Raw genomic sequence first — 131,793 nt, 5'->3', positions numbered from 1 at the left:
CCTAGAATAGTCTTCTCCCCCACCCACATCGTACTCCTCCTGGCCCCTAAACGACGAGGTCACCACTCCAGAGATCATCCACTCAGCCCCTACAACACCCTTGACATCTTCCACCCCGGCAAGTTCCCCCAGAAGCAGACCCTACCCCGACCCCAAATCCAGACCCTGTCCAGCTTCCCCCACTACCACTGGTGTAAAAGTCAAGTCTCCCAGGGGCCCATCATGTGCAGGAGAAAAATAAATAAAGGATAACATGTGCCCATTGTGGCCCCTTGGACAAGAGGCACTAAGGATGGTTGAGCTAGTCACAACCTCTGAGAGACTAATGCAGATCCCTGTGTTTCACAGACAAAGATGGTCAGTGACTGAGGAGGTCGAATGAGATTATGATAATTTTTTTGGAGTGAGTGAACTAGATTCCTGTACCGGATCTCCTCTCTGGTAAACAAGAATACCCTGAAGACTCTGGCAGGAGCACTCATTCAAGGGTACTATGACTATGCGTGTGTAGCGTGATGGATTCTGCGTTGTGTCTGGTGTGAGGTGGACGTCAACACGCAGACAATTGTACCCAGTTTGGTGATCTTTATTGCCTGTTAAACACAACAGCACAGCCCGTAAGACACGACGGCGTTATTGTCCATTTATCAGCGTGCACTCCACCTCTGGTTCTCATGCTGCACATACTCAAAGAGAGCGCGGCGCGCGTACATTCAACACGGCGCGCCGTCTACAGTTACAGCCAGTAAATACATTTAGCTCCGTGCAAAGTAGCTTCAGTAACAACATAGGAAACAATATGAAATAAAAGCAGTGTGTACACATTAATAAAACCAAAGTAAATACAAAAACAGCGGTTCATACCTGTTAAACACAACAGCACAGCCCGTAAGACACGACGGCGTTATTGTCCATTTATCAGCGTGCACTCCACCTGATATTTGCCACACAGAATGCCGAGTTTAGTACACGAACGTACTGTTGCTGTTTTACACAGGTGAATGAATGTCATTGCACAACAAGGTATTTCAATAGCAAAACAAGTTATACAAAGCATTTAAATCCCATATTAGATAAACAAACGCTCGTACCTCTGGCTCTCAGGCTGCACATACTCAAAGAGAGCGAGCACCTCCCACCGGCGTGTCTCTCGTCGACAAACCGGCGAAACCATTTTACACATTAGTTGAACGTATTTACAATACAACAATTGTTCAATGGAAAGATATCTTATCTTCTCTAAACCCATTATAAAGGACCCAAACGGTATTTCATTTGTGGAATTGGTAACTCAATGTGAGGGAATTAATATACAGTAGTAAACCAGACACCCCTCCACAACCTAGAATGGACTCGGTCCACGTTGATCCACTTTTGTTCCTTCAAAATAAGAGTGTTTCTGTTTTGAACCACATATTTAAGATAAAAGATACCAGTTTCTGTCCATGATACTAGCATAACCACTTCACTCTGCTACATACTCCCCCACTGACTTATGCCAGATCATGGACAGTGTTCCCTTCAATCAGCTCAACAGCGTAGGTATAAACCAAAGAAACAGAAAATAAAATAAAAAATTACAGCAAGTCAACGTGTCACCTGTAACTCAATGTATTCCCTTCATTCCAGACCTAGAAAATAGGTCGACCAGCTCAAAAGCTATCCGATAAAGGATCAGGAAAAATAAAGGGTAGCTAATCCCTTATCCAACCACAGGCAAAAAAACATGCCATGTACATATTTATACCACGGAATACACCAAAATTACCAAATCATGTCTAGTGCAATAGACAACCGTAACTACCAGTATGACTCAAAGAAAATCAAACAGCAAAATCAATGAAAGAAAAGAAAAAAAATTCCAGTAATAAAAATAATTACTCAAAAGAAAACAAAAAAAATTGTATCATCTTCTAGGATTACAGCAGAGCCCTGACTTGTACTGCCATCGTCTGAATGAGCCTGTTAACTGGCCTGATTAGTCTCCCCCGCCTAGTGTAAACCCCTTGAGGTGGCTCAACTACACTTGGTGTGACATCGACAATGGCCGATTCAGGTTCACTCACTGGTACCAATAAAGATGCATTACAAGGGGCCTCCTCCGAAGCAATCATGTCTCCAGTAAATGATTCCACAGTTGTCGTGTCTGACGACTGATCACTATCCTGATAAACAATTACAGAGTATGACTCCTCTGATTCAACATCTGCATCTGGTCCCTCCTCCCAAAAGTGGCGTGGTTTCTTCAGTTTACACTCCTGCTCCTCACCACTATGTGTCTCAAGTGTAATTCTATGATGTTGATCACTACTCATGCTCCCTGCCTGCTCCCCTGCTGGCTCTGATACATCCATTGGTGTCGTGGTATCTACTACCCTTTCCACACTGGACTCAGGAAGATGAGCAACCCACCGGGCAGTTCTCAGCTCATCCTGATCAGAATCATCTGTCATTTCCTCACTCGGAGCAGTGCCAGGAATAGACCCCTCAATCTCTGGCTCGTCCCATGACGGCAGAGGCAGGAAATTGACGGGCATAATCAAGTTCCTATGAACAGTCTTAATCCTCCCTGTGACAGGATGACGGATACTGTATACATTCAGCCCACTGTTTTTACACACTACAGTATAGACGGCACTCTCCCAGCGGTCAGCTAGCTTTTTCTTGCCTCGCTCCCCCTTATTTGCCAGTAAGACCCGATCCCCCTTCTCTACCGCATGTCCCTTTAACTGTTTGTTATACACCTCAGCTTGCCTGGTCTGTTGCTTCTCAGCATGCTTTTGAGCAAGTGCCATCGCTTCCCTTAGATCCTTTCCCAGTGACTGGACATACTTATCCACATCCACCGTATCTCCATCTAAAAGGACACTCTGAAACATGACATCGACAGGTAATCTTGGAGTGCGGCCAAACATCAAAAAGAAGGGTGGGACCCCCGTGGTCTCATGCACTGTGCAATTATAAGCAAACGTCAAAGTGTTCAACATCTGAGGCCATTTCACCTTGGAACGAGGTGGCAAGGCACGTATCATACTACCTAAAGTGCGGTTTAGACGTTCTACTTGTCCATTTCCCATAGGATGGTATGGCGTGGTATGGGATTTTTCAACCCCTGCCATCTGAAGCATTTCTGCTATGAGTGCACTCTCAAAATTAGCTCCTCTGTCGCTATGAATGCAGGCTGCAAAACCATAAACAGAAAAAAAGTTATTCCAGAGCACTCTGGCCACCGTCTTTGCAGTTTGATTGGGACACGGATAAGCACACGCTAGTTTGGTAAAATGGTCAGTTATAACAAGCACATCAATGGACTTATTATTGGCATCCTCAGCCGACCAAAAGTCAATACACACCAACTCCAATGGTGCAGTGGTGACTATAGATACCAGCGGAGCCTTAGCCTCCGGCTCAGGTGCTTTGCTCAGTACACACCTCTTACAATGACTCACATATTCTTTGACATCCTTTTCCATGGAGTCCCAATAGAAACGTTGTCTAGTGAGCCACAATGTGCGCTGCTGGCCCTGGTGCCCAGCCTCGTCATGTACCCCTTTTAGCACCTGTCCTCTCAGAGCGCTCGGTACAACATATTGAAAGACCTTCTTCCCACTCACAACGTGTTTTGAAACACGGTACAACACTCCCAATTTTGTTGTGAGTTTTCCCCACTGTCTCAATGTGCGGTTTGTTTCTTTCGACTCATGAACTCTCTCTCTTCGAGATGGGCGGCGGCCTCTATCTACAAAGAATTTGACTCTACCAGTAACAGGGTCCTGGCACTGTTTGTCGTACAATTCCTCATGAGTGAGGACAGGCAATGGGCTCTGTCCCATGGACACCAACCTCTCTAACTGCTGCACGTGAGAGACTGCTCTCATTGCTGCGCCATCCTCCCAACAGCGATGTGTGTGGAGTACAGCAGATACCTCTTCACGAGATATGCTCCCACTGTCACTACCCACCTCACCACTGGCCTTAAAGGAACTCTGAGTTGACAGTCCTAGACCCTTCCTCCTCACCTCTGGTTCCTCACAGGTAAGACGGAACATGTTCTGCACGTCATCCACTTCTAAACCTCTAGCCTCCCTCAACAAGACATCATACGAGGTCCTTGTCAGCCTGTGCATCACTCTAGGTTTAGCAAACGGCTCCCTGCTCAGTGCATCAGCTACTGTATTCTTAGGCCCAGGGATGTACTGGATGTCAAAATCAAAAGGTGCCAGCTTAGCCACCCATCTCTGCTCGCATGCATCGAGTTTTGGCTTTGTGAGGATGTACTTAAGGGGATTATTGTCTGTCCACACTGTAAATTTATGTCCTCGCAGCCAATGGCTAAACTTGTCGTGTATAGCCCATTTCATGGCGAGAAACTCAAGCCTATGAGCGGGATATTTAGACTGAGCATGATTCAAAGATTTACTAGCAAAAGCTATGGGCCTGGCTGTGCTACACCCCTCCTGCACCTGTGAAAGCACAGCTCCCAGTCCGCTAGTGGATGCATCTACAGACAATAAAAATGGCTGAGAAAAGTCAGGGTGAGCCAATAGCGTTTGTCCCACTAATGCAGCCTTTAACGCCTCAAAGGCCTCCCTACACTCCTCAGTCCAGTCTGCTGCACTAAGCCTACGAAGGGGGGCAGCTCTCTTGCTTTTTACTTTGCCTCTCCGTGGCTTCTTCACACCCGTGGTCAACTGAAACAGTGGTCTTGCAACTACAGAGCAGTTCTCAATGTAATGCTGATAATACACCATCATTCCTAAAAATGACCGGATCTTATTGGCAGACGGGGTGACCCCATCCGACTCCATAATATCGCTCTCCGTCACACCCACTATCGCCTGCACCTTATCGGGGTCTGTGGCTATCCCCTCCCGAGAAACAATGTGTCCCAAAAACTTCAGTGACTTTCTCAGAAACTGACACTTAGATGGAGACAACTTCAGGTTGTGTTCTCGTAAACGCTGGAATACCATCTCCAGCCTCTGCAAGCTCTCTTCCTCCGACTTGCCAAAGACCAGAAGGTCATCTAAGTAACAAAGAAGACTCAGCGAGTTCTGATCACCAAAGATTGTGAGCATCATTCTCATGAACGTAGCTGGACTGTTACACAGCCCCTGGGGCATACGGTTATATTCATGTAAACCGAGAGGAGAGGAAAACGCAGTGTATTTCTTATCATCCTCATGCAGTGGGACATTGTAATACCCGGATGTCAAATCCATGGAACTGAAAAAGGCATTACCTCCCAGCGCTGCAAGTACATCTGCTTGATGGGGTAATGGATGTGCATCTTTCACAGTACGAGCGTTTAACCACCTGAAATCTGTGCACAGTCTCAATTCCCCATTCTTTTTCCAACAGAGAACAAGGGGAGATGCATACTCGCTACTCGACTTCCTAATTATCTCCCTGTCCTCCATCTCGTTCAGAGTCTCTCTCAACTTTTGGTAATGGGCGGGGGAGAGCCTCCGGTAGGGTAACCGAAAGGGCCGATCGTCTGTCAGTCGGATACGGTGACAGAAGCCACCAGCCTCCCCACAATCCAACCGGTGTCTAGAAAATACATCTTCATAGTTCTCAATCAGATCAGTCAGTCTATCTTTCCAGACTGGTGAAACCTGACAGTCATCAACTGACAGGTTCTGGAGCCCTAGACTAGCCAGTCTATCATTCCCCCTAGCTACATTGTTGCTATCACAACTCCTAGCTGTCAGACTGCCGAGAGAGCTGTCACTACTCACTCTACCGGCATTCTGGTGTACTGACGTGTCCGTATCATTGTCAAAATCTTCTAATGCAATGCATGGATATACGTCAGCCACTTTTGCATTTCTTCTCAAGGTGATAGCCTTGTTAGTCGGGTTTATAATCTTGACAGGAAGCCACCCATCCCCCCAGAGAGGTGTAACTACCCTGCCAACTAGTATGTTACGGTGTACACACCGAGCGGCGCTGGGCTCAACAATAACAGTACTTCCCATATGTAGCAGGGTGGATTATCCCTGCTTCGTGGGAACTGTGGGGTGCGGTCAATAGGTAGCGAGACACAGTAGCACCCTGGCCAGCTGCACCTCCGTCTTTGGGGTCCGGAGCGTCAACTGGAGGCTGGTAGTGGGGGTGAATGAGGCCCAGGGTTTACAAACCTGGTCCGGTACTCTGGTCTTCCTCCCTCTCTCTGGAGTAGTCCGCAGTACTCCCCAACACACCCTCACCCTCCACAGTTGCCCCTTTTTCCCTCCCACACCTACTGACCGGATGGTAGAGAAATAACTGGGTTCCCCCCGCAAGCAGTACCCTCCCTTAGTGAGACGACCAGAACCCTTACAATGGAAAAGGTAGAATAGCAAGGGGTTACGATTACATATATTACCCGTAGCAAAGGGTTAGGGTTAGGGTTAGAAATAATGAAAGACACACACAGTGCTCCCGCTCTGGATGACTGTATTGTAACTCAGCCTGGTTACAACAAAGCTACGGCTGGTGATTACTGCACCATGGGTATCCATACAATAATTACTGGCATGAATTATTAGCATAAGTCAATTACAGTATCACACACAGGCACCAAGTGCTCTCAGGTACCCAGACTAAACGCTGCCCACGTCTGGGCGGACCACAGTATTCACCTTCTTTAAGGAATTACACTCTTACTGTCCCCGGTTGAGAATATGGGGAAGGAAGGGGGAAGCATAGGGAAGAGAATAAAGGGATTCACAGAACGGGAATTATTTAGGAAATACACGCCTTATCACGCTCAAAGAAAAGGAATAAAATAAAAGAGTGAGCCCACAAAATACCTTGCAAAAGTCCTATGCTAATACCGGTATATATTGTCTGGGGTACCCCTATTGAACTGTGGTTAACAACGTTAACTTCGCCCGCGGGCAGCACCACACTGTATACTGTATATGGAGTCGGGAGCATCAATGCTCGTTTGTACTCATCCGAAATGGCCGCCTCGTCACTCCACTGTTGTCCGGGAAGCAAGATGGCGCCGAACACTCGCGCCGCAGGGGCTAGCAGGCGGAGCTATAGCAGAGAGGCAGTGCTGGCTGAGCTGGTGCTGGGCGAACTCTGCTGGTGGTAAAGAACTCCCCGTGTCCTGCAGGCAGCCTGGAGCAGGGGTGCTGCTGCTCTCCGGTGCAGACAGCTGTTGACGCCCGGGCAGACTGCTTGGATGTCCCGTACGTCTCTGGCACGCAGACTATACCGTCACTGTAACTAGGTATAACACGAGCAATGCTACTGTGATCCTTAGCCGCACGCTACTTATACCGCTCACTGTAACTAGGTATAACTCGACTCTTAGTGCCCGACTCTGCACTTAATGTTCATAATATCATAACACTGGTACTGCTAGGATATCGTCTCCACTAGCCAGTACTTCCTATCACCCGTCTCTGTTCCACGGGGCACTCCGGCATAAACGTCAGCAACGGGGCTGTCTAGAGCTCCCCCGTTAGACGTGACTTCTCGTGGTCAAGTTCACTGCCGAGAAGAGGGCGACTTCCGCTGCCCTTCTCCCTTTATCATCTCTCAGCTCTCTCCGCCACTCTCTGCCTGCTACTGCCCCCTGCTGGTCCCGCCTGCCAGTCACACGGGGAGACGCACTGTAAAATATGAATCAATACTGTCATTTATGATCCGTATTCACATGCTCCTGGGACGGGGACGTTTGTGTCATTGTTCGTGTGAATCAATGACACTAGTTAGAATGTCTTTGTGTACAAAAAGGGATATAAACACAGTCAGCAGTTCTGAATAATATACCATATTTTCCAGACTGCTACATTTCCCCCCACTTTGAACTTGCTAAGTCCTCTGCAAGTTAACAACAAAACAACAAAACAAACGCATGCATGAAAACGGTCCTGAGACCAACAGTTTCACACATCGGTTGACAATTACACATTATGCCAACAGTTTTACACACTCCCTCAGGAGTTGGACACACTGTTCCGCGAACACGCTCTTGAGCACGTAGTCCTGGCGATACCGAGCGGGTAGCCGACCTCTGGTGCTCCTCTGGGGCCGAGCGGCCTCCACTCTGGGGGGTTCCACCTCCCCCGCCTCCGACCCCGTGTCGGATTCCTCAGTGTCCGTCGGCGGGTCACGGACCACGGCCTCACCCTCCGGGGCCATCGGTGGACCGCCCGCGGCCTCCTCTTCGACTCCGTCTCCGCCGCCTTCCCCCTCCTCTCCTGAAGGGGTCGACTCCACCTCTGACTCGGCGCTTACGGCCTCCTCAGGGGCGTCCCGCAGGGGACCGGGGTGGTTACACGCCCTAGGATGCGGTTCCCGCCGGTGCCCGAAAGCACCTCCGATGTCTGATTCGGACGAGCTCCGCGGTGCCACCGGGATCTGTCGAGGGGCCCTCCCCCGCACTTCCGGGTCAGAAGCCGGGAAGGGACAGGTCTTGAGCTGGTCTCGATGCACGGTCCTTTCTGGACCCCCTGCTTCGGGCCTGACCGTGAACACGGGCGTCCCTTCGTGGCTCTGCTTAACCACCACATATGACGTAGGCTCCCACTTGTCTTGTATCTTATTACGGCCCCGGATTCGGTGGTCGCGTATCAGGACCCGGTCTCCGGCCCGCAGGAGTGCACCTCTGCTCTTCCTGTCGTAAATTCTCTTGCGTCGATGGGATGCCTGCTTCGCCGTGGCCTCAGCGGCCTCCGCGGCGGCCTTTAGTCGCTCGTGGTGACTCTGCACCCACTCATCTAGGTCCGCCGCCCCCTCCTCAATGACGTCTCTGCCCCCTAGGACATCTCGGGGCATCCTAGCGTCCCTCCCGAAGAGCAGGTAGAAGGGAGAGTATCCAGTGGAGGAGTGCTCGTGGCAATTGTATGTAAGTACCAACTCGGGTAGGTGCTCCTTCCAGTCCCGCTTCTTCTCTGCGGGCAGACTACGCAGCATGTCGTGCATTGTCCGATTGAATCTCTCGCACTGCCCATTCCCCTGGGGATGGTAGGGCGTGGTGCGGCTCTTTGAAATCCCATACAGTCGGCAGAGCTCCTTGATGACGCTCGACTCGAAATTTCGCCCTTGATCAGCATGGAGTCGGGCAGGGCAACCGTAGTACACGAACCAATACTTGATGATGGCAGCGGCGGTGGTCTTCGCAGTCTGGTCTTTGGTCGGTACGGCAATAGTGAATCTGGTGAACATATCGGTCAGCACCAGTACGTTCTCATAGCCACCCACCGACCTCTCCAACACGGTGAAGTCCATGGCCAGGACCTCCATGGGTGCCGTCACGTTAGTGCAGGTCATCTGTGCCTGGGCTTTAGGGAACACGTCGCGGGCTAATGCACATCGCTTGCATTGCTTCACCCATTGCTTCACCTCTTCTGCCATTCCGATCCAGTAGTAACCTCGCCTCATCAGGACCACCGTCCCTTGTCCCCCGTAGTGTCCCGCGTCTTCGTGCTGGGTCTCGTAGATCCTCCTTCGCAGGGCTGTGGGCACCACCAGCTGGAGAACCTCCTCTCCATCCCGGGGATCGCTTACGCGCCGAAACAGCACTTGCTGATGCAGACGGAATCGTTCCCACTGCCCGTATAACTTGCGGAGTTTCGGGTCTCCTTCCTTCAGCTGTACTTTAGTGGGGGGGACCCCCTGTGCCACCGCCCGCCACACCGGACCCAACTCGGGATCGTCCGCCTGGAGCTGTCGCATTTCCGCCCAGTCATATCCGCTGTTCCCCTTCTGTGCCGCTATCCGTCGTGCGCCGACACTCGAGACCTCCCGCGTCTCTGTCGGTCTCCCAGGGCACAGCAGGGCCCGCACTTCCTCCGCTGGGACCATGACGTAGCCCTCGCGGGCGACTGAGGCGGGGACGGACAATGGAACGGCCCGTTCTTGGAGACCCTGACGGGTGTGGGTGCCAGCCGCGGCTATCATTAGGAAGTCTTTCTCAGTGTCTTCCACTTCAGGTTCTGATCGCATCGGCATGCGAGACAGAGCGTCTGCGTTCTGGTTGAGTCGACCAGGTTTGTAGTGCACCACGAAGTCATACTCCGCGAGCTGAGCGTTCCACCGCTGCTCCACTGCTCCCAGGTTGGCCGTGCCGAGGTGTCTCAACGGGTTGTGGTCGGTGATCACGGTGAACTGGGCGTACATCAGGAGGTCTCTGAACTTCTCGGTGACCGCCCACTTCAGGGCGAGGAGTTCCAGCTTGAACGCACTATAATTTTGGTCATTCCTTTCGGACCCACGCAGGCCTCGGCTCGCAAAGGCGATGACTCGCTCCACGCCCTCCTGTTCCTGACTGAGTACCGCTCCCAGTCCCAAGTAACTCCCGTCGGTGGTCACTATGAAGGGGAGCTGGAGGTCGGGGTAGGCCAGCACCGGGGGTGTCAAGAGGCACTGCCGCAGATGATCGAAGGCCGTCTGACACTGCGGCGTCCACTTGAAGGCCTCGGGCCGGCCCTTGGCGAACCCCTTTTTTTCTTTCCCCATCAGGGCGTGCAGTGGCTGGGCCACCTGGGCGAAGTGGGGCACGAACCGCCGATAATAGGACAGGAACCCGATCACCTGCCTCACTTCCTTCGCTGAGCGTGGCGCCGGCCAGTCCTCCAACGCCTTCACTTTGTCGGTGTCGACCTGTATGCCGGCCGCGGAGACGACGTGTCCCAGGAACTTGACTTCGGTCTTCAGAAGGAAGCACTTCCGGGGCTTGAGTTTGAGTCCATGCTCCCGAAGCCGTCCAAACACCAGGTCCAGCTTCTGACAGTGGCTCTCGAAGTCGCTGGCGAACACCAAGACGTCGTCTAGGTAGACGAGTAGGACGTCGAAGGCCAGGTCCCCCAGCACGGCGGTCATCAACCGCTGGAACGTCGCTGGTGCGTTACACAGTCCGAAGGGCATACGAGTCCACTGGTAGAGGCCGAAGGGCGTCGTGACAGCCGTCTTCTCTTGGTCTTCCTCTTTCACCGCCACCTGGAAGTAGCCGGCGGTGAGATCGAGCGAGGAGAAGATCTTGGCCTGCCCCAAGGCGTCTAGGGACTCCTCGATACGAGGTAGGGGGTAGGCATCCCGGTGTGTCACGTTATTTAGGCGGCGGTAATCGCAGCAGAACCGCACGGAGCCGTCTTTCTTTATGACGATCACGGCTGGTGACGCCCACGGACTGCAGCTCTCTACCAGGACACCCAGGTCCACCAGATCTTGCACGTGTCTCTTTACTTCTTGGAACACGTGGGGCGGTATTCGGCGGTGCCGTTGCTTGACCGGGTGTGCGTCACCAGTGGGAACGTAGTGTGTGACCGTGGTTGTGTAACCATAGTCCCCGTCATCAACGGAGAACACCGCCTTGTGTTTCTCCAATACTTGATTCAGCCGACTCACTTGGGCCGGTGTGAGATCCTGCAGGTTCGCCTGTACGTCCACGGCGAGCCCGCGGGTCTTCCCGTCCGGCTCCGCCTCTGGCGGGCGGTCCCGAGTCTGAATCGCCGTCACTCGGACGCCTCCTTCCACTTCCTCCACGGTCACTCTCTCCTTAGGCCGTACCTGACGGGGGCAGTGGATCTCTGCCAACCTGGCCCGGGGTCGGAGCACCATCTCGACGTTGGTCGGGTTCAACACCCGCACAGGCACTCTCCCCTGTCGGGCGTATGCCACCACGTTCGCCACCAATAGTCCGGGAGGCAGGTTGGCCCTCGGCGTGTGCTCTATCATCACGGGACGCCGCATCCCCGCTGTCGTCTCACAACGGCCTGGGACGACCACTTCGCTGTGCGGGGGAATGACCACTGGTTCCCTGCCGGCCACTTTGACGTACCCCATCCTTCCCGGGGCGATACACTCTCGGGCTTCCTGGGCCATGGCGGCGACCACACGGCGGATGGCGACGCTCCCCGCGTCGACACGTCTTCGGCTCGCCGGCCGCATCCCCTTGATCCCCTTGAACAGGCCATCTACCCCGCCGAGCACGTTCATGCCCAGAAGTCCCGGGATAGCGTCTCCTGTGGCCACTCGGCCTGGATCGTCTTTTAGTATGAATATGCATTTCCCCGGAAATGTCATATCCAGGCACTTCACTTCGGCGTAGAGACACCCCACCACTGGGATCTCCAACCCGTTGGCGGCGAAGAGAGTGATCCAGTTGGAGGGGGTCAACCGCGACCGCGGGAAGTGTCTGCGGAAGTGGCTTTCGGTCATGGTGGTGACTTCGGCGCCGGTGTCGAAGAGGCAGCAGGTCTCGACCCCGTCAATCTGGACGTCTAAGGTGAGACATTCCCCCATGTCTTGCGTCTTAGTGCCCCCTGCGGCCGAGTCGGCGACTCCGGTTACGACGCCGTTGACTGCCCTTCGGGATCCGGGTCGGTCCCCTGACGAGCCCGGAACTTCGGGGGTGGGGGCAGGGGCTGGGTGGGGCTCGCTGGCGTGGCGGGGGCACTCCCTGCTGATGTGGCCCGGCTGATTGCAGGCATAGCAAATCAACCTGCCCTCTTCGTCCCGGCGGGGCAGTTCCCGCTTAGCGGCGGGCGCGTCGTCTCTGCGTCGCCGTCCGGGGCCGCCTCTCTGGGTCGCGTCCCGCGTCTGTTGGACGGCCTGGAAGAGTTGCTCCTGACGTGCGTCCAGCCGCTCTTGCCCTGCGAAGAGCCGCTTAAAAGCTCCCTGTATTGCGTCTCCGCTCATCGGGGCCTCTCGTCCTTCTGCGGCTGCGGCGTGGACCCGGGCCTGGGCGCCACCCCTATTGGGGGGCAGGACCATCTCCTCCTCCGACCAGTCTATCGCCGCCATCATCAATCCGAGAAACGTCTGCTCTCCGTTCTCTTTTATGGACTTCTTCATCTCCCGTCGCAGCATCCCATCCTTCAGGCCTACCACAAACTGCTCCTGCAGCCGGGCGGCAGGATCCGCGACTCGTTGGGGTTCCCGGCCCTGTATGCGACGCATCTGTTCCTGTAGATCATACGCAAACTCCCTCACGGTCTCGCCATCTCCTTGTCGGCGGTCGAGGAACTCTCTCAGGCGTTCACTGACCGAGGTCTTGTCTCCGTACGTCTCCTGCAGCACCCGGAACACGTCGTCCGGCTCCGGGGCGGTCCCTTCTAGCACGAAGCGCACTGTCCGTTTAGCCGCGCCCTTTAGATGCTGCTGTACGAACTCCGCCTGTTCGTCACCGGGCACTCTGCTGCTCCGAAAATGCACCTTCATGTCTCGGATCCAGTCGTCCACCAGCGGCTCTCCTCTCTCTTTCCCCCCTCCAAATTCGCTGCACTTCCGCTCTCGTTGGACGTACACCACTGGGAGGGGCGCTGGAGGAAGCTGTTGGATCATGGCTTGGGCCAAGGCACGCGACTCTCTGTGCCTGGCCTGCTCCAGTTGTTCGTGTTGGTGGTCTAGGGCTTCCGCCTGGTCTTGGAGTTGACCCTTTAGGAACTCCACTTCGGCGGTCAAGGTCTGCACCGTCTCGGCTCCCCCCTCTTCCTCTTTGAGCGGGGGCGGCGAGTCACCTCCTTGCGTCACCCGGGACGGCCCGGCTTTGGCATCGGGCTTCGGGCTGTCGTTGTCCGACATCTCAGGTCTCTGGGTCGTCACTTACAAGGGAGTGGAGTAGGATGTTGATCCTGTTCGTGACGCCAAATGTAGCAGGGTGGATTATCCCTGCTTCGTGGGAACTGTGGGGTGCGGTCAATAGGTAGCGAGACACAGTAGCACCCTGGCCAGCTGCACCTCCGTCTTTGGGGTCCGGAGCGTCAACTGGAGGCTGGTAGTGGGGGTGAATGAGGCCCAGGGTTTACAAACCTGGTCCGGTACTCTGGTCTTCCTCCCTCTCTCTGGAGTAGTCCGCAGTACTCCCCAACACACCCTCACCCTCCACAGTTGCCCCTTTTTCCCTCCCACACCTACTGACCGGATGGTAGAGAAATAACTGGGTTCCCCCCGCAAGCAGTACCCTCCCTTAGTGAGACGACCAGAACCCTTACAATGGAAAAGGTAGAATAGCAAGGGGTTACGATTACATATATTACCCGTAGCAAAGGGTTAGGGTTAGGGTTAGAAATAATGAAAGACACACACAGTGCTCCCGCTCTGGATGACTGTATTGTAACTCAGCCTGGTTACAACAAAGCTACGGCTGGTGATTACTGCACCATGGGTATCCATACAATAATTACTGGCATGAATTATTAGCATAAGTCAATTACAGTATCACACACAGGCACCAAGTGCTCTCAGGTACCCAGACTAAACGCTGCCCACGTCTGGGCGGACCACAGTATTCACCTTCTTTAAGGAATTACACTCTTACTGTCCCCGGTTGAGAATATGGGGAAGGAAGGGGGAAGCATAGGGAAGAGAATAAAGGGATTCACAGAACGGGAATTATTTAGGAAATACACGCCTTATCACGCTCAAAGAAAAGGAATAAAATAAAAGAGTGAGCCCACAAAATACCTTGCAAAAGTCCTATGCTAATACCGGTATATATTGTCTGGGGTACCCCTATTGAACTGTGGTTAACAACGTTAACTTCGCCCGCGGGCAGCACCACACTGTATACTGTATATGGAGTCGGGAGCATCAATGCTCGTTTGTACTCATCCGAAATGGCCGCCTCGTCACTCCACTGTTGTCCGGGAAGCAAGATGGCGCCGAACACTCGCGCCGCAGGGGCTAGCAGGCGGAGCTATAGCAGAGAGGCAGTGCTGGCTGAGCTGGTGCTGGGCGAACTCTGCTGGTGGTAAAGAACTCCCCGTGTCCTGCAGGCAGCCTGGAGCAGGGGTGCTGCTGCTCTCCGGTGCAGACAGCTGTTGACGCCCGGGCAGACTGCTTGGATGTCCCGTACGTCTCTGGCACGCAGACTATACCGTCACTGTAACTAGGTATAACACGAGCAATGCTACTGTGATCCTTAGCCGCACGCTACTTATACCGCTCACTGTAACTAGGTATAACTCGACTCTTAGTGCCCGACTCTGCACTTAATGTTCATAATATCATAACACTGGTACTGCTAGGATATCGTCTCCACTAGCCAGTACTTCCTATCACCCGTCTCTGTTCCACGGGGCACTCCGGCATAAACGTCAGCAACGGGGCTGTCTAGAGCTCCCCCGTTAGACGTGACTTCTCGTGGTCAAGTTCACTGCCGAGAAGAGGGCGACTTCCGCTGCCCTTCTCCCTTTATCATCTCTCAGCTCTCTCCGCCACTCTCTGCCTGCTACTGCCCCCTGCTGGTCCCGCCTGCCAGTCACACGGGGAGACGCACTGTAAAATATGAATCAATACTGTCATTTATGATCCGTATTCACATGCTCCTGGGACGGGGACGTTTGTGTCATTGTTCGTGTGAATCAATGACACTAGTTAGAATGTCTTTGTGTACAAAAAGGGATATAAACACAGTCAGCAGTTCTGAATAATATACCATATTTTCCAGACTGCTACACATAGACAGTTTTGTCTTGGGTGGGAGACGACCCCACACTACATGCTCACTCATCGGCTCAAGAGTTACGGCCTGTTTCAACTTGACTGTTCCCACTTTGTCAGGAATTTCCTCCCCCCTCCATCTCTCAAGATTGGCCATGAACCTGATAAACTGACTGTTTTCGTCCGGACATGGTGACTCAGCTTTTCCCAATATGCGCCAGTAGGCTCCCGTGGATTTGAATTGTCTAATTAAGGGCTTCATTACATTGGTGCCTATAATGAGCTCATCTACCTGACCCTCCACTATCAATACTGGTACTATGTATTCAAACCCGTAAAGCTTAAGTTTCAGCTCACACGTTCCCACCGGGCTAGTTTGTTTCCCACCACACCCTACAAGAACAACATTGGTAGTCGAGATTAGATCACCCGTCACTACCCCTGCCTCCCTCAGCCGAGGAACCACATCAGCGCGCAGAGACGTAGCCATGGATCCACTATCTAACATCCCCTGTAACTCAACCTTGTCTCCCGTCAATACAGTGGTGAAAAATAAACTGTCACTTTGGGATGTTCTGGTCACATTCTGCATAATTACTGTCTTGTCCTTGGGTGCTGCTTCACAAACAGACGTATATACAGACTGGATATCATCATTGCCATTGGAGGAAAAACCATAGGGGCCCACATTGTCCTCCTTTGAACGAGGGCCGGCTAGTTTTCCTGAGAAGGACCAGCCTGTCTCTGACCAGGGGGCTGTCTAGGGGTGGTCTGCCCACAATAGATACCAATATGCCCTGGACTCAGACACTTGAAACACAGCCTGTCCGTCCTACAATGCGTCCTAGTATCGTGCTCCGAACTGCCACAAACCTGACATTGTTGAGAAGGTCTGGGGAACTGTCTCCGGGGGCCATTTTGTACATAAGGACCATTTGGTACGTAAGGACCATTTTGTACCGACTGAGTGTTGTTGCCTAACGCCATTTCTAACACTCTCAGCACCCTCTCCATTGTGTTATTCTCAGCTACAGGCGTCAGCTGCTCTAGCTCTGGGCTACTGACAGCCACTGGGGGCGCGCTTTGTTCGTGATTAACAACCACCCTCTCCTGTGATGACTCAATGGCGACCACTTGTTGTGTCAACCGACCTCGACTCGCTCTATGTTCTCTCAAGTATTCATCCAAATGTCCCTGCACCTCACCTGCTGTCCACTCACGAGATGGCTTACTTTTGAACACTAAGGACAGCTCCTTATCGGGGCAGTGACGGATGAACATGAGAACTAGATGCTTGCTCAGGCTAGTCTGGGATTCCCCCGTGCTAAGAAGACACTGCTCTGTGGCTTCTGCTGCTTTGTTAAGCCTAATCCAATAGTCAAGAGGATTCTCGCTTGCATATGGTTTGACTGCATAAAAGTCAGCTAATGGAAGTTCTGAATGAATAATATCACCAAAGTGTTGTCTCAAAATGCTAAAGATAACACCCACTCCACTGTCAGTTGAGTTGCTACGCAGCCATACTTTGGTAACGTCCCGGGCCCTCCCCATTAGCTTGTTCATAACCTCTTCAACTTGTTCAATTCCAGTACAGTTATTTTTCTTTCTGAGATACGTCCTCATGAGTTCCTCCCACTCAAAAACAGAGTACTTATCTGTGCTATCACCTCTAAAATAGGGTGGGGCATTTGCATCTGAACGTAACACGAGATTCATTTTGGATGCATCAATCACAGTATTCCCACATTGGTCAGGTTGGAACGTCTGTCGGAGATTTTGAGAAGCTAAAACAGGTGAAATCCCCGTAATTGTGTTCTGCATTAACGTCACTATAATAGCTTCCCCTATTTCGGACCCAATGGATCTTATCAAATTGGCCATTTGACTGGGGGATGTCTCAACACTATTGTTGTTGATTTCACTAGTTGAGGGAACAACCGGCGTGAAAAGTAACTGTTGGGCAGTTCCCTCTACGTGACCCTCTACCCTCCTCCTTTCAGGGCTAGAGGAGGCTGAACCATTTTGACTCCCCGGGGTAGACTGCATAACCGGTGTGTAGTCGAGAACCCCTCTCCCTCTCCCCACATTCAAGTCCCTTGTAGGAGTGTTTCCTTCATTCAAAGTCATTTTCAATCTTCAAATGGTGCTTTCACCTTTTTTTTCTCTTCAGTGTGTTCTGGGTAACACACTTGAAATAAATAAACTTGATTAGAGACTTTTTTAAAAGGATTCAGTGCTCTCCAGCCCCCTCAGGAACAGACCTCAGGACTCGGCGGCGAATGCAGCGTCCCCGTGGCTAGGTCGCGCCAGCAGCACCACGCGTCTAGGCCGCACCTGAAGCCTCCACGTCTCCCCAGCTACACCGGTGGTCGGCCTCTGCTGACCCGTTGATCCGGTTGTCTCGGCACCAGTTGTAGCGTGATGGATTCTGCGTTGTGTCTGGTGTGAGGTGGACGTCAACACGCAGACAATTGTACCCAGTTTGGTGATCTTTATTGCCTGTTAAACACAACAGCACAGCCCGTAAGACACGACGGCGTTATTGTCCATTTATCAGCGTGCACTCCACCTCTGGTTCTCATGCTGCACATACTCAAAGAGAGCGCGGCGCGCGTACATTCAACACGGCGCGCCGTCTACAGTTACAGCCAGTAAATACATTTAGCTCCGTGCAAAGTAGCTTCAGTAACAACATAGGAAACAATATGAAATAAAAGCAGTGTGTACACATTAATAAAACCAAAGTAAATACAAAAACAGCGGTTCATACCTGTTAAACACAACAGCACAGCCCGTAAGACACAACGGCGTTATTGTCCATTTATCAGCGTGCACTCCACCTGATATTTGCCACACAGAATGCAGAGTTTAGTACACGAACGTACTGTTGCTGTTTTACACAGGTGAATGAATGTCATTGCACAACAAGGTATTTCAATAGCAAAACAAGTTATACAAAGCATTTAAATCCCATATTAGATAAACAAACGCTCGTACCTCTGGCTCTCAGGCTGCACATACTCAAAGAGAGCGAGCACCTCCCACCGGCGTGTCTCTCGTCGACAAACCGGCGAAACCATTTTACACATTAGTTGAACGTATTTACAATACAACAATTGTTCAATGGAAAGATATCTTATCTTCTCTAAACCCATTATAAAGGACCCAAACGGTATTTCATTTGTGGAATTGGTAACTCAATGTGAGGGAATTAATATACAGTAGTAAACCAGACACCCCTCCACAACCTAGAATGGACTCGGTCCACGTTGATCCACTTTTGTTCCTTCAAAATAAGAGTGTTTCTGTTTTGAACCACATATTTAAGATAAAAGATACCAGTTTCTGTCCATGATACTAGCATAACCACTTCACTCTGCTACACGTGCACCTCATGGTACCAAAGCACCTCAAAGGCGCTTAAAACAAAATTACAAACATCACAAAACAAACTGGTCAGACTACTACTTGACCTGAACCCCAGAACCCACCTCACCCCTGCCCACTTTGACAACCTAGGATGGCTTAGAGTAGACGACAGAGTACAGCAACTTGCAATGGGCCTGGTCTACAAGATACACTATACGACCGGGGTGCCCATGTACATGTCAAAATACTTCCCAAAGGTCAGTGAATACCACAACCACTACACCAGAGGAAGCTCTACAAATCATGTTAAACCCAGATTCGGCTCAAACAAGGGACTAAACACGTTTCGCAATTATGCCACAACAATGTGGAACGCCCTACCCAAAGCTGTAAAGGAATGTGAATCCCTGCCCACATTCAAAACCGCTCTTAAAGAGCACCTACGGGAGGCTGCAATTCGAAACTGGCCACCGTAAATGCCCAAAACCCCCACCACCTCCTAATAGACAGTCTCCTCCCCACCGCATGTATATATTCCCTCCCCGCCGTATGTATATTTCTCTCCCACCCACCCACCCCCCCCTAATGTACAGTCCCCTCCCCATCATATGTATATACTCTGTCAGGATCTAGGGGTAACAGTACTGTATATTGGAATACCGTTTTATGTCACAAATGTATCAGTACTAAATACCTATATGTCCCTATGCCATAAATGTCATGTATGTTGTGTATGTCATAAATGTCTATATGAATTGAAAATGGGGGACCCTGATGGAAACAAGACAAACGTCTTTCTCAGGTCTGCATCCCCTTAACAATTGTGTGTATTGAGCCGTACTGTATTGTACCCATTCTGCAATCTGTTAAATAAAGTTTTCATTCATTCATTCATTCATTCATTCATTCATTCATTCAATGTGTTGCCATTTATTTTTTACATTTTTTTGTTTAGCAAAATCTATGATTTGTAATAAATGGTTTAATAAAATATACGGAACACCAATATATATCGTACGAAAACGTTCACATATTGTGTTGTTTTGATTCGTGCAGTGATCTGCCTTGATTATTATATAGGCCCTCGTCGTGTATGCAGAGAATGCAACTATTGGCGGAGTGATACAAATAGGAGAGATGCGGAAGGACATCCTGGGATCTCGTGCGAGGTCTATAATAGCACCGCGCTCTTGTCAAGTCAACGCCATTTCCTTCAGCAAGCATCAACAAACTAAGATCAGCATTTAACCACAGCGCTCTTTTGGGCGAAATGGCAGTGTAAAAGTGCAGAGATCCAGCAGCAGCAGCAGCCCTAACAGTGCATCCAACCAGTGCACTGAGCCACTTCATATTTAAGAAAATGACGTGAGTACTTTCATAAAATGTATTTGAATTTAAAGGGCGTCGGGCCTACATAGCTATAGGCTATAGCCTATAGCCTATAGTAGGGCGCTCGAATCCCCACACAATGCGATCTTTAGAATATTCGAATTGTAGTCCTATATGACACATTCAATTACTATCACTTAATAAGATGACTGTCGGACCCTTTTTACGATCCTTTATCTCTTAACATTGAAATGACATTCCTAACATGTGACATCAACACAGGACTGATTGATCGTCTGCCACGATCAGGGCGCAATGCGTATCGTTCTAATGATATATTGTAACAACCTCCGCTCAGCTACACAAATGGGCTACATTTGTGTCGAATGTTACTGCTTAATAAAAAAAATCCGAAATGCCAACGTGGCAGGAATAAAATGGTTCATTTACCATTTGTGTCAAAATGGCGGCTTTGTGTAGGCGTGTTTTGAGAACAAAAGTGGGACTATTTTGGGCGAGGGGAGGGGGCTTGAGAGCCAGACCACGGTTGCTGTGGAAACAGACGGGGCATTGACGAGTCATAAGACTCGAGGCGGGGTCCAATAAAGCTTTGTGTGGTGCAGGTGCACAGTGGAGAGATGGGGGGGCAGTGTTGTGCTTAACGAAGATAGCACCCGTCTGTGACACGAGACTATATTATTATATAGTTTTATCACACATAATACCCACAGACAACAAAAACATGATTCTATATCAAATATGTTCATACAGTATATATATATATATAAAAAACCGCTTGACAAATATTTTCTAATTGAAATGTAATGCTTTTGGTATTGACTCAATTGTTTTACTACAGATCATTTGACAATATCGCCTTCTCTTTTCCTCCTCATCTCAGGTCCTTCGTGGAAACCCTCAGCTCTGCTGCAGTCAACAGCATTAAAGAACGCAGCGCTTTCCCAGTGTTGTCGCACAGACCGTTCGTGACCAACAACAGCCACTATGACCACGATGATGACAAGCTCACTGTTTGGCCTGGACGACATGGAGGCCCTACTCTGGGGACCTTCCTATCTCACGGCTGACCCCATGGAACCCCTGCTTCTCCGCCCTGACCGAGATGGACCGGAAGGAGGCCCCACCTCCGCTTCAGAGGGGGGAGTGTCGCCTGTGTCATCCCTCTCCTCCTCCTCTTCGTCTTCCTCGTCTCCGCCTCCTTTCTACTCCCCTCCTCCCTCGCCGCCGATCACGCTCCTCCAGGAGGACAAGGCGGAAGCAGAGCCAGACCTGCTGTCCCTCCCCTGGCTGAACCACCCTGGCCTGTCGGGACAGTCTCATTCAGGCACAGATGGCGGCAAAGGTGATGACCACAGAGAACCTGCTTCAGCCTTGTGTGTAGTTTCACAGATGTTTGTGTATTAGCCCACACGGTTAAAAAAATAAATAATAAAAAGATAGGCATCATCACATCATATCAATGCCAAGCCGTGTTATTGCAGAGTATTGTTTCAGGCACTACATTGATTATTGATTACTTTCCATTTCTGCATTCACAGAAGGACAAACATTTTAACATTAGACATAAACAGTACACCCATCATTGACAATTGAACCCTTACACTGAAGAATCAAAGTTTGTTTTAGAAATCTTTTGGACAGCCCAGTGTATTTGCCATTTAAAAATCAATTCAAATAATTTGGGAGTGTATGTGATATCACCAGAAAGTACTCTGTCTCTACCGTCCAACTATGAATGAACACAATACTCTTAACTTACCATCTTTTAGATGAAAACATTGTTGCTCTCTGAAGATGTCAAACAGGACTTGTATGGTTCCTGGTCTGAGGTACTAGATTATTGTCAATATTGCACAACTAATGTTGTCTCCCTCTCTTCCACAACAGAGGACATGTTTTGTGACCTGGACTGGATGACGGAGAGGGTGGACCTGAGCGAGTTCGACCTGGACTCTCTGATTGGCTCCTGCGGCCCCGACGGTGAGCCTCCAAGCTCCCCCGAAGATCTCCTGGCCTCCCTGGACTGCTCCATGGAGCTCGAGTCCCTCCCAGCCTCCCTGGACTGCCCCATGGAGCTCGACTCCCTCCCGCTGCCCATCCTCCCAAGTCTTCCCAGCGCCTCTCCCCAGAGCGATACTGCACTCAACGGTGTTCCTACAGAGCTTTCCTTCCCCCCGACGGTTGAGACCGTGTCCCTCATTGACGGACAGGAAGTTTGCTCCCCTCCACCTTGTGTCCCATGGCCCCAAGAAGAGCTGGAGATCAAATCTGAGCCAGTGTCCCCCGCCCCCTCTTCCCCTCCCCCTCCGTCCTCCCCCTCCGTCCATTCCCCCCCCTCTCCTGCCTATACGCTAGACTTGGGCAGCGAGGTGGATATCTCCGAATGCGAGGTGAAGCCGGTAGTCACTACCGTGATCCCCGAGGTGAAGTCGATGGTCGCTACCGTGATCCCCCAGGTGCCTAGAATAGTCATCTCCCTGTCCCCCACCCGCATTGTACTCCTCCTGGCCCCTAAAGACGAGGTCAGGGTCACCACCACCACACCGGAGATCATCCGCTCATCCCCTACACCATCAACTTCCTCCGCCCCGGCAAGAAGCAGACCCTACCCCAACCCCAAATCCAGACCCGGTCCAACTTCCCCTACTACCACCGGTGTAAAAGTCCAGTCTCCCAGGGGCCCAGGTACAGGAGAAAGGGGAGCTTCGAAGGCTCCCAGGGACAAGAAAATAAAGAAGATGGAGCAGAACAAAACCGCCGCCACCCGGTACCGACAGAAGAAGAGGGCAGAGAATGATAAGTTGGGTACAGAGTACTCTGAGCTGGAGAAGAGGAACATTGAGCTGAATGAAAAGGCAGAGTCCATGGCCAGAGAGATCCAGTACCTCAAAGAGCTAATGGAGGAAGTCCGCCTGACCAGGATTAAGAAGGTGGGTGCTGACCTCTAGTGGTTGGGCCTGAGAATGACAAAGAGAAGATGACTTGATGGACTTGGAAGACGTGTTTGTGTGATGGTTTCCTAAGAGTGGGAAAGATGAGAAAGTGGGCTGAAAAGGTGTTTTTTGTGAACCCAAACAATTATCCTATAGGATTCCGTGTGTAAGCTAATATCAAAAGGCATGACGCCCAAATGTCTGCTAAATCTATGTCTGATCTCGCCGAATGTCACCTGTTCTCGAATAGATGTTAACTATATGGGTATTCTAATGTACTCTTTGTCGCGTTTTAGAGTAGTACTATTATGAGAACCTACAAGTATTTCCACTGAGTATAAATCTATATATCTATATTTTAATCTCCTTTTGTATTATGTAGTCTGTCCATTTTATTATAAACTTTATTTGTATGATCACTGATCCGTACGTGAATGTGTCATATTTTTGAAGTGTAATCTTTGAACTTATGTGTTATTAATCTCTAATAAAGAGTCTTAAAAACCCAGCCAACATATTCTTTGTCATTTTCCTGAAAGAAAGCAAGTAGAAATGGTTGACCATAAGGGAGTGTTATATTGGCATTATAAACCTTCCTTTTGACAACATGATCCTTGGTAGAACAGGAGGCTCATACCAATATATACAGGTAATATTAATCACAAGCCCTGTTAATAAAGGGCCAACCGGAGGCTATGAATACCTGGCTTGTGAAAGGCTAGAAAGTACAGTAGACATGGCTGTAAGTAACGTTAAAGGCTAGAAAGTACAGTAGATATGACTAAGTGAAGTTATTTCTGAATTATTTTACACCACTCAAGGGCCACTTTAACTTCTAACAGAGTTTTACGTTGTCAATTTACACAGGGCGTTTGTCTTTCCACATATCCTTAGATACACATACAGTACTTTGTCCCCTACATATATGCACTTCTCCAGAGCGGTCCAAGCACAGGACCACCTACAATGGCCCTTTTTTCTGTTGTCATGACCTCTTTATTGCTTTATTATATAGGTCAGTGTTTATAACTGGTATTGTTAATATAAAGATGAAACCACATTGGCTGTTTATCCGTAGGATTGGAATGTTTTAAAGTCATGAAGTTAGTTTGATTGTGAAACTACAGTGTCTGAAATGGAGCCAGCCGTACAAATAAAAGGCCCTGCCATGTTAGACCTGCTTATCACACTGCAGAGGGACACTAGGACACTCGGAGATAAGGTAAAACAAAATAAATAAAACAGCTGCTCTAAGACACTTTGACATAATTTGTCTTCATCAGGTGTGTTTGTGCTACATGAAAAAACAAAGTAAAGACCCAAGCAATCCAGAGTTATCTTTTAAGTAATATTTAACACTTAAGATTCGAACTATGGCAATCAGCATTATTTGTTTTTTTACGTAAACAGATGAGATGTAAGTATGGATCTTAGTTTATGCAATTTATTTGTTAGTGTTACATGAACCCATGATCTTTATACTGTATAGACATCCTGTGGTCACAATTAAATCACTAACAAGCACCACGATTATCCCATTCATTGTAGGCAGACAGACATCAGGGTCGGCAAACATGTAATCAACTAGGAGGAGATTTTCCTTAAAGGACTTTTGACGTGGGTTCCCAGTTATTCTTGCCTTGATACAAAAATCACTGTCGTTTTTTCATAATCTTTTACCATTACTGTTATTATTATTTTCTAGGTTGGCAAGACTGGTTGTCTAAATCTATGCCATTCAGTTCATGCATTAAGGGTGACATTCTAAACACCTATTGCAATAGATATAATTACTGAAACAGTGCATTATACTGCATATAACCCATAGTTCTGTATGATAGCATGTACAATAATGCTGTATATACCATATGTGTATTCTCACCGCATACATACCTATCCATACCTGCCTGTACTTACCTGCACATAGTCCTTTACTATATCTATATCTGTACATATACTACTCTTACTAGTTACGCTGCTGGCCAGTATGACTGGAAGTGCATGCCATGTCTATGAACATTGAACCCTGTGTAGACAGAATACTATGAACACTGTAGACAGAATACTATGAACACTGTAGACAGTGCGTTGAACTGCTCCTGATGAGTTGAGCAGTTCACTTACGTCAATGACACTTAAGTAGGATACCGGTCTAGTTTAATTTTGGAGTAGCACAAAATTCCTCTTTAAATGTAATGCTTACCAAAGATGTGCAATAACATTCAGGAAATAACTCATTCTGCATGAAAAGAAACATAAAAAAAAAAACGAATACTAAGACTGATAAAGTCTTGATCGACCAAGATTGAATTGACCATGTCTTGTATGTCTTGTTGTATGTCATGTCTTGATGAATTGAAAATGGAGGACCCTTATGTAAACAAGACGAAAGTATTTTTCTGTGTTACAATCACAGCCAAGGCCTCCCTCTCACCTACTACTTCCACGCCCTTATATGGGCAGCTTCCTGTCGCAGTTTCCGCACGCTGTCAGCCAAGTCCTATCTGCACACCTGAGACTCGTCAGGTCATCACCGGCGCTGATATGAGCCCTGCGGTTCCTGCCACTCACCGTCCGAGTGTTGCTACACCTACCTATGGTACGAGGACGTAACCTACTAGCTACCCTGTCTGTTTCTTTGCATTACCCCTAACCCTTGTCTCCCTGTGCCCAGGACTGCCTGCCGCTCGGTCTACGCTGTCTCCCGAGACACCACCCCCCTGGACGTTCCTGTAGATCACAAAGGAGTGCTCTTGCTCGCACCAGTCGCACATTCCTGTACATTCAAATAACCCTGTCTGCATGGTACCTGTGGAATAAACAACCTAAACCGCTCCATTCTCCTCTCCCTGTGTTCTGCTCGTGGGCTCAAGTTAACACTACCCTAACATTCTGGTCTTCATCCTTAGTCTTAGCAGTTGTTTGTATTGCGCTGTACTGTATTGTACCCATTCTGCAATCTGTTAATAAAGTTTTCAATCAATCAATCAAACCAATTAATCGAATATTAAAATCTTTGATAAAAAATGTAAGATTTAAAGGGGAACTATTTTACTATTTCTTTCACTATTTGGGCACTTTTACACAATTCCTGAGTCTATGGAACACCTCTGTAATATTCTTTTTTTTTTTATTCATTGTTTTGTATTTATAATCAAGTCCTCAAAAACAGCATTTTTCTACCTCAAGATCTCGAGCCGTTTTGAGCCTGGGCTCCAACCACTGTGTGCAGCTCATCTTGTACCTGATGCCACACAGCCACATTATCATGCAGCGGTGTCTCTCTGACATCACAAATCATCACATTTTCAGATGACTCAGTTCAGTGAAGGTGAATATTGTGAGAGGAGAATTGGAAGAATGCGCCAATATGAGAATTAGAGACATAGATCATATTAATATAAGTTCACATAGCTAGGAAACAATGCTAAACACTCAAAAAGGCCATTTATAAGATAGTTCCCCTAAGGGGCGCCTGCTCTGTCGAAGCTTTTAAATCCCTGCTTAAGACTCATATTTTCTCTCTCTCCTTCAACCTACCCTGATCTCACCTGGTCGGGGACTGACCTTTAGATTAATCTGTGTAGTTTAGTTATGGTACAGGGTACTACATGGTACCACTGGGTAGTTTACTACAGGGTAGTTTAGTTAGGGTACAGGGTACTACATGGTACTACATGGTACTACATGGCACTACAGGGTACTACATGGCTCTACATGGCTCTACGTGGCACTACATGGCACTACATGGTACCACAGGGCACTACAGGGTACTACATGACACTACAGGGTACTACAGGGTACTACAGGGTACTACATGGCACTACAGGGTACTATAGGGTACTACATGGCACTACGGGGTACTACATGGCACTACAGGGTACTACATGTCTGCTCCTTTGCAGCACCACAAACATGGGAACTCTCTAACTCCCCCCCCCCTCTTCCCCCCCCCCCTTCCCCCCCCTCCCTCCCCCTTCTCTCTGAGTGCCCGTCTCCTGGCGCTGACTAAGGTGATGGATGCCTCGGGGTCTTGGCCAAGATTGTAGTGACTGCTCTACATGCACATCCGAGGCCTTGGATCAGTTATTCACCGCCGTCTGTCCGTGGTCCTGTCAACTGATTAACAGTATTAACAGACTGTTAACAGATTAACAGTCAACGCGGTTTCATTGCTGGGTTAAGTACTTCTATTCTATTCACATAATACGCTTACTTCATATATCTACTCCATTCACATATATGCCTACCACTTGTATCTATTGCTATGTCCGCCTACTACAATCTCATGAGCTGTCTAACGCCTGTCCCGTCTCCCTGTCTCCCTATGACTTGCTGTCCTGGAGTGTTGACCGGAGTGTTGGACGTCCCGTGACGAAGGCCGGGAGGTTGCGACCCCCTCTGCGTGCCCCCCTGTCTCCGGAGGTCTCGTAGTGGTGACCGGAGTGCCGGATGTCCCGCGATGATGTCGGGGAGTTCGCAACCCTCTCTGCGCCGCCCCCTATCTCCCTGTCTCCGGCTGTCCCTGAGCAACGACCGGAGTGTTGAATGTCCCTTGACTAAGACGGGGAGGACGTGACCCTCTTTGCGCCGCCCCTGTGCCTCAAATAGATTCGCTATCAGCTCTATCTTTAATCTTTCAAAATGTTCAGTTGCTATCGCTATTAGCTCTATCTTTAATCTTTCAAAATGTACAGTTGCTATTGCATGCACTCATCTGTGTTCCACTACACACATGAGTGCATGCTTACCAACTGTCCGTCTGCAACACTACTATCACCAACATCTGAGAAGGGAGATCCCCCCTTGAATGGCCCTTTTAAGGTTTCTCTCCTCCACACTGCCTGTGGAGCTTTTTTCCCTATTGTTAGGTTTTAGTGAGTTTTTCCTTACCTTCGCGTGGGGTATGTCTGGGAGTGCTTGCATTCTTTCATTTATTTGCATTCATCTAAAAATGTTTGGACCTTATGGTGTTCTTGTTCTGTTCTTGACTTATTGTTATGTTTTCTTCTTGACTTGTTTAAAGAAGATCTGTACGGCCCATGGGGACATTAACGTGTGTTGTCGGGCCCTATAAATAAATTTGATTTGATTTGATTTGATTTAAAGATTAAACTGACCAATTAATCAACGAATAAAGTCTTTGATTAAAAAATAAAGATCTAAAGATTAAACTGAGCGATTAATCGACTAATACAACTTTTGATAAAAAATGTAAGATCTAAAGACTAAACTGACCAGTTAATTGACTAATAACATTTTTGATAAAACATTTATGATATAAAGATTAAACTGATAGATTAATTGACTAATCACATCAGAGGTGCTAGCAAATACTCAAGTTGAAGTAAAAGTATAGACTTCAAAAGAAAAAGTAGTTTTACCCTCCCAAGAATCCACTCAAATTACAGTAACTGTAGTAAATGTTATTAGTTACTTCCACCCTCTGACAAGGAGACAGTGGAGACTGTTCCTCAGTGTCTGAGGAGCCTCTTCTAGAGTGCAAACTAGGTGAGGATAATGGGTTGAGCCTGACTGGCAGCGTGCTCTACATTGATTGATTGAAAACTTTATTAACAGATTGCAGAATGATTACAATACTGTTATGTACTAGAGGCCTGATCACTCCTGTGTCACCGGGCATGCAGGTGAGGCCTGCCAATTAGCCAATTAGTGCTGATTGGTTACCTGCTGGGGAGCTTTAAAGGCAGACCTAGTAACACACATGCACTGTCTGTGCTTAGGGAAAGAGCTGTCACGTTCTTCTAGTCCTTGTCCGTTGGGTTACCTTAGTACTTTAGTTAACATTTATATTAATAGTTCCTTGAGATAGTAGCACTTTGAGTTAGAGCACAGGGTTTTGGTGTTGGTTTGCACATAGGTTGCGTGCCCCTGAGCCAGGGTCGTAACAGTTGGGCGCTCGTCCGGGATCTTTTACCCCTAGAACTTTGTTTGGTGTTTTTTCTTTTGTGTTGCACGGGGTGTCATCGTATTATGGTTTGGGTGGTGTTCGTTACATATGGTGTAACGTGGGGGCTGAGCCATTTCATCAAACAGGTGAGTATGCCGTATTTGTTTGTAATTTGATGTGACTACTTATGCTGTTAAAATATATAGTTTAGTGGGCACCACATGTAGATAGGGACATTATTTTCTGGTTGTTGGTTAGCGTCCTGTGCACCACGTACTCCTGGGGCGGTCAATGAAATGATTGGTATATGATCTTTGACTGGTAGCAGGTGTGGTTGAAGAAAGTTAGGTCTACAGGGCTAATGGTAGGTAGATTAGGGCGGCCAGAAAACACAGGTAGTGTGGTAGGGCTTGATTTAGTGTTTCTTAGGGTAGACATGTGGTGGGCCGGTTTTTTCTGCAGTTTAGACGTAGAAGCATATGTAGTCATATCAGGTTAGAAGGCGCACCTGTTTGGAATTGTTTGTTGGATTTATTTTGTTTGTTTGAGTGTTTGGTGAGCATACCTGGTAGCACCTAACACCCTGAGTGTATGACACGTCTATTTGGGGTGGGTGTGTTTTTTTTATGTTTTTTTTTTTTTGCGTCCTTGAAATGTGCGCTCCGTAGCACACATTGCCACCGCGTCCCTTTATGGTTATTATTAGTGGCTTTGGCATTCTGTATGGTTCTTCAGTGGTTCGTTGTGGTTCTTTAGTCGTTCTTCAGTGGTTCTTTAGTGTTTCTTTGGTGGCTCTTTAGGTGGATTGTGTGTGTACTAGGGTGCTTTTGGCAGCTTTTTGGTGACTCTAAAGTGAACGGGTTGTGGCGCTGGTGCAGAAAAGATGGCTTCCGTTAGGGATTTTGTGGATCACCCTTCACATGACATGTTGGAGAGGTTTTCAAAAGAACAGCTTCTCGAGCTTGCTGTGCACTACAAGGTCGAGCTTACTCCCAGTGAGAAACGTTTGAAACCATCTGCCTTGGGTGCTTTGAGGGTTTTGCTCATTAGGGAACAGGTGCTTGAGGAGAGGGTGGAGGAGCCTCCTTCGTCTGGCGCATCTCCGCTATTACCTGGTGTAGAGGGTGACTGGAGGATAAGGGAGTTGGAGTTTAAGGAAAGGCAGCTACAGCACGAGCGTGAGGAGCGGAGAGAGGAGCGTGAGTTTAAGGAGAAACAAATGTTGTTGGAGCACGAGCGTGCACAGAAGGAGCTTGAATATAAGCATGCTGCCTTGCAGGCGGGTGCTCTGCATCCAGGGTCACGTTCCGGGTTTGATGTAGGCAGGAATATTAGGATGGTGCCACCATTTTTTGAGAAAGACGTGGAAAGATATTTTCCCCTTTTTGAATGGGTGGCAACCACATTGAAGTGGCCTGATACCGCCTGGACACTGCTGCTGCAATGTGTTTTAGTTGGTAGGGCACAAGAAGCCTACACTGCTCTGTCCCTTGAACAAAGCGCTGATTATGAGCTGGTTAAAGCTTCCATTTTGAGGGCTTATGAGTTGGTCCCTGAGGCCTATCGTCAGCGTTTTAGAGGTTATCGCAGGTTGGAGGGGCAGTCTTATGTTGAGTTTGGTAGGGAGAAGGAGAACCTGTTTGACAGGTGGTGCACTTCTCAGAAGGCAGAGTCAAGAGAGCAGCTTAGGCAGTTGATTCTCCTAGAGGAATTTAAAAGATGTGTTCCTGATACCGTTTCCACACATCTAAATGAGCGTGGGGTATCGAAGATAGGCGACGCCGCTGTCTTCGCCGATGAGTTTGTGTTGACACACAAGTCCATGTTTTTGGAGGACTACCGTGTTGAGTCCGGGGATAGGCGTCCTGTTCAGGGGGGCCGTTTCCCAAAACCTGTGTCTGCTGGTCAGTTAACTTCACCTCCTAGGCGGGGTGGGTCTGCTGGTGCATTCCCAGAAGGGATTATCTGTTTTTACTGTAAAGAACCTGGTCATATCGTTGCTGGGTGCCCGGTGCTTGAGCAGAAAAATTTCAGAACCGTGGCTCTGGTAGAAACCATATGCAGGACGCCTATGCCAACGTTAGATGGGGATGGGGAAAGTATCAAACGTGTGGACAAAGAACTCGAGGGTTCCTCAAGGTTTATGATGAATGGATTTGTTTCCCTGACTAATGCTCTAGAGTCCAAACAGGCTATAACAATTTGGAGAGATACCGTTGCTTTTCAGTCCCTCATTCTGGAGGGGGTTTTGCCGTTTTCAGAAAACTCTTCTTTGCATTCTGGTGTCGTTGTTCGGGGCTTTGGGGGTGGATTTGTGGATGCACCTTTGCATGAGGTCACGCTCAATTCTCCCTTAGTATCAGGCAATGTTGTTGTGGGGGTATGTTCTCACATTCCCATAAAGGGGGTGTCCTTCATTCTAGGGAATGATTTGGCTGGTGACAAAGTGTTGGCTACTCCGGTTGTAACTCCCATTCCTGTGGTTTCTGAGGTCTCTAATGAGCTGGCACAGAAACATCCAGGAGTGTTTCCTGTGTGTGCTGTGGCACGAGAAATATCAAAGGACAAAAGTGATGTTGTTGATACTTCGACTTGGGACATTACACTTAGTGACACATTCTTTGTTGAGTTAAAATGTGTACCTGTTGAGAATTTTGGAAAGCACACTGTGGATGTACCTCTGCATAATGATTCTCTTGATTGTGGTTTTGTGTTAGGCCCGGTGGTGAAACCAGAGTTGACAGGCGTGCCGGAGAAGCATGTGACAGGAGATGATATGGCAGCGCAGTGTCTCAAGGTCTTCCCAGCCTGTACGGTGGCTGAGGCCACGAACGAATTGGAGGATGAGTGTGGGAAGGATGCTATGAGAGGTGCTGTTGTTTCATGTGACACCGTTCTAGTTGGAGAGGCTACTAAGCTTGACTTAGGCTGCCAGCCTTCCCACAATAGCTCTATTGTCCCTAATGTTTCACTTGTGGGCAGGGATGGTCCCAGTATGTCAGTTGATGATTCTGACATTGATCCACATGTCCACACTGATTCTCTGCCATGCACTAGGTGTGATGGTCAACCTAGTTACCTGTGTCCTGTGGAGCAGGAGCCGCCTTCGCGACCTGGTCTGTTGAGTGGCAGCCATTTTGATTTTGATCAGGACAAAGTTATTTTGGGTGACGCCATTTTAGATGGTGTTCCAGACGTTATTGTGACTGTCGTACTGCCATGTTCCCGGTACACTGGGGCTGTACCTGAGGCGGTACAGCCTACTCTGGATGTTCACGGTGTGCAGTATCCTGAACTGCCAGTGCCAGGTGGGATGGATATGGGTGCGGTGGTGGTATCAGTGATCTATGGTTTTGTTGTGCTGTGTTCTGTTCTGTTAAGCGCAGTTCTCAGGTTGATTTTGGTTTGCAGTATAATTTTGACAGATCGGTATCGGTGGTCGTGTTCGACAGGGGCCGACCCGGTTCTTGCCTTGAACCATTTTGATGTTTACGTTGGATCCTCCAGTTTACCCCTTGTTGTGTATACAGACCATAACCCTTTGGTTTTTCTTCGCAGCATGGTGAACTCGAACCATCGTTTGATGCGATGGAGTTTGTTCCTCCAGGCGTATAACTTGGATATTCGCCACATCGTGGGAGGGACAACGTGCTAGCAAACGCCCTCTCACGATCATAGTACCGGTGTTTGTGGTACCCGTTATCGCTGTTGTGGTAGTGGCCCTGACAACTAAGGGGTCACAGTTGTTTTTTGTTTTGTTTATGGGTTGTTGTGTAGTGGTTGCCTCTTGGGCAACCAGTTTGGTGGGGGAGGTGTTATGTACTAGAGGCCTGATCACTCCTGTGTCACCGGGCATGCAGGTGAGGCCTGCCAATTAGCCAATTAGTGCTGATTGGTTACCTGCTGGGGAGCTTTAAAGGCAGACCTAGTAACACACATGCACTGTCTATAGGGAAAGAGCTGTCACGTTCTTCTAGTCCTTGTCCGTTGGGTTACCTTAGTACTTTAGTTAACATTTATATTAATAGTTCCTTGAGATAGTAGCACTTTGAGTTAGAGCACGGGGTTTTGGTGTTGGTTTGCACATAGGTTGCGTGCCCCTGAGCCAGGGTCGTAACAATACAGTACAGCTCAATACAAACAACTGCTAAGAGGATGAAGACCAGAAAAATACTTTCGTCTTGTTTACATAAGGGTCCTCCATTTTCAATTCATCAAGACATTTATGACATACAAGACTTACAAATATATGGTACTGTGTAAGAAAGAGAGAACATCATAAAAAATAGAAGTCCGAAAGGGAAGAAACTGTATATTAGAGGGGATTGGGTGGGGTGGGGGAGTGTGGGGATGGGATTTTGACATTTACCGGGGCCAGTTTCTAATCGCAGCCACCGTAGGTGCTCTTTGAGAGCGGTTTTGAAGGAGGGTAGGGATTCACATTCCCTTACGGCTGTGGGTAAGGCGTTCCACATTATTGTGGCATAATTGCAAAACGTGTTTAGTCCTTTGTTTGAGCCGAACCTGGGTTGAACGTGATTTGTGGAACTGCCTCTGGTGTTGTGGTCGTGGACTTCACTGCCCTTTGGGAAGTATTTTGACAGATACATGGGTATCTTTGTGGTGTAGTAGAACAGGCCCATTGCAAGTTGTTGTACTCTGTCGTCTACTCTAAGCCACCATAGATTGTCAAAATGGGCAGGGGTAAGGTGGGTTTTAGGAGTAAGGCCAAGCAGTAGTCTGACCAGTTTGTTTTGTGATGTTTGGAGTCTTGTTTTTAGGGCCTTTTGAGGTGCTTTGGTACCATGAGGTACCATGAGGTGCAAGCATAGTCGTATGACATACACTGGTGTTTCATCAAATGACTAAATAAATAAAATAAATGTCATGTGAAATCTGACTGTTTCCCAACCCTCTTAGTCAGTACATTGTGGGACAAAGATGGACTCTACTGTACTGCAGTGGTTCCACGAAGACAGGGTCGCTATAGCATAATAGCATGGGGTCATGGCTATAGGGATTCACAGATTACACCTTTTCACCGCTGATACGACTCTGAATCTTAAGTATCGCCTGGTATACCAATCTGAAATGTTGCTTTTACTGAACAGCATACTTAGTCCATTAGGTTTGGGGTCATTGGGGTCAATAACATGTGTGTCAACCATGCATACTTTGACATATTACACCAGTCGCTCCATTGGATTTGAGTATTTATGTAAATGATCTCGAACCCACCCTCTTTTTGTTGATCCTCCAGTCACAACTGTCGCTTCCCTCCGAGATTGTGATTGGAGGATCAAGAAAAGAGGGCGGTTTTAGCCTGACTAGTACTGGTATCAGTGCATCCAGTTCCAGGTGGTTCCCAGTACTAGTGTATGTATTATCAGTCAGTGTCCTTCCTTATGGCCATACTGAATTTACTTAGTCTGGGGTTGTCCTGGTTGAACAAAGTGTAACAACCTATGTAGCATTTCCGTTTACTTCTGTTCATCTCAGTTGTCTCAAGGAAGTTTTGTTTGTGTATGTGTTAAGGCTGTCCCCGAAGCCTGTTTTTGGGATTCGAACTTCGTCAGGGTTTTACGAACGAACGTTTGAACCTTCGTTTTTAATTAAAAAAAGAATTTAAATTAAACATTTAAAGTTTAATTTTTTTTTATATCCTCAAACTAAATCCTCAATTTGAATAAAGTGATTAATCTGATTAAATGAGTCTCTTTTTTATTGAATCAACTTTCTTTATGAATATAAAGTTTTTTTTAATAATATAATATTAGTGTAGCCTAATATTTATCTGCAACTGTGAAGAAAACCCACATTGGTTCAAACAGAACGAATAGACACATAAAAGAAACATAAAAAAAATAAAAAATAAAATGTTTTATTAAAAATAAAAAATTCGAATTTTGATTTAGAATTCGAATGTTAACATAACGAACGAACGTTCGGGCTCAGCCTTAGTGTGTGTGTGTGTGTGTGCGTGTGTGCGTGTGTGTGTGTGCGTGCATGCGTGTGTGTGTGCGTGTGTGTCCGTGTGTCTGAGAGAGGAAGGGAGAGAAAGATTATTTGTGTGAGAGAAGGAGAGCATGTATGTGTGTCTGTGTGTGAGAGAGAGAGAGAGAGAGAGAGAGAGAGAGAGAGAGAGAGAGAGAGAGAGAGAGAGAGAGAGAGAGAGAGAGAGAGAGAGAGAGAAAATGCTGACCTAGGCATTGTCTGAATAATGGACATGTCAACAGCAACTCTTTTTGTATTCAACCAGCAACTGGTTCTGAAGGTACACACTGTTATTAGCCAGGGCTTTTGTCTTGATAGCTTAGAGTAAATCTATACCTGGAGGGGCTCCAAACCTACAGTGGTGCAGAAGTACTTCAAATGGGAAATAGATTATAGTCTATAGCAGGGGTCAGCAACCTTTTTGACATGAAGTGCCAGTTTGAAATATAGTTGTAACTAGTGTGCCTGTGCCATATCAACAATATTCCATGCATCGTAATTATTTTTTCTCATAATCAGGTATTTTTAATGATAATTTTTACATTATTACATCATTATTGTTATTGTTATTATTAACAATATTATTATGATGGTTGTATCAACCCTAAATCTGAGTTGGGGCGGGGGTGCAATGCAGACAAACAGTTTTGCTTTACTGAGCTCCGTTAGCTGGGGACTGTAGTTGGTCACTTTAAGCTGCACACCGGAGCATCTTTTAATCCAGCTGTTTGCTGTTCTCTGATATTTTCTGACATTTCGCGGATGCGTCGCTCGACACTTCAAGCTGACATGGGGATATCTTTTATCCTTGATTTGATTGTCTCTTTGTTTGGCAAGCCTTCAAACAAAACATCTGAGCTACAGAGAAAAGCCTCCTTGATATACTCGCCATCAGTGAATGGCTTTCCACATTTCGCAATGCGATAGCTTGCTTCAGTTGCGTGGTTTTTAGCAGTCGTGAACACTTTGAGGGTGCTGGCTTGCTTTCCATACCTGGCCACGGCACGTTTAATCGATTCTGCCTTAACTTTTTTGATGCTTCGTCTCAAAATGGCGTTTCACACCTGACGTTCTGCAAACTACATTTTCTAAACATAAAGTACACACAGCACGGCCCTTCTGACACACAAACCCATAGTCGTCTGTCCACGAGGGCTGGAATGCCCGAATTTCCTTTGCTTTAACTTTCTTAGCGGGGGTTGCCATCATGAAAGACGGCACATACAGAATGCAACCGCAGCACTGTGTGATTACCTGGGAACTGCGAGCGGGCGCGGGAGGCCAGCTGACTGCTGACAGCTGAGCACCATGGGAACAGCTGTATAGCTGTCATAGGGGTGTGCAAAACAGTCGACTTACAAAAAAGAACCTGTGGGAGGATTTCAACAAGATAAATGCGACAACAGTGCAAAATATTTCACTATAATATTTCAAAGCGAAGAAGAAAAAATATATATATATATTTAAAAAAATGTATGCTGCCCCCTGTGCCAATGAAAATGCCCCCGCGTGCCTATGCGGGCACGCGTGCCTAGGGTTGCCTACCCCTGGTCTATAGTGTTTATACTCACTGTTGATACTGTGCAATGTTCATACTGTATCCTTAGCTTTTTAGCCTAGTGTATTCAGAGTAATACTAATGATGTTGTTTATACTCACTGTTCACACCATACAATACTGTTCATATAGTATATTAAACCCTTAGCTATTTCATATATTCTTTCTTCTTCTTCTTTTTTTATCCTTTATTTAATCAGAGTTGTCCCATTGAGATCCAATATCTTTTACAAGGGGACCTGGTCAAGAATAGCAGCAACCAGTGGCGGCCGGTGGGTACTTCGCCACTAGGGGCGCTATACCAAACATTTTGCAAACATGTACAGTACAGTACCACGCAACAGACTCATGGCAAGACGTGAGCGATTCGACTCACGCTCACGGCAATGAATCGGCTCTTATGAACGAGTCGCTCAGCTGTTACTACAACAACACACAACCAGTCAAATAAAGTATAGTCTAGACTCTAATTCACAACTTGAAACACAATATATAAATAGAAAAGTTAGAAACAAAACTCGCCCGTCTCCAAACACAGGCAGATCTCTCCCTCTCTCCTTCTTTCTCTCACACACAGCGCGACGTGGAATCGATTCGTTACACAATCAGACCTATTATATACCAAGAATAACTTCAAGTTCAAGTTTTTCAAGTTTCTTTAATAGTTGTCATACAGAAGTACAGAATACTTTTGTACAAAATGCTTCTTACTGTTGCGCTCCAGAGACTGTGCATGACAAGATAAGTATGAAATAAAAACATAGTAAAAATTAGAAGTAAAAAAAGAGGTCACAGTGTTCAGTTTAGACATATGTACAATGTTCGTAGACGTAGTTACCATACAATATACAATACTGTGCAGTGTACTAATATACAATGCTATATAGTGCAAGGCATAAATGGACGAGGTGCAGTTTAGGTACAATTCACAGTAGGTGTACGAGTTGTAGTGCAAATCCTTTATCAATAAATATAAAGTGTAAGTGTGTTTGTGTGATCTAAAGTGTGGAGAGTGGGTGCTGCAGTGTGTTGTTTGTTTGAGTGAGTGTGTGCGTGTGGGTGTGTGTGCTGTGTGCATTTGATGGTTGTTGCATAGTGATTATTGTTCGTTTAGCGATTATTGTTCGTTTAGCAGCCTGATGGCCTGGGGATAGAAGCTCCTTCTGAGTCTTTCTGTGCTCGCCATAAGACTCCGGTATCGCTTGCCTGACGGCAGCAGTTCAAAGAGGCAGTTGTTCGGGTGGCTCGAGTCCTTAATAATTCTCTTAGCCTTCCCCTTGCACCGCTTGTTGTAAATGTTCTGGAGGGTGGGAAGCCCCCCTCTAATTGTGCGTTCGGCTGAACGTGTCACTCTTTGTAGTCTGCTACGGTCTTGTGCAGTGCTATTCCCAAACCAGGAGGTGATGTTGCCGGTCAGGATGCTCTCTATTGTACATGAGTAGAAGTTCCTAAGGATCTTCTGACTGACTTGGAACTTCCTTAGGCGCCTGAGGAAGTAGAGGCGTTGTCGTGCCTTCTTCACAACACTGTCAATGTGTGTGGTCCATGTCAAGTCCTCGGATATGTGGGCTCCGAGGTACTTGAAACTGTTCACTCTCTCAACTGGTGCCCCGTCGATGCTGAGGGGGCTGTAGTCCTTGACCCCCGACCTCCTGAAGTCCACAATCATCTCTTTTGTTTTGCTGACGTTCAGGGAGAGGCAGTTCTCCTGACACCACTGTGACAGGTTCTCTACCTCTTCCAGGTAGGCCCTTTCGTCGTTGGCAGAGATCAGGCCCACCACTACTGTGTCATCAGCAAATTTGATGATGGTGTTGTTGTTCCGCTGTGCTACGCAGTCATGTGTGTACAGGGAGTAGAGGAGGGGGCTCAGAACACAGCCCTGGGGGGCCCCTATGTTGAGCGTGATGGATGAGGAGGTGCAGTTGCCGGCTCTTACCACCTGGGGTCTGCCCGTCAGGAAGTCCAGGACCCACTGGCACAGGTCATAGTTCAAGCCCAGGTCCCTGAGCTTGGCTATGAGTTTGGAGGGGACTATGGTATTGAATGCTGAGCTGTAGTCGATGAACAGCATTCTCACATAGTTCCCCTGCCTCTTGTCCAGATGTGATGCTGCTGTGTGCAGCACATGGGCTATGGCGTCCTCCGTGGACCTGTTGGGGCGATATGCAAATTGCAGAGGGTCCAGGTTGATGGGGAGGGAGGAACAGATGTAGCCCTTCACTAGCTTCTCAAAGCACTTCATGGCTATGGAGGTGAGGGCTACAGGGCGGTAGTCGTTGAGGCAAGCGGGCGTAGATTTTTTGGGTACAGGGATGATGGTGGACTTCTTCAGACAGGTGGGGATGACGGCCTGTTCCAAGGACAGGTTGAAGATGTCAGTGAATACCGGGGCCAGTTGGTCGGCACAGACTTTTAGGACGCGGCCGGGGATGCCGTCCGGTCCTGCTGCCTTCCTGATATCCACTTTTTTAAAGATCCGTCTCACCTCATGCTCTGTTACCCTGAACACTGAGTCTCCATCAGCAGACCCCCCCCCCCCCATTGCCGTGGTTTGTAGGCTGGTGTTGTTATTCACAGCCTCAAACCTCGCATAGAAGGAGTTGAGATCATTTGCTAAGGAGATGTCACTGTTCAGTTTGAGGGGGGTTCCTTTGTAGTCTGTCATTGTTCTGAGGCCCTGCCACATGCCTCTAGAGTCAGCCTGTTCAAACTGAAGTTCAACTTTATCCCTGTAACGCCGTTTTGCCTCTATTACTGCTCTCCTGACGTTGTATCTTGCCATCTTGTGTTCTTCCATGTTGCCTGTCACCAGCCCGGTGTTGTATGCTGATGTGCGCACTTTCAGAGCCTCACGGACGGATTTGTCTACCCAGGGCTTTTGATTTGGGTAGATATTAATTTTGGTGGAGGGGATTATTACTTCTACCTGAGTACAGACATAGTCAATCACCGTTTCGGTGTATTCGTTAATATTGGCTGTGTTATCACGGAATACACTCCATTCTGTGCTTCCCAGCACTGCTTGGAGTGACTCCACTGACGTCACGGCCCAACGCTTAACCTCTCGCGAGACCACCGGCGTTCGCTTGAGACTCTGTTTATACTTTGGCAAAAGAAAGATGGCGGCGTGATCGCTTTTACCGAATGGACTAAGAGCCCGTGACTTGTACCCATTCTTAAATTGCGAGTATACATGGTCTAATATGTTCTCGCCTCTGGTGGGACAGGTCACATGCTGATAGAAATTCGGCAGCACCTTTTTAAGACGCGCGCTGTTGAAATCCCCTCAGTATGAGTACAGGGCTGTACACATATTTTGCATATTGTTAAACGAGCCAAGGCTAGCTATTAAACTATCGATATGAATCGAAAATCTGGGACCCTGATGTAAACAAGACAAACGTCTTTCTCTGGTCTGCATCCCCTTAACAATTGTGTGTATTGAGCCATACTGTATTGTACCCATTCTGCAATCTGTTAATAAAGTTCTCATTCATTCATTCATTCAAACATAGACGATATTGAACAAGCCATAATCCACGTATTTTCAATCCGAGAGAGCTGCAGTAGTTAAATCAATGAGCCATCGACATAGTCAGTGTGGTGGTAACGTTATTATTGCATCCAAGATTGATATACGACTGGCTAGGCAGTTGGTAGTCATAGTCTTGTGTTATAAAATAAATAAACAATCAGCAATGTCTCGCTTCATGAATGGCCAGCAGTAGCCTAACAGTACTGCTCCTAAAAAAAACTATTTACAAACGTTAACGTTAACCACAGAGAGAGAGAGAGAGAGAGAGAGAGAGAGAGAGAGACTCACTGTTTAGTTGAAACGTCCAGGGCAGGAGAGCTTGATAAACGTGTATAATCCACTGATGATGTATTCCAGACCACTGTCCACTGTAGTCTGTCTCCAGACTGCATCCGCCATATAGCTTGTTAGCCAAGTGTTAGCTCGTTAGCACAACACAAGTACATTCCTTTGTCCATTTCCGCTCGAACAGACTGCAAACTACCTGGCGTTCTATCGCCATGCTCTAAGACAAACTCTAACCTTAACCAACTTTGAAAGAGTGCCTAAGCTTAACAGTCTAAAGAACTTGCAGTCACGGCACGCTCGTCTAAGACAAACAGCTGCCTGCATCATTCTCACAACAACACAACTATCTCCACCGACCAACCTAGGAATAACCTAGAATTGGAACATTAGAAATTGGATTCGGCCAATCAGAGATCGTCTCTGTGAAATTCTGCTACGGAAAAAAATACTGGCGTCGGCCAATCAGAGAGCGTCTCCGCGAAATGCGGCTACAGATATTCTTGACGCTACTGGCTAGACCGCTTCAAATCGCGCCCGGATTCCAACATAATAGTCATATTTCAACGCACAACGCGTTATGCACTGATTGGCTGTGACGGATACAGCGATCAAACTGTGACGCGCACTCAGAGCGCTATCGCGTATAGCCCGGGCCGAGAAATACGAAAAAATAAAAAAAATAAAAAAAACGTGATGTCACTTCCTGCTCTGGAAAACGAGTGTTTTTTAATTGCGATAATAACGTTATATTGTGCATTGGAAATACAAACGTACTTAAAATGAGTAAATATTATTCATTTTAAACATGTTTATATTATTTATAGGGCTATAAAACAAAAAACTAAAAACTTATTTTTCTTGTTCTCTCATATAACCAGGGTAGTTCCTGAGGGGGGGGCGGCGCCCGAGCGCCCCTAGTGGCGAGCTGCCACTGGCAGCAACACAGAGTTTTAGAATAAACACATAGACATTACAGATAAAAGTAACATTACAAAATTATCATATAAAACATTTGCACACAGAAAACCTGGCTACAATAGGCTTCACCATAGCCATAAATACATTCAGGGTTACCAAGCTTTGAATTTTAAGATCAGACTGAAAATTGTTCCAAGCAGTAGGTGCCCCATGATACATGCTATGCAGCATGTGGAGACAGTGAGCGGAGGCATTCATATATAACACATCACCACAATCTTAATTATCAATATCTTCCATATCCTATTATTGTATACATACTGTATGTACATTACACTGCACTTTACTGCTCCTTTGGACTGTGGTTAGATGCTGAACTGCATCTTGTTGTACTCTACTCAAGTCTCTACAAAGCGCCCTATCTCAAAGTGCACCTGAGAATAATAACATTGGATGTCCCGATGCCCAAGGACGTTGTATTGTATCTGTTAAAAACAAGATTTAAATGCAAACAGTTTGCGCTGGGAGAGAGTATCACATGGAGGAATGGATATGATCAAGGCTGTAACTGTTAGGACAGTCTGACTCCTAATTACTAAACAATGCACAGATTCTGGCGCAGTGTGCTACTACCATATATGGTAAATATAAAATGTATATAGCGCTTTACAACTTCACATTCACTCATGGCAAAGGCAACCATGCAAGGTGCCTACCTGCTAATCGGGAGCAGTTAGGGGTGTCTCACTCAAGAACACTTCGACACGCTACCGGGAGGAGCCGGAATCTAACCTGGAACCTTCCAATTACCAGATGACTGCTCTACCTCCTGAGCCCCATAGTGTATATACCATGTATACTATTATTACTATATATACCATGTATACTATTATTATAATTGATAGAATATACCACCATTCTATGATTATTACTGTTCTACTCTATTATTATTACAATTTACATTATTATCTTTTTCCTGCCTGTACCTCCCCTCCCCTATGCTGCTATGACACCTGAATTTCCCCAGGGGGATTGATAAAGGAACACTTGACTTGACTGTAGTTGGCTTTTTATTTGTGGAAGAATTTATCCACATTTTTAAGATGATTTAATTTTCCCAAGATTTGAATTCGTAGTATGGATTATAGTATCAGGTCGATGCAAGTCACATGACAATATTTGAAGGAAATAGAATACTAAAGAAAATAAACCGTGAGGAGGTTCCAGGGGGTCCCAAGAAAATCAGGGAATTGTTTAATTTAACTATTTTGTTCACTAGAAGCTAGAGAATATACTGTATAAGAGTGACTGTTTTGATTTCACTTTCTCCACTGTTACCTCCTCAGCTACTGTAGACAGTTGTGGAATTCTGAACTTAAAGGAACACGCCAACATTGTGGGAAATGCGCTCACCGTCTTGCCCAGAGTAAGACAAGAAGATAGATACCAATTTCCTCTCTGTGCGTTCAGTAGAAAGCTATGGCTGTAAGCTAGCCTTGCTTACTTGCCTTGTATGTGTATATCTGTGAGGACCCCAGGAAGAATAGTCAACATGTTGGTGATGACTAATGGGGATTCTAATAAACTCCGGGAGAGGTGTTTTTGGCCAACAGCTAGGCTAGCTGGTCCATATCTGCTTCCATTCATTTGTGAAATGATGAGGTAGCAGTCCCTATAAGACAAAGCATTGCTATTTTCCCATCTACATCATTTCATTTAGCTGTAATTAACACAACACAAGGATTCAGTGTTTTCTCTCAATAACTGTCAAACTAAACAAATGTGTGCGAAACGAAGGTTATCCTATAACCCTAGTTATATGAGTAATGGCGAGCGCTCTGCTCTTATATTGGAACATTCCCTATCACATATTCTGAACTTGAAAGCTTTCTGCCACAATGCACCTACACCTGTCCGGGGGCGGCCACGCCCACATCCGCCCATGTATATAAGCGAGGGGTGTGACCATACTTCCGCTCTTCCCTAGTCTTGACTGTTAAAACGGAAGACCAATAGGGGTTCTCAGTGAGTGAGAGCAGAGCGCTCGCCATTACTCATATAACTAGGGTTATAGGATAACCTTCGTTATATATCGTAATGGCTTACGCTCTGCTCTTATATTGGAACATAAGAGCGGAGCAGAGAGGAGAGCCCGACAAATACACCCACTGAGGTCCCCTACAACCATCAGAACACGGGGGAGGGGCTGGGGCCCTCCCACACCCCCTAGTGAGGGGTGGGGGGGGGAACAGGACACCGACTGTGCGAAAGAGGGGACAGCAGCCAACAAACGCACAGGGTGAGCAGACCGCGGGACAGAAGGGCCCGCGACTACCCGAACACGCGCCCTGCACGCTACCAGGGAACATACGTGAAAACAAAAGCCTGTGTTACAGCTTCCACACCCCGCGGGCGAAGCCGTAGCAGCGGGGCGCGAAGGGGGTCCCAGACCCAGGCCACTCAAGGCAGGCTTACCGCCGAGTCCGGGGGCCAGGACCCCCAAAAAGGGACATGGTGAGGTCAACGAGGCCGTGGCATCGAGACCTCTCCAGGCGTTCACTGGTGACACCACCCTCTACCAGCGTATCGGACAGGGCCTACAACAGGTGAAGGCCCTTCTCTGCCTGGCATGCCTGAGGAAGAGGCTCTGAAAACTCCCGGAGGAGGAGGCTCTGTAATGAGGTTCTCTCTCTGAGGAGGAGGCTCTACTGAGGGGGGGGAGGCTCCGAAGAACTCCCTGAGGAGGCTCTGAAACTCCCTGAGGAGGAGGCTCCGAGGGTCTCCGAGGAGGCTTCCTCCCATAATCTCGTGGGTCAGCTGGCGCACCGGGGAGACAAACACTCCAAAAAGGAGATTGATCCCTTAATCCAGGCCGACAGGTAACAAGAGCAGAGCTCGACCTGCACCCGGAGGACTGCGAACTACACAGGCACACCTAGAGGGGCTGACTGTAAGAACAGTACCCCGGCGGCCCACCCGCCAAGCGGGGGGGGGAGGGGAGGGTGTTCGACATGCCGTGCACAATGTCAAGGACCCCGACTCCACCAGTAAACTGACCTCGCCGAACCCTGATCCCGCCAATTTATTAATCTCGCGGGGTCGGGGTTCAGAGAAAGAGTTCGACACAATTGGCAGACGTCATAAAACATGCAGGGGCAGATCCTCGAGGAGCCAGGGCCGGGCCCAGGCCCCGTCAGAGAGTTGACTCCGCTATAGGCATGCCGGGGAGACAACCATCCCAACAGAAAAGGGTTGCTCCCTTAACCCATTAAAAAACCGGGAAACACAACCGTGCGTATACACAGGCTATATAATGCAGTTTAAGGCGTTTCAGGCTTAAAAAAGGGTTATCCCAGGCCAACAGGTAACGAGGGCAAGGCCCGACCCGTGCCTGGAGGACCGGGAACTACATTAGAGGGGCTGACTGATAATAAGCAGCCCCCCCGACGGCCCACCCCCACCCCACGGCCGAGCGGGGAGGGGGGGTGAAATGAATGGAGAAAGGAAAAAACCCACTTAACAGTTTGCAGAAAGGGTACAACATAGTATGGACCAATGCACACAACTTTCAAGGGGATGTAGATCCTCTTTAGAGGAAGACGTTTGTCTTGTCTACATCGGGGTCCCCCATCATCAACTCGTAGTGGCATTCTTATGACACACAACATTCATGACATCAGCCCCTGTGGCATTCGGGAAAAAAACGTCCCGGCCGACCGCATAAAAAACACAATTTTATGTCGTTGACCAGACCAGGGCGAGCTGGTCCTGAAGGCTGATTCAAATAAACACCTGAAAAACACACCCGGGCCGCGTCTATATTAAAGGCGGCCCAAGAGTGCTTCCGCATTTCTCTGATTGGCCACGACGCCCATGTGACCGCGGCTTATCGCGGCGCGCGGCAGAGCGGAAATAGGCTGCTGCTCCGGCGAAAGAAAGACAGGCATTCTATTGCCATGCTCTGCGACAAACTCTAACCTTAACCAACTCCGAAAGAATGCCTAAACTTAACCGGCGAAAGAAAGACAGGCATTCTATTGCCATGCTCTAAGACAGACCTGGGCATTGTACGGCCCGCGGGATGATTCTGACTGGCCCGCGAAAGATTACATGATAATTTCTTATTTTTTTTTTAGTTAAAATTTTTATTTTTTTTATTTTTTTATTTTTTTTCCTTTTACTTTTTTTCTTTTCATGTCAACGTTCACACGCACAATATACGCTTAGGAGACATGCTCAGAAGATGTTGGTTCTCTTTGGATCCACCTACATATGTGAACAGACATTCTCAGTCATGACGTTTACCAAGTCCAGGTACAGATCCTCTCTCACTGATGAACATCTGGCAGCTGTGCAGCACAGCTCAATACACACAACTGTCAAGAGGATGCAGATCAGAAAAGACGTTTGTCTTTCTGTATCAGGATCCCCCATTTTCAATTTCATAGCGACCTGCCACGCAGACCTCAACTCACGGATATATCTCTCGGGCCAATAAGAAAACGCGAAAGCCTGTGACGTTTTCAATGGCCGGGGAACCCCAGTCCCACCCACTAAGGTCGATGTGTGAACGGGGAATCCCCCCCCTCCTCCCCGTGACGAGCAGGATACGCAATGTCGGGGAAGCTGATAGGACTGGACTCCGCTTTTAGGAGAGGTGCGCTCGTTTTGAGTCACAACCTCCCCGTCCACAATCAGTATTGTAAAGGACATAACTATATCCCAGGGGAGGGTTTATTCTCCCCCCCCCTCAACCACCCCACGTAAATATGAAGCATATAAGAAATGAAGACAGAGGCGCGACTACCAGCCGTACGGTGTGTTATATATGAAAGGCACATACAAGCGTATTTGCTTCCCTACATTTGCACGACCAAAGTACAGCCGTTAACCATTAACCATGGGGACAAACCTCGTCTGTGTAAAAGACGCGTCCACCCACGGCTCTGTTTCATGTGCAAAAAACTTGCCACCCGCCATGTTTTCCCTTTACCATGTAAAACGATATACCGGCGGAATGAAGAGAGGGACAAAAGCCCTTAGCTACATGCTAAATGTACAAAGCTAACAAATAGCAACACCACTCGTGGATTCAGAGTCTACGTTTGTTCAAAAAACGTGTTACCACATGAATCGCATAACTCTCTTCATACAAGAAAATCGCTGCCCAACAATACTTTAGCTGCAGGTCTTATTGCTTATTTCATACCCATACCCAGAATACAGTGAATAATCACACGTTTTGTTACAACAAAAAACCGTCACCTCAAAAGAGGGACCTTTTATTTTTAACAAAGTATTTGTTTTGGGGGGGGGGGGGGGGATAATAGGGTGTTAAACACACATGACAGCCGGAGAGGGAGAATAACTCCATCATCTCCCGCCGTGCGTGGGGCGTCGCATGCCCCCTCGGGCAGCCGGCCCGGAGGGACGGTTCTGGGGTGCAGCTTGCGCACGTAGGTCCCTACCTGTCCCCCCGGGCGCAGGGTGGCTGGTACCAGCGGTGTCGGACTCTTCCCCTCGGCGGCGCAACCTCTTGCTGGTGCTGGGGGAAGCAGCCGTGCTAGCTGGAGCCTTACGGCGCCGGTCCCTCTGGCGGCTGGCCGTGGCGGAGCCGGACCGGGGGAAGTGCTGCACGAGGACCGACCGCTGCTCCTCCATCTCTCTGCAGGCGGCCGTCATTATCCTGGTACCGGCTTACAAACAAAGATCACGTGACGCCGTTGTGTCACGTGAGGTAAAAAGATGGACCGACCAATCAGAGGCCATGCTTCAGGACGCACTCAAGGACGTCGACTGGGGAATGTTTGAGGGAAGCGCCAGTGACGTCAGCGAATTCACAGACACTGTGGTGTCCTTCATAACAACACTTTCTGATAGTATTGTCCCCACAAAGAAGGCGAGGGTGTTCCCGAACCAGAAACCATGGGTGGACAGTACTATCAGAGCAGCTCTGAACTCTCGCACCACTGCCTACAACCTTGGCAGAAAGTCAGGAAACATGGAAGTGTACAAGACAACAGTCTACACTCTGCGCAAGGCTGTTAAACTTGCGAAAAAGACGGATGCTGACAAGATGGAGGCACAAATGGCACAGAATGACACAAGAGGCAGGGACTGAGGACGATAACTGACTACAAAGTCAGCGCCCCTTCAATGGGGAGCGACGACGCCTCCCTCGCGGACCAGCTCAACACCTTCTACGCGCGGTTTGGTGCAAACAGCGGCGCCGCTAGCTAAACGGCTAGTGACGTCACTGGCGCGCCGGCTGTTGTGGAGGGGGGGGGGCATCCGCGGGGGGGCGGGTACGCTCTCTCATTGACGGTACACAGTGTGAGAAGAGCATTTATGCAGGTGAACACCAGAAAGGCTGCTGGCCCAGATAGAATAACAGGACGCATACTTAAGTCCTGTGCTAACCAGCTAGCCCCTGTGTTCACCACCATATTTAATCGATCCCTGGAGGAGTCAGTGGTCCCTGCCTGCTTCAAGATGTCTACCATTATCCCGGTACCAAAGAAACCCTCCCAAGCAGGTCTCAATGACTACAGACCGGTGGCACTCACCTCTGTGGCCATGAAATGTTTCGAGAGGCTAGTCAAGGATCACATTTGTGCCTCCCTCCCCAGTGATATGGACCCTATGCAATTTGCATACAGGCCAAACAGGTCCACTGACGATGCGGTCTCCCAAGTACTGCACAGCACCCTCTCTCACCTGGACCATCAGAAGGGGGGCTATGTGAGACTGTTGTTCATTGACTACAGCTCAGCGTTCAACACCATAGTCCCCACCAGACTGGTGGACAAGCTGATCGAGCTGGGTCTGAGCTCCGCTCTGAGCGCCTGGATACTGGACTTTCTGAGTGAAAGGCCCCAGGCAGTCAGGGTGGGGGGCCAGACCTCCAACACCATCACCCTGAGCATCGGGTCCCCCCAGGGCTGTGTTCTGAGCCCCCTGCTGTACTGAGACAGTTAAGGAAGTTCAGAGTATCTGGGAAGATACTCCAGTCCTTCTACTCCGGAGCTGTAGAGAGCATCTTGACTGGAAACAAGAAGGCCCTACAGAGAGTGGTGCGCTCAGCCGAGCGTACCACGGGTATTGCACTACCACCCCTGCAGGTTCTATACAACAAGAGGTGCAAATCCAGAGCCTGCAGAATAATGAAAGACCCTCACCACCCCAACAACAGCCTGTTCATGCTGCTGAGGTCAGCCTGCGAACACCAGCTACTAGGACAGAGAGACTTTGGCTCAGCTTCTTCTCCCAGGCCATCAGAGCCTTGAACACTGAACTCTCCACACACAAGCACACATGAGCACACACACTGTACACGCTCACACACTAGCAGCCACTTTAACATGAGCAAGCACACACTCATGCTGCACACGCCCACACTTACGGCCACTAAGGAAAGGTCACTTTAAAAATAGTATAGTATAACCTGAGATTGTATAAATTAGCATGTACAGAAAGACCCAGTGCCTCATCCGTAGCTAACAGTGTATGTACATATACCGATATGCCCTACTATGTTACTTGTTTATTGCACAATGTTACTTGTTTATTGCACAATGTTGTTCTATTGGATTCTATTATATGTTATTACTACTGTATTGCACATCGTTGCAGGCAAGACCACCCGCATTTCATTGTATACTTGTATGCCGTGACAAATAAAACTCTCAAAGGGCCCAGCATCGGAGAGGGGGGCCAGGGGAGGGGTATCCGCCGTCGCTCGCCCAGCGATGCCTGCTCCAACCATAGGTGTCGCTGAGTCAAGGTGGCCAGAGCGCGCATTTTCCCCGCAGCTATGGCCTGTAGCTGGGTGAGGTGGAGGATGGCACCCAACGCCTGTGCATGGAGGAAGCGCTGCTCCGCGTCCAGGACCTCCTCGCCTGCCATCAGCCCCGACATGAAGCGTGCTAGCTGCATGATGTTGGAGGACGCAGCTAGACTCTGATTCATGGCGATGTAGGCCTGGTCACTCCAGTAGGCCAGCTGCCGGGCCAACCTCCCCTTCGGAAGCGGCTTTTTCTTTGGCTCCCACACCATCACGGGGCATAGGACGGATGCCATCGGGTTGTCAAGCCGTGGCACACTGTCCCTTAACCCCTGGACCAAACCCTCCACCTGCGTGAATGGCACGTAGGTGGGGGATAGGCCGACGATGCGGGGCACCACCTGTCCCTGAGACACATAGGCACCCATGGCTGGGAAGAAGGGGCAAACAACGCTCGGCTCCTTCAGTGGGCGGCCTATCATGTCATCGGGAACAGGTGTCGGCAGGGGCGTCGGCAGCGGGATCCCATTCGCTCGCGCAGCTGCCGCCATTAGCTCGGGAAACAGAGCATACCGTTCTCCCTGCGTCCTCTCTTCCGCCTCGCTCGCATCCCTTGCGCACGGGTAGCTCAAACCACATGGTAGGTGGGAGCTGACGCCCGACACTGAAGAAAGGGCGTCTCGTCTCGGAGTTGGTAGGTTTAACACAGTCTCGGAGTATGAGGCTTCCCAATACGAAACCAGAGCCTCCTCTGAAACTCCCTGAGGAGGGGGCTCTGATTCCGCTGGGGCGTCGAAAAGGAATTCCCCTGCCCCCTCCATGTAATCCTCCGTTTCCATAGGATGTAACGGAGAGGAAACAGGGGAATCCCTCCTCAGGGCCAGCTGTTCCGCAGAGCCGAACGCCTCGGGCCCTGCGTACCCAACACAGCCGCTAGACCACCCACGGCTGCCGGCTACTCGACGGCTGCCTGGTGACGCGCACCCAGCTCTGCGCGCCGCTGAGGCTCACCTGCCTGCCACAAACGTGGAGTCAGGGAACCTCCGCGGTGCACAGAGGAGGTCGCGACTGTGAAGCGCTGGTGGAGGCCTGAACGATCATTTCCAATTCTCAACTTTTTCCTTAAAGGGGAACTATTTTACTATTTCTTTCACTATTTGGGCACTTTTACACAATTCCTGTGAGTCTATGGAACACCTCTGTAATATATATATTTTTTTTATTCATTGTTTTGTATTTCTAATCAAGTCCTCAAAAACAGCATTTTTCTACCTCAAGATCTCGAGCCGTTTTGAGCCTGGGCTCCAGGTCCAGCCACTGTGTGCAGCTCATCTTGTATCTCAACATTAACATGCAGCGGTGTCTTTCTGACATCACAAATCATCACATTTTCAAATGACTGAGGGTGAATATTGTGAGAGGAGAATTGGAAGAATGCGCCAATATGAGAATTTTGAGACATAGATCATATTAATATAAGTTCACATAGCTAGGAAACAATGCTAAACACTCAAAAAGGCCATTTATAAGATAGTTCCCCTTTAAAGGGAGACTAGGAAAAAAGAAAAAGACAGCAACACAAAATGACACTATAATAAACTAACTATCTTTAACGCTGCGAAGTGTGCAATGTAGCCACAGACTTCCGTGAGGTGAAAGATAGGGAAGAGCGGAAGTACGGTCACACCCCTCACTTATATACATGGGCGGATGTGGGCGTGGCCGGACAGGTGTAGGTGCATTGTGGCAGAAAGCTTTCAAGTTCACAATATGTGATAGGGAATGTTCCAATATAAGAGCAGAGCGTAAGCCATTACGCTATATAACTGTTTTGGGATGTGTGTGAGATTATGTGCAAAATAAATCAACGTTGTTTGTTTGGTGAAGTGCCCCTTTAACTCATTGACCGCCAGCAGCAGGGGGCGCTGATCCCCCTTCATCGCCAGGTCTTTATTCAATGGATATAGTTTTAGACTGCGACATTTGCGAGTGCTTAAAATATATCGTATATTATATCTATGGGTCTAATAACGCTGTCGACTGTCAGTGAGTTGCTTCCAGTCAACATGCCCGAAACAGATTGTTTTTTCATCCGTACATTTCCGTTTTATACCGTTTTGAATAGAGTATGGTTTGGGTGCTTTTCAGTAATTCCAGGAAAAAGGAGAAAAAAGCATTTTACTGTAATCCAGTCATCATGTTGTAATTTTTCGGCTGATTATCTAATCATCCTGAAATCAACGCTTATCATTATTATATCTCATCGTGCATACATGAAATGACCGTCGTAGCGGGGAGCTCGCCCCCCCCACACCGCAGTCAACGGTAATAAGCACAACACGGTCCACACAGATAGCTGTGATCGCGGTAGAAATACATATCAGATCAACGATCTAATTTATATATAGTGTTCTTACCTTGTATCTGATGTAATGCAAAAGAAATAATCCAATTATCTGATCGCTATTCCAAATACTGCTTGTGGAGGTCCGTACCACACTACCGACCGTTACATATGATACGGGCGGGCAGGGTTACTGTTCGATGCCATCGGTGTATAGAACTGGCTCGCCTGAGTATTTAAACCCCGCCAGCCCGGCTCAGATCGGCTCCTAAAACACACCAGCCCATTTTCAATGAAATGCAATAGCTCCACATGGCAGTAGAGGGCGGTGTTGACCGTCTGCCAGCTCAGACAGGGTCTGAAGGGTATACCAGAGGCTGCAGCTATGAATTATGAATAGATATAGCAAATAAACGAAATAACGATCCCGACTCGTTTCTGGCGTTGAACGCATGGCGGGCAATAACGAGTTTCTGGCGCAGATTGTGTTAAATGCAATTATTGGTGACCCAGTACTATAGATATAGTAGTTTATTTTGTGTGTGAGATTATGTGCAAAATAAATCAGCATGGTTCTTTTTTTGCCCCTTTCACAAATGTTTGTTTTCTCGTTATTTAATTGTTATTTCTTTTATTAGCGATATCCATTCCCTTTTCATCCATCCAGCCTGACGTTATCATTGGGAATGGCTCTGAGCTCGAAAGGGGCAAATACCGCCGCCTATCGTCTCCCGGATGGTAATGCACATCATTGGATTGGATTGGGTGAAAAAGTGCATCAGAGAAAAACTCCGGTCCAGGGTTTCCCCATCTCTGGCAAGCAGTGTCTGTTACCACATTCACTGGGGAGGCTCGGAGCAGCTTTTGATGATGCGTTTCGGACTATAACGTTGGATCAATAAACGCGATCAATATTTGGAATGGCGATCAGGAATTGGATTAATCGTTTTGCAGAACATCTGATGTGAGGTAAGGACTCTATTTGACCAATGACCAGTATTGGGTTAATAGGATGTTTTTTTCATAGCGATCACAACGTGTCTGTGTGTGTGCGTGTATGACGTTAGCGCTGACCAGGTCATGGATAATAGATTTTTCAGCCCGCTTCTCTAGCGTGCATAAGTACATATACTATCGATAATCTAGCATTTATTTGAAAACTATTCATAAATGAGCCGAAAAATTACGTGTTTTGTGTATTCCACTAAAGGGCTATTATCGCGGAATTTCTCTGAAATTACTAGAACTCTCCGAAACTATACTCGTATTCAAAACGGTATAAAACGGAAATGTACCAATGAAAAAACAATCCGTTTCGTACATGTTGACTGCAAGCAAGTCATTGATAAGCGAAGGGTGTTTTAGACCCATAGCCATAATTTAAGATATAGTTTAAGCGTTCGCAAATATCCCCAACCTCCCATTGACTAAAGCGCTGGCACTCAAGGGGTTATCTGGGCAAAGGGGCGTGGCAACCAATGTGTTAAAGGGGAATGCCACCCATTTTAACAATTCACATATGTTCTTCCTGTACCTGTGTCCTGGGGACAGTTCCGTCTGTATTTGTGGACACGCACCACTCTCTCCTGAAGCTAGAAGTCTGTCAGAGAGCCCTCTGGTCAGTGATGTAAAATCTGGGGCTGCTCCATGTAGACAAGGAATCGGTACTCTGTCTTCATGAGGCCTCTGTATTGACTCGTAGCATCAGAACGTTAGTCAATGCACCAGAAATAAAGGCTTAAACTATTCTGTGTGCTCCAGTGATTCTTTCCCCATTAGTGCAATGTTCTTCAATCAAGGCTATAACCTACAGTATATTACATAACATGCATAAAACGCTCCAGTGAGTGTTTGGTTCTTGCCGTGCCATATGCTAGGACTGAGCATGGAAATACTGCCTTTTGTGTCGATGCAGTTGCCTTGACGTTTTAGATTTATTTTGACCTGTAGTTGTTTTGCTTGATTCTGTTCTATCCACTGTCACTATGAATTGAAAATGGGGGACCCTGATGTAAACAAGACAAACGTCTTTCTCTGGTCTGCATCCCCTTAACAATTGTGTGTATTGAGCCGTACTGTATTTCATTTTTTTTATCCACTTTTTCTCCTTATTTAATTTTTTTTTCTCCCATCCCAATTTCGCTGTTTCCAATCCTCCCCTTCCCTGTCTTGAACGTTGAATGAATGAATTAATGAAAACTTTATTTAACAGATTGCAGAATGGGTACAATACAGTACGGCTCAATACACACAATTGTTAGGGGATGCAGACCAGAGAAAGACGTTTGTCTTGTTTACATCAGGGTCGCCCATTTTCAATTCATAGTGACATTTATGACATACACAACATACATGACATTTATGGCATAGGGACATCCCATAGGTGCTCTTTAACACATCTGGTGCCAATAACGTCGTACAACGTGTTTCAAGGTCATGCTAATTCTGCCAAACCACGGCGTACGACGTTATTGATATCATATTTCATTTTTTCGCCATGGTATTCATAATTCCCTCACCCAGCCTCGGCTGATACAGTGGGCGCCTGCACAACTCTGCAACGCTTCAATACTGCCGCCTGGTGGATGATCGGCGAGTTACAACCGGAAATAGATCTCTGGTGATCTCTGTGCATCTGGAAAATGCGTCCGGCACTCACATATTGTTGCGGGACTCTACACACATCCGTGTATATGGATCGCTGCCATAACTCAATAATCGATATGATTTCGGCGTTTATTATTATTATACAAACCGGAAATGGATCTAGTAGATCGCCGTCAAATAAGTGGGATCTTTTTCCTCTAGTCTCATCGGCGAACAGTAAGAGGACAGTAACGATACTTTCAGCGTGTTTGTTTATTATTATTAATGCAAACTGCTCTGATCAATATATCACCCATACTACATAAAGCATTTACTGACGATCACGGAATTATAAACAACCCCGCCCCCCCCGTTCATCCGTGCATGATCAGTCATAACGTTTAGGATCATGTACAGTTGAAATTTTTAATATAGCGTGTATCAGCAACAAACGGCAGTTGATAATCTATATATGCATTATGCCTATAACTCACGTTCTAGGAATTACTGCAGAAAACGATAAAAACATATTTATAGTCTAGATGGTATTTTCGTATGTGTTGTGTTCTCTCATATTACATGTTGAAGCGTACTTCCCAAGAGTCTCCACTATGGGGCGTAGTTGATACAATGCCATGTTATGCATACAGAAGGAAGTGCAGAAGAAGAGTACACATGCTGATGATAGAACATGCTGTACCATGCTCGTACCTTGCTATGCTTAACTAAAAGGCTAAAGAGTAATCCTGCTTCCTGAGTCTTATTACTACACCTCTACCTACATACAAAATACTACGTACGTACTATATAACAATTGGCGACGAGTGAAGTTGAACCGGGGAATTTTTTTAAGACGTTTTTACTGCAGGAGGAATGGCTAATTTACATGTAGCTTCTCCAACGTCGTTTTTAACCTGCCCTGGAGAACCTACTATGCCGTTCAAGACTTGGCACCAGATGTTCACGAATTACATGCTGGTAATAAATGCGACTGGAAACGGTTGGTCCGAGGCTCGGAAGAGAGCTACCCTTCTACATTGTCTTGGTACCGAGGGTCAGCAGATTTTCTACACATTGCCAGATACAGGTGATTCTGTGGCTGACGCTGTGGCAGCGTTGGATGCACATTTTACTCCAAGAATCAACATAGTAGTCGAGCGACACACGTTCAGAAAGCGTGCACAAGCACCGCATGAAAGCATTGCACAATACGTTGTTGCTTTACGTGACCTAGCTACCAGATGTGACTTTGATAATAAAACTGAGGAAAATCTCCGGGATCAGTTGATTGAACATGTAGCTAGCCCACAGATAAGGGAACGTCTGCTGCTTGAACCAGGTTTGACGCTGGACAAAGCTATCAATCTAGCTATGCAGTTTAAAGCGGCTGCACTTCACGTTAAAGCTATAAGTACCGAGCGTGCTGCTCCAGTACATGCCGTGACGCCGCGGTCTCAGAATACTTTCAAGAAACGGGACTGGCAGCACTACCGTCCAGCTGAACCTGCTGCTGCTACTGATTCTGCCTTCACTCGCTCTTGCTACCGATGTGGCTCGGGGAACCACCTGGCGAACTCTTCACAATGTCCAGCAGTGAAAGTGACTTGCAAATTATGCCAGAAAACAGGACATTTTGCTCGTGTCTGCCGTGCTAAAACACAGTCGGTGAGTACAGTGGAAATTCCTGAAACTACAGTGCTATGCTTGGGAGCTTCTGACATTACAAAAAGGATTGTATGCAATGTGCATGTACACACACCTACTACCCAGGCTCAAGAATTGAGACTGGTTGTGGACACAGGTTCAACAGTATCCATAATGCCACTGTCTACTTATGAGAAATACTTCAGTGAAACTACCCTATCTGCACCTACTGTTCGGAATTTGGCTGTGCAAAAGGCTTTGTGCATTGTGTAAAAATGTACCCTACTGTTAAGCCAGTGCACCAGAAGTTACGCCGCTTGCCTTTCACGGTCAGGGACGCCGTCTCTACTGATACTACTACTACTACTGCTGCTGCGGATACTACTACTACTACTGCTACTACTGCTGCTGCGGATACTACTACTACTACTGCTACTACTACTGATACTACTACTACTACTGCTGCTACTACTGCTGCTGCTACTACTACTGCTGCTACTACTACTGCTGCTGCTACTATTACTGTTAGGGTTTGTAACCGACCCCAAGCGCAACGGCACAGAGAGAGTTGTTTCAGAGTTAGCCAAAAACAAGGGCGTGTTTATTCACAGAGTCACAAGATTGAATTAGGTGGAGAACAGAACAAACGGGGAATCTGGCATGTGAAGAATGTTTGCGGCTCTGCAGATTCTCCCAGAAGGTGATGGTGAGGAATTTGCCTGTGACGTCTGAGCCGCTCTGCAGATCCCCCCAGCATACACTCCAGGTGGAAGCGGAGAGAGAGAGAGAAATCCCAGTTAGCTCAGCGCACAATAGAAACAGAGAGGTGACTGATCCAAACAATATATCCAAGTGACTTGATCTTCGGTGTGATACACACAGTTAGCAGTGTCCAGAGAAAAAACAATACGGTAATCCAACGTGTAAATCCAACAACAAAAAATAGGTGAGAACAGTATAACAAAAACGGGATCTCTTCGGTGTTTCACAAACACAAAAACGATTGATCCAAAAAGGACTGTTTCCAAAAACTCACCAGAGCGCAACGCGTAAAGCGGGCAGATAAACGAGGCGTAGCTTCGTACGGGGAATCAGGTTCTCCAACAGGGATACTTCACGAGAGTCCTGGGGAGCAACAGACAGCGACGGGAAAGAAAGGCAGATGCAGGGAATATTCAAAACGATCCAACATCGATATTAGGGAGATCAGGGTATATAAAGCCACAGGGCGCTAATGACAAGTTGTGACAGCTGCGGGATGAAATTGATCATTGCTCCAGAAGCGTGTGGTGGGGAGAGCACCAATCAACACGGCATCTTACAGGAAAGAAGCGTGAGGCGGGAAATGCAATTGATTAACAAAAATACCTTAAAGGAACGGAGCGAGTGGGTGGGGAGCGGACAAAACCTCACAGTACCCCCCCCTCCACGGGAGCCACCCGGCGACCAGGCCGACCCGGCTCGCCCGGATGGGCACGATGGAAGTCGGTGATCAGGCCGGGATCCACGATGAGCTGGCGGGAGACCCAGCTCCGTTCCTCCGGACCGTACCCCTCCCAGTCCACCAGGTACTGGAACCCCCGACCCCGCCGTCGAACGCCCATCAACCGGCGGACCTGCCACTGGGGGTGACCGTCCACCATCTTGGGAGGAGGTGGATCCGGAGCAGGAGGCATCAGGGGACTGAGAGAGACAGACTTAACCCGGGACACATGTAAAACGGGGTGAATGTGCATGGACGCAGGAAGCTTAAGACGCACCGCCGCCGGACTGAGTACCTTCAGAACCTCGAAAGGTCCGACGAACCGGGGGTTAAGTTTCTTGGCCGAGGACCGAAGTGGGAGGTCCCTCGCTGAAAGCCACACCCTCTGCCCAGGGTGGTACGTCGGCGCAGGAACCCGGCGCAGGTCAGCCCCACGACAGGCGCGCTCTGATGACCGGAGCAGCGCGGTCCTGGCGATCTCCCAGACGCGACGGCACCGGTCGAGGTGGTCCTGTACGGAGGGAACTGCCACCTCCGTCTCCTGTGCAGGGAAAAGAGGGGGTTGGTAGCCCAGGGATACCTCAAAGGGTGAGAGGCCGGTGGCGGAACTGACCATGGAGTTGATGGAGTACTCGACCCAGGGAAGGAAATGGCTCCAAGAAGCTGGTCTCTCGGCAGCCACACACCGAAGAGCAGACTCCACGCTCTGGTTCATCCTCTCCGTTTGTCCGTTAGTCTGGGGATGATAACCAGAGGAAAGACTGACCGTTGCCCCCAATCCCTTGCAAAAAGCCTGCCATACCTGGGAAGTGAACTGGGGCCCCCGGTCCGAGACGACGTCCTGGGGAAAACCATGGAGGCGAAACACGTGGTGTGTCAGGAGGTCCGCCGTCTCGGCCGCCGAGGGAAGTTTGGGAAGGGCCACGAGGTGAACCCCCTTGCTGAACCGATCCACCACGGTCAGAAGGCACGTGTTCCCCTGGGAGGAGGGAAGACCTGTGACGAAGTCCAGCGCCACATGTGACCAAGGACGGCTCGGAATGGGAAGCGGCTGTAATAGCCCGGAGGGTGCCTGGTGGGAGGCCTTGCTGCGGGCGCAGACCGCGCAGGCCAGTGCGAACTCCTTGACGTCGTTCCTCATGGTGGGCCACCAGAATCGACGAGCCAGGAAGGAGAACGTGCGATGAACGCCCAGGTGGCAGGGAACCGGCTGGTATGGCCCCACTGGAGGACCCGGGACCGGACCGAGTCGGGGACGAAGAGACGATGAACCGGTACATTGCCTGGAGCGCGATGGAAGCGTAGGGCACGCCTTACCACCCCCTCGATGCTCAAGGTGACGACTCCTACCACCCTGGCCTCTGGGAGGATGGGAGTCGGTCCTCAGTGGTTGGAGCCCCCTTGGAGTGTAACCGGGACAGGGAGTCGGCCTTCGTGTTGCGGGAACCAGGGCGAAACGTCAGCGAGAAGTCGAACCGACTGAGGAAGCTGGCCCATCTTGCCTGCCGGCCATTGAGGCGCTTGGAAGCACGGATGTACGTCAGGTTCTTGTGGTCCGTCCAAATGGTAAACGGCTCCTCTGCCCCCTCTAGCCAATGACGCCACTCCTCCAAGGCAGCCACAACCGCCAGCAGCTCCCGATTGCCGATGTCATAGTTCCTCTCGGCAGGGAGGAACCGACGCGAGTAGAAGGCGCACGGATGTACCTTCTGGTCCGTTGCCGACCGCTGGGATAAGATAGCTCCCAGTCCAGTATCCGAGGCGTCCACCTCAACGATGAACTGTCTCTTGGGGTCTGGATGGAGCAAGATCGGGGCGGAAGTGAACCTCTTCTTGAGGGAGCGGAACGCAGCACACGCCGCTGGGGACCAGTCGAACGGCAGGGCGGGAGAGGTCAGTCTGGTAAGCGGTTCCGCCAATTGACTGTAGTTCCGGATGAACCTTCGGTAGAAGTTGGCGAACCCGAGGAAGCTCTGTAACTCCTTCCGAGAGGTGGGTTCAGGCCATTCCTCCACGGCCTGGATCTTGCGAGGATCAGCTCGGGTCAAGCCTTTCTCCACGATGAAGCCCAGGTAATCGACGGAGTCGGAGTGGAATCGGCACTTCTCCGCCTTGACGAAGAGCCGATTGTGGAGGAGGCGCTCCAGCACACGGCGGACATGCTGGATGTGTTCCTCGAGGGTCTTGGAGAAGATGAGGATGTCGTCTAGGTATACTACCACAAACTCCTCCAGCATGTCACGAAGGACGTCGTTCATGAGCGCCTGGAATACCGCCGCAGCGTTGGTGAGGCCGAACGGCATCACCAGGTACTCGTAGTGGCCCCTGGGAGTCTTGAAGGCGGTCTTCCATTCATCGCCCTCACGGATACGGACTAGATGGTAGGCACTCCGGAGGTCCAGCTTGGTAAAGACGGTAGCCTGGGTGAGAGGCTCGAAAGTGGAAAGTCGACACACCACTCATGGACAAGGCTAAGGCAGACGGAAGAGATCCGTACCTAAGCCTCCTGGAGTATCGTAACACCCCAGTAGACAATTTCAAATCGCCGGCACAGCTGTTGATGAGCCGCAGGCTACGCTCAACCCTCCCGAGCACCAACCAACAGCTGCGGCCAGGGGTAGTAAGCCCCAAAGATGGACATGACAAGCGAGTGCAGAGACAACAGCACCAGAAGAAATACTATGACAGGTCAGCTAGACCACTGCCCCCACTACATTGTGGTGAATCTGTCAGGCTCCAAGAATATGGACGCTGGAGGCCAGCAGTAGTCATACAACCAGCCGACACTGCGCGGTCATACCACGTTCGCACCCAAGATGGACGCGAATACCGCCGCAACCGCAGGCACACAAAAGAGGAACACTTCCAGGACAGCGACGGTATGCCAAGTCCAGAGAGCGTCGATCAACCGCCGGAGACCAACGACCCTGAACTGTCAGAGGACTCAGAAGCGAACTCAGCTTCATACTACACCAGATCCGGCCGAGCAGTGAAGCCTCGGGACGTTTTAGACCTATAAATGTACAGGGTGCAGGCGGATCACTGCCCTATTATAACACCGTTTACCCTAATGCAAAAAAAAAAAAAAATTGGTGAAATGTAACAAAATATTAATGTATACTGAAATGATGACTTACTATATGTGTTGAATCTATGACTTACTTACCTTGCTTACTTGTCGATATAGTCCCATCTTGTTAGCAAGTTAATTCTACAAATAAGAGCTGCATATGGTAAGAGTGGTGAGACACACGACCAAATAAGCCTTGAATACATACCTTATTCACAGCTGAAGTATTCAAATATTAAAGCAGACTTTCCAGAATAAGAGGGCACACAATACGAACTGTAATACCTTTGATACAAGAATCTTTTTATGTTTGGCATATTAATCTTACCTGTTTACATTGCCTGGTCCTGACACAGGTAACGCACATGTTATTGTTTACAAAGAAACTCTTACAGAGTATTGCACAACCTTTCTTTATTTCAATTTTGTTCATAGCTTATAAAGCTTTATTTAAAAGAAGGAGGATGTAATATTCATGCTTTGAATATATCATTTTACGACAGGCGCGCCAGGCGCACCTTCCTATTATGTATACCTGACAAGGGGTCCTGACAGTCAGTTGGCTGCCAGCCGTGGATGGAGTTACACTCATGCTTACCTCATGCATTACCTTTGAATAAACCTCTTAATGCAATCTCCTCGTCCTGAAGATTATTCTCTTTAAATCGAATACGACATCAGGTTCAGGCCGACATATCCAAATGTGTCTCTTGTCAGTCTAATGACAAGACGGCCAAGATTTATTTTGCACCACTACAGCCAGTTCCACTGCCAGACGGCCGGTGGAAGAAGCTAGGCCTCGACATAGTCGGGCCCTTCGAGTCAGCTGTGCCAGCCTGCCGTTACGCGATCACACTGACGGACTACTATTCTAAGTGGCCAGAGGTAGCCTTTTCTCACAACTCTACAACTACGGATGTAACCAAGTTCCTAAGCTCTGTGTTCGGTCGCCATGGTAACCCAGAGAGCGTCGTCACAGACAATGGACCTCAATTCACATCAGCAGCCTTCGCCGAGTACCTCAAGGAAAGAGACATTGATTACAATCGGATTTCAGTTTACTATCCGGCGGCTAATGGTGCTGTTGAACGCTTCCATCGTGTTCTGACATGAACTGCTTTACGGTCGTAAAATGCGCACCAAACTGGACGTACTGCCCTTGCAGCCTACTGTGAGTGCACATGACGAGACTGTGAGAGAAACGGTCCAAAACAAGCAAGCCAAAATGAAGCGCTACACAGATGCTAAGCGTGGCGCTCGTGCACCTGTTTTTCGGGAGGGGGAGAGTCAGGATCAGAACACCACATCACGTCCCCAAAGCACACCCGCGATACAGTGCACCAATGACAGTGAAAAAGAAGATTGGCAAAAGCACCTTTCTGCTCAGTGATGGAAAGAAATGGAATGCATCCCGTCTGGCTCACACTTCGAACACTCCAGATGAGCAGGACTTAGGGATCCGCCCTGCCCTGACAGCGCTCAGCGGTCACACTCGAGCACAGTCGCGTGCAAGAAACAAGCCTAGTTGGCATCAGGACTTTGTTGCACACTGAGTGAGAACTAAGAGTAATATTGGTTGAGCATATATAATTAGATCTTGATAATGATTGAATAACCTGTGCTCCCTTTGTTTAATGATTACCTTGAGTTACCCGTTTTATGATACTGACTGTTGGTTCAGTTTACTTAAGAAAGTGAAAAAGCAAAAGTTCTAAATTTGCATAATGCTGAGTAGCAAGTAACATTCTTTCACAGAGAAGGGAGATGTTGTGTTCTCTCATATTACATGTTGAAGCGTACTTCCCAAGAGTCTCCACTATGGGGCGTAGTTGATACAATGCCATGTTATGCATACAGAAGGAAGTGCAGAAGAAGAGTACACGATGCTGATGATGATAGAACATGCTGTACCATGCTCGTACCTTGCTATGCTTAACTAAAAGGCTAAAGAGTAATCCTGCTTCCTGAGTCTTATTACTACACCTCTACCTACATACAAAATACTACGTACGTACTACATAACAGTATGAATCTATGAATGAAAAAGTATAACGTTCCTACATCCTGAACGATAGATAATCGATGTTAAATGGGCCATAGTAATGTAAATTTAGCAATACAATTTAAAAAGTTATAGCCCTGCAAAGAAGGTGAACATCTTCATAGGCTTAGAGTGGTGGCAGAGAGTGGTTGAGACAGGCAAACTCCGTGGCAGCCACCCGTAGGTGCTCTTTGAGAGCGGTTTTGAATGTGGGTAGGGATTCACATTCCTTTACAGCTTTGGGTAGGGCGTTCCACATTGATGTGGCATAATTGCGAAACGTGTTTAGCCGCTTTTTGAGCCGAATCTGGGTTTAACATGATTTGTTGAGCTTCCTCTGGTGTTGTGGTTGTGGTATTCACTGACCTTTGGGAAGTATTTTGACATGTACATGGGTACCTTAGTCGTATAGTGTATCTTGTAGACCAGGCCCATTGCAAGTTGCTGTACTCTGTCGTCTACTCTATGTCATCCTAGGTTGTCAAAGTGGGCAGGGGTGAGGTGGGTTCTAGGGGTAAGGTCAAGTAGAAGTCTGACCAGTTTGTTTTGTGATGTTTGTAATCTTGTTTTTAGCGCCTTTGAGGTGCTTTGGTACCATGAGGTGCAAGCATAGTCGTAGTACCCTTGAATGAGTGCTCCTGCCAGAGTCTTCAGGGTATTCTTGTTTACCAGAGAGGAGATCCGGTACAAGAATCTAGTTCGTTGGTTGACTCTTTTTATTACCTTGGATGCCATTTTGTCATCCATTTTGCTCGCATATGCCCCCCACTGGTCGGTTGTAGGGAAGATAGAAGCCTTGCATCACGTGTCCCCTCCAGTACATGAGGCAGCCTGTCACATCTGTTCACCTGCCAGCGCGGACTCTCATTGGCGAGGTGTAACGTGTGGGAGGCTCACACTACCCCCGCCATTTCCTGTCTCTGCTGTGCAGGCGTCCCCCAACCGACCTGTAGTCGCTGTCCACAACGTCCAGATTACCACCCATCGACTTCCACCCGCTGCCAATTGAGCCAGTATGACGGCCGGCCCAAGCCGGAGGCAACGCCGACAGCCGGATTCGAACCCGGTGTCTCTTGCGTTGGTGACGAGTGCAATGTCCGCTGCGCCACCCAGCCGCACTGTATTGTACCCATTCTGCAATCTGTTAAATAAAGTTTTCATTCATTCATTCATTCAGACCTGTAGTTGTTTTGCTTGATTCTGTTCTATCGCACAATGCTGCTGCTGCTGTATTTATATTTTCCTTCTGCTGTATAACTTTTCTTTTTTGACTGTATTCATGCAGCTAGGAATTACAGTTCTACAGCTATAGTTACGTGTGTGGTCATGTGACTTTGGAAGCTTTATGAATACATATGAATAGATTCTAATAGGTTCACAAATTAGAATGCAAGTGTATACTACCCCCCCCCTAGTGGTAATGGTAAGTAACTACTACTGTAATCGGTGACACAGAACGGCACGCACGCACACACACACACACACTATATAAACAAACAGCCCAGAGGCACACTAAAAGAAGACAACAATATATCCATATATTTTATTGTGGCTGTCCGAAGATGAACAAAGTTGTTTCACTAATGATGCCTCTCAACATTTTAGGATCACACACACAAGTAGGTCACTTCACTTTGGCTACAGTAAACTGGTGAAACTTAGACAGTGCAAAAATGCTTTTGATAATACAATGTAACATACAGTACACTGTAAATATATGTACATGGCTTTTATGTGATGTTTTCACAAGTGGAGCAGGGAACTCTTTACGTCTAACCGGAGAACTCTGAATGAACACTTGAAATATACATCCTCATACCAAAATTCTGAAAGCATGCTTTTTTTCCTTCTTTCTACTAAGTGGTGCGGTTAGCCTACATCAACTAGATGAAACGTAGAGTTGGGGGAAGCGTTGAGGAAGCTGTGTCGGAGGGTTTCTTTTACACATCAAAAGTATGTTTTGCTCCTTTAATGTATGGCAGTGCTATTGGTCACGTACAGTATATTACCCTCATATTGTTGTGCTAATCTGAACAGTACAGGACTAGTTTCTTTTTTGGGGAGTTTCTTTTATTTATTTATTTTACATCACTGCTGTCCGGTGAAAATCTTGCATCTCCAATGTTTGTGATTTTCAATGAATTTTTCCCTTTTTTTTTGTTTTTACTGGAATTTTACATTTACCTGTTTTCAGTGCTGAAACACAAAACCCTCACTACTTCCTTTAGCACCATATTCAGAACTTCAAAGATAACATGGGTGTGGAATGTGGATCTGAAAACGAGGTTGTGGCCCTGATGGAGATACAAGGTTTTCACACCACAGCAGCAATATTTATATACTTATATGTATATATGTATATATTTGCTTTTCTCTTTTTCTTTTAAGCACAGTTGTACAGGTAGATGGATAGGTGTGATGTCACAATGTCACAACAAAGTGTGACTTCTCCAGCGATGCTCTGACAAAGATAGAAGAAAGGTGAGGATGACGACAACTTGGTAGGCACTCGTTCGTCTGGGGGGCATGCGCTCCGTCTCCACATGCCTTGAGGTGTTGAAGAGATCCTTTTTATTTTTTATTTCTTTTAGTTTTGCTACATCACTGTTGAAATCGGGAGGTAACGTCACAAAAGGCTTATTTTTTTTTACCGCAGATCTTAAAATGTTATTCTGTTATTTTGTATTTACATGTATTTCTATGCTGTAGTTTTTATGTTTTGTTATGTATGTATGTTAGAGTTCTGCAGTGCACAAGAAAGGTCCTCCTCATTGTACTGCGGTGTGTTCACATGTTCTTTAAGTACGGTATGTTACGTGATCTTCTCTCCTATTGTGCATGTGTTGTTCGGGGTGAGCGCACAGTATTCCAGCCATTATCTTCTAATGGGTGATTATTCTTTTTTTTATAGTATTATTATGCATCGCCAGTTTAATTATCCAAACGCACACTTGGAACAGCGGAGAATGGCCACCATGAAAATGCTGCGGTGGGACATTATGTCTAACAAGGCAGATGAAGGAGAGGACAATTTAGTCACAGGCCAGTTGGTATCGAGGTTACAAAACCGTGTACAATGCAATTCCTCTCTGCATGTGTGCAGTCTGTCAGGGGGCCAAACATTGAAAACAGACGTGCGCGCGTGCGTGCGTGCGTGCGTGTGTGTGTGTGTGACCAATATTGAATGGCTATGATGATATTGGCGTCTTCTCCTTAATCCTCCTTGTAGACTCGGGTGAAAGCTAATCACGAGTGGCTACGACTGCAGCACAGTGCTGTGTCAGAGTCAATGGGTTCCCCTCTTGTAATACGGCGCACGTCACCAGCCCACCCGTGTGTTGAGGACACAGAATTAGAATGACTGGAGATTCTGCATTGTAATTCTGAGGTGTTGAAGAAGCTGGGTTTCTATAGCAGCAGTCACTGTCTCCATCACATAACGCAACTGAGCCCTGGTCCTAACAATACAGTGCAAACATCTACCATTAGATCAACAGGAACCCAACCAGACATCTACCATTAGAGCAACAGGAACCCAACCAGACATCTACCATTAGATCAACAGGAACCCAACCAGACATCTACCATTAGATCAACAGGAACCCAACCAGACATCTACCATTATATCAACAGGAACCCAACCAGACATCTACCATTAGATCAACAGGAACCCAACCAGACATCTACCATTATATCAACAGGAACCCAACCAGACATTTACCATTAGATCAAAAACTGATCCCAGATCTGCAGGCATTAGTTCAAATGTAACATTAGGAATTAATCCATGTATTGTTTAATGTTTTTCTCCACACCCCCAACTATTTAATTTTTTTTGCTAATAAGAAGAATGTCATCGCCCCTCTATCCCCTTTCAAATCACCCCTTGAATGAGGCTGCACTTCAGTGTTTAATTCCAATTCCCACCATCTTTACTCTGTGATCTGAGAGTGGTATTGTGTTTTTCTGAGTCATAGGCAGATCTATTTACCACAAGGCTCCTGTTCCAACACCTTGCTGCTTGTTGGTGGACGAGGAGTGGATCAGATGAGGTTTCAGTTGTCTGAGGTGATCTTTGAGCCTTTCTCCCAGTCCCAAGACAGTCCCACGACATTCAGTCAGTCTCAGGACAGTTCCAGGACAGTCAGTCTCAGGACAGTCAGTCTCAGGACAGTCAGTCTCAGGACAGTCCCAGGACAGTCAGTCGCAGGACAGTCAGTCCCAGGACAGTCAGTCTCAGGACAGTCAGTCTCAGGACAGTCCCAGGACAGTCAGTCTCAGGACAGTCCCAGGACAGTCACTCGCAGGACAGTCAGTCTCAGGACAGTCAGTCTCAGGACAGTCCCAGGACAGTCAGTCTCAGGACAGTCAGTCTCAGGACAGTCCCAGGACAGTCACTCGCAGGACAGTCAGTCTCAGGACAGTCAGTCTCAGGACAGTCCCAGGACAGTCAGTCGCAGGACAGTCAGTCTCAGGACAGTCAGTCTCAGGACAGTCCCAGGCCAGGGATCCACCAAGTCTCTTCTTCTCCATCATGTTACTGGAGCTGGCATCCTCTGCAATCATCCTCTGGTTCTGTGTTGTCAGAAGATTGAGAGCTCTCCTCGCTCACTGTCAAATACAACACCATCAGATTAGATTGTGTCTGAGCTGACACTTAATACTGCATGTAATTCATACCAATAGGGACAATCTAATGATGCTTCAAGATTATGTGTATAAGAATATTTGCAAGGCATAAATATGGATCGGTGGAACTAATTTAAAAGGGAAATTCCATCACAAAAAACATTTAGCTCGTTTGGTAGAATGTGATTAGGAAATACAAAAATATGTCTATGTTGCTGAGCAAAGCATCTTCCCTGAATTTATAATAAAAGACACCATACTTGTGCCCCAATGACAGGGATAAGCGCTCAATGAAGAAACCCAATCCCATTTCCCAAAGAAAGTCCAACATGCCTATAAATACTTGTACTGTTTTTTTTACTAAATTGTACACTTTTTTTTTATAACCCTAACTAACCTTACTGTCATGCACTTGTCCTAATAAACTAACCTACACTGTAGCATGCAACACTTTGATGAACATTGTTACTCAGCTGATAGAGTTGTGCCCTTCCTGATGACTTGTCGCACAGAACTTGTAAGTCGCTTTGGATAAAAGCGTCAGCTAAATGACTAAATGTAAATGTACTATGGAACTACATGTTCTACTACTAATAATAAGGTCTATTATTTACTACTGTAATGTTCAGTTGTATTGCATGTACTTATTTGTGTTTCATTACACGTATATGTACATGCTTATCAACAGTTTCACATGTTTTATAGCAACACTACTATCACCGACATCTAAGAAGGGAGATCCCCCCCCTTGAACGGCCCTTCTAAGGTTTCTCCCCTCCACATTGCCTGTGGTGCTTTTTTCCTATTGCTAGGTTTTTTGTGAGTTTTTCCCTTACCTTCGTGTGGGGTATGTCTGAGAGTGTTGCATTAATTAAATTTATTTATTTTAGATTAGATTTAGGATTTTCTGGTGTTTTTGTCTTTGTTTTTTATTTATAGTGATGTTTCTTCTTGACTTGTTTAACACTTTCAGAGCCTGCCTTGTTTTCCTTTTTACCCCCTTGAATGCCCATCATCCACTTCAATGTTAGCGTTAATATCGCCTAATCTACGTTTTTAAATTATGGCTATGTGTCTAATCTGCCCGTCGCTTATCAATGACTCATTTTCCAGTCAACATTGTCGAAGCGGATTGTTTTTTTATCGGTTCATTTCCGTTTTATAGCATTTTGAAAAGCCCTCGTTTTCAAGGAAAATAAAAAGATTCAGTGATAAACGCCCTGTACTGGAATATTCTAGAACGTTGTCATTTTTCGGCCTATTTATGAATCGCTTTCAAATAAACGCTAGATTATCGATAGTATATGTGTACGTATGCACGCTATATAGGCGAGCTGAAAATCGATTCTCTTAGTTCCTGATTGCTCGCACAGCCACACATAGGGGAAAAGCTTATATCTCCGTGAAAACAGGTCTGATTATCCTAAGACTGGTAAAATAGATTCCTTACCTGAGATCAGATGGTATCCAAAAAAATTATTCCAATTCCTGATCGCCATTCCAAAAATCGATCCTTTTATTGATCCAATGCTACATACTGCAAACACATATTACACGCTGTTCTGAAGCTCCACAATGAATCCGATCGGCTCGGGGTACATGCGTGAGAAGTAAAATGTGGATTCCGGATTTTTTTTTCTCATCCATTTTCATTGAGTCCATTCCAAAAGGGTGCATTACCATCTGGGAGACGATAGGGGGCGCTTTTTCACATCTGAGCTCCTGATGGGGCTGGTTTCCCAACGGTAGACTCGGTTGATGAAATATGAATTCAGATCGCTAATAAAAAAATAAAACGTTATTTGTCGTCGTGGGCATTCAGGGGGCGGGCTGATAACACGTGTTATGTCGTCCGTGGCATCCAAAGTGTTAAAGAAGACGTGTTCGGCCCATGGGGACATTAAATACAATTTAAATAAATTTGATTTGATTTGATACACACTATGAACATATTACGTGGCCCATAATGGCCCCCAAACAGCATTGCCAACTTCAACAGACACATGCCCCACCAACAAGCTCCAAATATTGACAATGCTGACAGATGCTACATACCCTACCACATGGCCCCTAATGGGCACCATACGTGTAGATAGATCGGCAGTGAGAACCAGCAGATCACCAGGGTTATCAAGTGGGCAGCTCCCTTCACTGGTGTTTTGTTAAGTTAGTCCCGCGACACCTCGGGAAGGAACAGTTAGCTCCAGCATCCCAGCACCACCCACTCCATGCTAGCTCTCACTGTCCATGAGTCCCACATGCAGAACTCCCTTGTGTTATCCTATCCTTATGTCAAACACAGACAAACACTGTTACAGTGGGTGATAATATTGTCACAAGGAAAGATGAAATTACATACCTGGGTTCCATCCTAGAGGCAAATCTTTCCTGTGACAAAATGGCATCCAATGTAATAAAAAAGGTCAACCAAAGAACAAGATTCTTGTACCGGATCTCCTCTCTGGTAAACAAGAATACCCTGAAGACTAACAGGAGCACTCATTCAAGGGTACTACGATTATGCTAGCACCTCATGGTACCAAAGCACCTCAAAGGCACTAAAAACAAGATTACAAACATCACAAAACAAACTGGTCAGACTACTGCTTGACCATACTCCTAAAACCCACCTCACCCCTGCCCACTTTGACAACCTAGGATGGCTTAGAGTAGATGACAGAGTACAGCTACTTGCAATGGGCCTGGTCTACAAGATACACTACACGACCAAGGTACCCATGTACAGTACATGTCAAAATACTTCCCAAAGGTCAGTGAATACCATGATCACAACACCAGAGGGAGCTCCACAAATCATGTTAAACCCAGATTCGGCTCAAACAAGGGACTAAACACGTTTCGCAATTATGCCACATCAATGTGGAACGCCCTACCCAAAGCTGTAAAGGAATGTGAATCACTACCCACTTTCAAAAACACTCAAAAAACACCTACGGGAGACTGCAATGACAGTAAATTACCAAGTATGGTCTTGTCAATATTCCAATGTACAGTTTTGCTTGTACAGTTGTACAGTGTCCCCCACCCACCCCTCCTACCCAACCTCCCCCCACCACCCACCCACTCAACCACCTCCAATGTACAGTCCCCCCCCACCCCCCACCTACCCAACCTCCTCCAATGTATAGTTTCTACGTCAAATGTATATACTCTCTTTTCTGGACTCTTTTCGTATCACAAACAGTACTGTATTAGCAAATCTGGTATGTCATAAATGTATAGATGTAGCAGTACTGTCTATCTGTATGTCATGTATGTCATATATCTTATGATGAATTGAAAATGGGGGACCCTGATGTAAACAAGACGAAAGTCTTTCTCTGGTCTGCATCCCCTTAACAATTGTATGTATTGAGCTGTACTGTACTGTACCCAGGGGTGTAGCTCCAGATTCTGGGCCCCATGAAATAATGTATTTGTAGGCCCCCAGCGAATGTGAGCGCGCGCAAGCGGAAATTTTTTTGGCCATTTTTTTATTGATGAAAACGCATAATATGGTTTTTACCTATACATTCGGATCAGCAGTTCAGCACCTGCACTGTTGGTGGGTGAGCCTAGTAAAGGATGTCGCATTGCGTTCATCTTCAATGAATGGACCAATGCAATAGTCTACCAAAGCCCCCCCTCTCTCTATATATATCTCACACACACACACACACACACACACACACACACACACACACACACACACTTCAGAAACAAACATAGTATCAATGAGAGCATCAATAATACACCTGAGTGATGTCTAGTAAAAAAAGAAAAAAAAAAGAAAAAAAAATTGGGCCCCCCCCCCCCCAGTGCTGGGCCCTTGGAATCATCCTAAACTACCCCCCCCCCCCCCCCCAGCTACGCCCGACTGTACCCATTCTGCAATCTGTTAATAAAGTTTTCAATCAATCAATCAGTCATAAATGTCATGATAGTTTAGATTAGATGATTAGATTAGATTTTTATATCTGTATATCTGTATTGTGTATGTCATAAATGTCATTATGAATTGAAAATGTAAACAAGACGAAAGTCTTTCTCTAGTCTGCATCCCCATGAGAGAAAACGGTTATTTTTCAATGTATGTGATGTATAGATTGGGGGGACCACAGCTAAAACGGTGATTGAAATGTGCATGGAAGACGGTGATATTGACGGTGGTGGAACCAGTGGTTTCACAGGCACAGGCCGCGTCAGCGAGGGTTTTGTTATGAATTCCTTGGAAGAACATCTGAGATTAGAGTGTACTGTCTCCCAGGGCAGGAGGGAGAGAGGTTCATCTTAATGAAACGTGAGTTTATTAGTGTTAAAGGTTATGCAGTTGTCATGACAACACGTCGCATGACAACCAGAAGGCGGGGCCGTCGTTGCGACGACGAACATCTATGACATCGAACGGTGTTTCCGGGTGTAAGGCAGACCAGAATCTGACCAAGAGCAAGTAGGACTGAGATCACACGAAGACACTCTCTCCTCTCATTGAGAGGGGGGGGGGGGGGGGGGGGGGGAGAGAATGCCACATCACCAGTAGCTTCGGCTACCACGAGGATGGTCAGGCTAACGACCAGGCCTGACCACTATTGGACATAACAGCAAAAGGACGATAATCTGAACACACCGAAAGATCATTAGAATAGACTCTTCAAGGACGATACAATTTGATAACATCTGATAACATCTGATTATGAGGTTCTGTTTATAGCAATAAAACAACGCTTTTCCTCATAAGGTATCTCACAGTGTCGAAGTGTCGAATTCTTACGGAGGTGGAGGATTAGTATGGTTTATGGATTGCACTAACGGGGGAGATAAGGATCTTATCTGCCAGTATCGGAGACGTCAGGACCATTAAAATGACACAACGCAGAGGAATTGGATGGAGGGCCAAGCAGACGAAGACGTGATACTGGCCAGTTTGATCAGAATCTTACAGTTGGTGCCGTGACCCGGATTTGCAAGAGATTAAAACAACGGGAACAGTTGGTTGTTGATGACAGCCGGATTTGCAAGAGATAAGAACAACGGATAAAGACTTTTTCATTAATGGGGCGACAGTGGACAACAATCATCAATGTGTGGGAGAATCATGATCGAAGCAAGGCCGGCCAGCCCTGGGAGAGAGCGTCGAGTCGAGCGGTCATGAGGCGGACCAGCGCTGTAGGAGAAACAGCGCTCCGATCAAAAATGTGAGTTCACTGTGCACACGGTTGTTTTGATCTTTTAAGCCAAATAAAAACGAACAGATAGTGCATCCGTAAATAAGGAGCGACAGAGAAGCCAGCTGTAATAATATGAACAGAGAGCCATGGTGTTTTGGAAATCGAGGGTGTTATCAACAGGATAGAATGAAAAACAAACGGGGCAGGCTGCACGGTTTCTGGTGTTGGGAGTGTAAATGCAGGAGGAGAAAGGGGGGGGGGGGGGGGGGGGGGGGGCGCTTGAATCAGATCGAAAAATTGTTGATGGCGGGACTGTTTTCATAACAGAAGGAAAGTCGAAAGGAGATTGTACCAGTGTGTATTATGTCCGATCAGGCAAGAGTATTAGTCTGAGGAAGCGTCCCCTGATAATGGATAGGAAAGAGAGGAAAAACAGCTGTGTTTTTAGGCCTTGGAAGGAAGGGCAGCGTTTGTTTGTTTGAGAGAGTAGCCATTATGAGCGAGACAAGATGGCCGCCAAAGCGACCACGAGGAGATAACAACAGATAAAGAACCAGGAAGTGACACGTCAACTAAAACACCATCGAGGAGGAGTAGGTCGCCACCTAGTGGCGGAGGGGGGGGTAGTGCTGGGGAGTTTTCATTACCCATAGGGGAATATTTAGATATAGGCCTGTACTACCATCTAGTGGCGGAGTGGGGGAGTGATTCAATAGTCAATCTAATAAGCACAGAGAGTGGATTATTATTATAATAATAATATTAGATATAGAGTTTAATTATACAATGGATTAAATAAGAATTGCACAGACAGAGGAGGTGCAGTTATTTGAATGGGTTAATTATGGAATAAAGAGGGAAGTCCAGTGGGGCCTTCTCACACCTAATAAATAGGCAGAGTCTTGAGGGGACACGTCACCAGAAAGAACTGGCGCGCGCTGGGGGTCACCCGTGGGACAAACGTAAAGCGCCGAGTGGGTATCGTTTAGCTGCTGGTGTCACGCCGGAAGACAACAAAACAGGGAACAGCCCTGTAGGATTAGATATGGGTGTTGAGAAGGTGGGGGACTAATAGCAAAACAAGGGAAGTCGAATGGACAGACGACTGCCGGTGTTGTGTTTCTGCTTTCAAGGGGGGAATGACACCGACAGCGATGGAGATGACCAGGAGACAGACTGGAGGAGGAGGAAGCCGCAGGGGCCAGGCACCGCAGCCTGGTACACAGATCATCCGCGACGAGAGAGAGGAGACGGCGGCGGTGGAGGAGCAGATGTGGAGAGGACAGCCAGAGACACTGAGCAGTAGCAGACCAGGGGAGACATTTTTGCCTAGGGGACCGCGCCCTGGGAGGGGGACCAGCTCAGGAAAGGAGCCGTCACTGAAAGGGGCCCTTGCCCTAGAAGACGGGACCGGCCCAAGATGGGAGGTGTACTGTAAGAGGGAAGGGAGCGCTCTGATTTGGACGTGGGGTACCTAATAGGGGGGCCGAAGGGTTTAGGTGTGTCGTTTGAAAAGTTGCAATCTGTGTTTTTCTCTGTCTCTCTCTCTCTCTCTCCTCCATGACCGTTGTCTATCCTTTCTGGTTTGGGTGTGATGCGGGTAATGGAAAACAATAAGGCAAAACAGCAGACGGCGGGGCCCTAATTGTTATGAGTCCATTTTTGGGTATAATTAATTGAAAAACCAAGTAGTCTGTTGATTCTGAAAGTTGATTGAGAATCAAAGGGGGGAATGAGAGAAAACGGTTATTTTTCAATGTATGTGATGTATAGATTGGGGGGACCACAGCTAAAACGGTGATTGAAATGTGCATGGAAGACGGTGATATTGACGGTGGTGGAACCAGTGGTTTCACAGGCACAGGCCGCGTCAGCGAGGGTTTTGTTATGAATTCCTTGGAAGAACATCTGAGATTAGAGTGTACTGTCTCCCAGGGCAGGAGGGAGAGAGGTTCATCTTAATGAAACGTGAGTTTATTAGTGTTAAAGGTTATGCAGTTGTCATGACAACACGTCGCATGACAACCAGAAGGCGGGGCCGTCGTTGCGACGACGAACATCTATGAGTCGAACGGTGTTTCCGGGTGTAAGGCAGACCAGAATCTGACCAAGAGCGAGTAGGACTGAGATCACACGAAGACACTCTCTCCTCTCATTGAGAGGGGGGGGGGGGGGGGGAGAATGCCACATCACCAGTAGCTTCGGCTACCACGAGGATGGTCAGGCTAACGACCAGGCCTGACCACTATTGGACATAACAGCAAAAGGACGATAATCTGAACACACCGAAAGATCATTAGAATAGACTCTTCAAGGACGATACAATTTGATAACATCTGATAACATCTGATTATGAGGTTCTGTTTATAGTAATAAAACAACGCTTTTCCTCATAAGGTATCTCACGGTGTCGAAGTGTCGAATTCTTACGGAGGTGGAGGATTAGTATGGTTTATGGATTGCACTAACGGGGGAGATAAGGATCTTATCTGCCAGTATCGGAGACGTCAGGACCATTAAAATGACACAACGCAGAGGAATTGGATGGAGGGCCAAACAGACGAAGACGTGATACTGGCCAGTTTGATCAGAATCTTACACCCATAACAATTGTGTGTATTGAGCTGTACTGTACCCATTCTGCAATCTGTTAATTAAAGTTTTCAATCAATCAATTCAATCAATCAACATATTATTCCTAATAACAATATCACACATGAAACAGAAACAACTGAAAATAAAACTCTTACCCAGCTGACATTATTTCTCTTTAACCAAATCTACTGGCTTCCTTTCAATGCTTCTTCCAACATCTCCCTTACAGCCTTTCGCAAACTCTGCACTATGAACCCTCTGCATGCCACTTCTACTGGACATAACCTTTCCATCCTCGCTGTTCAGTTTCTGCTGCCAAATCTGCATATCTATATATAGCTTTTTCATCCTCCAATGAATCCTCCCAGGGCACCGTCAATTCTATAAAATAAATGATATGCTGACTCGCAGACCATAAAACTAGGTCTGGCCTCAAGTTAAACTATTACTTAACAGGTTTTCCTCCCAAATCTACCTGCATCCCCCAATAGCTAGCTCCCTTTAGCTGGCCTGACTCATGTCTGCCTAAAAACCTACCTCCTCTACATTTCTGAATGGCTGCACTCTCCACCAGATTACATCACAAAATCACCTGTACCCTTCTGCTTTCAATTCCTGTCTTGGTCACCATACTGAACTTGAGAAAGACTAGTCTTACAGCCTGACAGAATATGCCTCAAAATTGCCATCTCTGAACACAGTGGACACAATGGGTCCCAATCTACCCACTGTTTTAGGTTCTGTGGTGATGGCATCATCAAGTAGCCGCTATCAGGAATTCTATACGATTTTCCTCCATATTCCACAGATCCCTCCAGCTAAGCTTCCTCTTCTCTACACTTTCACAGTTCATCTGCTGTCACTGCTTAACCTGGGCCACCACAGCCTTTTTACACCGCACTACTTCCTCGTGTTGACATACCTGCTCCATTACCAGCTTCCTCCTTTCTGTGGGACCTGCTTTACTACATACTGGTTTCCGTGACCTGAGCCCTAGGCCCTTTCGGCCTTGTTGCACCTTATTTACAATGTACTGTATGTATGCCTAAGAGCTGCCGTTGCTTCCTGTACTACCTGTCTTGGGTTCCATTTCCTCCCTCTAGTTGGATTTGGGACCAAATTACTAACCGATTTTACTTTCACACACTTCAACTTGCCTGGAAGCCCTGACTTCTCTATCCTTCCTATGCGCTCAACAAGGTCTTTACTAAGTTGTTCAAGCTGTTCATCATCATTCAACTCCCTATTATACCACCTACCCAAACCTTTCACTGACTTGTCCATTATAGAAGGAATTTTTCTCTGGTCAATTAAATGCTTCTCGACGTACTAGGCTTACTAGGCTTCAGCCCATTGAGATTAGCATTTAACTTCTCTAGTAACCTTTTTGTACAAGGCACTGTCATGGTCATCAGAGTTATGTACACCCTAATTGGTGGGAGGAGAGGCCCACCCTGCAGTCTCTCCCCACCTACCACCCACCTTGATGCTCTAATAATTACTCCCATCACAACTGTGAATGCTAGTGGGGAAATAGTACCCCCTGCCACCATGCCTATCTCTAGTCTCTGCCATGTTGTTGTAGAATCAATCACAATCACCCCGGCACTCAAAATAAATCAAAAGCACTCCAAATAAGGCTATGTGGTTACCGAACCAAATGCATTTGCCAGGTCTAAAGATACCACATGTAGGCTAAATATATTTTCTCTATCTTGGCTGCCTGAATCTGGTGCCATATCATACTTGTCTGATTCCTGCTTTCTGCACTATGGTATCTATTAAACAATTCATTTCTAAATAGTTTGCTAGCCTCTATGCCTCCTCCAAGCTCTTGCTCTACACACCAAGAGCTTCGTGTAGATCAGGGGGAAACCTAATTCCCATTTCCCCCTGCTCTACACCAAGCTATTGGTACTTTATAACCTCTTTATCCCATACTACTCTCAATAACCTCCACAAGAATGTGAGGCACACTTTTATAAACCCAGTAGGGGACTCCATTTGGCCCTGGGACTAAAAAAGCCTTTGCACGCCTTATTACAGATTCCACTTCCTTCCACTTCCTTCCACTCCTTGGTGGTTTAATATCCATCATATACTCTACCTCTCCTAACGGTGGTATATCTGGAGGAACAGCCATTCTTTCCTGTATCTGAGTAAGTCCTTTTTAAATATTCAACTACCTCTTGCTTTTAAGCTTTGAGTTGCCCTCCCTTTCCTTCCTTTCCTTGGCTGAACATTCCTATTATTTCCCTCTCTTTCATCTACTGTTTCCTTTCTCCATTGCTCTAAGTCTAAGTAACTCACTGCCACTTTACTGCCATTGTTTTATTTTACTGCCATTATTTATATTTACTATGTGCCACTGCTGCTAGAAGATTTGCACTAAGTTATCTTACCTCTATATGTATCTCACTCATTCATTAAGATTTTAGCTACTGGTTATATTGTATATAGTCCTGTATATTGTGTGTGTACATTGTGTCCTATATGTTACTTTATGTTTATAGTGTCCTATATGTTACTTTATGTTTATATTAGATCTTTTTATATAAACTGTGGGAAGGGGGGAACGTAAATAAAATTGTTCTGTATGTCTTGCACATTATGGGAAATGACAATAAAGTTTGACTTTGACTTTCTTAGTCGTCTCCTCTCCTTCACAATTTTTTCCGGCCTGAGATACTGTCCTCCATTGAACTGCTCACCCGTCCGTTCCGCGACCGTGTAAACAGTAGAATGGCATCTAGATTTGGGAAGAGGGTGATGTCAATTTAGTCTGCCTCTTCCCCTAGAATATTAAAAAAGATAACCTAAGGGTAGATATTGTGAATATCCTGTTCCGTCTCAAAAAAGGGAAATTCAAGGTCATCTCTCACTTAATTGTTCTTCTGATGTTTTTCTTTGTTCTTCCCCCTTTTTTTCCCATTATGGTTTTTGTGAGATCGTTTCCTCATCTTCATTGAGGGTTATGCCAGGGGATGCTCTTTCATTGTAAGCTTGGTTGAGACATGTAATGTGATTTTCGACTATATAAATAAACTTGGCTTGACTTGAAAGTGCACATCTTCCTTTTGTTTCTGCCACGCATGTGCAGTCATTGTTGTGAACATATCTCCTTCCATCTACATATCTCCTTCTATCTCCTTTTTTTTGTCATTCATTGTTTTGGGTTGGTCTCTACAGTATCTGTCAAATTGGCATGAAAGCATGTTGTGGTATGTGGTGGGAATTCCTATTAATAAGTGGCAAAGTGTAATAATGCTATGTGTTACGTGCGGTGTGTGTATGGGGATGGATGTGTATGTGTGTGTGCATGCAATCACATGCATGCATATTTAAAAAGATATGACCACCGCTTATTTTTCGTTCTTTTACTAGTAATCATTTAAGGAATAGAAATGAAAAATTTAAAAATTCTATTTCAGATTTTAAAGCTACTACAAGGAGAATATTCAACAATAATACATCACATCATATATCATTGTCAGATTACATACCATGGTATAATTACAGTAAACACATGGAACCATTGCTGAAACAACTGGTAGCCCAATTCTCATGATAAGAGATTTAGCTCCCGCCCGCCCCAGCAGCATCCCACATGGGATATGTTTTGAAGAAGAGAGTGTAAACAGGCCCTTCTAACCGTGAATGTGGAGTTATTTTTTTGATAAAGTTTTGTTTGGAAAGGCTTCCTGTGTGGCGTAATGCATTTCGCCAGAACTCAGACTTGGTGGCACACAATACCAAAAAGAAGAGAGACTAACTCATCAATTATCTTTCATCTCTCATCATCGGCCTCATAATGTTTCTGTTTTAATCCTACCAAGGTATGGACATTGAATTTACAAGGATTGTATTAATATTATTATATTATAATATTATTGATGTTGAAATCTTCCTAGTTGTGTGTTTAAAGGGGAACTATCTTACTATTTATTTCACTATTTGGGCAATTTTACACAATTCCTGTGAGTCTATGGAACACATCTGTACGTTTTTTTTTATTATTATTATTTTTAATCATTGTTTTGTATTTCTAATCAAGTCCTCTAGAGCATCATTTTCTGCACTTCCAGATTCCAAGCTGTTTTTGGCTGGGCTCTGCCCATACTCACTGTATGACAGTCACCCACAGTCTGCACTGGCAGACAGAGAGAGAGATAGAGAGATAGAGAGGGAGACTAATTAATTTCGCTGCAGGGGGCATAATCCCACGGGACAATGCATTGGTAACTTGTTTCAAATGACAATATATGGATGGATTGCATGGATCGGAATACGCGTGGGAGTGTGCGCTATGATATTTTGCAACAGGTTGACGTGACGCGAGTGCTGATAGAGAGAGCGAGAGAGAACGAGCGAGCGAGAGAGAAGGAGAGAGAGAGATAGAGAGGGAGAGAGAGAGAGAGAGAGAGGGAGAGACAGATAGAGAGAGGGAGAGAGAAAGGAGAGATGCTCTGAGAGCGTGCGTGTTTCCCCACACACACGCGCAGTCGGGAGTGTGTGTAAATGCTCCGTGACGACTCGAGTTGCACCGTATGAGAGCCTCTCTCTCCCGCTCTCTATTTGTCTGTCTCTCCCTCTCTCTCTCTCTCACCTGCTCGTTCTCGCTCTTGCTCTCTCTCTATCAGCACTTGCGTCACATCAACCTGTTTGAGGAAGTGTCAGTGACAGGGAAACCGCTTTCGCATTATTTCCACTCGCTCCGTTGTTGAGCGAATTGTTGATTGTGGGCGGTGGCTACAACCAGGGGCTGAGATATACAGATCAGTGCCTAATTCACGTCAGCGAACCAGTCAAATCAGAATGGCTTGGTTCAGTGGGGGAGGACCTTGTCTCATCTGAACTGGAGGAATGCGCAAAAATTTACATTTGCGACATATAGTGTTGATACAACCCCACATTGCTAGAAAACAATGCTAAACACTGGAAAAGGCAATTTATAAGATAGTTCCCCTTTAATGTAAAGAACAGAGACTCACACCACTCGCTCTGTATTGGGAGGAAGGCGTCGTCTCCGTTCTCCCTGACCATCTCCTCGATCTTGTCCAGCAGGTCTGAGATGCTCCTGCTATCCTTCTCTGGAATCTTACTGTCCAGCACGTGGTAATAGTTCCCACAGTACTCCAGCAGTCTGTGCAGCTCCCGCCCCCCTCTCTGAATGTGCTCCTCGATGGGCGTCCGGCCCAGCCAATCACCACAGCTGAACAGCACCATGGTGTGGAGGCACGCCCTGTCGCCGAACAAGGTCTCCATGTGGGACAGCAGAGTACGCCTCTTCCTGGCGGTGAGGGAGGAGACAACAGGGAGGACCAATAGGAGAGTGTGGGGTCCGGGTCGGAGGAGGGCGGCGCCACGCTGTGACTCCTGGCGGATTCGTTTCGGGGTTCGTCTCACGGAGAACCAGTCCCAGCCTGGGGTGTCCACTATGGTGACCCTGCGTCCAGACACCAGGGCCTGCCTCCTCAGGCACAACTCTGTCTCCTGGCCAGACTCAAAGTCCCTCCGGCCCAGGATAGAGTTACCCACAGAGCTCTTACCCACTCCCTTCCAGCCCAGCAACAACACCCTCAACTCTGTAGTGAGTGAGTAAGAGAGAGAGAGAGAGAGAGAGAGAGAGAGAGAGAGAGAGAGAGAGAGAGAGAGAGAGGACAACCGATCATATTATATACACCCTGCTGTATTTGGCATACAAGACAACGTTTTACAAAGTTATTGAGAGTGGTGTAGGGGTAAAACATATGACATTATTAAATCAATGTAATCTGGCAATATGTGCAGTAAATCAGCAAAGATTCTTAACCCAAGGGTGTGGTGTTTGTCGGGGCTCTAACCTCAGCCCTGCACTCTTCAATATTTTATATAAAAAACCATGCCATTTCTGTTTTTTCCATGTTGGTCTAAATCAATAAACAAACTATCAAAACGTACACAGACTGTGTAACTCTGTTTCAGACTCACTATGTCAGTCAGTAAAGTGGTTTTGTTTGCATTTGTTTGTTTGAAGTTCAATTTCAACTCTAAAAGATGTCTGTACATATTAATAATAATCACAACTAGACAATTCCGCGCGGGGGAAATTGAAAGTGTGGGTGACGCCTGTGCACCGCCGGCCAACGGGAGAGGGTCTCTCGCGAGTCTCTATGACAAACGGTTCAAAGGATACAAAAAGGGGGCGCGGCCTAAGGATCGGGGGAGTGGTCAACATAGACCATTTGAAACTTTTCAGACTTTTCGAAAATTTTCAGAGTTTTAGAAATGTTTCGGACTTTTCCAAGTTTGAGATTTTTCGGACTTTTCCGAGTTTTCGAAATTGTTTGGACTTTTCCGAGTTTTTTAAATTCTTCAGACTTTTCCGAGTTTTTGAAATGTATCAGACTTTTCCGAGTTTTTGAAATTTTTCGGATTTCTCAGAGTTTTTAAAAATGTTCGGACTTTTCCGAGTTTTAGAAATTTTTCTGACTTTTCCGAGTTTAAAAAATAATTCGAACTTTTCCGAGTTTTTGAAATTGTTCGGGACTAAGGGGGTGTGGCCTAAGGGGGCGTGGTCTAATGATCAGGGGAGTGGTCAACATCGACCAATGAAAGAGGATATCCCTACCGAGTACAATGGAACAACCCGCAAGTCTCTACGACAAACGGTTCAAGACATACACTGAGGGGGTGTGGCCTAAGGGGGCGTGGTCTAATGATCGGGGGAGTGGTCAACATCGACCAATGAAAGGTGGTCAACATCGACCAATGAAAGAGGATATCCCTACTGAGTACAATGACACAACCCGCAAGACAGAGGGCGCTGTCAAGCAATTCAGTACTGCTATGAAGGGTTAAGTCGATGAGGTCATTGGCAGGGCAGCTGAGCCATGAGCCTCACAGCTGTTAGGCTGAACCAATCATGAGCCATGAGCCACACAGGTGATGCAATCAACTATGACTTTGCATTTTCACGTTGAATGTATTCCAATGGAGGCAGATGCATGACTGCATTGTCACGTTGATTAAAAGAAAACTATACGAGATGAAGCGTTGTGACGCGCACGTGAGCACTTCAACGAGTAGGCGAAGGGTTGTGTGCGATATTGTGGCATTCCTTCGACAATTGTGGCCTAGGTGGCGATCGGAACAGAAGGGGAAAAAAGCAAAAAAATCATCGGATTCCTAGAGTGGGATTACATTGCTGTCTATGGGGAGGAGAACCTTCAAACAAATGGTCATCAGTTGAGATAGAAATGTCCAATTCCATTTATTTTTCTTTTGTGAGCGAGCTGACAGCCGTGTCATCGTGATGATGTGTTTTTTTTTATTGAGATCACTCTCGCGATTTACCCAAGGTAGTGGAAAAAAAATTATTACAGCAGCCACACTCTAACTTGCAATGCATTTCCAATCGGACCGAAATCTTCCCGTTTAAAGTCGATTCGTAGCCAAACGGTGCAGTGAAACTTTCCGAGTTCGAAGAGCGATGTTGCCATAGGCAAGCCGGTCGTTTTGATACCTTTCACGTGTATGGGGCGCGAACGCTCTGGCAGGAGTTGTGTTTGCAAAATCGGTGGAATAATAATAAAAATAAAGAATAGTATAGATTACTATAGTGTGGGTGGCAACCTGGCTTCGCCAGGTCACCCACACTAATAATAATCATGATAATCATACACATATTTTATATCATTTGAAAGCCCTAGTTGTGATCTTCAATATGGTACCAAATATGAGGTACTTTGAAATGCCCAGTAACTAATATGCAATAACAAACCCATGAAGTTGGGTAGCTGGGTAGCGCAGCGGACTAAGCGCTCGCCTACCACCGCAGAGACACTGGGTTCGAATCCAGCTGTCAGCGGTACCTCCGGCTTGGTCAGTCGTCCCTACTAACACAATTGGCAGTGTTAGCGGGTGGGAAGCCGGTGGGGTATGTATCCTGGTCATTGTAAACAGCGACTTCTACTGGTCGGTCGGGGCGCCTGCTCAGCAGGGAAGGGATCCGGGGGAGGTAGTGTGATCCTCCCACGCGTTAAGGCCCTCCCATAGTCGAGCAGACTGTACACAGAGCAGACTCCGCGGAGGTCCATTTGGACTCTTTGAGCCTTCATAGTCGAGCGGACCTCCGCGGACCAATTTCCTACATGCGCCAGTTTACACAATTGTCCCCACGCTGTTCAACTTCTGTCATGTCGTCGTCATCCGATGTCAAAATAAAGAGTATGTTATCTCCGTTTCCAATATTTCGATAATAAAACGGGCAGTTTTACGCACTTGAATAACAGGTATATAGGCAGCGAGATGCAATGTACCGTATAGGCTTGAGGTGGACAGTGCTGGTGCTGAAATGACAAACACGCATTGCATGAAATAAAAGCACCAGTTTTATTTCAAAATATTGGAAACGGAGATAACATTCTATGTTATCTCCGTTTCCAATATTTCGAAATAAAACTGGCAATTTTACACACTTCATTTAGAAAAGCCATTCAAACATCTCTCTTGGCACGGAGCGAGTGGTCAGAGTAAAATGCAGATCGGCGTCACATTAAATGCAGTTCGATGTCAACCAAAACGCAGAGCAGCGTTTTGTGTGACACCAAGTCAGCGGCGCGGATGTCCGCGCGTCAGAAAATAGTAGCTTCGCACCTGTGGGTTTGCTGTCCGCTGAGATCAAAGCTCAAAGAGCCGCGCGGACCTCCGCGGAGTCTGCTCTGTGTACAGTCTGCTCGACTATGGGAGGGCCTTTACACTCCCCCAGTGAGAGTCCTCACTGTCAGGTGAAAAGAAGCGGCTGGCTGACTCCACATGTATCGGAGGAGACATGTGATAGTCTTCAACCCTCCCTAGGCCGGCAAGTTGGGGGGGGGGGATGCACGCAACGACCAGGAAGGGAATTGGCATAACGACTAAATTGGGATGGAAGAAAAATACGGAAAAAAGGGGGAGAAAAAATAGATCAAAAAACAAAGTACAGACTGAGGGCGGGATCCACTAACAGAAGCTGTTGGCAGAGAGAAAGAGAGAGAGCTCGGAGGATGTTCACTTGTTTAAACAAACTGTATAAACACCATAATACTGTTGATTAAATTTGGGACTCTGTCCCTTTCAAAGTGGAGCATGGTGCGGTTTGCTGTTGGTGTACTAGTGTGAACGCAATCAGAATTTATATAGTACCTAATCTAGGAAGCGCAGGGTTTTGGGAAGTGAGTGTGAATGAGAGTGTGCGAGAGATAGCGTGTGTGTGTGTGTGAGTGTGTGTGTATGCGAGTGAGCGAGCATGAGAGAGTGTGTGTGTGTGTGTGTGCGAGCGGGATTTTCCTGAAAATTATCTGTCCAATAGAATAAACTGCTTGGCGACTGCATGTCCTTTGTTTACAAATTAGGTTAGCTCAAAAAAGGGCAGTGTGAACGCAAACCAAAATCACACAATGTATCATTCTCACATTTGGTCCACAAGAAAGTCCGGACTATCCATGGACTTTCAGATGTGAACACGCCATAGCGTTTACTTACTTACTTACTTACGCCTTTTACCCCGTTTGGGGCATAGGCCGTCAATAAGGGTTCTCCAAGCATCCCGATCCTGAGCCAACCTCTCAAGCTGGCCCCAGGTGTGTCCCATCTTCTTGGCATCATCTTCCAAGTCTCGGCGCCAGGTGTTTCGTGGTCGGCTTCTTTCTTTTCCCTTGGGGGTTCCACCTGAGAGATTGTCTTGTGATGCTCAGGGATGGTTTACGGAGTGTATGGCCAATCCATCTCCAACGCCATTGGAGAATCTCTCTCTCTGCTGGCTGTTGTTGTGTTCATTGCCATAGGTCTTTATTGCTGATGGTGTTAGGCCAGCGAATCTGGAGGATTCGGCGCAGACAGGTGTTTAGGAAAACTTGTAGTTTATTGGTTGTTGTGACAGTGGTCCTCCAGGTCTCAGCGCCATAGAGTAGGACTGACTTCATGTTGGTGTTAAATATCCTGATCTTGGTTGTGATGGAAATGTCTCTTGAGCTCCAGATGTTTTTTAGTTGGAGAAAGGCTCCTCTGTCCTTGCCAATCCTGGCTCTCACATCAGCATCTGTTCCACCTTGCTTGTTAACCATGCTGCCCAGGTAGGTGAAGTTGTCTACCTCTTCCAACGCTTCTCCTTCCAGAATGATGGGTGATGTGTTGTCAGCATTGATTCTCATGACCTTGCTCTTCCCTCTGTGGATGTTAAGCCCAAGCCGAGTAGAGTTGTCAGCGATGGTACTGGTCTTTTCCTGCATCTGCTGCTGGGTGTGAGAGAGAATGGCCAGGTCATCTGCAAAGTCGAGGTCTTCTAACTGTGTCCATAATGTCCATTGTATGCCATTTCGTTTCTCTGCCGTGGATTGCTTCATGACCCAGTCTATTGCCAGCAGGAACAGAAATGGTGACAACAAACAGCCCTGTCTCACTCCAGTTTTTATCTGGAAGGCGTCGGTGGGTTGACCGCCATGAATTACCCTGCAGGTCATCCCCTCATAGGAGTTCCTGATGATATTTCTGTACTTCTCTGGCACTCCGTAGTGTCTGAGTAGTTTCCAGAGGGTCTCTCTATTCACGCTGTCGAAAGCCTTTTCGTAGTCAATAAAATTAATGAATAGGGGTGAATTCCACTCTAATGACTGCTCCAGTATTATCCGCAGTGTTGCAATCTGGTCTGTGCAGGATCTGTTTTTGCGGAAGCCCGCCTGGTGGTCTCGTAGCTGTGGGTCGACGGCGTCCTTCATCCTGTCCAGTATAATCCTGTTGAATACTTTTCCTGGGATGGAGAGTAATGTGATCCCTCTGTAGTTTGCACATTGGCTCAGATCTCCTTTCTTCGGTATTTTGACGAGGTAGCCCTCCTTCCATTCTGATGGGATGTGTTCTTCTTCCCATATCTTCTTGAAGAGACGATGGAGCATCTCTTCCATCGTCTCTATATCGGCCTTCAGTGCTTCTGCCGGAATACCGTCGGGTCCTGCAGTCTTGCCGTTCCTCAGCTCCTTGATGGCTTTGCGGATCTCTTCTTTTGTTGGCACGCTGCAGTCTATCAGCAGATCCCTGTCAGCTTGCTGGATGTCTGGTGGGTCCTGTGGTGCTGGTCTGTTTAGCAGTTCCTCAAAATGTTCTACCCATCTTTCCTTTTGTCTTTCCTCTCCGATGATTGGCTGTCCATCTTTGTCCTTAACTGGTCTTTCTGGTTTACTAAACTTTCCTGACAGCTTCTTGGTGGTGTTATATAAGTCTTTCAAATGTCCATGTCTAGCTGCTTCTTCAGCCTCTGCCGCAAGACTCTCTATATAGTCCTTCTTGTCTGCCTTGATGCTTTTCTTAACCCTTTTTGTGGCTTCTGTGTACTGGTTTTGTGCTTTGACCTTTTCGGCTCTTGTTCGACTGTTGTTGATTAGTGCCTTCTTCCCTTTCCTCTCCTCTATCTTCCGCAATGACTCTGCTGATATCCACTCCTTGTGGTTGTGTTTCTTCGGGCCCAGTACTTCTTTGCACGTTGTACTTACTGCTTCCTTCACAGACTTCCACTTCTTGTCGATGTTTTCCTCCTCTTCTTCCATCAACTCTTGCAGGGCTTGAAACTTGTTCCTAAGTGTGAGTTTGTATTCTTCTAACTTGGTTGGGTCTCTCAGAAGTGGGGTGTTGAATGTTTGTCTCCGATTCTTCTCCCCTGTCCAGTTTTTCTTTAATTTCAGCTTCAGCCGGGCAACCAGGAGGTGGTGGTCTGAGGCAACATCAGCTCCTCTCCTAACACATACATCTTGAAGGGACCTCCTGAACTTCTTAGTGATGCACACATGGTCTATCTGGTTTTCGGTGTTGAGGTCCGGTGAGATCCAAGTAGCTTTGTGTATCCTTTTGTGGGGGAAAATGCTTCCGCCGATGACCAGGTTGTTAGTGGCGCATAGGTTTGCGAATCTCTCCCCGTTGTCGTTCATCTCTCCTATACCTTGCTTTCCCATTGTCTCCTCGTATCCTCTGTTGTCACTTCCTACCTTGGCATTGAAGTCTCCCATTATGATGTTGATGTCTCTTTCTGGGTATTTCTGAATGATGTCCTGTAGTCTGCTGTAGTATTCTTCTTTTCTCTCTTCATTGCTGTCATTTGTAGGGGCATAGCACTGGATAATGTTCATGTTTATTTTTGCCTTCATAGTTCTAAAGGAAGCTGCAATGATCCTAGGACCATGTGCCTCCCATCCAATAAGTGCTCTCTGGGCAGCATTGGACAGCATCAAGGCCACTCCCTGGGTATGGTGTGCATCGTCCTCTTCATGGCCTGAGTACAGTGTCATCTCGCCTGTGGCGAGCCTCTTCTGGCCGGATCCGATCCACCTTGATTCACTGATTCCGAGTATGGCAAGATTGTAATTCCTCATCTCGGCAGCCACCTGCGCAGTCTTTCCGGCTTCATACATGGTCCTTACATTCCATGTTCCGATGGTGGTAATGGCCCTGCTTGAGAGAATGGTGGTCGGCAGGGTAGCTTCCGGATGTTTCCGGCTTTCACTACACTGCGTCATACTTCCTACCTGAGGTCCATCCTCTCTCAGGGCCGGAGATTCTTGGTTTTTCTTTGTTGACGTTTTTGTAGCAATGAGGTTTTTACAGGATGGGGTCGCTGGCCCCAAGCCCAACCTTCCACCATTTCTGGCTTCTGGTGTTTTGGAGTTGGTTTGTTAGTCCCCTCCCCTGGCCTATTGTCTTCCAGGTAATGGATTGCAGCCTCATACCACGTGAGGCCAGACAGGTTTCGGGTTGTGTACAAGCTGTCTCGGCACGTCAAGCCCAACCAACTCCTGCTACTGTGTAACGAAAGCTGCGACCAAACGAGCATTTTCGTCCCAGCAGCACAAGACAGGCAGAGCAGTGGCTGTGCAGTCATTGCTCCCCCAGTGAGCCTGAAACAGAGTTACACAGTCTGTGTACGTATTTATTGTTATACAACGGCATGCAAATTTCTCGATTCTGATTGGCTGAAACAGTCCATTTACACGTATGTATAGGGCTCAATCCACGCTCCTGGTCCCAGGACCCGCCCACAACCGAATCACATCACTCCGCCGGATCACTCCGTCGGGAAAAACAAGATGGCGGACAATAATCTTTAACAAATGGATATGTTGATAGCGTCATAATGACTAAATATAAAGCGATTCTGTCACGGCGAATGTCTTAGTCCTTTAAACAATGTTGGATGATGTAATTGATGGGTCATGGGTCATTGTAGAACAAAAGAAAAATCGCGGATTGATTGATTGATTATTTGCAATTTTATTTTAAATTTCTTCTTCCTTCCCCCTGACTGCAGCGTTCACTCTCACACTGTCCGACGCTGGCGTACCCACCCACCCCCACACACACACATTCACATACACGCGCACACACACACACACACACACACACACACACTCCTGTCTGCAACAGCGGGGGAGAGTCAGACTGAGAAGCAGCTGAGTGCTGCGCTGTTTTAAGTGAGCATGGTCTATTGAATTGATTTAATTGGTTGATTGCTATTACTGTACGCCTGGTTTCCAACTGGTTAAGTTTAGGCCCTCTAAAGTAGGTTTAAAAGAATAAATAAAAAAATAGGGCGAAGAAAACGTTTTTTTCCCTATAGGGCAAAGAAAACGTTTTAATTTGTTTTACCTACTTTCTATAGAAGCATCTAAGAATGAAGTTCTATAGAAAGTAGGTCTGCATACCCTTAACAATTGTGTGTATTGAACCATACTGTATTGTACCCATTCTGCATCTGGTAATAAAATGTTCAATCAATCATTCCAATAACACACAGTTGGATGTGTTAGTTTGTTGGATCCGTTGGATGCACTTCCGAGCTGCTTCCACATGAGGCAACTTCTCTCAATCATTCCAATAACACACAGTTGGATGTGTTAGTTGGTTGGATGCACTTCCGAGCTGCTTCCACATGAGGCAACTTCTCTCAATCATTCCAATAACACACAGTTGGATGTGTTAGTTGGTTGGATGCACTTCCGAGCTGCTTCCACATGGAGGCAAATTGTCTTTTTTGTTGTTGTGGGAACTACTTTTTCTGGCGGATGGTTTTTTCAATAAATCTTCGATTAATGTGTTTATTGTATAGCAATAAGGTTGGATGAATGTGGCAGTTGTATAAAAGCATTACACCACTTGCAGTCGTGATTTGTGAACAATAAACCATGCCTAGGGGGGTCTAAGGTCTAACGACCACCCCTAGGCATGGTTTATTGTTCACAAACCACTCCTGCGCGTGATGTAATGCTTAAATTTAGACCAACATGGAAAAACGGAAATGGCATGGTTTTTTCGTATTTTAGTTTTAAACGAAAATCGAAAATACAGAGCCGTTTATGGTATTTTTTTGAGTCAGTGTAGATTTTGATAGTTTGTTTATTGGACTGACATGGAAAAAACGGAAATGCCATCGTTTTTTGGACCCTACCCTTCCTCACCAAATATGAAAAGTATAAACATCGTAGAGAAACATGTGCATTTTTTTTCTCAAATTAACAAAAGGTTTTCTGAACTTATTAGATGAAGAAAAACTCCCAGTCCTACTCGGGGAGGACTCAAGGAGCTGCCTGAACTGAGGGACAGTGAGTGGCAGTCACCGGACGCACGTTGTTGCCGTTATATTTGATAGTTAATTTTTGTTTAGCTGTGTGCTGATAATAACATTATTATTTTCTACTTTCATCTACTGTATTTTCTACTATTTACTATCTGTTTTCTAATAAGTTAATTATTGAATTAATGTTTAGCTTTTCAATGTTTAGACACTTGATTTGCCAACATGTACAGTGTTACGTCAATAAAGCCATTTAAATGTAATTGAATTGAGAGAAAGAGAAACGAAGTAAGAAAGAAACAGAGAAAGGAAGCAGAAGAATATGAGGAAGATATATATTATATAGATAGATAGATAGATAGATAGATAGATAGATAGATAGATAGATAGATAGATAGATAGATAGATAGATAGATAGATAGATAGATAGATAGATAGATAGATAGATAGATAGATAGATAGATAGATAGATAGATAGATAGATAGATATAGAGAAACAGGGAAATGTATATAGAAAGACAAAAGGGGACAGAGAGAACTAATGAACATGACTAAGCTACTCCCTAAGACAGTATTTCTGGTAAGAACCCTGTCTTCTCATCTACAGTGTAGCTTACTGGAGTGGTTGTAGCAGGCTGTATCACCAGTTGGGGAATGAGAGATGTGCAGAAATTCTAAATATCTCTCTCTCATTTCACACACGCGCATGCATTGCTCACACACACACACACACACACACGCACACGCAACTCCTCCTTACCTCTGGGAGGTCCGCCTATCATGTGATCCCTCTGTCTGGCATGCTCTTCCATCCTCATTCTCTCCTCCTCCAGAGCTCTCCTCGCCTGTTCCTCCTCCAGCAGAATCAGTTCATTCACCTCAAAGTACCAGCCTGGGCAAGCACAAAAACACAATGTTCCATTAACATTTTTTATTAAATTTAAATTAAATTACTTTTTTGTTTATTTTAGTACAGGCAATTAAAAGATAAACAACAGTATGAGGCTAAATGAAATTAAACAGACATGACAGGAGAAATATGTTTAACTATAAACCTGCCACAGGTTAGTGGAATGAGTATGCCTATTTTGACACAATACTATTTTGTATCTTGATTGTTTTGATTGTTGTTATATATATATATATATTTCTAAAAACACAATAAAACAATAGGCTGTTGTTTTTAACATATTTTGGTTAACATCTTTCTCTGACTGTTTGCATTTCTAAGGTCTTTTTGGGCTTGCCATCTGTAACATCATATTCTAACATTAGACTCTGTAACATCATATTTCTTGGCTGCTCGACGATTGTTTGATGACTCTGCTTTGTTGATCACCATGATCTTAAAATTGGCATCATAACTCCTCCTCTTGTTTGTTAACTTGCTCGACTTTTGAGCCACTTTGCTCAAGCTGGTCGCTGTGTCTCCATCTCTCCAGGCGCTGTGTATGCGTGTGTGAGAAGGAGAGGGAGATGCAGCGAGAAACAGTGGCTTGCTTGGGGAACTCATTTGGCACGATCTGTTGTTGTGATTGTATAATGACATTTAAAGGTCTAGACCTCGAAAATAAGACGACGCAGCTTTTTCAGTTATTTTATAGGAAAAAGACCCAGTCTTATATTCAACACAATATGGTATACTGTATGTATAAAACATGAAATCCAGTCCAACCTTGGTTGTCAGTGATCATCTCTTCTACCTTCTCCATGAGTTCTGGCACCTGTGTGTTGTCTGCATCTTCCTTCCTCATGTTATCAAAGGCATGGTACCTAGAGGCAAGACAAAGAAAATACGACTATGAAAGATGGAACAGTTCAAATACATTATTCATCTGTCCCTGTACTGTGACTAGGTTTGCACAAAGAAACATTTGAACTGTTTTTTACCTAGATTTATCATGTGCGTACTGATGAATAATATTGATGATGACAATGGAAATATCAAATGAGTGTGACGTGGGTAAAACAAACAAACAAACAAAAAGAACCCTGTCCGTCTTTTGTTTTTTTAAGTGTGCTATCCAGTTTTGGTGGATAGTTTACAAACCTATTTACAATCCATGTACTTCTTAGAATTATTCAATTATTATCTTATGTCATCATGAATCAAAACAAAATCATTTGAGGCAAATTGTGAGCCAAACATGAGCGTGGAATATGTTTGTAAACACAATTTAAATCCTTTGTAAAAAGATAAATAAATAAAAGAATAATAATAAAAACACAATTCTAAAAAAGACAACCAAACAACAGTGAAACAGTAGCTTTTCAGGTAGTTTTCTAGCCGTCCCAGAAGCCAATTTTCCTCTGAGGACAGTGTGTGAAAATAGAAGCATCTCAATTCTCTGACTCTCCCCAAAACGACATAGAGTACCTTTAAGCTCGTCTTCTGAGTAAAGAAAAAAGCATGTTGGTACCTGCTTCCACACCGTTCTACCAACCACTGCAGAGCCTCTCCAGTGTTGGCTATGTGCTCCTCGACGAAGGTCCCCTTAGGCAGCGTGTCTACCCCAGTGAACAGCACCATGGAGTACCTCCAGGTCCCTCCACCCAGAGCCCCCAGCTGGTCCTCCGCGGCCCTCCTCTGGGACTCCGTGAAGGGCTGATGGACGGACACCACCAGCAGGATGGTGTGCGGTCCGGGAGGGCAGAGGATGGCTCCCATGCACGGCCCCTCACTGTCTAAGCTCGGCGGGGGGCGCGGCCCCGCCTCGGACTCGCCCGCGGCGTTGTCGTTCTCGTTGGCCTCACCCTCGTCCTCCGGGCTGCTGGGGACGGCCCACGCCGGGGTGTCCACCACGGTGACGCGCCTGCCGAAGATCTCCGCCTGGCCCACGTTGCTGTGAGTGGTCTCCGTCCCGGCGTCGAAGTCTTCGTCCCCCAGGATGGTGTTGGCCGTGGAGGTCTTCCCAGCCTTGCGACCTCCCAATAGCAGTAGTCTGCGCTCAGGGGGGTGCCGGCCGCCATGGTCCCCTGTTGGGAAAATAACATTTGAATCATAACAGTTTTGTTTGTTTATTCCTTTCCTTTCCTTTCCTTTGGGGGGGGGGGGGTCATTTGTGGTTCCTTGGTTGGATATTATAGAGTCCCACTTTCAGGCTCTGTTGACTAAATCCATTTGAATGTGGATGAATCACCCGTTGATTCAATTATTCATTGGCTTTATCTAACCAGGGTAATCGTGGAGTGAGGGCTACAGTGCTCTTTCACTGAGAGAAATGTCAGATCTTTCCTTCCCTGCAGTCTACGGAAGCCCACCCTCTCTCCTTACCACCATCCCAATTTACATCCTCTATCCTCACCTCCTCTTTCATTTCCTTTTTTCTTATCCTCTGCCCTTCCCTTAGACCCCCCACCCCAGCCCCACCCCTCTGCACATTGGAAGTGGCAAGATCAGAGAGGAGGAACCCTGGACCTCTTCCAGAGTCTTTTGAGATAATGGCACAGGGACAGAATGTGATGCACGCCACTTGGAGTGGATGACAAAAGGACAGAATATGTGTTGTAAACAGGATGGCACAATGACCAGATACAGTATGTAATCTGAGAAAATCACACAATTTGTGTTTTGAGAGGATGAGGAAAGCCAAGCAAATATTGGGAGAGGGGTGGGGTGGTAGTGGGGGACTGAGCAAGGAAGGAATGTATTGATTGATCCCAGTGACTGACTGCTGTATTGACTTGTGTCCATGTGAGTTTGTAAAGACAGGAAGTGGACACGGGCAACAGTTTCCTGCAGGTGTTTCATTGCGAAGTCCAGAGGGCTTCGCACCAGATGCTCTTGAGTGTTGAAAAATAAGTGACAGACATGAGGTGATGAGAGTCCCATACGGAGGAGGATGACAAGCCACTTACCAGATTCAGAGGCAGAGGACACAGCAGCCATCTTGTGTGTAGAACCTCTGGCTTCCTCCTCCCCGGCCCCCCGTCTCCGTCTCCTCCTCGGCTCCACGGTGGCTTCCCCTGCTCTCCTTCCTCCTTCAGAAAATGGGCTGCGGGGCAACGGATCCTGAGTGATCTGAGAAGGGCTGGCGGTCAAAACGTTTCCTCTTAGCTCTCTCTCTCATTCTCAGCCTCATTCTACTGCGGTACATAACACACACACACACTATCTTTATTTCCCGTGTCTGCCCCCTCTCTCTCTCTCTCTCTCTCTCTCTCTCTCTCTCTCTCTCTCTCTCTCTCTCTCTCTCTCTCTCTCTCTCTCTCTCTCTCTCTCTCTCTCTCTCTCTCTCTCTCTCTCTCTCTCTCTCCTCTCTCTCTCCCCCTCTCCTCTCCTCCTCACCCTCTCTCTCTCTCCCCTCCGCTCCTCCTCCCTCCCTTCTCCTCTCTCTCTCCTCCTCTCTTCCTCCTCCCTCCTCTTCTCCCTCCTCTCTCCTCTCTCCTCTCTTGCAGACGAGGAGTCAATACCTTCCCTGCAGCACCTCTGGGAAAGTGTCTCGTCATTTTGAGAGGAAACAGGGAGCTGATCCTCCCACATAGACACACACAATATGCACGCACACACACAGGAGCACAGTGGCAGAAGCAGGAAGGCTGCGGTCGAGGGACAGTCTCAGACTGACACATCCAGAGAGAAAAGATTCAAGAGAGAGATGGACAAATTAGAGCGATATAGAATACACACACCGAGATGGACATATTCAGAGAGAGAGAGAGAGAGAGAGATGGACAAATTAGAGCGATAGAGAATACACACACCGAGATGGACATATTCACAGAGAGAAAGAGGGAGATATGGATATATTAGAGCGATATAGAATACACACACCGAGATGGACATATTCAGAGAGAGAGAGAGAGAGAGAGAGAGAACACACTGCACTGCACAGAGGATTCCCCAGCTGTGGCATGCACACAGACACACATTCCTATTTATATGATACCCTTCCGTTGATTATATGAAGGGGTGGGGTGAGGGGATGCTCCTAGCCTACTGACTGTACTGAATAAATATTTAGACTTTAAAATAAGATGGGTTGTGTGGGTTAGGCTACATAAAACATACGTTCATATTAAATAGAAGATTTAGGAGGAGGTTCCATAGACAAACTGCACTGTCACCTTCATATGAATGGTTTCTGAAGGGTGCATCACGAGCATGTTATGCTTTGCATACAAATGACAAAGCGCGCGCGCAACATCATACATGGCTCGATCGCTGACAATAATGATGCGAGCACCATAAAGCGAGATACATTCATCCACGGGACATTTGTTCACACAGGGAAACGGGACGGTATCAGGGGCGGATTTAGGATTGTAGGAGATCCGGGGCTTAGCCCAGATGGGCCCCCCCTTTTTTTTCTTTTTTTTTTTGTATTTTTTTTTTTTTTTTTTTTTTGGCAGGCAATGGGTGGTTTGGAGGCGGTCCGGCACGACCCCCTCCACGACAGATTTTTTTTGAATTTAATGAACCTGTACGTGCAATTTCCTGCAATATAGAGCCTTCAATCTTGACCAATAAAGCTGCTCTTTTCACTATAAAACTCAGTTAACCATAACGTAGTTATGGTTATATTTATATATTGGGGGGGGATATATCATATTTTTCATATAATCAAAAAGTGGTGGAGCAAGATCATACCTTTGAATTTAATGAACCTGTACGTGCAATTTCCTGCAATATAGAGCCTTCAATCTTGACCAATAAAGCTGCTCTTTTCACTATAAAACTCAGTTAACCATAACGTAGTTATGGTTATATTTATATATTGGGGGGGGATATATCATATTTTTCATATAATCAAAAAGTGGTGGAGCAAGATCATACCTTTGCTCCCCCAAGTTCAATAGTGGGAGAGCAGAGATGCTCCGAATGCTCTTATGGCCAGGCGTCTATGATTCACTGATACAAAGTAAAATAGTGCAGTGCAATAAAATAGTTAGTAAAATAGAATAAAATAATGCAATAGTGCATTGCAATAAAATAGTTATCATCGTATTTTTTCGGGAGGCCAGTAAGGAGTGCATTACAGTAGTCGAGTTGGCTTGAGATAAAGGCATGGATCTGGTTTTCAGCGTCCTTTTGATTTATAAATGGCCGTACTTTAGCTATGTTTCTAAGGTGGAAGAATTAAGTTTTTGTCAACTTGTTGATTGTGATTTAAAGCTTAGGTCTGAGTCTACCATAACACCAAGACTTAACTCACTCAAATACAGTTAGCAGCTGGATAGACCACAGATGGAAATTAGCTTCTGCTAAATCTGGTGCAAACATATTTTCATGTAACAATGATGAATTGTAAAAAAAAAAAAAACATTTTTTTTATTTTTTTTTAAATAGATTCGGGGCTTTTCAGAATACATCCGGGGCTTGAGCCCAGGTAGCCACCCCCTAGCTCCGCCCGGTATGAAGATGCCTATAGGAAAAACAAAACGAAATTAAACATAATGCGGTGCTTGTTAAAATTACGCTATTTGGAATGGAAACTTAACAGGCATGGAATCGGTAACATAAACACATGTTATTTTCATAGAATTGTGTTATTTTATAGAAATAAATTATGTATGGACCTTCTGCCGTAGGCTACTTGTCATGGTACGAAAAACCTCTGCGAACACAAAGCTAACCGAAATACGTTTTGAAATAGTTTGCACGCATTCGCCTTGTTCGCTGAATTTGGACGCACCTCAGAATTGTTTTTAACGTTAAACAAATGAAACATTCACATGCAGTAGTAGCACTCGCACTCTACTACTCCAACCCTACTCTACTCCTCTGATCGCACATGTTAATGCTGTCCTTGGTTGTAAAATTCGGTAGATGGCGCTGTCGCGAAAAACTCGGGTCCTAGAACCGCGCGGTACCAGGACCGCCCACCATAGATATCTATAGATGCCGCCCACCACCAGCAAGGACCGGAAACTACTGCGGCTACACGCTCGGCGGGTATACGCAGACAGGAGCCCGGCTTGCAGGTTGCTTCTCCTCTCCTGCGTTGATATACAAACAAACGTCTTGCAATCATGGAGGAATCCGACGAATTTATGAAGTATCGCTCCCCGCTAGTGTCTAGATATGCTAGCAAAGAAATGGCATACAACTTCAGTGACAGGAAGAAATTCACAACTTGGAGAAAACTGTGGATCTACCTCGCCAAAGCTGAAAAGGTTTGACACATTGTACCTGCATAGCAAGTTGCAACTGCATTTAAGCTAGCTAGCCACAATGGCATTGCCTAATAAATCACATTATTATTTTCGCTATGCATTGGAAATATGATATCTAGGGCTATTGTCAACGTTTTGCGACTTTGAAGCCCGGTCAAGTTCCCTGCGCGGTTTACGTGACGTCCTGCACTTGAAGTGTCCACTGTCTGTAAACTGTTGTAACTCAGTTTGATGACTCCGCAACAGAGTTATTAGTTATCTGTAGTAATAGCCAAGTTACTTATCGTGTCAAGAGGGCAATATCTATTAACGTATTACAAATATTTAGGATTACTCTAGTTATACATAATTATTCCAGACCAGTTGGCTATATGTTATCAACAGGTGGGGCATACACATTATATATTTAGACTAGGAGCCAAATATCAGGTTACTGTTTATTTTAATGTAGAATTCTTGACGTTATCGAAGCTGTTGTTCATCTCACTATCGATTCACAGAGACAACAGAGATTGCACCATAAATACATCAATGTGGAACGCCCTACCTAAAGCTGTAAAGGAATGTGAATCACTACCCACTTTCAAAAACACTCTCAAAAAACACCTACGGGAGACTGCAATTCGAAACTGGCCCCTACAAATGTCCTAACCTAGTTGTACAGTAAATTACCAAGTAAGGCTTTGTCAGTATTCCAATGTACAGTGTAAAATGTGTGTGTCCCCTACCCAACCCCCCCCCCCCCCACCTCCAATGTACAGCCCTCACCCACCCACCCAACCCACCCACCCAACCTCCTCCAATGTACAGTTTCTATGCCAAATGTATATACACTCTTTTTCTGGACACTTTTGTATCACAAACAGTACTGTATTTGCTAATCTGATATGTCATAAATGTATAGATGTAGCAGTACTGTCTATCTGTATGTCATGTATGTCATATATGTTATGATGAATTGAAAATGGGGGACCCTGATGTAAACAAGACGAAAGTCTTTCTCTGGTCTGCATCCCCTTAACAATTGTATGTACTGAGCTGTACTGTACTGTACCCATTCTGCAATCTGTTAATAAACTTTTCAATCAATCAATCAAAAACCTTAGGTTGCAGCAGGTCCGTTCAATGGACTAGTATTTGAAAACGTAGTTAAATTGTTTTATATAGTCTTTATTTATGTGCATAGTATATTTGAGGCTAGTTTATAATCCTACATCCCAGTGACCACACACACACACACACACACACACACACACACACACACACACACACTCCTCACGCTAAAGGACAAAGTGGCTGCAGCAGGCTGGGATTAATTGACATCAGACCCTCTCTCACATGCATCTCATCCCCTCACATGATCTGTCACCCGGGCTATTGGTTCCCATGGCTATTGGTTGGTTTAATTTGCTCCGTTTTGTGTAACAAAAATAATGAGCCTAAAACAAAAAGACCACCACAGAATGGCTTTAGGGGGCCTTGTGACAGGATAATCATTCATAGGCATAAGGTACACGTACATATTATTACTGATTGTTTCTTCTATAAATCCTTTTTGAGTCTCAGTCAGCACTAAACTGAAATTAGAACAGAGATCCCTCTAACACGGAATGACCTTTGCATTGCCCCCTCCATGTTCTTTGGGGAGTTTGCTTCTATGGAGGTCAGGGTCTGTTCCTGCCACAGCCAGGGCTGTTTTCGTATGCTTAAAATAGCATACAAAATGTCATAGTAAACTGACTCTTTTACTCTGCTCTCGCTCTCTGCCCAGCTATGTTGGCAGTGGTACATGGTCCTATGAGTGTAGTAGTCCATAACCCATGTAACATAGGCCTGTAGCTTTTGGTCCATAACCCATGTAACATAGGCCTGTAGCTTTTGGTCCATAACACACATAACATAGGCCTGTAGCTTTTGGTCCATAACACATATAACATAGGCCTGTAGCTTTTAACATATGATATGGTAAGCACTATATTTAAAATGTAGTCCACTTTGAAAAAATACTACCATGTGTAGACCTACTTTGAAATAAAACACAGAGGAGAAAAAACACTGGCATCTGTAGACCTACTTTGAAATAAAACCCTGAACTATGCAGGTATATTTGAGTCTTTCCCTTATTTGTGGAACATTTATAAAATAAAAAGTAGTCCACTTTGAAAAAAAGACTACCATGTGTAGACCTACTTTGAAATAAAACCCTGAACTATGCAGCTCTATTTGAGTCCTTCCCTTATTTGTGGAAAATCTATAAAATAAAAAGTAATTTTTTTTATTGTTCGCAAATTTCTCACCACATATCGGGTAAGCCTGCATCGTTGGTCGTGAAAGCAAATTAATCTGTCCACGCTGAATTAAACCCTCTATTTTCCTCAGACTTTCCTTTTTTTGGATTTATCCATGGTTAGCTTACTGGGGGGTCGGAAACTCAAGATTAGCCACTTGCAGACGGCAGGGAGAGGCGCAGCGTGTGACATACTGTATATTTTAGTTGAATAAATATTTTAGTTGATGAAAAAAAGAAATGTTAAATTATATATTTTTTTGACCAGGGAGCTGCAGCTGATTGGCTAAAGAGCCGCCGGTTGCCAGTTTTAGCTGCCAGACCTGAGTGACCTAATCAGTGTGGAGGCCACCTGTGGGATAGTCGGCTAAACTGAATTTCCACGACAACACATTAATTTTGTTTGACAGTTATTGAAAGTAAATTAGTTCGAATATGGCCACCAGTGATGTCATCATGGATATTGAATACTTGTGTTGCGTTACTTGATGTACGAGGGCCTCTGAATTTGCCCTGTTAGCTTTTCAGATAGCTTTGAGAAGGAATCGATAAGGGTCGTCTGGTAATCTGAATGTTCCCAGTTTGATTCTTCCCACCAGCGTGTTGAGCAAGACACTGAACCCCGGGCCCTAACTTCTCCCGATGAGCAGGTTGGCACCTCGCAAGGTCGCCTCCGCCGTCGTTGTGAGAATGTGTGAGGCATATGTTGTAAAGCGCTGGATAACAGCACTGTATATATATGTAGTCCATTTTCCAAGGAACACCGATGTGTACAAAGTGTGTACAGGACATTGAAAACATATCATCATGTTCATTTTATGTATTCAATTAGGAAAATTCATTAAATAAGAATAGCTGGAATCGACTTATATCAGTTTACATTTTTTTATATATTAGGCCAGAACTTGAGTTTCAACTTTCTTGACATAATTTTGAACTCCTTCTTTTGCGGTCTCTCCTCTCCCGTCTCCCCCTCTCCTCGTCTCCCTCTCTCCTTGTCTCCCTCTCTCCTTGTCACCCCTCTCTCCCAGGAGCTGGGCCTCCCTGTCACAGACACCCAGGTAGCCGAGATGGAGACCCACGCAGAGGACATCGACTTCGCCATGGCGGCCGACGAAGAGCGCAAACTCCGGCATGACGTCATGGCCCACGTCCACACCTTCGCCCACTGCTGCCCCACCGCCGCACCCATCATCCACCTGGGGGCCACGTCCTGCTACGTGGGGGACAACACGGTAAGGGTGATATTGTACATGTGTTGTTTGGTCATAGATAGCACTGTTAGAATCTAGCAGCAATACTTTTGAGAGGTAGTGTCGTGCTGTGACATATTCTGGCACTGCTGTGTTGTGGACGAAGGCGGGAGGCCTTTTATACATTTTGATTTTATTCATGACAATTCTTTGCTGTTTTGCTGGTATAGGATGGAAAAGGTTGCAGCGACAAAAGGTGTTGCTAGAATGTGAACAAAGTGGAGTAACCAAAGTAATATCCAAACCAGCAAAGGGATACAGTCCCCCCAGTCAACAATAAGTGTCATAACAACTCAAGTGCTTCACTTGGGAGTGGATAACAAGAAAGACACAATAAGCTCCTTTTTTATTGAATGGTATACACAGTTTGAATAAGGGTTGCTCTGACAGTAAATAGCCTTTTTTTGGTAAATTGACTGCATTTATATAGCGCTCTTATCCAAAGCACTTTACAATTTGTTCCTCACATTTGACCCATTCACTCACACACCGATGGCGGAGGTAACCATGCAAGGTGCCAACCTGCTCATTGGGAGCAGTTAGGGGTTAAGTGTCTTGCTCAAGGACACTTCGAGACACTGCCTGGGAGGTAGGGTTGGGCACCGAGAACCGGTTCTAATAGGAACCGATTCCTAACTTTCGGTTCCGGATTTTTTTATTTATTTTTTTACTTTGTTAATTAATACCCTAGTTACAGTACAGCAACCAAATTAAACTGTATCAAGTCAACTGACAATGTGAATAGTATGAAAAAAATTAAAGATAAAAAAATATATATACCGGTATATATTCTCCTGCGAAATAAGCTGTGACCTGTTTTGACCTGCACCTCAAAGAATCGGAATCGAGAATAGTTTAGAACAGGAATCGAAATGGAGAATCGGAATCGGAACCGGAATCGTTCAAATCCAAACGATGCCCAACCCTACTGGGAGGAGCGGGAATCAAACCGGGAACCTCCGGATTACCTCCCGAGCCACTGTCGCCCCCTGACAGTCAGTACATTCAGATTTAGATACAATGCCGTGTGTGTGTGGGGGGGCACTGTGCAGTCTATGAAGTTAGTTACTCTCTAAGGGAAGAAAACACCTCCCATTATATTGCCAATATGTGCCATTCTGTAAGAAGGGATGTGATTGCTTCAGTGGATCCCTCACCTTTTCGTCTGTTGGACTGTGGAATGTATGCAAATTATGTACAATAATTCGCTGTTGCAAATGCAAATAGTGAGGGATTTGCATGTGGCACATCTACGCCACCAAAGTGGTACTCAAAAGAAATAAATGAAAATGTATTTACGGTTGGCAGGTTTGTAACAGTATTCCCCCCTAAGGAGATGGTGCGATGATGAATTAGGCCTACACTGTACAGATTATATTACAGACATTACGCAATTCTAATATTAGTATTTCCCACCTGCGTGGTGTGGGGAGACAGCACTGTAATGAAGATGATTAATCATGTAGATTCTATTACAGATAATAGGGTAGACGCCTTCTATTATACAGTACATTCTCTAGTGCTGGTCTGTATTTTAGATAAGATGAGATATTACGTTGTTGATCCCCTTGAGGAAAATCGGGCGTCATAGCGGCATGGGGGGAGGGGAGGTACAGGTATGGGCAGGGTAATAGAAGAAAGACATAAATATAGGCAATAAAATTAACTCTGAATATAAAAATATGAGAAGAATAAACCATGTAAACAATATAATTAAATCGGAATATAAAAATATAAGAAAAAATAAACAAAGGTGCAGATGAGGGTCTGTATGGCTCATCGGTTACAATATACTGTATGTTACAATAAATATAGGCAATATATTTTTTTTCTTTTTAAATCAAAATCCTCTGATTCTCCCAATCGCTCGCTATAAGAAATTAAGGGTGTTCTCGAAAATAATTGGGTTTCATTTCCTTTTTAAATAACTTAAAAATCTGGATGAAAAACAGACACAATCTGTGTTTTATTAGGCTTCCTTACACTGTTTTGCAGCACGTCATCCACCCATTTGCTATCCGTTTCTCATGCGTTTATAACTTGTTGTTTTTTTGTTTTCCTTTCCTCCTCAGGATCTGATTATGCTGCGTGATGGATTTGACATCCTGTTACCCAAGGTGAGGCTCAGCTGTTTGTCCTGATGATGATGATGACAAAACAAGGAAACATGCACACATCCAGTTGTGCCGATGTGCAGTCAGTCGAAATGGATGCATCCTTTAACCGCTTTTCTTTTTTTGGTTTGTTTTTCCAATCATCCTCAGCTGTTTGCAGACAACAGTGTAGAAGTCATCCACCTCTAGTGTTTCAACTGTGAGAGTTCATTCACTTATCTTAGTTTTGAATGAGAGTTCATGCACTTAATTGAGATTTCATTCACTTAAAGGAACACGCCGACATTATGGGAAATGTGCTTACCGTCTTCTCTTCTCTGTGCGTTCAATAGAAAGCTATCCGGCTGCAAGCTAGCCTAGTTTAGCACAAATGAATGGAAGCGGATACGGACCGGCTGTTGACCAAAAACACCTCCCAGTTTTAAGCTAGGCTATTGGTCCATATCCGTCGGTCGCCGTCGGTTGTGTGATAGTAAAGGGTTAACCTTCAGTTGTGTGGCAGTGAAATGGTTAACCTTCTGTGAATTGTCGCAGTGAAAGGTTAACCGTTTTGGTAGTGCGGCAGTGAAAGGGTTAATACCGGTAATCTTAGTTTGAAATATGAGAGTTCATTCACTTTGTGAATCTAGATTAAACTGGAAAACACTCCTCTTCTTGCTCCCATAGCTAGCCAGAGTGATTGGCAGACTGGCAAACTTTGCAGAGAAATATGCCGACCTTCCCACCCTTGGCTTCACACACTACCAGTAAGTCTGATACAGCATCTCTCTGATGGTCATCCTCATCACTCTCACACCCAAATCCGATCAGATAACAAGGATCTTATGACCTCCTGTAATATATTAGGGGTGCACCGAAATTTCGGCCACCGAAAGTTTTCGGTCGAAAATGGCCAAAAATTGCCTTTTCGGCCGAAAGAGTTTTTTCACCGAAAATATATCACCGAAACAGAAACAACCTGTAACCTAACGCGTGTTGTTGTGATGATGTCATCAAAACGCGGCTTCAGTCATTACATGCGCAACGTGAGCTCTTCAGTCCTGCGTTCTGCAGCCTGTGATAACTCCTCCTGGGACTCGGGAGTCGCGCTGTTTCTATGTAAACTCTGCGCGCAACGCGTCCAATAAATGCGTCTTTAACATGCTTTATATCCTTAAACACTGTACAACTGTACAAGCAAAGCTGTACATTGGAATATTGACAACCATACTAGGTAATTTACTGTACATTGGAGGGGGTACTTTTATATAAAATGCTTACTGTAGCCACTACAGTGATATCATTAAGTCTGCTATAAGCTATTCTCCCTCTCATGTGTGCAGATCTTTATGCAGTTTTAAAGCACATTGGCTTTGTTCTGAATGCACTTTGTAGTTATCCTACAGAGAAAAGAAAATACACTTGACTTGGAATTAATGTACTGTATTAGGGCTGCAACGATTAATCGACGATGTCGATTATAAAAAAATCGTTGGCGAGGAATTGTTGCGTCGATTAGTCATTAAATTTTTTTTATTTATTTTTATTTTTTTACACTACCTATCTTTGTGAAAGTGGCTTCTCAGCTCTGGTCCAGCCAGCTGAAGACTTCTTAGCTTAACATAACAGACCGACAGTAAGTTTGGGGGAACTACTGGGATAACTGGGGATGTTGTTTGGTCCTGACAAGAGTCTCAAAGCAACTCTGAGGTCATGCTCAATGTCCAATCTGTTCCTCTGCTCTGTCTTCAGCTGGACCAGAGCTGAGAAGCCACTTTCACAAAGATAGGTAGTGCAAAAAAAAAATATATATATATATATATATTTTTTCTTTTCTTTTTTATATAAATGTTTTTCGATTAGTCGACTACCAAAATAGTCATTAGTTGCAGCCCTATACTGTATGCATTCAGAAGTGCTGAATAAATGTTTTATGGACCCATAATAGTGATTATTTAAGTTAAGTTTTGCCATAATCATATATTTTTCCATAACAACATTAGTAAAAAAAATCTATTCTATGAATCATTTTCGGCATTCGGTTTTCGGCCAACTGTTTCCTATTTTCAGTATCGGTTTCGGCCAAGAATTTCCCATTCGGTGCATCCCTATAATATATTCCTATGTAATCTATCCTCCAAACGTCCTTGTAATAAAATTCATGAAGAATCTTAACTAGGGCTGGGCGATATGACGATATTATATAAATATCGGGTACAGTTCATTAACGATACGTTAAAAAAGTGTATCGTGGATATCGTGATGTTTTGCCCAAGAGGATTGTGTCGCGTCAATCTGGTACCACCCCGTTCAAACTTTTGAACAACGCCGCTCCCACACACACACTACTGCATCAAAGTTAGTACTTATGATTAACAAAGGCATTCGTTTTGTGGCATTAACATTATATAGTTACACGTTATATAGTTACACATCAGCGTATTTACCCAAACATAGCAACGTCCGATGACGACATAGATAGCAAGCGTTACTGTTCATATCTCAGTCCGTGCCGAGTTGTGCGTGCCCATTCTGCGGTCTGTTAATAAAGTTTTCAATCAGACAGATGTATGGAAAGGCTTTTATTATAACATTTGTTGCAGTAAAATCATTATGCCTCGTTGTCATGCTGCGGTGCGCTAGTAATCACTCGTCGGCTGCGGTGAGCTGTTGTTGTCGTTGAGCTGAGCTCTCGTTAAAATCAATGGAGGGCATTCAGGAATGTAAAAAAAGAATAGCGCTTGCCGATTGGTGCTAAGAACAGCAGGGCGGGTACAAGCGGTGTGACGTAATTGGCAGACTCGACTGTCAATCAAAATTATTCTGTTGCCGGCTGAATGATTGAATGAATGAAAACGTTATTAACGATTGCAGAATGGGTACAATACAGTACAGCTCAATACAACAACAGTGGACTGACTGGAGGATGAAGACCAGAAAAAGACTTTCGGCTTTTTTACATAAGGGTCCTCTATTTTCAATTCATCAAAACATTTAGAGACATACAAATATACAGTAGTTTCATAAAAATGCTAAAATCCTATTTATTGATTGATTGATTTAAAACTTTATTAACATATTGCAGAATGGGTACAGTACAGCTCAATACATACAATTGTTAAGGGGATGCAGACCAGAGAAAGACTTTCGTCTTGTTTACATCAGGGTCCCCCATTTTCAATTCATCATATTTCATATCTAAATCATATAATATCTCATTGCTAAATATATGCAATATATAATCTAATAATCCAATAATCTAAATCTAATATATAATATACAAATGCTAAATGCATGGGTATTTTATTTTGTCTTTAATGTTAGCTTGCAAACTCAAATACTGTCTTGGTAAGCCTCATAATGAATTGTTTGGGGAAAAAAAGAAAAACATCGTGATGCGTATCGTGTATCGCCGAAAGGTCAGAAAATATCGTGATATCATATTTAGGCCATATCGCCCAGCCCTAATCTTAACTGTTGTCTGTCTCCCTTGAACCTTTTCTCTTCCAGGTTTTATCTCTTTCTCCGTGGACATTAGTTTGATTGTTAAATGTATCCTCCCTCTCCTCCAGACCAGCCCAGCTGACCACGGTAGGGAAGCGGGCCTGCCTCTGGCTCCAGGACCTAGCCATGGATATGAGGAACATTCAACGCGCCCGTGAGGACCTCCGTTTCCGGGGGGTCAAAGGAACCACTGGCACCCAGGCGAGCTTCCTCCAGCTCTTCCAGGGGGACCATGATAAGGTACGCACGACAAGCCATGGTGGTGGTGCGTGTTTTCTTTCCGTAGCCTATGTGTTTCGAAGACGCTCTGATTGGCTAGCCGCGTACAGCGAAGACCCTCTCTGATTGGTTTAGCGCAGAAGGGTCTCTTCTGCCTTGTACATATATATTCTCTGCTTCAAAGTGGTTATGCTTTGGCCCTCTTTCGAAGTGGGTTATGCTTAGAGTTAGGGTTAAGGTTAAGGTTGAGGTTAAGGTTAAGGTTAAGGTTAGGGTTAGGCGGAAGAGACCCTTTGGCGCTAAACCAATCAGAGAGGGTCTTCACTGTACGCGGCTAGCCAATCAGAGCGTCTTCGCACACATAGGCTATGGGAAAAAAATCACGCGGTGGTGGTGGTGATGATGGTGCCAGTGTATGGCAGCCATTGAGCCCACGTAGTCCAAGTTTGGCTGATGCACATGCACATTGGGACTTCTAAAAACTTGGTATCATAGTCTAAGCCCACCCCCTACCTTAACCCAAACCTTAACCTCATTGGTCCTCACGCCCCACATTAATTGTCCATTACAGGGCTTTCCCCACGGTTTTCAAACAAGATGGCGCTGAGTCACAACTAGGGGGTGGTCCGAATGGGGGCAAAAAGAGTTCATTCACTTTTTAAGGCAAAAAAATAGCAATAAAGAACATTGCAATATAATTTCAATAAAATAGCAAACACAAGTTTAAGTTCAAGTTCTTTATTTGTCAAATACACAACAATAATGACATTTTTGTGTTTCAAGCTCAGACTCAACAGTGCACAATTAAGAAACAGCAATGAATACAAGAGTGGTAACAATAAGTAGTAGTAGTAAGATAAAATAAAATATGAAATGAGGTAAGATCAAAATAAAATATAAAATAAGGTAAGATAGAATAAAATATAAAATGAGGTAAGATCAAATAAAATATAAAATGAGGTAAGATAGAATAACATATAAAATGAGGTAAGATCAAATAAAATATAAAATGATGTAATATAGAATAAAATATAAAATGAGGTAAGATAGCATAAAATATAAAATGAGGTAAGATAGCATAAAATATAAAATGAGGGAAGACCAAATAAAATATAAAATGAGGGAAGATAGAATAAAATGAGGTAAGATCAAATAAAATATAAAATGAGGTAAGATCAAATAAAATATAAAATGAGGAAGATAGAATAAAATATAAAATTAGGTAAAATAAAATAGTCAATTATTTACAGAAAGTGTAATTTCCAAATAAACTTATGTACAATGTATACGGTTGCACAATAGTTTAAGGTTGAACATACACACACACACACACACACACACAGTTGAACAGACGAACAGGACCGAGCATCACGTGTCGCACAGTGACTCTAAACTGGCCCCACGCTTTCACTGCAATTCTTTTATATTTTTTTTAATCATTTATTTAAACACACACGGGTGGTCGAGGAGGCGATTTCCATTTTACATTATAAAGTGCTTTGAGCGTCTAGAAAAGCGATGCAATGATTCATTCATTAATTCATTTCCTGATTACACAGGGATCTGTGAGCAGAGAGATTCACACACAGCTGTTAAAAACATACTCAACATACTCACATGTTCTGTCTTCCTCTCCAGGTGGAGGAGCTCGACCGAATGGTGACGCAGATGGCCGGCTTCAAAAAGTGAGTGCAGCACACAAAAGAAGGACAGATGGACCGTGATTATTTTGAATTCAATGGACGTTTATTTGTCCCTTAACGCTTTCGCGGCCACTGGGATGAGTCTAATTAATATCAAGAGGACTGTGAAATGTAAACAGACGTGGGGCTGTTTGTAGAGCTAAATCTATACTCTATAGTATTGCTATCTGTCCATTCTCATTGTGAATTGAGACCATAAACCGTCCCTTCAAAATGGCTTAAAAGAAAATCATCAATACGTTCTCATTTTATAGCGTCGTGAATATAAGCATTATACAGGATTTGGTCTAGTATATTTCCTGGAAGCCGAGATAATGGGCTAATGGCTAATAACGTTAAATCCAATGGCATTTCGGTTATAGATACGCTCCAGTTAAAACTCAAACTGCATATGATCGGCACGATCCTCACGCATGTATGAAAGGGGGGGGGGGGGCGGGGGATGTCATTTCTGATTATTGATCACCAATAACCGCGTTAGCCTCATAGTCCGAACGCCTGGATGGCTATCAAAACAAGGCCCGATCGGGATGTACTTTACGTGAAAAAGATCTTACCGTGGTCCGGTGGGACCCCCCCGAGCATTTCCCCGTTATCGATCGCTATCTGGTAGATCGATATGTCCATTGGCTGATGATAAATCCCCTTATTGCATGGTGAAATCTGCGATGCAAAACGTAATCCAAGCTACATGCTGCACATCTAGAATCCTGCTAACTGAAATCTCCATTGAAAGAAAAAAAAAATCCACCGTTCGGCCACAGGGCACACTGCATTATCGCGATAGCGCCCCTAAGAGGATCTGGCCGGTATTGCACCTTCTCGAATTCAAAGAGTAGGGTATATCTGCAGTGCCGCTCTGCGACCTTGAATAGGTTATTAAAATGGAATAAAAGCAATAACAACTTGCCACGGATTTATCCGTGCTTCTGTCCACAACGGGAGGAATCGAAACACGGAGATATACGTTGTTCGTCCCCATTGTGTTAAAGGCAATGGACAGAATAGCAACATGGAGGCAATGGACACAACGGTATGTAATAAATAATGAAATCAACACAAAGTGGCTCGAGGTTCAACAGGTCTGTTTAACCACCAGGTTATTTGCCATAAAACGGGGTTAGTTGACTTTTCTGGGGCACTTCACCAAAAAGAAAAAAACAATGCTGATTTATTTTGCACATAATCTCACACACATCCAAAAACTCTAAACAGTTTTGAACACATTCATTTAGTTGGACAGTTATTGAGAGAGTAAATTAGTTTGTATATATAGTCACCAGTGATGTCATCGGGGACATTGAATCCTTGTGTTGTGTTAATTACAGCTCAATGAAATGTAGAGGACAAATTGCAATACCTTATCATTTAATTGAGCTGTAATTAACACAACGATTCAATTCCCCCCCGATGACATCACCGGTGGTCATATTCAAACTCATTTACTCTCAATAACTGTCAAAACTAAATAAAACCTTTTGAGTTTTTTGATGTGTGTGAGATTTTGTGCAAAATAAATCTGCATTGTTTTCTGGTGATGTGCTACATTTCTTAATATGTATTTGAGTGTATATATATGTATACGCAATACGGTATATATATTGATTTGTTCCTGTCCAGAGCTTACCTGGTGACGGGACAGACGTACAGCCGTAAGGTGGACATTGATTCGGTCTCCAGCCTGGCTAGTTTAGGAGCTACTGTCCACAAGGTGAGGTGCAGCAAATTGATATGGGAGTGGGGGGACATTGCCATCTAGTGGCTCAAAACAGAAGTGTAATTTATAAAGGTGCTATCCACATACTGATGTTAAAGTCTTATTGATGTGGTCTTTTGATGAAGAAGACTTGTATCTTGTATCTTTATTTGTATCTCGTGGGATATACTAAGTAAGATTCCTAAGCAATAAAACATCTTAACAATTGTATTCTCTTTCCTCCTCGCTGTCTCATTCCATTTCATCCCTCTCTCTTAGATCTGTACAGATATCCGGCTGCTTGCTAACATGAAAGAGATCGAAGAGCCCTTTGAGAAGGAGCAAATCGGTAGGTTCACTCATTTCATCTTCATTCAAACACTAGACTTATTTTGAAAACCAGATCCAAACATATTTTCTTTCACAGAACCAGTTCTAGAAAAGGCTGTGGTAAACTGTCACTGTTTGTTCATGACCATGACCATAGCCTGGGGATGACCGTGAGGATAGGGATGACAGTGATGATAGCCTGGGGATGACAGTGATGTTAGGGGTTTGCCCAGAGACATTTAAAGGTGCACTATGCAGCTATGGGAGAGACATTTGACAGCAGTGCTGCTAGTGTTATGTATAAACACATTAACATGTGATTATTGTGTATTCAAATAACGCACCGGACTGCGACGTAACGTTTTACCGTTTATTTTACCTGCTCCACCAGTGCACAACACACACACATCATCTCCCGTTACCACAACGCTTTACGGTATATTACAGCAGTGTCGCAACATTACTGTGCCATCTTAAAGGGCCCGGTGAACACCGTTGTGATTCACATACACAACATATCCCCCCCCCCCCCCCACAGGGAACCCCGAAGAACATCCCCATACAGTTTAATTCATATTTAATTCATACTAACAGTCCCTGCAACCTACCTAGGTGAACCGGGTAGACTGCCAGTCACCGACGTAGTCTTGTGGATTATTCTGCCACGCAACAGACTATGCTCTGACTAAAACGGTTAATGAATAAATAATCTAACATAAATAGTCTATCTCTCAAGTAACATAGTCTCTCAAGTAGGCCGGTCTATTCCGGACGCGGACTGGACGGGCGTCCCGGTGAACCTGGGGCTCGACTGGCAATGGCAATGGTGAGCCCCGCTGGGCGCGGTCTGTAGAGGCCTCCAGGTGAACCTGGGGCTCGGCTGGCAATGGCGGGCCCCGCTGCGGCTCATCTGGCAAAACCCAGTCCTCAATGTCCAGCTCTAAACCCTCCCTGGACTCTGGGTCCGAGATGGGGTCGTTTGCCACCTTCTTAAGCCGGTTTGCGTGCCACCGTGATCCATCGGCCAGACGAAAGGTGGCCGGCCCCAGCCGGGCTGTGACCCGTATCGGTGCCGACCAGAAAGAGAGCAGCTTGTGGTCTCGGTGGGGACGACAAATCCGGACCCAGTCTCCTTCTGTGAAGGAAGGCGCTTTCACCCTCCGCCTCCTGTCGAACCGCTGCTTCATTCGACGCTGAGCATCTGCGACCCTGGTGCCCTGGCAGGGTATCACTGCCGGCGCGATGCTTGCCGGGACCCTCAGCCGATCCAGGGGAAGCTGCAACTCGCGTCCTATCATCAGGAGAGCTGGGGAACTGCCCGTAGTTGTGTGCGGCGTCGCCCTGTAGTGAAGCAGAGTGCGGAGTAAAGCGGCTGAGAACGGCAGACCCTCCGTCAGGTGCGCTCTGATCCCGTTCTTCAATGTCTAATTAAACCTCTCCACCCCCCCGTTTGCCTCCGGGTGGTAGAAAGCTGTACGGACGTGGTTAATCCCCCTGGCCTCCATGAAAGTTGCAAAGTCAGCAGAGACAAACTGCGGCCCATTGTCCGTAGTGAGGGTGTCTGGAATGCCCCACCGGGCGAACAGGGCGGAGAGGAAATCCGTGACCACACGGGTAGTCACAGACCCCGAAGCGGCCACCTCTGGCCACTTGGAATGGAGGTCATAGGCAACCAGGAGGAAACGCTGGTGGTGTGGGACACCATGGAGCTCCCCACAGATGTCCAGCTGGATGTGCTTCCAAGGTGCGGGTGGCCATGGCAAAGGCTGCAGAGGCGCTGGGGTCGGCGGCCCCGTCTTACCGCTGAGAAGGCAGGCTGAGCAGTCCCTCACCATTGTCTCTATATCCCGGTCAATGCCCGGCCACCACACCAGATCCCTGCAGCGCTGCTTCACCCTCACGGTGCCCCTCGTGCGCCATGGTCAGTATGCGTGCTCTGAGGTCACTGGGGATGATTGTGCGAAGCCCCCGAGCCACACAAACACTGCTCCAGCAGGACAGCTCATCCTTGACCCGATTAAAAGGCGCCAGCACCTCCGGGACCTTCACGGGCCACCCCCCCCTGATGTAGGTGCGGAGCTGGGCGAGCGTGGAGTCCCCCTCCGATGCAAGCTGAAGGTCCTCCAGGGAGACTGTGGCCTGGAGCGGGCCGTGAAGCTGAAGGACAAGCTCCGGTTCCTTTGGATCCGGGCACGTTTTGGGTGCCGGGCCGGGGGTGGCACGGGAGAGCAGGTCAGCCACTACATTCTCCCTGCCGGGAGTAAACACTGTGGTGAAGTTATATGGCTGGAGCCTCTCAGACCAGCGGTGAATCCTCAATGGCTTGTGGCCCGACCCGGATGTAGCGAGCAGGGCGGTAAGAGCCTGGTGGTCCGTCCGCAGCGTAAAATGTCGTCCGTACACATACATGTGCCACCGTTCACACGCCCCCAGACACAGGCCAGAGCCTCGCGCTCCCCCACCGAGTACTTCTGTTCCGCTGGGGAGGGAGCCCGGGAGGCAAACGCCACTGGGCCCTCCACGCCCCGCTGGACCTGAGACAGCGCAGCCCCGATTGCCGTATTGGACGCATCACAGGTGACAAACGTCGGGCTCGCCAGATCGAAGAACGCGAGCACCGGCGGTGAGGTGAGCTGCGTTTTAAGTTGGCGAACAGCGATAGAGCAGGCTGGGGTCCACTCCCAGACCGCGTCCTGTTTCAGGAGCCTCCGAAGCGGGGTGGTGGTTGTGGAGTATTGGGGAAGGAAGCAAAGGTAGTAGGCTGTCATCCCTAGAAACGACGAGAGCTGCGCTGGGCAGGACGGCTCAGGCAGGCGCAGCACGGCCTCCACGTTAGACTGGAGCGGGCTGAGGCCATCAGCAGACAGGCGGAACCCCACAAACTCGATGACTGGGACAGAGAAGGTGCACTTGTCCCCATTCAGCGTGAGGTTGTGACTGGAAAGGACATCCAGCACCCTCGCCAGGCGCTCGTCGTGGATGGCTGATGTTGCACCATGGACCACTATGTCATCCAAAAAAACGACCACGCCTGGGATGCCGGTGAAGATGGTGGCCATTATCTTTTGAAAACAGCTGGGGGCCGAGCTGAGACCAAAAGGCATGCGGGTATACCTAAACACTCCGACATGCGTCACAAAAGCTGTAAGGTAGCGACTGTCAGGATGCAGTGGAACCTGCAGGTAGCCCTGGCGAAGGTCCAGTTTGGTGAAAACTGAGGAGCCGTAAAACTGTGCCGCCAGTTCCTCCACTGTGGGCAATGGGTACTTATCCGGAATCACCGCTTTGTTCACCTGCCTGAGGTCGACGCATGGACGCAGTCCCCCTAATTTCCTTTTGACTATCACCAGGTTGGAAACCCACGGTGAAGCGTCGACGCGCTCGATGATGCCCGCATCCAAAAGCTTCTGCAGCTCGGCAGTAACATCGTCGCATAGGGCGAGGGGCAGGCGGCGCAGCGGCTGGATCACCGAACGCACCTCCGGGATGAGGAGAGGCTGGTGGTGAAATGCAGTGAGGCAGCCCAACCCACTAAACAGAGCAGGCCAGCGCTGGTGCCAGAGCAAACCCACAGACAGAATGTCAGCCCTTGTATTGTCCACCAGGGAGAACCCGAGCCCACAAAACAAATCGTAGCCCATGAGGTTGGCTCCCTGATGAGACACTTGGAAAGTGAATGAGGGAAGGGCCTTGGTCCCGTAGCACACGGTGAAGGTGATTGTGCCTGCCATTCCTATCTTAGAGTGTCCATACCCATACAGGTCCTCTGCGTTGGTGGTGAGCGTCCGGCGCGGGAAGAGTCGTCGAACCGTGGAAATGTTTAAAAGTGACTTGGAGGCCCCCGTATCCAACAGGAGTGGGAGAACCACCCCGTCCAGTTCCACCGTGCACCATTTAAATGCACGAGAGGTGGCGTCCACTGAATGGATGGTTGTCGGCATAGGTGGACGTGGCGGCGTGCCATCAGCGCCGGGAGCAGAGCGGCAGACCCGGGCAAAATGGTTCTGCCTGCCACAGTGTTGACACCTCTGTCCCCTGGCAGGGCAAACTGGAGCCCGGCTGGGGTGTGATGAGGAGCCACAATTTCCACACATGGCACGGCGTGCTGTTGTCGCGGTCGTACCCCGGCGTGCAGCGAAATTTACCTCCAGGCTGTCCTCCGGGAAAACCGGTTCGGGAAACTCCTCGGACGGCGCCACTGTTTGAGTCAACATCAGAGGTTTGGGAAAAACATTACTGGAGGGTGCTAGCTGTGATGCCAAACCTGCTGCTGACTCGAGATGGAAAGCAATATTAACAGCCTTTGTCAATGTCAATTCATCTGGCATCATTAATAGCTTATCTCTGAGCTTTGGATTGTTAGTATGTTCAGCTAGCTGATCCCGTATCTTCCAGCACTCCAAATTTACAGAGCTGGCCCCGTAGGTCAGCTACATAGTGGTGGACCGACTCACCCACTTGCTGACGGAAGACGATTCTCCGGAGCATGACGTTTTGTGGAGCAGCGAAATGTCCCGACAGCAGTGTGACACAGTCTGCATAATTCGGTGCAGCTCAGAGAGTCCTAAAGATCCGTTGTCCCTCGGTTCCTAGGTTGTGAATGAGCAGGGCTCTCTTCCGAGCAGCATTAGTCTCGGCGAGCCCGACGGCTATTATGAACGTATCAAACGCTTCCAGCCAGTGAATCCACGGAACCGGTGGCTCGCCAGGCAGGGCGAGGAACGGAGAAAGGGGTGAAAGTAGGGAATCCATAATCCCATCCTCGTCGCCAATATTGTGTATTCAAACAACGCACCGGACTGTGACGTAACGTTTTACCGTTTATTTTACCTGCTCCACCAGTGCACAACACACACTATTAAAGGAGCTCCCGTCTTATACGGAGCTACTGAGAAATCTTGACCCCTAGTTAGACTGGCTGACGCGCCGTTATATTCCTGGTCTCATACCAAACAGTCCTTGTCCCAATGACACAATGCAGGCAGCTTTCTTGGAAAATGATATTTATTTGCTTCACCGTGCAAACAGAATATCCTTGTTTTTTGTTCCTTAAACTGATTAAATGATAATGAATATGATACCTAATTGGATACAAACATTTCGACCCGAGACCTGCGTCGTACGTGCGGTCAAAAACCATTGCCCTTTTCCGGGTCAAAACTCCTCCTCCTACAGGTTTACCTGACGCTTAAATAAAAGAAGCGCCACCCCCTGGTCACATAAATCCACTGCACATTAATCCATTTTGGCCGTTACACACCGGCCCCTAATTGTTAAGGCAGGCAGACATAACAATTCAAAAAATAAATAAACAAAACAAATAAGAGCCAAAACATGTCATGGATTAAGTGCATTTACATTTCATGAACCAAACACAGTTTGGTCACCGGCCTTACAATGGTGCTACTTTTAGTCTGCAATTTCACAGACCGCACCAGACCTGTTTGTCTGGAAAGACCTCCAGAACCCTGCCAAGTGGCCAGGACCCACGAGGAGCTGAAGAGTCCATGATGACCACAATATCACCAGCTGTCAAACTCCTTTTCCTCTGGTTCCACTTTTGCCTCTCTTGAAGCAAGGGCAAGTACTCACGTACCCATCTTTTCCAGAAAAGATCTGAAAGATACTGGACTTGCCGCCATCGTCTTCTTACATACTGGTCATGTGGATCGAACACTCCAGGTGGCAAAGCTGGTTTACCCTTCAAGAGAAGAAGATGGTTCGGTGTAAGTGGCTCCAGGTCGTTGGGATCATCCGAGAGCTTGGTTATTGGACGGTCATTCAAAATGGCCTCCACTTCACAAAACACTGTATGAAGCCCATCATCATCCAACCTCTGCTGACGTAGGACAGAACTGAGAACCCTTCTCACCAGGCGGATTATCCGTTCCCAGACGCCACCGTGATGTGAACCTGCCGGTGGATTAAAGCTCCAACGGATTCCAACTTGTGCCAGAACTCCATGAATCTTGTCTTGATTCAAAACGGCCAGAGCCTCCTTCAGTTCTCGTTCTGACCCAACGAAATTGGTACCATTATCGGACCGTAAGTGCGCCACTTGTCCTCTCCTGCTGATAAAACGCCTCAGAGCATTGATGCATGCGTCTGTGTCCAATGACACCGCAACCTCCAGATGGATGGCCCTGCTTGCCATACAGGTAAATATGACTCCGTACCTCTTACAGGTTGATCTTCCTTTCTTCACTTCGACTGGTCCAAAGTAATCTACCCCTGTGTTGGTAAAAGGTGGTAGGTCAGGAAGGATTCTATCTGCTGGAAGATCTGCCATCTTTTGCTCCACTGCTCTGCCATTGTAGCGTTTGCAAAAGCTGCATCCAACGATGATCTTCCTAACAGCTGCATGGGCGTTGGTGATCCAAAATCTCTTCCTCACTTTGGACAGTGTGTGAGTCCTTCCACCATGTCCCAGATTCTGGTGTACGTGCTTGAGAATGAGCATTGAAACATGCTGGTCCTTGGAGAGAATGAGCGGATGTTTAGCTTCCTCTGGCATTGATCCTCTGCTCAGTCTTCCTCCAACTCTCAAGAGTCCATCTTCAAACACTGGATCCAGCTTATATATGGGACTCTGTCGACTCACTGCTGCCTTCCCAGATGTTAAAGCAGCAATCTCTTCACCGAATCTCAGTCGCTGACAGTAGCCAACGATGGCAACCTCTGCTCTCTGCAGATCCTCCAGCGTCAAAGTGCCGCTCATAGATGTTGCTGTGAGCTTTTGACTTGCAGCCTGCTTTCTCAGACGGCTCTGTTCCAACAACATGACCCTCAACCTGAGGAACCAGGCAACTGCAGTCTTCAGCCTCTTCCAGTCTGAGAAGTAGGAAATTAGCTGGTAAGTAGGACTGGCTATGTCACCCACACTGATGGCGTTTACTGTTGCCTCCTTTTTGACCTCCTGGTCATTTGAATCCACTGAGACGTCCAACACAGTTTTGGGCCACTCCACTGCTGGCTTCCAAAGAAATGCAGGACCTTCAAGCCACCTGCTGCCATTCAGGAAGTCCAAGACCCTCATTCCTCTTGACGCATCGTCAGCTGGATTGTCTTTGGAACAGACATGTCTCCACTGTGAGGGTTCAGACCTTTCTCTGATGGTCGAGACCCTATTGGCTACAAATGTGTGGAAACGCCTGTCCTCATTGTTAATATACTTCAACACTGAAGTGCTGTCAGTCCAAAATACCGACTCCTCCAACTGGAACTTCAGCTCTGCCTTCAACAGTGAGTCCACTCTGACAGCAAGGACAGCAGCCGTCAACTCCAGCCGAGGAATAGTCACAGCTTTCAGTGGTGTTACTCTGGCTTTGCCAAGTAGAAAGGTAACCTGGATGTGGTTTTCCTGACTCAACATCCGGACATACGATACCGTTCCATATCCACCTTCACTGGCATCGGCAAAGTGGTGTAGTTGGGCATGTCTAACCTTCCCAAAAGCCACTGGCTTAATGCACCTATTCGTCTGGAATGCAGCCAGCTGCTCCAATTCCTCCAACCACCTTTTCCATTGGTGTATGATGTCCTGTGGCAAGTCATCATCCCACCCACATCCTCTTCTGCAGAGTTCCTGCTGCATTATTTTTGCACGCAAAGTGACTGGTGCCAGGAAACCTAGAGGATCGTATACTGAGCTGGCAATGGACAGCATACCACGTCTGGTGAGAGACTGTTGTTTCAACTCGATCTTGAACCTGAAAGAGTCCGTCTCCACACACCATAGTAGGCCAAGAGCCCTTTCCATTGGAAGTTTGTCTCTGTCCAGATCCAACTCCTTTAGATCCTTGGCCCTTTGCTCTGCTACGATGGACTGTAAAACACCACGACTGTTGCTGATCCACTTCTCCAAGATGAAGCCCCCCTTGCGACACAGAACAATAAGATCCGTTATCATCTGGATAGCTTCTTCTTCAGTCGCTGAGCTCTTCAAACAGTCATCCACATAGAAATTCTGCTTGACAGATTGGGTGACTTCAGCTGAGAACTCAGCCTGATTATCATCAGCAGTTTTCCTCAGGGCGTAGCTTGCGCAACTAGGGGATGATGCAGCGCCAAACAGGTGCACAGTCATCCTGTACTCCTCAAGATCCCTAGTGACATCTCCCTCTGGCCACCAGAGGAAGCGCAGAAAATCCCTGTCCTCCTCAGCGACCTTCACCTGGTGGAACATGGCTTGAATGTCACCCATGAATGCCACTGGTTCCTCTCTGAAGCGAGTTAGCACTCCAAGCAGTAAACTGGTAAGGTTAGGACCCTGCAGAAGTTCACTGTTCAGGGATGCTCCTTGGAATGTGGCTCCACAGTCAAACACCACACGGAGGTTTCCTTTCCTCGGATGGTAGACACCATGGTGTGGGATGTACCACACTTTTCCTTTCTCACCATGCAGTTGTTGCTGCGGTACTTTCTCTGCATAGTTCTTCCCAATAAGCTTGTTCATGTATGCTGCATACTCCTGGTGCAAGCTTTTGTTATTTAGGAACCGTTTCCTCAAACCCTGGATCCTTTGCCTAGCGACTCCCACATTGTTGGGCAGACAGACCTCCTTGTTCCTAAAAGGCAATTTCAAACAGTACCTCCCTTCCTGAAGCACTGCTGAACTTTCCACAATTTCCAGAAACCTTAAGTCTTCCCTGGACATTTCCTTCTCCTTCACAGCTACTTCATTGAAGTCGTGATTGTACTGATTGGCCAGCATTTCTTCCAGTCTGCACACTGAGATCCTGTTGACCATAGCAGAGGGAAACTCTGTCCCGATTAGACAGTGACTTTCATGTAAACACCTTGTCGGAATTAAGATTTGACATGTAAACTCGCATGATTTTTTTTTACATCCGAATGATTTGATTCCGAAGTTATAATTCGGAATTAAAAGTCACCATGTAACCGCAGCCACTGTCATTTGGAGCAATACCATCATCCATTAAATGCAAATCACCTTCAGTTGTTTTACCATCATTTTCATCATGTACATTCGTTATACCTTCAATATTTGAAACCCACAGTTTTGCATTTGAAATACACTCATTGATTGACAACATTTTTGCTTTAAACCAGGTGTCTTGTTCTTCTTTTTCATCATGTAACGTATAACCCAACAGATTGTCATGTATGCATTTCGCCTCATAACACACCTGATTCAAATCTGTAAGAGCATTCTCTACTTTTTCCTTCTCATTATTTAACATGAAACCAAGAATTGAATCTTTTATCTTGGCTGCCATGTTAAATTTACATTTCTGCTGGCATCCAATTTGCCACAATGTTCTGCAACAGCCTTGGCAGTCATTTTAACGACACGTTTCCCAGTGACGTCACCGCTAACAGCGGAGCGCGCTGTGGTCTCCATGGAAACGTTTGACGCCGTTTTGCGCGTCGCCATGTTATTAGATTGTCTGAATTAAAACGAGACGGCTGGTGACGAGTCGCGCAACATAGTCACTACAAAAAAGGTCCGCGTAGTCAAGTGTTATTCCTCTTCAGCAACCATGGATTTACGCTCAACCCCAAGTTATGTGTGCACACAATTTTACATGGCCATGTATTTATATAGCGCTATTCACATACCTCCTTGCGTTGGGTACCATGATGTCGCCTCACGGATCAGTACTCGCGGTCCAGTACTGATCCTCAGCCAAACTTCGGGTCACCACCGGCGTGTTTCCTCGTCCACGAGCGGCTGCAGGCGGATCCCCGATGCAGCAGCAACAGTAGAATCCCTTTTCCTCCACACGACAACAGCAGCAGCTCCTCGTCTTCCTCCGGTGGAGATTCTCCGACGTCCCCTAACGCAGCGAATCTTCCCCAGTCTCCAAGCAAGAGTCCAAACTGGTGCGGGGTTTTTGACTAATATTAAAGGAGCTCCCGTCTTATACGGAGCTACTGAGAAATCTTGACCCCTAGTTAGACTGGCTGACGCGCAGTTATATTCCTGGTCTCATACCAAACAGTCCTTGTCCCAATGACACAATGCAGGCAGCTTTCTTGGAAAATGATATTTATTTGCTTCACCGTGCAAACAGAATATCCTTGTTTTTTGTTCCTTAAACTGATTAAATGATAATGAATATGATACCTAATTGGATACAAACATTTCGACCTGAGACCTGCGTCGTACGTGCGGTCAAAAACCATTGCCCTTTTCCGGGTCAAAACTCCTCCTCCTACAGGTTTACCTGACGCTTAAATAAAAGAAGCGCCACCCCCTGGTCACATAAATCCACTGCACATTAATCCATTTTGGCCGTTACACACACGCATCATCTCCCGTTACCACAACGCTTTACGGTATATTACAGCAGTGTCGCAACATTACCGTGCCATCTTAAAGGGCCCGGTGAACACCGTTGTGATTCACATACACAACAGTGATTTTTTTTTAGATTTTTTTTTTACTTAATAGCAAACATGAGATAATCCAACAAGCGAGCTGGCTAGCGTATTTCCGGGAACAAAATAATTAATATTGAACGTTGCCTCACTGATGCTTGAAATGTGTGAACTTAGTGAAACAACATGGCAAATGTACAATATGTTGCTACGATGTAACATCTCCACTCTCTCCTTCATCTTTCTCTTCTGTTCTCCCAGCTGTTACCAGACTGTTATGCTAGCTAGAGAGCTGTACCCAGTATGCTGTTGAGCGGTGTAACAGTTAATATTGGCCTCACTCAATACACTATACTGTAGTTGCCCGTAAAATTGCCGGTTTATTATAGACTATTATATAAATATGATTTTTAACAACAAATCAAAAATGTATGCCCATCCCTATTAACCCATTCTCCGCCATTGACTGATTAAGACGTCATTCCTCGCCATGCTTAATCTGCCAATGACGGATTACGCCGTCATCGAGATCAATATGTCAAATTTTCGTCATGGTATTCACATTTCACCCACGGATGATTGTGGACTTCAGGAGGTCGGGGGTCAAGGACTACAGCCCCCTCAGCATCGACGGGGCACCGGTTGAGAGAGTGAACAGTTTCAAGTACCTCGGAGCCCACATATCCGAGGACTTGACATGGACCACACACATTGACAGTGTTGTGAAGAAGGCACGACAACGCCTCTACTTCCTCAGGCGCCTAAGGAAGTTCCAAGTCAGTCAGAAGATCCTTAGGAACTTCTACTCATGTACAATAGAGAGCATCCTGACCGGCAACATCACCTCCTGGTTTGGGAATAGCACTGCACAAGACCGTAGCAGACTACAAAGAGTGACACGTTCAGCCGAACGCACAATTGGAGGGGGGCTTCCCACCCTCCAGAACATTTACAACAAGCGGTGCAAGGGGAAGGCTAAGAGAATTATTAAGGACTCGAGCCACCCGAACAACTGCCTCTTTGAACTGCTGCGGTCAGGCAAGCGATACCGGAGTCTTAAGGCGAGCACAGAAAGACTCAGAAGAAGCTTCTATCCCCAGGCCATCAGGCTGCTAAACGAACAATAAACACTATGCAACAACCATCAAATGCACACAGCACACACACCCACACGCACACACTCACTCAAACAAACAACACACTGCAGCACCCACTCTCCACACTTTAGATCACACAAACACACTTTACACTTTATATTGATTGATAAAGGATTTGCACTACAACTCGTACACCTACTGTGAATTGTACCTAAATTGCACCTAGTCCCATTTCTGCCTTGCACTATATAGTATTGTATATTACTACACTGCACAGTATTGTATATTGTATGGTAACTACGTCTATTCTGCATCGAACATTGTACATATGTCTAAACTGAACACTGTGACCTCATTTTTTTACTTCTAATTTTACTATGTTATTTTATTTCATACTTATCTTGTCTTGCACAGTCTCTGGAGCGTAACAGTAAGAAGCATTTTGTATAAAAGTATTCTGTACTTCTGTATGACAAATATTAAATAAACTTGAAACTTGAGTCATGACTGGTGCTGTAGATCTCCACTCAACTCTCCAGCGCTTCAATACCGCCACCTGGTGGCCGATCGGCGAGTTGCCAAACCGGAAGTGGGGCCGGAAGTGATTGGTGTCACCCCTATTCCGTCCGCCACTCGCTATCGCTCGCGGGACTCCATCTGGACACACTGGATAATCGATCCGTTGCCATAACTCGATAAACAACATTATTTGGACGTATATAGTATTATACAACCTGGAAATGGAGCGCATAGATCAACATCCCATAATAGCGATCTTTTTGCATCATCAAAACCCCATACTCCAGCAGCATAAAATAAAACAGAACCCACCATTGAATCAAATAATTGTGTAAATGTTGAAAACCCAAGGTCAGTGCACACTTTCATTTTACTCAACACGCCCCCTAGCGCCCTTCCTGCTGACTCAGACATTATTTTCCTTCCTTCTATGAAGCACATGTACTCATTAAAGGTGAAACCAAGATATTTATAAGAATGTGTGTAAATCAGGGGCGTTGGTCCAAATTGAAACTTATGGCTACTCTGCTGTTCGTGTTTTTTCCTGAATTGCATAATCTGTGTTTTTTCACTGTTAATCGCAAGTCTCCATTTCATGCACCAAGAACATGTTTTGTAAATTTGCTTCATTTTCTGCAAACAAAACAATATCATCAGCGTACAATAAAATACTTAGGATTATATTATCTATTGGAATACCAAGATTGGCTTGCTTGATTTCTTGCGCCAGGTCATTAACATAAAGGGCGAATAAAGTAGGAGAAAGCACATCTCCCTGTTTTACACCGAATGGGGTGGGGAACCAGCCGGTCCTAACCTCATTCAGCTGCAGACAGGCAGATGGGGCCTTATACAGGCTTTTGATAGCCTTATAAAATAGACCATCAATACCAGAACAGATTAATTTATAGTCCAAAAGCTCTCTATTAATCCAGTCAAAGGCTTTTTTAAAGTCAACAAAACAAACAAATGTATTCTTGCCCTCGTCCAATCTGGCTCTCACCACCGATGATAAAACAAAAACATGATCAATACAAGCTCTCTTAGCCCTAAACCCATTCTGCTCATCCACCAACATTTCATTATATTCTAAGTATTTATTTAATCTATTATTAAGAACACTTGAGTATAATTTATAAACTGTACTGATCAAACTAATACCTCTGTAATTTAGTGGGACTCTAGGGTCAGCTTTTGCAGATTTGGGGATGGGCTTAATAATGGACTTGTTCCATATCGAGGGGATGGTGCCTGTGTTAAAACAAGTTTGATATAAACAGTGTAATACATTCAGCAGATAGGGAGTTTTAAGGACCTCGTTCGACAACTCCTCAATACCCATAGCTTTCTTCAGTTTCGCTCTGTCCACTACACTCTGTACCTCGTCTAACGTAATGTCACTATTTAATTATTCACAACCTGTAGGGCTATTGCTCATCCCAAGTTCGGCCTCACATTTTAACTTACATATTTCTGTCAGGAAACCATCATCAAATAAAGGGTGACTACTACAAGCATACAGACTACTATAGTCGGTTTCCCACTTTTTCAGAATCTGCTCAGTTTCAAAACATGATTCACCGTTATCCAATACAATCTCCATTGGGACTGTCTGTTTTTTTTTGGGGCCTAGTTTATTTATTTATTTCCAGAATTGCTGGGGATTACTGACTTGTAGTTGTTCTATATGGAGAGCTTGTCCTCTCTTGAAACGTCGTTTGAAAAATCTGAGTTTCTTATCAAATTTAGTTTGACAAGCTTTAAATTCATTCAGTAAGTCTCTTCTCACACTCTGTTCCTTGCATTTTAGAAAAGATTTTTCGGCTGCCCTTGAATTAAGCCATAGCCCATTTAATTCATTATTCCAATAAGGTTGTTTGGTCTTAAAATACTTTTTGGGCGAACCGCCTTTCTTTATAGCACAGTGTCGACCAATTTCTTTATGCAGAAAATGACATAAGTTATTGTAACAGATCAATATTCTCCTGGTTTTTCGGACCGTTATTCAAGAGCTCCATGACATCTAGTAGAGCCCCCCGGCAAATCTCAAAGGAAAGAAAATTAGCTGGCAGGTGTCTATTACATGGTTTGATTTGCTGCGGGGGTTCAACCATGCTCTGGATATTAACTGAGTCACCGGCCCGAAAGTGTAGGCATAGTACTGAATGATCAGGTAATCTACTATGGATATCAATAAGATTTGCACCTTCAGAGCCAACAAGTTCAGATGGTGTATAAACACTAAATTCAATGCATGATTTCAAGTCAACGTGAGGAGTTACAATGTAGTCCACAACAGCTTTCCCCTTTATAGAAATTGAAGTGAAATTATCTTTGTCAGCGTTTAATCTCCCATTTACTACACAGCATTTTGAGTCTTTTAAAAATTCAATGAAGGATTGTCCATGTTTATTTACAGTCAGATCTAAAGCGGATCTAGGCCGGATGTCATCTGCCTCCACATAATCTTTCAGATCTGCAATGCGACTATTTAAATCACCACACAAATAAATAGCATCTGCATTAACTGTATACAATAACGTCAGTAAATGGTTAAAGAAAAAGTCTGCATTACGTCCCCAATGTGAGGTTTCCGGTGACAGATAACAAGAAATGATAATGAAAGAATACTTTGTCTCCCGGTGTTCAAAACGTAGAGCGAGAATTCCATCGTAGGCTTTGTCCACAATAATAACTGAGAATGTATCAAAAATAGTGTTCTTTACACAAATACCAACGCCGCCAGAGGCTTTAACCGCTCTTCTGTGAGCAACCCGATTATAACCAAACCAGGTGAAGCCATTGAACTCAAGCAAGTCTGTGGAAAGATGAGTCTCATTCAAGGAAATAAAATCTGGTTTTAAGGAGTTTAGCAGTACAGTTCTAAGTTCACGGTTTGATGATGTCCATCCATTAACATTCCAGTGTACTAGTCGAAATTCTTTACTCACAGATACCAGGGGCTGGGCTTGCCCTTCTCAACTGTCCTCTTCAGGTGGGGACCGTTTCATTAGGCGTCCATTCCCCGTCAGAAAGTAATCCTTCCAGGCGGTTAGGTGGCCGAGTGGAGATTGCGTTCGTCACCAACCCCGGAGCTGTGAGCTGGATTCACCTGTTCGAATCCAGCTCACAGCTCCGGGGTTGTCACCAGCTTGGCTGGCCGTCTGCACTAATACAATTGGCTGTATTAGAGGGTGGGAGAAGCTGGCGGGGTGGGTCCGGGTCGTTGTAAACAGCGACTCCTACAGTTCGGTCGGGGCGCCTGCTAAGCGTGGATAGGACTTGAGGGGGATAGTGTGATCCTCCCACACGCTACGCCCTCTCGATGAGAATCCGCGCTGCCAGGTGAAAAGAAGCGGTGATTGGCTGGACGTGTGTCGGAGGAAGCACGTGGTAGCCTCCACTCTCCCAGATGATCTGACTGTGGGGGGTAAGTGCGCAGCAACCAGGAAGGGACTGGGAATTGGCATACGACTAACATTGGGATGGGAGAAAATCGGAGGAAAATGGAGGGGGAAAAAGACCAAAAAAAATATAAATAAATAAAGTAATCCTTCCCCGTTGGGATTCCTTTAAGAAGCGTTCTGAAGTTGAGGTCAACCAGCCGTTCTGTGTGTGACTTCGCTGCAGACACGTAAACGCGCTGGTACTTTTCATTTTCCTTAAGGTTGCGTTTCAAGCGAAGCACTGCTATCTTCTCACGTAGAGACCGCAGCTCCAATTTCACGAGCCCCGGTTTAGCTCCCCTGGCTCGGAGACGCTCCACCGCGACTACGTCAGGTACTGGTTCACATCCAAGGCCATCACGCAGCAGTGCCCCTATATTGGTTTTCAGGTCCTCGTTGCTCTCCTGGGGGAATCCAACAATTATCAAGGAGACGTCCGGGTCAAATGGACTGAGTTGCGGGGTTCTTTCCTTCACACTCCTCTCGATGTCGGTCATTCTCTGTACCATAACACCCACATTCTGGTCAACGTAGCCCGTCATATCCTTCTTTGTGTCCTTAATCTTCTGCGTTATTTCCGCTGTTATTTTCGCCTCCAAAGACACACGCATTTCGTCAATCTTGCCATCTATGGACACACGTAGTGTGTCCATTTTTTTGTCAATCTTGCCATCTATTGACTTACGAAGTGCGTCAGACAAATTTTTTCATCCATGTTTGCACTGATGTTTATTTCCATCTCTTCCAGTCTATTCATGACAGCCGATATGTCTTCCTTCTCCGGATCCATCTCTTTCTTCTTAGGAGGCATCTGGATATAACTTTTTAAAGTATAGCTTAAAGAAAAAAATATATAAATCTTTTTAAAGTATAACTTCAAAAGCTTTTTTAAAGTATAACCCAAACAAACGTAGAACCATCAAGCTTTTAAGAACCTAAGCTCAATTAAAGCAAATGAAACACAGTTTCTCAGACACCAAACAAATGCGGAAGTGTGCTTATAACGTGTTAATGCTGACATGCATTTATTGTATGTACAGTATGTATGTCCCCCAATATGTCCAGACAATGAAAATAACCTCTCACATGGTACTGTGTGAGAGGGGGAGAAAGAGAACTTCAGTCTGTAAAAGGTTGGCAAGAGATTAACATTGGACTCTATTCAGTTGGATTTGTGACACTGTTTTGATTCCGTGTAGAAGGGGTTGGACATGTGAGGTTGGACACAATTACATTGTGTGATTTGCTTTAGAAGTGCGAGGGATCCAGGGAATGATCTTTGAGTAATGGAAAATTTAGCTTACCAATGTACCTGTTGTACAATGTTGTTGTGATGCATTGCGTTTGGTTTTTATGATAAAAAAACTAAAACAGGATGTTTTAAAATTTAGTGAACCTTTACAAGTAAAGTTGGACACTACATTGTGCGAACTACTCATATTACTGAGAGTAATGTTACATTTAGCAGTTCAATATGGCCATCTGTTGTTTCCTATTGGGATTTGCCATGTTATGATTGCAGCATATTTATATAATGCTAATTTAAGTACCTTAATTTATTTTATTATTATTATCTTTTTTAATAAACATACATTTACATAAAACAAGCATATCTGTCTACTCCCATGTTGATAAGAGAAAAGAAATATCCCTTTAAGGTTAATTAACGTGTGATTAATATGCAATTAATCACGGTTAACTATGGACAATCGTGCGATTTAATTGCAATAGCCATAACCCTAATATTCCTCCAGGCTCCAGTGCCATGCCCTATAAGAGGAACCCCATGCGTGCGGAGCGTTGCTGTAGCCTGGCTCGCCACCTGATGGCGCTGATGGCCGACCCACTGCAGACAGCCGCTGTCCAGTGGCTGGAGAGAACCCTGGATGACAGTGCCAACAGGTCAGCACCACACACACCACTCACCACATTATCTCTTTGATATCTTCAGATCAATTCTGGTATCTTCAGAATAATCCAAAACATTAGGATATGCATTTGCCCACTACCTGAAATTGTGTACATGTTGAATCTCGTTCTACGTGATGACATAGACAAAACAACCAAACAGCCCAGTAGAATCTTGTTGGATCTGAACGTCAGTGTGAACGACATTAATTAAGAAGGACGAATTGTATTGAAATTCGGATCCAGAACGCGGAAACAAAATAAGAAATGTGCAGACACTAGGGGTGGGAATCTCGCAGTTCGATTTAGATTGTCGGGGTCACAATTAAATACTCTCGTTTCGTCATGATTATCTCTGCAATTCGATAGATTATAGTCTACATTGCGTTCCAAAGCTTGTATATTGAATTAGTATTTTTTTTTTTTAAACATACTGTAGGATTTAGCGATCTAACCATTTATACTTCACAGTCTGCATGCCCTGCCGCTAGCAGACTCACACAGTCTGAATGCTCTGCCGCTAGCAGACTCACACAGTCTGCATGCCCTGCCGCTAGCAGACTCACACAGTCTGAATGCTCTGCATGCCCTGCCGCTAGCAGACTCACACAGTCTGAATGCTCTGCCGCTAGCAGACTCACACAGTCTGAATGCCCTGCCGCTAGCAGACTCACACAGTCTGAATGCTCTGCCGCTAGCAGACTCACACAGTCTGAATGCCCTGCCGCTAGCAGACTCACACAGTCTGAATGCCTTGCCGCTAGCAGACTCACACAGTCTGAATGCTCTGCCGCTAGCAGACTCACACAGTCTGAATGCTCTGCCGCTAGCAGACTCACACAGTCTGAATGCTCTGCCGCTAGCAGACTCACACAGTCTGAATCCTTGCCGCTAGCAGACTCACACAGTCTGAATGCTCTGCCGCTAGCAGACTCACACAGTCTGAATGCCCTGCTGCTAGCAGACTCACACAGTCTGAATGCTCTGCATGGCAGCTGCATGCGTCAGGAGGAACGTTCTAAGTTAAGTACAAGCTCTAGAATCGCTGCTGCTCATTATCAGTTATGGCACATTGGCTCCTCTCTCTTCTGTGTATATGCATATATATGCATTTCACTGTATGCCCTGCTATGTATGTGATAAATAAACTTGAATCTTGATGGTAATATTCCCGGTTGGAATCTGGTTGCGGGGAAGTGAAGCTGCTCGATGGCACACAATGGAAGAAGACTGAGATCTCTGATCCAAACAAAATGAGTCTTGCCTTTAACAGGCACTTCACAGAGGCCGGTCATTTATTTGAGTTTATACTGAGCCCCCTCTTGTTGATGCTGTTACTAATCTCCTTTCAGCCCTTTTCACTTATTGATGTACTTGGTGCCTTGCAATGTATTGATCCTAAGTGCTTTATTGGAGAGGACAATTGGATACATATATATATTTTATTTTTAAACTGTTATTTCTAAACAGTTAACATACATATTTAATCTCTTCATTGCTACAGGGGAGTGTTCCTCTAGTTTGGCAATCTGCCAGGGTGATTCCCCTGCACAAAGGAGGTGATAGGGATAGTTGGACAACTATCATCCTATTTCCAGACTACCTTGCTTGGCAAAAGTTATCGAGACCTTGGTAAATAATCAACTCAAGTTTTTTCTCTAAAATCACTCAATGCTAAGTCCACATCAATCTGGATTCAGAGCCGATCACAGCACAAGTTTGGCCACCACATTGATTACTAATGATAATGATATAATTTTGGCTTTAGACAAGAGGAAGCACTGTGCTGCTATCTTTAGTCAAAAGCCTTTGATACAGTTGATAATCACCTGCTTGGATGGTGGTGTATGTGATTGGTTTCAGGATTATCTATCTTCTAGGCGTCAGTGTGGGAATTTGGGTCCTGCCCAATCTGAATTATTGTCCATAACTAAAGGTGTGATGCAAGGTTCAGTGTTGGGTCCTGTCCCTTTCACTATTTATATTAATGATGTTGTTTCTTCTTTGAATGACTGTCATGCTATTTGTATGCGGTCGATACTATTGTGTACTCAGTTGACACTGTTCAGTTGGCCATGAAGAACTTGCAGCTTTCTTTTAATGTTCTTCAGGAAGCTTCAATCAATCATAAATTAGTCCTCAATGCTAGTAAAACTATATGTATGCTGTTCTCCAGAGCCACAAATGTTTATAATCTACTGTAAGCAGTTCTAACATTGAGAGAGTCACTCTTGGCTTATGGCTCGAAATAAAGGTTTGAAATTAAATGGGGGAAAACTGGTCTTCTCCCATGAATGTGTACAGTGTGTGGCAGACCCTCCCTGGATAACTCAAATATTCACAATATCTCTCTGTTCGTAGGAGAATCTCTCTGCCAGAGTCCTTCCTCACGGCTGACATCATCCTAAGCACCCTGCAGAATATCACAGAGGGGCTGGTGGTCTACCCCAAGGTGATCGAGAGACACATCCGCCACGAGCTCCCCTTCATGGCCACAGAGAACATCATCATGGCCATGGTGAAGGCTGGAGGAAACAGACAGGTATGGACAGGAGCAACCTTCAGATTACCAGACGACTGCTCAAGCTCCTCATACATTCAATAGGACTAGAACAATTACTAGTGTGCTAGCACTTTATAGGCTGAAGGGTGTGCGGTTACTGAGTGTATGGACGAAGGGTGTGCAGTTACTGAGTGTGAGGATGAAATGTGTGCAGTTACGGAGTGTGAGGATGAAATGTGTGCAGTTACTGAGTGAGGATGAAATCTGTGCAGTTACTGCGTGTGAGGATGAAATCTGTGCAGTTACTGAGTGTGAGGATGAAATGTGTGCAGTTACTGAGTGTGAGGATGAAATGTGTGCAGTTACTGAGTGTGAGGATGAAATGTGTGCTGTTACTGAGTGTGAGGATGAAATGTGTGCTGTTACTGAGTGTGAGGATGAAATGGGTTGTGTGCTGTTACTGAGTGGAATGTAGAGGAAGCGATGCACTCGCATCTCTCACTGTGCCTCTGGTACGTAGGACTGCCACGAGAAGATCCGGGTGCTGTCCCAGCAGGCGGCGGCCGTCGTCAAACAGGAGGGAGGGGATAATGACCTGCTGGCCAGGGTCCAGGCTGACCCCTACTTCACCCCCATCCTGGGACAGCTGGACGCAGTCCTGGACCCAAAAACCTTCATCGGCCGGGCACCCCAGCAGGTACAATACAACACTGATACATCACCCTCATCCTCATCTAGAATAATAACAAGAGGATGGGTGACAGCCCTGACGTTCTCACGGAAGCTGTTCAACACTGATTTGAGGTGAATGATGACTGTTACAACCCCAGTAAGTCAAGGGGAAAGGGTAACTAACATAGAAGATGATTGTGCTGTAATCTGGGATAAATGAACCAAAGACGCAGACTAAATACACACATCACTCCTGACCTACTGTGTCAGACAATATACTACTATGTGTATATCACAATGTATTGGGGCCCCTTACCTGCTCCAATTCCCAACCCACACACACAATTACAGAGTTGGCTAACTGAGTTACACAGAGACATCAGATCAACAGCATAATGGAGACAAAAGGGAAGAAACAGGAAGTGCCACATGGTTAATACATAAAGTGAAATACCCTCCACTTCACCACCTGAATTGGATAATTTCCCAGGTGACAGTGTGGATAAGCCTGTTGTATTCAACATAAGTGGTCACATGATGCTGGCCAGCAGCAGGTTGGTGGAGGACGGGCACAGAGTGCCTGCTACTACCTAGTGACCACCGGCACAATTGACCGTGATCCTCCAATCGCAACTGTTGCTTCTGAGGATCAAGAGAAAGAGGGCCGGCCGTCTGTAGTGTGATAGTGAAAGGGTTAAGACCCTAACCGGATATTGGCTTGGAACATTTCTGTGCACGTGAACTCATGATCGCTCTCCTACTCTCCTCTTCCTCCTCCTCTTCCTCCTCCAGGTGGCCAGGTTCCTCTCGGAGGAGATCCACCCTGCACTGGAGCCCTACAAGGCCAAGATGGACGGCAAGATTGAACTGGAGCTCTGAGACAAAACAATCATACACACAAGGACGGCTGCGCACACACACACACACACACACACACACATTACATTAACGGTACTGCGCATTGATTTGGGAGACGCCATTCAAAGTTTGGTTTGCAAATATCACCAGTGACTATTGCAACATGAAGGGCTCATTGCAATTCCAGGAAATCGAGGTGGCTTACATTTGTGTAACCTGAACACCCCGACTTGTTGAGTCATTATTGTGCTGCCACCTCGCCCACAGCAAGAAGGGCCACACTGCATCTGTATGTGGATACATACATACACACACACACACACACACACACACACACACACACACACACACACACAGAGAGACCCACGTGAAGCCAAGAATGATTTCATCATGGTGTGTGGCCACGGTGAATGCTCCACTGTACCTCCAATAAAAGTCCTGTAGTGATTTTCAGTTTGTATCGACTTGTATTTCTCTCTGCCAACCTTTGAACATGAGAAGAATATCTGAGGAGAAAAGAGAAATCTCGCATGATCGTTACATTTTGATAGAAGTAAGATCGGTAGCACTGAACACAAGACTTTATTATTATTAAGTTAACCCTTTGAGGTGTGTGTGGGATTCGAGTTTTGATAACTAAACACTGGCGATGATGTCACAATGGCTACGACTGAATAAAAGGAATAGCTATTGTTCAAAATGGCCCTTCTATTAAACTGATGCAAATCCAAAGGTTGAGTCATTTCTTACGACATAACTGGCCATGATATAAAACTGACAATAAAATCATAAAGCATGTAGAATAGATGAGTCATTAATCCACCCATTAATTGCTTTGCATTTATGACTTCAGTCAACATTCGTCCCATGTTGCTTCCGCCTGGCTGCTCTGGTTAATGTAGACTAGAGGAACCTAGTTGGTTCAGTTTCATTTGGACAGCCCTGTCTTGTGAAAATCAAGTCCCTGTTTCTAAAATATATATATATATTAGAGCTGGGCCGTTAACGGCGTTAACACTATGGCGTCCGCACTCTTGCGGCGATTTATGCCTCAGAGGACAGAGGATTGTTTACAAACCAAT

General features: G+C 46.2%; 3 protein-coding genes across 3 annotated transcripts; 2 read left to right on the top strand and 1 right to left on the bottom strand.

The window, feature by feature from the left end:
• The first annotated feature begins 19,950 nt into the window (after positions 1–19,950).
• Positions 19,951–23,462, top strand: atf4b (activating transcription factor 4b). Its single transcript, XM_084329843.1, has 3 exons — positions 19,951–20,121; positions 20,987–21,448; positions 21,994–23,462. Exons 2-3 carry the CDS (start codon positions 21,091–21,093, stop codon positions 23,052–23,054), a joined length of 1,419 nt encoding a protein of 472 aa, XP_084185969.1. The 5' UTR covers positions 19,951–20,121; positions 20,987–21,090; the 3' UTR covers positions 23,055–23,462.
• A 43,049-nt stretch (positions 23,463–66,511) lies between these two features.
• Positions 66,512–93,150, bottom strand: LOC311241129 (GTPase IMAP family member 8). The gene is made up of 6 exons (XM_084329841.1): positions 93,022–93,150; positions 91,584–92,139; positions 90,839–90,936; positions 89,924–90,055; positions 79,580–80,173; positions 66,512–66,807 (listed from the first exon to the last, which is right to left on the bottom strand). Exons 1-6 carry the CDS (start codon positions 93,050–93,052, stop codon positions 66,734–66,736), a joined length of 1,485 nt encoding a protein of 494 aa, XP_084185967.1. The 5' UTR covers positions 93,053–93,150; the 3' UTR covers positions 66,512–66,733.
• A 2,911-nt stretch (positions 93,151–96,061) lies between these two features.
• Positions 96,062–131,164, top strand: adsl (adenylosuccinate lyase). Its single transcript, XM_084329842.1, has 12 exons — positions 96,062–96,279; positions 99,598–99,801; positions 101,892–101,936; positions 102,600–102,679; positions 105,485–105,656; positions 107,274–107,320; positions 108,959–109,049; positions 109,314–109,383; positions 126,525–126,672; positions 129,040–129,220; positions 129,702–129,878; positions 130,646–131,164. Exons 1-12 carry the CDS (start codon positions 96,136–96,138, stop codon positions 130,730–130,732), a joined length of 1,446 nt encoding a protein of 481 aa, XP_084185968.1. The 5' UTR covers positions 96,062–96,135; the 3' UTR covers positions 130,733–131,164.
• The last annotated feature ends 629 nt before the right edge of the window (positions 131,165–131,793 follow it).

The sequence above is a fragment of the Notolepis coatsorum genome, assembly GCF_963971535.1.
Source record: "Notolepis coatsorum genome assembly, chromosome: 14".
Lineage (NCBI taxonomy): Eukaryota > Metazoa > Chordata > Actinopteri > Aulopiformes > Paralepididae > Notolepis > Notolepis coatsorum.
The sequence above is the reverse complement of the archived record's forward strand: the minus strand, read 5'-3'. Positions and strand labels throughout refer to the sequence as shown.

Excerpts from the sequence above, each read along its gene's own strand:
- adsl (XM_084329842.1), top strand. The coding sequence starts at position 96,136 with ATGGAGGAATCCGACGAATTTATGAAGTATCGCTCCCCGCTAGTGTCT. Across the intron at positions 99,802-101,891 it reads GCTACGTGGGGGACAACACG|GATCTGATTATGCTGCGTGA; the intron begins GTAAGGGTGATA and ends TTTCCTCCTCAG. Across the intron at positions 126,673-129,039 it reads CTGGATGACAGTGCCAACAG|GAGAATCTCTCTGCCAGAGT; the intron begins GTCAGCACCACA and ends CTCTGTTCGTAG.
- atf4b (XM_084329843.1), top strand. The coding sequence starts at position 21,091 with ATGACCACGATGATGACAAGCTCACTGTTTGGCCTGGACGACATGGAG. Across the intron at positions 21,449-21,993 it reads AGGCACAGATGGCGGCAAAG|AGGACATGTTTTGTGACCTG; the intron begins GTGATGACCACA and ends CTTCCACAACAG.
- LOC311241129 (XM_084329841.1), bottom strand. The coding sequence starts at position 93,052 with ATGGCTGCTGTGTCCTCTGCCTCTGAATCTG. Across the intron at positions 92,140-93,021 it reads GTCCTCTGCCTCTGAATCTG|GGGACCATGGCGGCCGGCAC; the intron begins GTAAGTGGCTTG and ends TTTTCCCAACAG. Across the intron at positions 66,808-79,579 it reads CCCAATACAGAGCGAGTGGT|TGAGCGAGGAGAGCTCTCAA; the intron begins GTGAGTCTCTGT and ends TGTATTTGACAG.